Source organism: Pyrus communis, chromosome 5 (assembly GCF_041283825.1).
Source record: "Pyrus communis isolate YQ-2024b chromosome 5, ASM4128382v1, whole genome shotgun sequence".
Lineage (NCBI taxonomy): Eukaryota > Viridiplantae > Streptophyta > Magnoliopsida > Rosales > Rosaceae > Pyrus > Pyrus communis.
The window spans coordinates 34,500,432-34,641,727 of NC_142569.1; the positions used below are offsets into that span (position 1 = coordinate 34,500,432).

General features: G+C 36.6%; 6 protein-coding genes across 6 annotated transcripts; 3 read left to right on the forward strand and 3 right to left on the reverse strand.

The window, feature by feature from the left end:
• Positions 1–6,266: 6,266 nt before the first annotated feature.
• On the reverse strand, positions 6,267–10,314 carry LOC137724374 (2-oxoglutarate-dependent dioxygenase 19-like). The gene is made up of 4 exons (XM_068463121.2): positions 9,980–10,314; positions 9,044–9,267; positions 7,285–7,615; positions 6,267–6,802 (listed from the first exon to the last, which is right to left on the reverse strand). Exons 1-4 carry the CDS (start codon positions 10,217–10,219, stop codon positions 6,554–6,556), a joined length of 1,044 nt encoding a protein of 347 aa, XP_068319222.2. The 5' UTR covers positions 10,220–10,314; the 3' UTR covers positions 6,267–6,553.
• A 32,926-nt stretch (positions 10,315–43,240) lies between these two features.
• Positions 43,241–45,718, forward strand: LOC137724043 (2-oxoglutarate-dependent dioxygenase 19-like). The gene is made up of 4 exons (XM_068463014.2): positions 43,241–43,561; positions 43,702–43,916; positions 44,259–44,592; positions 45,219–45,718. The coding sequence occupies exons 1-4, from the start codon at positions 43,316–43,318 to the stop codon at positions 45,459–45,461; spliced, it is 1,038 nt and encodes a 345-aa protein (XP_068319115.2). The 5' UTR covers positions 43,241–43,315; the 3' UTR covers positions 45,462–45,718.
• Positions 45,719–55,739: 10,021 nt separating this feature from the next.
• On the reverse strand, positions 55,740–58,376 carry LOC137727031 (uncharacterized). Its single transcript, XM_068465976.2, has 2 exons — positions 57,263–58,376; positions 55,740–56,007 (listed from the first exon to the last, which is right to left on the reverse strand). Exons 1-2 carry the CDS (start codon positions 58,150–58,152, stop codon positions 55,947–55,949), a joined length of 951 nt encoding a protein of 316 aa, XP_068322077.2. The 5' UTR covers positions 58,153–58,376; the 3' UTR covers positions 55,740–55,946.
• Positions 58,377–65,814: 7,438 nt separating this feature from the next.
• On the forward strand, positions 65,815–66,915 carry LOC137725111 (disease resistance protein At4g27190-like). Its single transcript, XM_068463704.2, has one exon. It carries the CDS (start codon positions 65,815–65,817, stop codon positions 66,913–66,915), a length of 1,101 nt encoding a protein of 366 aa, XP_068319805.2.
• Positions 66,916–66,922: 7 nt separating this feature from the next.
• Positions 66,923–101,149, reverse strand: LOC137725384 (midasin-like protein). Its single transcript, XM_068464046.2, has 72 exons — positions 100,684–101,149; positions 100,195–100,517; positions 99,947–100,031; positions 99,111–99,388; positions 98,822–99,013; positions 98,442–98,611; positions 97,202–97,311; positions 96,996–97,115; positions 95,837–95,915; positions 95,342–95,461; positions 95,158–95,257; positions 94,984–95,080; positions 94,758–94,892; positions 94,596–94,667; positions 94,340–94,516; positions 94,085–94,210; positions 92,245–93,999; positions 92,023–92,075; positions 91,747–91,936; positions 91,501–91,605; positions 89,782–90,558; positions 89,465–89,621; positions 89,180–89,278; positions 88,968–89,068; positions 88,769–88,858; positions 88,609–88,674; positions 88,294–88,458; positions 87,981–88,188; positions 87,023–87,888; positions 85,338–86,891; positions 85,077–85,251; positions 84,930–84,992; positions 84,724–84,812; positions 84,387–84,632; positions 82,874–83,009; positions 82,713–82,798; positions 82,519–82,619; positions 82,067–82,208; positions 81,920–81,985; positions 81,307–81,427; positions 80,913–81,067; positions 80,104–80,217; positions 78,790–78,993; positions 78,476–78,658; positions 78,211–78,396; positions 77,973–78,074; positions 77,661–77,885; positions 77,365–77,487; positions 76,670–76,751; positions 76,451–76,581; positions 76,200–76,364; positions 75,967–76,042; positions 75,761–75,873; positions 74,828–74,898; positions 74,615–74,728; positions 74,375–74,443; positions 74,124–74,280; positions 73,420–73,690; positions 73,093–73,331; positions 72,661–72,855; positions 72,340–72,561; positions 72,089–72,247; positions 71,769–71,993; positions 71,311–71,604; positions 71,056–71,202; positions 70,255–70,455; positions 68,446–70,146; positions 68,074–68,355; positions 67,711–67,890; positions 67,509–67,610; positions 67,270–67,392; positions 66,923–67,160 (listed from the first exon to the last, which is right to left on the reverse strand). The coding sequence occupies exons 1-72, from the start codon at positions 100,786–100,788 to the stop codon at positions 67,128–67,130; spliced, it is 16,344 nt and encodes a 5,447-aa protein (XP_068320147.2). The 5' UTR covers positions 100,789–101,149; the 3' UTR covers positions 66,923–67,127.
• Positions 101,150–114,623: 13,474 nt separating this feature from the next.
• On the forward strand, positions 114,624–121,380 carry LOC137725110 (putative serine/threonine-protein kinase PBL8). Its single transcript, XM_088693316.1, has 11 exons — positions 114,624–115,028; positions 115,490–115,623; positions 116,058–116,155; positions 117,387–117,733; positions 118,439–118,888; positions 119,013–119,173; positions 119,875–119,951; positions 120,054–120,201; positions 120,343–120,492; positions 120,775–120,894; positions 120,978–121,380. Exons 1-10 carry the CDS (start codon positions 114,857–114,859, stop codon positions 120,853–120,855), a joined length of 1,818 nt encoding a protein of 605 aa, XP_088549442.1. The 5' UTR covers positions 114,624–114,856; the 3' UTR covers positions 120,856–120,894; positions 120,978–121,380.
• The last annotated feature ends 19,916 nt before the right edge of the window (positions 121,381–141,296 follow it).

The following is a 141,296-nucleotide window of genomic DNA, read 5'->3' on the forward strand; positions in this document are numbered from 1 at the left end:
CATTAGTATCCAGCTCTATTTATTGCAGCTGTCAAAGCTTCTAACAGTTGTCAAACTTAATGACTAAGGAATATAACAAATCTAACTATCTTAGCTGATATGTACAAAACATGAAATGACTCAAATGCCCCACCATATATTTTCTCTGTTAATACTCCCCCTCAATCTCAGCTGGGATATCCCAATTTGAGATTGGAACAATGATGAACAAACAAAGGACTATGTAACCCTTTTGTTAACATATCTGCAACCTGTGTCTCAGTGGGAATATACAAAACCTATAGATCACCTTTTTGCACTCGTTCACGAACAAAATGAAAATCTATTTCTAAGTGTTTAATCCTAGTATGAAATACTGGATTAGAACACAATGATAAGGTAGAAAGATTATCATAATGCAACAGAGGTACTGAAGGAAGAAAAACATAAAGATCTTTAAGAACTAATCGTATCCAAGTCACATCCACTGCTGCATTAGCTAAGGCTTTATATTCAGCCTCAGTGGAACTTCGAGAGACATTGCCTTGTTTCTTAGACTACCAGGAAACAAGATTTGAGCCCAGAACAATAATGTAACTAGTGGTAGACCTCTTTGTATTTATATCCGCTGCCCAATCAGCATTACTATAAGCAAGTAAATCCATTTCTCCTTAAGTAGAGTAAGTTAGGCCACATTGTATCGTAGCCTTCAAATATCTGAGGATTCTTTTAATCAAACAAAAATGAGCTTTAGTTGGTGTTGTCATAAATTGGAAAGTATAGTTGACAATGTATGCAATATCAGGGCTTGTAAAGGTGAGATATTGCAATGCACCAACTAAATTTTAGTAAATTGTTGGATCAGGCAATGGTTCCCCTTCATCTTTAAGCAATTAAGTATGAGGTTTACTTGGAGTTGAACAAGGTCTGCAATTCACCATTCCTACCTTATTAAGAAGGTTAGTCACATACTTTGATTGATTAATGAAGATTTCTCCATTTTCTCTGTAAGTAATTTGAAGTCCCAAAAAATAGGTAAGCTTTCCCATGTCCTTTATATCAAAAACATCGCCCCAATCATCAATTACTTGTTAGATAAGTTGAGATGAAGAACATGTGATGATAATATCATCAACATATAGTAACAAGATCACCACATTAGTCTCAAACACTTTCACAAACAAACTAGGATCTGAATGAGATGATTGAAAGTTTAAGGAAGGTAAATAACTTGTAAACTTGGCATTCCAAGCCCTTGGAGCTTGTTTAAGGCATATAATGACTTGAGAAGTTTACACACATGATTAGGATACCTATAATCTTGAAAACCCTGAGGTTGTTTCATAAAAACTTCTTCTTGTAACTCTCCATGAAGGAAAACATTCTTTACATCCAATTGCCTCAATTCCCATCTGTTCATAGCAGCAAGTGACAAAACCAGCCTTACTATTGTGTGTCTTACCACTGGACTAAAAGTCTCTTCATAGTCCAATCCTTGTTCTTGACTATATCCTTGTGCAATTAAATGTGCTTTATATCTTGATATTTTGCCATCTTGATCCTTCTTTATCTTGTACACCCATTTGCTCCCTATCACATTTATGTTAACTGGAGGTGGTACTAACTCCCAAGTAACTTGTTTCTGTAAAGCCTCAAACTCTTCTTTCATAGCATTTCTCTAATCGTCAAAAATAACAGCTTGCTTATAATGAGAAAGTTCTAATGAATCATGAATGTTGAGAACATCAGTGAATCCACAGAACATCACATCATCATCATGAGTACCAGAAAATACCTGATTATCTGATGCGGAAGCATAATAACTAGAATAATCTTTCCTTTGCAAAACTCCACTTTTTAATCGTGTAACCATATTATGTTCAGAAGAAGTATGTATAACAGGAGATGGAGCCTCAAAACGAGAGATATTGTCATGAGCAGCAAGCAGATGTGATAAAAAAGATACATGCTTAGAAGAAATATTGTCATCTAAAGATTGTGGAGATACCTGATTTTGGTCAATGGTATGGACAGGCAACACTTGAGAGGAGGAAGGAGATTGATATAGAGTAGTAGCTTGTGCATCTTGTAATGGTTCTTGTGCTTAACTTGGAGACAAACTTGAGGGCTGAGATGAAATAGAGTGCATATCCACATATTGACTATTTTCATCAATTACTTCTCTAGTTTGTTTAGATGAACTAGGCAACAGAACATATACATTTCTTGGTAACTCTCTCTGTGATGATATAACAGGCAAAGAAACATTAATAGAGGAAGATGATGACTTCTTAAAAGGAGACACACTTTCATTATGGATTACATGTCTTGATAACAATAACCTTTGTGTATTCCTATTATAACACATCACTCCCTTATAACGAACTGAATAGCCCAAAAATGCACATTCATTACTTCTAGCTTGTAACTTATTGGCATTATAAGGTCTTAAGTAGGGATAGACTGCAGTACTAAAGGCCTTCAAGGAAACTAGAGATGGAGATTGTCCAAACAACTTAAGATAAGGAGAAATCATATCTAAGTTTTGGCATGGCATTCTATTTATTAAAAACACAGCATGACTACAAGCATGAACCTAAAACTTTTGAGGTAATCCTGCAACACTCAATAATGTCACAGTAGTCTCAATAATATGCCTATTTTTCCTTTCCGCCAAACCATTCTGTTGAGGGGTACATGGACAAGATACAAGATGTAAAATCCCATTTGTGTCCAAAAATTGTTTAAAGACTCCACTCATATACTCTCCTCCTCCATCAGATTGTAGAGTCTTAATATTTAATTTGAAATGATTCACAACAAATGCCTGAAACTTAACAAATAGAGTGTAGACATCAGATTTATTAACAAGAGGGAAAATCCAAGTGAACCTTGTGCATTCATCTACAAAGATTACATAATATCTGTAACCTTTAAGAGATACAGTGGGTGAGGATCCCCATACATCAGTATGCACTTTCTCAAAAGGAACACTAGACTTATTACATTTAGAAGGAAATAGTTGTCTAGTTATCTTACCCCCAATACAAGCTGAACATAACGGTGAACTTTTATCTAAAGAAACAGATATTTGAGATTCTTTCAACATTTTCAACTGAACTTTATTGGTAGGATGCCCAAGTCTGTGATGCCAGATAGAAGTAAGTTGTCCCAAAAGAGCTTGAGGTGTATTATTTAATAACTGAGAATAGTTGAACTGCTGCTGAGGAATGTAATACAAGCCACTACTACTCCTCCTTCCTCTTAGTAGAATTTTCTTTGTTGCCTTGTCTTGCACCCATAACCTAAATTCATTAAGTATAACATATCAATGATTATCTTTGCATAAGCGATACACAGATAATAAACTAGCTGCTAATTGAGGACCATGTAAAACCATCTGAAGAATTAAGGGTTTGGAAGAAGTTAAAAGAAAACCTAAACCAGTATTAGCAATAGGTAGACATTCTCCATTACCCACTGTGATCTTTTTGTTACCTTCAAAAGGTGTAACAAGTGTCAAATTATCTAGATCAGCTGTCATATGATGTGTAGCCCATGTGTCTAACACCTAATTTGTTTGTGAAGAAGAAGCAAAGTTTTGCTGAGCTTGTGCAGTAAGAGCAGTAAGAGAAGAAGAAGGTTGAGCCCTTTGATATGCATAATTTCCTTGGCGGTAACAGTTGAGAACATAGTGACCTTTCTTTCCACAAATTTGACATTCTAGAACTGGAAGGGCTGAGCTTGAGCTTGCATCATACCTTGAGTAACAATTAGGAGCTGTGTGTCCTCTTTTATTATATATTTGACATTCGGGAATCAGTGTTGTCTTAGATCCACCATTGCCATTCCAATTCTTCCAATTTGAACCTCCTTTAGAACTACCAGAAAAACCATTCTTGTTTGAACCTCCAGAGAAACCATTTGAATTGCCAGAGAATCTGCCATTATTATTCCCATTATATCTGGACCTATTCTTAAATCTTCCATTGTTGCCTCCATTATTTTGATATCCTCTATTGTTCTGAAAATTTCCATTCCCTTGTTGATGAAACTGAGGCAGAGAAGCTTGAGAAACAATGCTGCCAGTTGGTCAGTAAGCATTAATCTAAGAAGAATTATAAGCTTCAGTGACAAAACCATAGCCACCAGAGAAATACTGAGAAGCTCCTTAATCTTGTGAGGAATTAGCATTAGAGGATTCTCCTTGACAATACATGGCTGACATGGGAAAATTCAAAGTAGACTGTGAATCTTCAGTTGTTCTCTCAGCTGCCAACAATTGTGCTTGGAATTCTTTCAAAGAAATAGGAGTTTCACGAGCCACAATCACAGTACGAATCATACTAAACTCAGCTGGTAAACCAGGAAGAGCAACAACAATAAGGTTGTTCTCAGACACTACTTCACCTGCTGCCATAAGCTAATCTTTAAGAGCTTTAAGCCTCAACATATATTTTTCAACACTATCAGACCCTTTCTTGATAGTCAACAATTCAGTTTTGAGATGATTCACCCTTGCTCTTGAAACTGTAGCATATCTGTCCTGCAAATTCATCCAAGCTTTATGTGCAGTTTTACATCCTACAACATATTCCACTGCCTCATTACCTAACGTAGCAAGAAGAAGACTAACAAGAGCTCTGTCCCGTTTAATCCATTCCTTGTAAGCTGTTGTATTCTCAGTAGTTATACCATTATCTTCAGTGAACAAAAACTTCGGTCGACACACCGAGGTGCCATCAAAGTGATCAAACAAATCATATCCCTTAAGTATCGATCGAAATTGAAATGACCACTTGACAAAATTATCATCTTGCAGTCGAATGGTTAACATACCAAGTAGACTTTCCACTTTTAGTGTATTCATAGTTAAACTGCTTACAATTGTATCAACAAAGATCTTCCACAAGATTACAGAACAATCAACCAAATTGTACAACAAGATTCAATGAAAAAACACAACGAAGAGCTTTGTGCTCAAATCAATTTGCAGAGTATTAACCAATAAAGAGTTTCGTGCTCAATCAATCAGCAATTCACAAATTAGACAGAATCAATTCACAATAGGCTTCGTGCCCAAATAGGAAGGAGCTTCGTGCTCAAAACAATCATCAATTCATCAATCAGACATAATCAAGGCTTCGTGCCCAAACAGGAAGGAACTTCGTGCTCAAAACACTCATCAATTCATCAATCAGAAAGATTTAATTCACAATAGGCTTTGTGCTCTAACATTTATCACAGCAACAAATCACAGATCCATAGCCACAACATGAAATTGATCACAAATTCCAGAAAATATTCACCAGAAAAACACAGGAATCGATCAAATAGAACTTGATTTTTCAACAACAGACCGAAACCAACACTGCTTCAACGAAGGCAGAAACCATCGCCTCACAGATCATTCGCAAAAAAAAAAAAAAAAAAAAAAAAAAAAAACTCAAAACTCCAAAGCCTGATGAGCTCGCCAGGATCCTTTTCATAGATTCACCAAACCTAAGCTCTTGATACCATCATAACTATGGCAGATTCAGCCATAAGAACACAGAAAAGCTTAAAGTATGAAGCTATGGAAATCGCAGAGAGAGAGAGAGAGAGAGAGAGAGAAATAGAAACTTATAAAAGAAGCTGATGTATTATCCAAAAACAAAAAAACATTACATTAGTATCTAGCTCTGTTTATAGTAGTTGTCAAACTTAATGACTAAGGAATATAACAAATCTAACTACCTTAGCTGATGTGTACAAAACATGAAATGACTCAAATGCCCCACCATATATTTCCTCTGTTAATAACTCAAACATTTGTTTGGCCAGGAGTAACGGTACAGAGAGAGACATGAAACATCCCCCTTTTATCCAATAACGCCGGTTCTATAGCCTAAGACATTGTGATTTACTACATGTTACTGATTCTATATTTGAATTTTTATTTATGGATAATGTGCTATCATCGAACTCATTAACTAGCGGAGCCAGCAAGAGTGTTGGTTAAAACTTGGCTGCAACGAGATTTAAACACTTTTGTGATTATTTCTCTCCTCAATCCCCATGACATATAACCTGTGAGGAGAAGATAGCCACAATAATATATAACCTGTGAAGAGAATATAACCACAATAAAACATACACATCGTTGTATGTTGCACCCAATTCTCTTTTGTTTACAAAGCAAAACTAACCAACTTCACTTGGCTTTAAAACAAAAAATAAATAAATAAAGTTCGATGTCACTTGGATAGTAGGATTTCTCTTTGTTGCCAAACTTGCAAAGTTGGAAATTAGATAAACACGCACCTTTGTATAGCACAATCACAATTATCACTAATACAATTATTTGGATTCAGATAACATAAAGATGAACCATACACAACCAAACTAAATTTTCTATTCCTAAAATCTTGTTCGAACCAAACACTTGTTCAACTTTATTTTGTTTGATAATAAGATATTTTACACTACTATAATTGAGATGGAGATTTTGAACTAGGTCAATGGAGCGGACTCACTAGTTCAACTTTTATTGACACATATGTTTAATTATGGGCAGCTCAAATGTTTACTGGTTTCAATAAAGGCGAATTTGGTCGATGCTTGACTGGACATCAATCTCATCACCGCCGTTAGCTTCTATGGACTGTTTGTAGGTCATTGCACGATATGCTGGTGGGTGACTTTCATCTACAAACTCTGGTGCTGGTCCCACTAGTGCATCCAACGAAGGTCCATGTAGTGTTGCAACTGAGATCCTCTGTACTTTGTTGTTGTCCACCACCACTCGATGAACATGGCTCTTGTACTTCCCATTGGTTAAGATCTGTGTCAACGTAATTAAAATAATACATATGAAGCTAATAATGTATTTTGTTTTAACCGAGCAGAAATTATTTGTACAGATTGGAAGGGTCCACATAACGGACGACTTAAATAACCTTATTTGAAGAACTCCTTGTACAACTTTGTTTTGAACTTTGTTTTAATAATTCAAAACGTTTATCTTATAATTTTTTATTCAAATATAATCATTCTAAAATAGACAATAAAAAATTAATAAGACATACTAGTTGTTGTAAAAAAATAAAATTGACGAGAACAGTTATTTTAAGAAAACACTAATCAAGCTGTTAAGAAAAAACCTAAAGCTAGACGTCGGAACATTAAAATGCAAAACACAGAGTGAACCCTACAGTTGAAGCTGCCTCCTCTTAAATTATATTATACACAAAAATTAAAATACAAGTACACACCACTACAAAGACAGGTAAAAGAACAAACTATTAATTTAGTGATAGAATATACCTCAAGATGGTCACCAAGGTTTATAAAAATGGCATTATGGGGGATATTAACATTGATGCATTGACCACTGTTGGATAGTATTTGCAGACCACCATTCACATCTTGTATGAGTGACACAAAGAAGCCCGGGTCAGTATGATCAGGCACACCAATTGATCCTTTTGATATGAAATTGGGTGGGTATAGGTTCATGGCAGACATATCAAAACCAGATTCAAGCTTAAAAGCTTTTTCTACGTAGCATTCTTCAAATCCCAAGCCTTTTGACACTGCCTTTCCCAGACCTTTTACTATCTCTCGCGATGCTTTGAAATACTCTTCCAAGGCGTCACTGTTGAAATAAAAAACCGCAAAATTATATAATTTTATGAAAAAAATATCGTACATTACAATACGAAGTACGTCAGTCAAAAATTTAAAATATATTAGTTCTTGATAAGAGAGGGAGTGCCAAACCCTATTTTCATCAAGTGTTAGCTGGGTGCTTCTATACATATATAATTTTTTGTTTTGTTTCCTTTTGATTTACAACAAAAGGGGATCCGATCGAACATGAGATTATTATAGTATTATTTATGCTAGTTTTGTGGCACTTTTGTTTTAAGCTATAGGTTAAAGTCTTAAACATGAAAAGAGAGTATAGAAGCAATTATGTATAATGTAAAAAAAAGTTATTGAATGGCTTAGGTACACATGTTGCTTAAGGAGAGAGATTCTCATATTTTTACAAGAAATGAGAACTAGTTGCAAAACCCACTACACTTCTTGTACAACGATCGGAACTGTCTATATTGAAAGTCTTTTCTCATAAATCCTTAAAAATTTTATTCGTTTAATTACCTATTTAATTCTTATCATGAATATACATTGCTTCCTAGAACATTATGTTCATAATTACTAGATGTCTCAACCATTTCAATTGGGATAATATTTTGGAAACCAAAATTTTTATTCTTATCATCTCTTTATACCATCATTTGTATCATCTCTATAATAAAAATGGTACCCACATGTGTTGGTGGATCCTAGCTCTAATTTTTTTTTACCAATTGATATTTTCTACACTAAGGGGAGGGGATGAGGTTAGCCTCACAATGGGTTAGCAATAATGTGGTTCAAATTCGCCTTTAGTGGACCCTAACTCTATTAGAAACTTGTAATTATTATTATTATTAAGGGAAGGGGAAGGGTTTGAAACTATTACAATAATTTAGGGGATGAGAGAGTTTTGAATCCGGGACGTAGGGGTGGAAACCCAACACTTATCTACTAGGATATTGAACCACATACTACCTATATTAGAAAGATAGTACAAATAAATAGTAAGTGTAACGTTATTCTTTGAAAACATAATCTCTAAAGTGAAATTTGGAAAATAAACGATTGAAATTATTGAAATTTAATGCAGAGTGAATCCTATATATAATTATTCTCCTTATTACTAAATATGGTTTGCCTCCCCTTAAGAAGAAACATATATCCCTTCATCAGTCAGTCTCCCTCGATTTTTCATTTACAAATCTCTCTCTCTCTCTCTCTCTCTCTGGTCTTTTCGTTCTTTTTAGTTTATAAACCAAAACAACAGAAAATAAAACGTTATCAAACGCGCCATAGTTATAATAATTATGTAAATTTTAAAAAATTATTATGTTATAACTTGCTACTTCGTAACACAAGTGATGAATTTACAGTAAATTGATTTATTAAATAACGATAAATATCATAACATAGTAGACAAACTAAATCACCATAAATATACCTGAAACCAGCTGGTTTAGAAGGGCAGTGAAACTGGGGATGTGCAATGACCTTCAGATATTCCCTATTCTCTCCAGGAGAAGATCGCAAGGCCCATCGAATTCTATCCGTTGGACTCTTTTTCTCATACTGCTTTCGGTCCTCTATCTCCTCCGGGTTAAAGAAGTCAGAAAGTCCTTTGAAAACACCCTCAAACATGCCGTTGGAGATGCCATGATTTACAAGCTGAAAATATGGAGCACAAAAATTTATCAGCAGTCGAATCCAATTATTAAACATATTACATGAGAAAAAATGAAATGAAATGTGCATGGAACAAATAGTTGGGTGATAATTAACTTTAAATTAGTGTTCAAGGTTAATGCATACAAAATTAGGAAAGCACCTCTAATATATATGGTATATACTTGCATTAATACTTCAGATCCAAGTATGAAAGATTTCTGACTAAAATATTTACTAGTTCTTATTTATAATCATGTTGGCTTGTACTATATATACTTTATCTATCAATATGGAAACAAAATAGGCTTCTAATTTCATTTTTTGAGGGGATTAAGGAAGAAAACTGAACTCCTCCTAGTTTAGAGTAATAATAGTTGCTCCTTATAATACCTAAGATATATTGGTCATGTCGTGCAGCTAAGTATATCGACAAGAACATTATTTCTTTTCTTTTTCTTAAAGCGATATTAGGGAAATCTGATTGAATGTACCAAAGAAAAAGGGTGAATTGTATTAAGGATATAAGTTTCAATATTTGGTTTTAGCTTAAACCCTCAATATGATTGGAAGTCCGAAAGCAAAAGTAATAAAGGGAGATTTGTTTCCATAAATATTAATAGGGGGGTTTTTTCTGACATTGTTAGGGCACATATAAAGCATAGACGAAAATCCTGCAACAAAAAATAAAAATAAAACAAGCATATATACGCACATAGAAAAAGCCGAAGTCCTTGCAGACATGGCCTAAGTTTTCGAGGGCTTTGGATCGTTCATCAAAATCATCAGAGAATAACATGAAATAATCAACGGTGGGGATTTCATCAGCCTCAACAGCTACAACAGAATCATTAGGGTTGATGATGGACGGTGAGTTAATGGAGGCAAGGGAGATGGCAGGGTTGGGTTGAATAGTCATATGATTAATAAGCACTGGAGCTGTCTCAGCAGCCATTTTATGTCTGCTAATTGCTTGTTGGAGAGGATAATCAAGAGAGAATATTAGTTGCTCTGAACTTGCTTAGGAAGTCAGGTGGATGAGTTTTGCATGCATTGATGCGACTACGTTACTCTCATTTATAGGGAGAATGTGGCCCCCAATTGGCTAGAAAAATGTTCCACTTAAGGATAAACTAAGGAAATTACTCATAAACTAATTCATGTTGGTTGATTAATTTTGACCAAAACCCTAGTTGATTGAAATATTATTACAACAAACCATGTTTCAGCAGTATATGTGAACACAATCTAGCTCGTTTGGTCCTTTTCTCTTCAGCTAAACGAAATAAATTTATAGAAGCCAGGAAACAATGCATCCTAATTAAACGACAAACTGTTTTGCCTTGGTGCATGTGTTTGTAAAGAATCTTTGCATTATGTTCCAAGACTCCAAGTTGGTGACGTTACGATTGTTTTGTAAGCAGAATTGTTTGTTTGCGCATATTAAAATAATCTTTAGAAAACAAATTATTTATGCCAATATTTCTATTTCTTTTATTAATCTTCCGGCAGAACCGCTTTCTTGCTAGTGGTAGACAGACCAGGTTAATTACATTTACATTATTGTTTACTAAGGACCAAATTGTACAAGAGAAAACTTAGCTTAAGGTGTCTTGTTAGATTTGTTATAGCTGTCAATAGTTAGTTAGATGGTTAGGATCTGTTGTAAGCACAAGTGTGTGCAGCAAGTAAAGTATAAATACCCTTTGTAATTAATCTTATTATTCTTTATCAACGAAGGTATAATTTTAGTATTATAGTTTACATCTTCAGGACTCGGGAGTTATTTACAACTACATGAATAAAAGATTAATTAGGAACGGGAAAATTTTCTTATTAAAAGTAACATTGAAGTATGTGAATAAATATTTTTTTTAATACAAACGATATTACTACTCAAATTTATTCTAGCTAGGGGTGTGAGCGTTAATGTAACGACGCATCCCCAAAAGTTACAATCTTTATAAATTTTTAAATGTGAAATTTTGAAAATGCCATTCGAGGCAAAGACGTTGATTTTTGTTGACCGTCTTGTCATGTCACGTCAGGTTCATTTTCTTAGCGTATCCTTATAGTACGCGTGGGCGTAAATGGAACGAAATTTGGAGTTATTAACGTTTAAAGTTGGGGCATTTTAGTAACTTAATTAATATCAAGAAAGCTCCAGCTTTTTGGAGCAAAATTTGGAAAGCCACGTGTGTGGCCTAGATTAAAAGGAAGAAAAGATGGGCGGTGGAGATGAGAGATAAAGGAGAGAAAGGAGGGGCGGGATGCCCATTCAGAAGAGGAGAGAGAAGAGGGTGACCGATGGGTGAGGAGAGAAAGGAGAGAAAGGAGAGAAGGGGAGAAGGAGAGGAACCCGCTGTGTTTCCCTTGACCCGTACCCAACTCAACTCCTCCACACCTTTCAACACCTTTTCAGGCGATTTTTCCGGTAAATCACCTCTATCCATCACCTGGAAAACATTCCACTACCCTCCCTTTTCCTTTTCCACCTAAAATTATAATGAATTTGGTTGTATTTTGGGGAAAACATCCGACGGGAACCATGGGTGCCGTGAGGACCCTCGGCTGAGATCCACCAAACCTAAAATGTATTCATTCAATTAACAACACCAATAGACTCTCCATGAACCCAGAAACAAAGCCCAATCAACCTTAGAGGTGTTGGAGCTTGTTTGGAGTCGAATCAAGAACCACCTATTTCCAGGGTGCCGATGGGTTTTCATGAAATTAGGACTTTTCCAAAGAAAATTGGCCTTGGTCGCAGGTATAACAGTTACTCTACTCATTGAGATCTTCATTTCTGTGAAGTTTAAGAATTTTTAGAAATAGTTGAATTTTCTGGCAAGTCGGGGTGGCTGACCATGTGACAGCCCGTTCCGGACTTTTCGAACCGTAGGGGTGAAATCACGATTTTGCCCCTAGTGTGGTTGTTTTGAGTTTTGATTGGTGGAGTTTGGACCACACACACCCCATACTCACCCTTATCCCTATCCCTGTCCCGAGTCCCTTTCTTTCTCCCATTCCTATTTTCTTGTACGGATGACACTCAAAACCCTTGAAACCTTCACAGATCAAGGAAACAAATTACATAGTTGTGCTCGTGAGGTCCTTAGGAGTTCAACCATACCCATTTCAGGTAAGGATACCTTCGTTTTCACGTCAAACTCGAGATCCCCCGATTTGGTCACTGTTCATGCACACGTTAATTCTTGTGTTTTTGGGAATTTCAAGCTTGTAGGAAGCTTGGTGAGGTCCTTAGGAAGCTCGAGGTGGTTCGTTTGAAGGTTTTGGACGTCGGGATCGTGAGTTGCAGGTTTGGCCGGAGTTGGTGGTGTTTTCCCGGCGAGATTCCGTTGGTTTTAGTGCTTGAAAGTGGTATGGATTTGTTCCTCTTGTTGTAAGCTTCATTTTGGTACCAATTTTGTGAAATTTGGTTGAAAAACGAAGAAGATACAAAGTTTTGAAAATTTCCCGGTTTTCCGACATCGGCGATGGCGCCGGAGTTTGGCCAGAGAAGACGACGGAATATTCCGTCAGTTTGGACAGAATATTCCTAACGGCGTTAACGGCATCAGTTAGATTTAATGGAATATTCCTGACGGCGTTAATTGACACCGTCAGTGTGCCAAGCACGTGCCTGCGCGTAGGGGCGCGTGCCGGGTTGGAAAATTTTTCTAAAAGTATGAGGATGTTCGTGAGGTTGAGTAGATCGCGTTGGTGTATTCATACACCCCAAGTGAGCTTTGTATGAGAAGTTATTTCGTGACGTTGGTTATGTGCTTTAAAATTAACGTATTTATAGTTGTTTCGTATATAGGTGAGACCTATCCCGAGGACGAGCGTGGTCACTCGAGGCAAGGGGGTTACGACCCTTCTACATACCAGTGAGTGGTCTTTTGGTTTTCCGTATATACCTATATACTTATGTTTTTCCCAGAAAGTGAAATGAAACGTTTATACGTTTTTAATTATGCATTGTTAGTTGCATATATATATATATATATATATATATGTGTGTGTGTGTGTGTGTGTGTGTGTGTGTGTGTGTTGGTGTTGTGGACGCACAGGTAAGTGCCAGGTAAGTTATGGTTTATGTTTATGTTCAGTAGTGATTTGAGATGCATAGAGAGCTCATAACCTGCACCCCTGATGTTAATGTACCCGCCTAGAGTTGGGCATAATCCTTCATGTGATGTTCACCTTCCGCACCACACGCTCATCTTGGATCCAAGTTAGGTGCACAGTCCTGTCGTACAAACCACTTTAGGTGGTTCCAACTCGTAGGTGACCCGCGATTATTCACCCAGTCTTCACGTGATCGTAGCACTTGAGGGTACTTATTATACACCCAGTCCTGTTGTACAGACCACTTTAGTTGGTTCCGACTCGTGTGCAGGTATAGTTAGTGAGATGGAGATTTGAGCTCTAGATTCAGCCGTACAGGTCACGTTAGGTGACTCCGGCTGACAGGTTACATGGCATTGTTTGGCATTACCTGAGTACTTGCATTTTATTTCGAGGCATTTGGCATGGCATATTTCTAAGCATGATTTATATATATGTATCTATTCTATTTTTTTAGGAAGTATACAGGTTTTACGGCGAGGGGTTAGAACTTTGTTTATGAAATGGTCTTTGAAAAGCTTTGTTTTTGCCCACTCACGCTTTCTATTTTGCGCCCCTCCAGGTTCTAGTTTGGATAGCGCTTTTGGTGGCTCCCCAGAGGATTTTCCTGGTTTATCTGACAGATTATCACCAGTGTAGGACCACCTTCGGGTGTGTTTATTTAGTGTTGTTTCTCCCGGACTGCACTAGTTTTTCCATGCTCTGTACTTTGTTTCTCACACTTACGCTTGCACATGTATGTTATTTACTTTGTGTATAGCTGGGTTTTTATTTATTCGTACTTTTATTATTATTTATTAGCTTCCGCACTATGTACATGGTTACTTCACTTCCACGTGACGGCCAGCATGCCCTGATCTCGGTCGGGGTGTGTCAGACCACCACCTACGACGGCGCGTGGGCCAAGACGTCCCCTAACCTTCCTAGGCTAAATTTGAATACCCTGATTCCATGGGTGAAGTCTGATTGACGAATTTTCATCATTTAAACATAGTTTCATTAAGGTTTGCCACTTGATTATTATAGCAATTGACGATCCGATCGTTGGATTGTCACCAAACTTTGATACGTTATAATACGTAATATTTAAGGATATTAGAAACTTACGAATCAGGAATCTGACTTACGGATCTTCCTGAATAAGATATGTAAGTTATAGGTTCTATTGATAAGAATTCTAAGACATGATTTGATAATTGTTCTAGGCGCCGGTTGTTCGTGATGCCTTGATGTTGTGCTAAGGAGTTTTAGCGTGGACTCCAGGTGAATGGGCTTTTGGTTTTCTAGACACACACACACACACACACACACACACACACACGTATATATATGCTTTACATTTTCCCATAAACTATTTCGAAACGAGCGTATTCTTTTAAATGCCATGTCATGCTTGCATTTCATTTCATTATATGCATTGGTATGTATATGCATATTATTGTATGACGTTACAGAGGCCAGGTAAGTTTTAAGTGAGTACTGTATGATGTTAGTGGTTGCATTGGTTATGGTTATACGTAGAGGCATGTATAGCTCATTATCCTGCACTCCGGTGTTAGTGCTCCCGCTCGTGGCCAGGGCATAGTCTTTCATGTGATGTTCAGCTCCCGCACTGCACACTCACCTTGGATTCAAGTTTGGTGCATAACCCTGTTGTACATACCATATTAGGTGGTTCCGACTAGTAGGTGACCCGCGATTATTCGCATAGCCTTCACGTGATCATAGCACTTGAGCGTAGTTATTTACACCCAGCCCTGTCATACATACCACATTAGGTGGTTCCGACTTATGTGCAGGAATTGGTTAATGAGCTATAGGTTTAGCCGTACAGGTCATATTAGGTGACTCCGGCTGACATATCATTTTACATTGATTTATTTCACTTGGCCTACTTATTTTATTGCTGAGATACTTGACATGGCATATACTCGGTTTTCACTACTCTCGAGCATGATTTCTATATACGTATGTATTATTATTTTTTGGAAAATTATACGGGTTTTATGGCAAAGGGTTATAATGTTTTCAAAAGGTTTTTATTAAAAACTTTATTTTTAGGCCCACTCACCCTTGTTTTTGCACCCCTCCAGGTTTTAGCTGCTGAAGGTTCGTATCGACGAGGATTCTTGGCAAATCTCAGTATATGTGGCTACCTATGGGGGTATGATCCTTACCCACACTACTGTACTTTACTTATGCTCTGACGTCGCATGTGAAATGGGTTCATTCCCACTTACATCGCACTCTTGTCTTTAGGTATTTTTAGGTTTAAATTTATTCACATTTTCCACATCCCTATACTTTATGGCTTCGTCACCTTCCTGGTGTCGGTCAACACAGCTCGATTTGGAGTCCTAGTGGACATTCTGGGTCAAGGTGTGTCAATTAAGCTCTATAGAATGTCTCAATTTATGTATTGTATACTTTGTAAGAGAGAAAATAGTTTATGAGAGAAAGGAAGACGAGGGAAGAACAATTCTTTGATTCTATTTCTTAATGAAGAAGTAATACAAGATGTTAGACTTTACAATCTTGGATATTACAAGCTTATCAACTAACTAAGTCTCTAATATGATGACAAGTGTCAATCTAAACTACCACATATATATTCTAACATCCCTCCTCAACTCATGCTTTGAAGATCAAAGCATGAGATTGCCACAATGTGTATGAAAAAGAGGAGAACTTAACCCCTTTGTAAGGATGTCTTTAAAAGATAACACAAATAAAACATAGAGTTGTTTCTTGGCCACTCTTTCTCTAACAAAATTAACATCTATTTCAATATACTTGGTCCTTTGATGCTGCACTGGATTGAAAGACAAAGCAATGGTAGATAAATTATCAACAAAACAACACATGGGTATAAGGTAATGAAACCTACTGAAAAGCAAAAAGCTGCTTTATCCAAGTTAATTTATGCAGAAGTATAAGACAAAGCCCTATATTCAGCTTCAATTGATGACTTGAAACTTTTACTGTTTTTTAAGGACCAGGAAATAGGATTAGAGCCTAAAAACACCACTAAACCAGTAGTGACCTTCTGTTATTGAGATCTTGTACGCAATTGGCATCACTCAAAGCTTTCAAAAGTAAATTTCCTATGGTATCAGATATGCCAAAGTAAATGGTGCCCTTCAAATACCTTAATATCCTCTTGACAGCAGTGAAATGAGATATAATTGGATTCTGCACAAACTGATAGACTTAATGCACAGAGAATGCTATGTCTGGTTTAGTGAAAATCAAGTATTGCAATTCCTCTACAATACTTCTATGTAAAGCTGGATTTCCATATGGCTGACCATCATCTTTAAGAAGCATATTGTAAGGAAAGCAAGGTGTATCATAGACTTCGAACTTAAGCATCTTAGTCTTCGTTAATAAATCCTGAACGTACTTAGTCTGTAATAAGAATCATCCATTTGTAGTCCGGGTATATTGAATTTCCAAAAAATAATGTAATGGACCTAAGTCCTTAATGTAAAACTCAGTAGTGAGATCATTTATAACCTGTTGAATAGCAGCAAGAGCACTCCCATTGATGATAATATCATTAACATATAACTAGAAAACCATAATTGCATACTCAACTTGCTTTACAAATAGTGGGGAATCATTGTATGTATTTATGAAACCAAATTTACAAAGAAAAAAAAGTAGTAAATTTACCATTCCAGGGCCTAGGTGCTTGTTTCAAGCCATGGAGAGACTTATGATGCTTACAAACTAAAGTAGGATGATTGGAATCCTCAAACCCCGGAATCTGTGTCATTTATACTTCCTCATGTAAAATGTCATGTAAGAAGACATATTTGACATCTAATTGCCTAAGAGACCAATTGAAATGAACAACTAGTGCCAACACTAATCTCACTGTCATAGGCTTGACTATAGGACTAAAAGTCTCACTATAGTCTAATCCAGGTTCTTAACTAAAGCATTTGGTCACTATTTTGGCCTTACGTCTAGCAATTGTACCATATGAGTGTCTCTTGATCTTTAAAAATCTTTTTGCACCTCCATCAAGTTTTTATTTGTAGGCAAAGAAACTAAACTCCAAGTACCTTGAGCATGAAGTGCATCAACCTCATCCTTTATGGCATTTAACCACACAGGAACCTTTATAGCTGATTTTTAGGTTGCTGGTTTAACTAAAGACAACCAGCTCCCCCAGACTCTTGTAAAGTAGCCACTACGTCTTTCTTCCTTATAATTCATCTTTTACTTCTAGTATGAATAGGATGCATATTGAGTGGAGGAATGGACAACACCATTTAAAGAGTGTGAGAAGTAAATGCATGTGCTACTTAAGGAATATCAGGACTAAGATCAGGTGCCACGTGGAAATGAGAAGAAGAGTCTAATGTACCAGTAATGGGCTGAAGATTTGTGTCTGTGAATGATTGAGATGATGATGATTCTGGAGTAATAATTACTGGAGTAAAGGAATGATGAGCAAATGATGCTACATTAGTGCAAACATCAATGGACTGAGGTGTGGAACTAGACAATGGTGATATTGTAACTATAGATATATAGATATATAACAAGATGCAGTTGGTAAAACATGAGGTGAAGATATGGTTCTGGAATGTGTCAATAAGTCTGTGTATGGAAACTCATGCTCATTAAACACATGTCTAGAAAAATAGAGTTTCTTCTTAGACATTTCATAACATAATATATCTTAATTGTCACACCCCAATCCTGATATATGCTCGGAATCGACACGTAATAGTAGGACAATATCAGTACAATATAGAATACATAGAGTCACTGAGACTCATACATATAATATACATCAGTGCTCAGCGGAAATAACTTACAACAAAGGGTGGTAATACTTACTCTTAAGTGCCTTACCCACATAGCTACACTGCCTGCAAACCTCTTCTCTAACAACTACTCATTACTCTGCAAAATAATCCTACGCCATAGGAATGACGCATCGGGAAAATCAAAACCTGAATGAGCTACGAAGTTTGTGTGTGAGACAATAATACCATATATGTGAATATAAATACATCAAATGATTAAATGTCAAAGTAGTGCTACGTCCACATAGGACACTTCTTCTATATACCATATCCACCGTCAATATTATTTCGTCATTCTCTTTGGATTGTGACTCATAACTCGCTTTTCTCATTTTCTGAATAATCACAAGGGTCCAAGTGCCACATATTTCATAATTTAACCATCATACGCCTCATTAATACGTATAGGAATGGTTATTTAATTTTCGAATCTCACCACACGTCTGTCGAAATAACATTCAGTCATCACACAACCCGAAGTTGTGTATGAATGACACACCATCTATAATATAATGACATATAGGAATGAGATTGGTATATTTTTCATAATTTCATCTTTTCGCTATGAGTAGGAATGAGTCACATCCAAGACCATTCTCTTTAAGGCAGCACCATCATGTAAACTATTTCATTTAATCGTCACTTTCTAGATTGAGCCACACAAGCCCGTAATCTCATCTTTCGTATATGTAATAAATAGTCTAAGGCTATAGAGAGACACAGTTCAGTCGAAGCCTACATTAGGCAACCAATCAGGATAGAGTCCCCCATTGCGGATTAACCAAGCAGAACCACTCCTGTGAACATCATGTATGTAGTGACCCCCCATAACGGATTAACCAAGCAGAGTCACTCCAACGAATACTATAGGTAGTGATCACCCATTGCGGATTAATCAAGCATGATCACCCCTAAATATGTATGGCCATAACTAAGTAATAAGGATCGCCCATCGCGAATTAACCAAGCATGATCCCAAAGTAGTATGGTCCCTTATTACGGATTAACCAAGTAACACCATCCATGTACCACTGCTACATGGTGTAGATTCCGATTTAATCCCACATTAGCCCATGTACTGGGTTACCGGTCTTCTACTAGCTCTCACATATCACAAGTATATATATTTCCCATAGCATCATCAAGTAAACATAGCATAGTAGCACACATTTCCATAAAAGCATTTGTAAATCCATGTCATATCCACAAAGCCTATAACAAGGAATTTCATGGGTAATAACCATATCTCATAATATTAATGTCAGTCACCTGGGTTATTTGCACTTCTAGATTCATGAACTCCGCCTCTAGGAACCTAATACAACACACAAAACCCCACTGGGGAAACTTAGTAAGACTGACACATAAACTGAGGCCAAGTGCCACTTGCATGTAAATCAAGACGCACGTTAACTGGGAATGACACGTCATTAAGATGAGCAACTAAGCTCCATCAAGCCTCAACAACAAACTAAAGATAAACAACACCCTAGAGTAAAGCATGTTGACTAGAACATCAACCGTCGATAAGGTAGGTCCACTAAGGTCAACAATCTAAAGTTATTCAATCCGGAAGATCCGCACATTTTCTAATTTGTAAGTTCTCAAAGGTCAAACAACTAATAACTAGGATGCTCATAAAATTGTATGATGATCCAACGATCGGATTGTCGTCAATCACACAAACGAGTGGCAGTCCAATTTGATCTCCACACCAAACAATTGAATTTCGAGAAACCAAGATAGACATAGGTTCACGGGGTCACTAGAAGGTATTTGGTACTTAGACAACACTTATGGACGGTCCCACGCACTGCCACACGCGGTGGTAGCCAAGGTGGAGGGTTTAGAAAACCTGAATTTTCAACATTAACTAAATGAGCTCAATTTACATGGTAGCTAGAGCTCAACAAAGGAAATTTACATGGTAGCTAGAGCTCAACAAAGGAAACCCTTTTCACAATTAGGCCAACAACAAATTCTAACCGGAAACCATCCAAATTCACTAAAGAAAATTGGATTTCTAAGGTTCTAAACACCTAACTCTAAAACAAATACGAAACCAGGAACCAAGCATACCAACTTGAAGATTATGAAGAGTACATGAAGTTTCATACCTCACTTGAAGGAAATGGTTGCCGAAATCACCGGAAAAAATAATAAAACTGCGGAAAACCCAAGGGACTTTGCTACCTCGAACTGGAAAAATGGAAAAGAAAATGAGAAATCTAACACTACATAGATGTAGGACTCGTCAAGAGCTTTCTAGACAACAAGATCACCCAAAACGAAGGTCGGATGGAGGAGAAACGAGTGGGTCAAGTTGACGAGTTGGTGACCTGATCGCACCCAAAACGAATCTGTAATCAAGTGCCCATTTTTGGGAACCTTTTGGACTTTCTGGAGGTTTTCCCTCCAATTATAGCATCTTGGGAAAATTACCAAAATGCCCCCCAATTTCAAACGACTTTAAGTTCTTCGTCCTAATGGGAATGTGACTTCAAGCGGCGTAAGCAACAATGGGAATTGATACCATTGTAAGCTGAACATAATGATTTGGTTTATGTATTGTAAGCTTTGTAAGAGACAAAAGAGCTTCAGAGAGAAAGGAAGAAGAAGGAAGAATAATTCTTGATTCTATTTCTTAATGAAGAAGTATACAAGATATTAGACTTTATAGTCTTTGATGTTACAAGCTTATGAACAAACTAAGTCAGTCTCTAATCTCATGACAAGTGTCACAATTTGAACAACCATATATATAATCTAACAGTGAGAGTGGGAGGTTTGAATGTGGAAAACAATGCATTACAGAGAAAGACTCTAATTACCATGGTAATCCATCATTTCCATTATATAATCAATAAATGTTGTTAATAATTTAACATACAAGTATTGTAAAGGAAGGTGCCACACATTCATTTTTATTTTTCACATACCATTGTTAATTTTTAACCATTGATCTTCTTCAATTCATTCGATTTGACGGCCGAAAATTAAGAAGGGCGTGTGAAAAGTAAAAATGAATGTGTGGATAGTACTATTCATTGTAAGTGCTCGAGCTGCAAATTCCCTATTCAAATATTACATGAGGTCTTCACCTTCTTTTTTACGTGAGAAAATTCCGAAATAATAAGATAGTTATGCTCTTTGATACAAAACCCAAACTAAAGGTTGGATTCTTTTCCAATTATAGAATAATCATCAAGGTCATCATAATTATGCTACAAATTAAGTGTATTAATGTTTTAAATACATTTGATGAAACCCTTACTCAACTTGTCATATTTTATTTACACATCAACTTGCCTTTCTTCTAAGTTTATTTACTAATAAAAACATCGACTTTGCCTCAATGAAACTGCATGGCATTTTCCTTAATCAGTTTTTGCTGTAGACTCCTTAATCAGCCTTTGCTGTAGATTTCTTAATCAGTCTTTACCGTAGAATCCTTTATAAAGGATTATCTGCAGTATGTCCCAAGGTTGTGACGTTACGAATGTTTTGTAAGCAGAATTGTTTGTTTGTGCATATTAAAAAAAACAATCTTTAGAAAACAAATTATTTGTGCCAATATTTCTATTTCTTTTATTCGTCTTCTTGCAAAACCGATCGCGTACGTGCTAGTGTCAGACAGACCTGGTTAATTACATTTCTTTACGTGATTATAGTATAGTCTACATCTTCAGGACTCTGGAGTTAATTACAACTTCGTGAATCAAAGATTAATTTGGAACGAGAAAATTTTCTTATCAAAAGTAATATGCAAGTATATGAATAAATGTTTTTCTTTATACAGGTGATATTAATTATTTAAATTTATACTAAGGGGTGTGAGAATGTGAAGACATGAAGGTAGAGAAATCCTACACAGTAAAAGGAAACCATTGCAAGGGCTTTTACGAGGTTGGGATACTCCATATATTGTCAATTAGTTTTATAGTAGAATTACAATTTTCTTCATGGTATCAAAGCAGGTTGGTCTATGTGTGAAGCCTTACGCGTGCTCTGCATTATCCAGTTGTGTTATCCACGTGTTTGGCTTGAAATTCGTTACCGTGATGGGAGCTTGTGAGGATGTGAAGGTAGAAGAGTCCATATCATTGAAAGAAGAAATCTTGCAATGACTTATAAAGAGGTTTGACTACTACTTATCTTCCTTATTAATTTTATAGTAGAATCTCAACTTTCTTTCATAAGGATGAAGTTTTGAAAGAATGATCCTAACTGTCATAGTAATCCACTATTTCCATGTATATGAATAATGTGGTTAAAAATTTAAGATGCAAGTATTGTAAATGCTCGACCAGCAAATTCCTTATTCAAACATTGCATGAGGTCTTCGCCCCTTTTTTTTTTTTTTTTTTTTTTTTTTTTTTTTACGTGAGAAAATTCCAAATAATAAGATAAATATGCTCTTTGATACAAATGCCAAAATAAAGATTGGATCTGTTTTCTCAAATTATAGAATAACCATCAAGTTGGTCATCATAACTTCATTATATCTATCAGAACGAATATACCGGTACACAAAGGTATTTTGAAAAACTTGTTTCTTATGATCTCAATTTGTCAAATTTTATATATCTACAATTCAACTTGGCATGTGAATATAAAAATAATTCATCAACTTGCCTTTCTTCTAAGTTTATTTACTAATAAAAAAATGTCGACTTTTCCTCAACAATCTTTGCTGTAGATGCCTCTCTCTTTCACTCTATCTATAAATATATATTCATTAAATGTGGACAAACTTATGGTAGGTGCGTACTGGTATATAGGGGATATACACCAAACGTAAAATAAAACTTTGAAATTATTTTTATTCCTTTTGTTGTATTATAATTTATAAGTGGTATTTTACACCAATCAATTTTAAGAAAAGAGGAAAGAGTTTAAATTTCGAAGGTGGTAAGTTAAAGACAAAAACTAGTGGCCCTTTACCACAGTGGTATAAAGATGTTGTGCCATTGCATGACGACGTGAGTTTAAACCCATCGATATTAATTTAACATCTAACTTACTAATGCTCTACCTGGACGAAAAAAAAAAAAAAAAAAAAAAAAACCATCCTGATAATTTTTATTTTTATTGTTAAGTTCTATAAATTTATTAAAATAAGAATTGATAATTAACCTGGTCTTTGGGCATTGGATAATAGTTAAAAATTATTATTGTTAAGTCCTATAAATTTACTCAAAAAAACAAATTCCTATAAATTTAGAGTGCTACTCTCACCACCCTTCTGTCTTATTTCTACACTCACTGTTTATTCAAAATTTTAATTACCAAATTATTCTCATGTAAAATGTCATCTAAGGACTAATGGAAAACAAAATCAGATCGTTCACTTCCAACCACACTCCCAACAACTTGTAATCTCAATTCCCAAACATCTCGTCTTCATTTTATTCCTTCTAAATTTTAATTTATGTTTATTGGGTCCTAAATTTTTGAATCTATGATTGACTCACACATTGATCATGTTGTATTCATCGAGCTCGTTGTAATACAAATACCAAACGCACTGAATGCATCTAGCCATATATGGATGTCATCGGAGTTTCTTTCTCTATATGGGAAGGGGGAGGTTGTGCTGGTGAATGTCGAGGGTGGGGATTTGAAGGGTACTTTTGGGGATAATAATGGTGGGTGGGAAGATAGTAAGGTTTTTTATTTTTTATTTTTTTTATTTTTTTTATGGTGAGTGGAATTATAATGTGAGTGTAGAAATAGAATAATGAGGTAGGCCTAATAACATTATAAATTTATTAAAATTCTTTGGGAATTGGATAATAGTCTTAATCTCTCAGGTCCAATCGGTTCGAATACAAGGAATAATTGCCGAATGACGATGGGCCAATATAGCTTATTCGGCTCACAAGCTTGTATGCTTTTATTTTCTATCCTTTAAGTTGGATTTGAAGTGGACTCAAGGCGAGAGCCCGCTAATCACGGAGAATCTTTCCCTAGATTCTGCCCTAGGCTTTGAGTTAACCAATAAATCCTGCAGCCCAGCCAACACGTTTAAGTAACTCTCTAATTCTTTACATGCATGCTGTCAATTAAAGTAAGAAAAGATAAGGAGTTTTAAAACTTTGAATTTAATCAAAAATAAAGAAAAAAAAATCCCAACCAAAATGGTGTGGAAGGCATCTACCAATTCGTGTTCAGTTTTAGAAATAATATCCGTATTCAGTTTTAAAAATAGTACTTGTATTCAGTTTAAGAAATAATTATAGTACCAATGTTCAGTTTACGAAATTGTGATAGTATCTATGTTTAGTTTTTTTTTAAAAAAAAGGAGTCAATGTTCAGTTTAAAAAATAGTGCAATACCCGTATTCAGTTTCGGAATTAGTTAGTTTAAAAAATATTCAATGTTCAGTTTAAGAAATAGTGAATGAGAGGATAGAGGAATGAGGATCCTCTCCGGATCCTCTTTGTGAGGATCCTGGGGATCCTTCATTCGTATTCGTTCATCGTACATCGTGCAGTCAGTTTTTGTTAGGTACTGTTTATATTTAATTTTAAATAAAAAATTTACAATGATTTTTGACCGCATGATATATGATGAACGGATACGATTCGAGGATCCCTGAGATTCTCACAAAGAGGATCTGGAGAGGATCCTCATTCAGGAAAGAGTGTGTGTAATTGATGCACGATACCTTTTTATTACATTTTTTTTTATATTAAACTTTTTGTTGCAGGTATAATTTACTAAACAATTATGGAGGCTATAGAGAGAGAAAGGTGCAGCAATAGAGAAGAAGAATAGAAAGATGTGTAATTATGGGTGTGTGTTATTCCACCCCATTATGCCTTTATTTATAGTAGTAAGGAAGGTTAATTCCTTACCCTTTAGGATTACAACATTTAATAGGTAATCTACTCCTAATAGGAATACAAGATACATTCTCATATCTACTAGGATTTACACAATCACATTCCTATTCCAATAGGACTGCAACACTCCCCCTTGAGTATGTAAATACTCAAGTAAATGGCGCATCAGGTTTTCAGTGATGAAGTAAGTATAGTTGATGAAGTCGTCGACACAATGGGCGAATGTGAGTCTTAAATCAACGGAAGAATGCATAAAAAGTAAAACTCACAAGACCTTGCTATGGTAAAACCCAAGGTGGGGAAAACCCATAGTCTAAGGAGAAAAGTGAGAAGTTGCATTAAGTCAAAACTATACGTCTTTTGGACACAAGTAGAAGAGCTTATAAGGGTATGATCAACCCAGGATGGGTGCCTCGTTAAAACCTAGTTAGGTAGCAAAAACCCAGTGGGAAAAATGCTCCTAATCGTAGGGAAAAAGAGTACATTAAGATCAAATGAGTATACTTATGGATACTCCCCCTGAGTTTGACATAACTTCTAATTGAGAACTACAAGCATTGCATATAAGTAGTTAGGCATATCAATTCCTCGGACAGGCTTCTGGAAGGTTGACTTCGGCAGTGACATTGTGTAGAGGTTGGCAAGGTTGTCTGGGATCGGCTTGCATGACTTCAATCTCCTGATGTTTTGCTGATGTAGATGTAGACGCAATATGTGTAGGCGTTGACTTTGTTGATGTAGCATGGCTTGGTCGGGTCGATACATGTGGCATAATCTTCATGGATCGTTCTTGGGACTCAACGATGGATGACAACACAGCAAGTACTTCGAATATGCTCAACAAGAACTCATAACCATGTCTCGCTTGTGGCGTAGTTAAGTGAGGTGAGTCTTGGAACGTTTCGAAGATTTCGCAACTAAGGTCATATTGTGGACCTCTAAGATATTGCGATATCCCTAACGGTAAAGACATAACCATTCGAGGATTTTGCCTTATGCGGGTTTGATAAGTAACCAGTGTCAGCATAACAAACAAGGCAAGTATCTTTCTGAGGATCAGGGGGGTTGGATCCGCTCGAGATGCATTGGGATTGCCTATGTAGTACCTTCAGGGTACGTCTTTAATACCAATTTAGTGGTTGAGTGTAGGCGTGATGCTGCATCTTTACTAAGATCAGCAGCGAAGAAGATGTCTTGTCTAAATACAATGAGCTAAGTACAACGAAGTGCAAAATCGAACTTAGATATAGAATTTCGGATTCCATAACCTCTTCAAAGGTCTTATTTGCATATAACGTATGGACGATCAAAGGTATACTCAAAAGTAACACATTCGAGGTGTAGTTCAACTGGTAGACCAAAATACTGTCAGAACAATGCTTCAACTTCAGGTCAAGGCATAAACGAGTTTCCCAAGATCCGTCATCTCAAATTCCATCTTCAGGCGCGAGCAGTTTTCTCAAGCTCTTCCGGAGTCTTAGTGAGATTCATGTCAACGACATAAACTGTAACTCTAGCAATTTGGAATAAGACTTCATAGTTTAACACGCAAGAGCATAATTCATATTCCTGACTGATCAAATAATCACTTAGATGGGTATACCATATCCGTCGGATTGTAAGTGAACGCCTTAACACGAGTTAAGAGGGTGTTCTGTGGTTTTGGAACTATTTGAACCAGTCCATGTAATTCTTCGGGAACTTACATGTAAATCTCCATATCTATATCCTCATAGAGAAAACACTAACCATATTTCATAATGCTGCTATCAATCACAGGACATTTTGAGAGAAACCTTACACCGTAAGGCGTGCATCATATCGCACTTATTTCATTCATCTCATAACGCTTTCTTTCCCACTTGTAACGTAATAGGGTTACCTTGGGCAGTGTAGGAACGCAGGTCCAAACACACTTTGGTAAGGAATTTGACCTGGATTGTAATTTCAGTTGTCCAATCAATTCTACGTTGTCACTTAATCAACGGAACACGATTCGATATCGTCGCTTTTCATTTATGTCGGTTGCTACCATATAAGTGAAAACATCATCGATGATAATCTCATTTCAATTTCATTTAGCTTATCCAAACTAGTATACTGGACCAAGAACTTCAAGTCTCGAAAGTAATCCGGATTAATCTCATGAGATGGAAATGATTTGAGACAACGATCGAGTTTTGATTCATTGTTATACCGTGTCTTCCTCTTCTAGGGAAGTGAATCCTATAAATCAAATGATCTATCGTGCTCCAGGCCAAGACAGATTGATTGGCTATCTGCCGGTGTACCAGATTGTCCAACAGGGGCATCCAAATCGTCCAATAGGGGTGGCACACCCTTTAAGGATGTTGACTCGACGTTCGTTAAGTACGTCTATCCTTGCAGGCATGTTTGTAGCTGGAATATGATCTCGTCACTTTAGCTAGATCAGAGGAATGCTTCTGGAGCAACGTTATGAAAACTAGAATTCATCGCACTTGCTTATCACACTTGTGCGGTATGGGGATTGAGATGAGACATAGTGGGCAACGTCCACGCAACTTTGTGTCGTTCTACAGGAACGTTGACGTTCTTATCTCCCTTTAACGGTGGGAAAACTATCTCATTAAAGTGACAACCCGCAAATGAACGGTAAAGAGATCGCATGCAAGGGCTCAAAAAGAGCTACTATGAAAGAGAATCATGATCGACAAAGGATACACATCCTTCTTTAAGGACCCATAGTGGTACGTTACGACGGAGTAACTTGGCACATAGAATGCACACCCAAATACATTACGACAAAGGATACACATCCTTCTTTAAGGACCAACATAACTACGTACAAGATTGCATAGCTCTAGGCAAAAACCGAAAACTTGATACTTTTACCAAAATTTGGGCGATCATTTAAATTGCGTTGTATGATCGCTAGGCGAGGCTATTTGGGGTGAACATGGGAATTCGATGTTCAATTAGAAACCCAAAACGACATGCAATACTTTATCGAAAACCGTCGATATAAACTCTACAGCATTATCCAGTCTCCCGGACTTTAAGGGATAAGTAGGGTAGTGAACCCATAATCGGCCAAGAGGTTTAACAGTAATGTGTGTGGACAAACATGTGACCAGTTTGTCGATTCATTAACCAAAACCATAAGTATTTATATGGTCCGCGTTTTGGTTGGATTAGTCCACATATATTCCCTTGAATCCATTGTGAAAAGAAAGTCGTTTCGTATCTTTGCGAGGGATGATTTAGAAATCAAGTTTCCTAAAACAAGCGGGTTTTGGCAAAGTGTGCTTATAGGCACAAAATCCTTACTTTGGGTAAGAAGATGCGTCATAGCATCATTGATCGACCTAAGTGTCCCAAATGGTCATGCTAAAACAAGTAAACTGCTCAATCACTAGGCTTTATGCCGGCCACATGTGGTGTATTCCCAGTTGGGAAACAACCCATTGGCCCCAAATCAAACCTTCAGGCTCATTTTTGGAGGTGATGCAAAGATATTTCACTTTATTTTCTTCAGTGGTTTCATTTATGATCATTGTCATCTCGAATATCCTTAAAAACTCAACGTCAGGGAGAATTTAAGGTCCCTTAAATGGTAATTCAGTACCATTCATACAACAAGGAGCGTCCCAATGCTCTTAATCAGGTTAGATAGACCTGAAGTCGTTGTTAGAGATGTGATTTAGGTGTAAAGTTAGTGTGCGTAGTACGCATTCATCCAGACAACTAACTTTCCCACATTCTTACCTAATCACGTGTTTAATTGAATTGATCACATGTATTAAGAAACATGATTCAATTAACTCATATTCGAGGACAATATCAATAAGATTATCCATAAGTAAAACATACACCAAACTTAAATCCAAGAACATGGAAAAATGTTCACAAAGTAAATGATTTACTAAGGGGATTTGGCCAACAAGGCCATCCACATCAAAATTTTGCTTTTCCAACGATGTTTGGTGGAGCCAAAATTAGTCTCACATATGACTACTAGAATGGTACTCCTCAACAACATTGGTAAGGGCACGAGCATGTGGATAACCAATGATCTATTCCATCGAGACGGAAGTAGATTCTACAGGGTTGAGGTTTGGGAATATTATCTTTTATTCTTAAAGTTTTAGGTCTTAGGTGCCAAGGATCACGTTTCGGGCATGAGGCCACACCTTGGCAAGCCCTGATTCTACCATATGTTGTAAAAACAAACTCGAAATTGAATTGTGAAATAGTATGCCATTCGGTGTATTCTTGCAGAAGCAGTGCATCACCATTCGGTTAAGCTTTGACTGAACTGGGTTGAGCTATTCGGTAGACTCCAGCCTAACTGAGTCCATACCATTCTCTCACGTTTGTGGTAGTAATCAGATCCAAGAATTTGGTAAACTTCCGTTTTCTACACTGCTGCTTCAAGGGCGAGTTAGAAACATGAAAGGACGAGAAAAGTATTCTCTAATCAAAATTCGATCAGATTTATAAACTTCAGAATTGTACTTATTCATAGATGTAATCATGGTGTGCTTCAGGTAATGTCTTTCATGATTAGATGGTCCGTAAGAGCAAGCCAAAGAGCCATATAATCCTCATTCGGGAGGTATTTCTATTTGTAATGCTTCGGGCATAAGTCTTCGAATAAAGATCATGGCGGAGGCTTATTCAGTTCTTCCTTGCCTTCAATGGTTTCTCAGCTACTTTAATAGTCAAGTGGAGATTCACGTCTTGTACCCCACATAAAGTGGTTTTTATTAGAAACATCCAAATCTGGAAAATCGAACTTGTGATGGTTCGACAATCCACTGAATTTGAGGGAACAAGATTGTGATTGGTGTTATGGGAATGAATCATCCATAAGCATTAAAGTTAGAACATTCGGATTCTAAGACATGGTTTTCATAAAAAATTCGGGTTTTCATGGGTGTATTGTTTTATGAAAACTTCGGGTTTCAAAGGTACTAAATTTGAAACTACAGGTTCAATTTAGTTTATAAACGTTTAGTTCATAAAAGAGAGGTTCCTGCAAGAAACACATAAGGCAATATACAACTAAGTGTAGTGGATTTGAGTTGCTTCAAGGACTCAAGTGTGAGTGCTTCGGGACTACGAAAGTATGTCAATGGTTCAAAGTATAAAAATAAATTATTAAATCGTTAATGTCCAAAAGTGGGCTTCAGGCCAATAATTTTGGATTCATTATCAAATTAATGGACTGCAGGTCACTTTTAATTAATTTAATAGATCGGGACCATTCGGGGTCGATCATAGAAGCAAAATAATTATAACATTCGAGTTAAAATTATTTAAAATGCCAAAATTAGCATTAGATTCCAAAAGCCATATCCTAATAACATTGGGCTTGGGTGTCGTGAGTAGGGCACAAAAAATATGGGCTGAAAATAATAAAAAACAAGCCAAAACTTGGCTTTTAGGTCGAAAAATGAGGCAGCCCAGCATTGGATTGCTGGCTGCTACTTCAGACAAGCTCATGTAGCCTCAAGCTGTAGGCTGGACTCAAGCAGGTTGCAAAAGCAGCCCAATTGGGCATGCAAGCTACATGCTTGCAACAAAGATGGGCCGTGATGTAGGACAAGGTCCAGCAGCCTATTGCTGCTGGCAAATTTGGGCTGAGAGCATGGGATAGGTCCAAAAGGGAAATGCTGCAGGTTTCCTTTATGGAGTTGGGATATGGGCCCTGGTTAAACCAGCCAGGTCGAAGGCCTGGTTTGTCCATGTGCTCCGCAACAAAACCCAGAGGGTTGTTGCCAAGGTCCATACATCGAAGCGGCATTGTTTTTAGGAGTGTCTCCACACGACTAGGCTTCAGGCCAGCATAATGGTCCTCACGGGAGTGGTGCTGCATGATGTCCAATTTCCCTTCTTTTTGTTTTTCTTTTCGAAATTTCTAGGGTTGTAGAAACCCTAATATGCTTCTAATTTATGAATATACTTGACTCATAAATTCCACATAGTGATTTAATTTCATAATGCATGAAACATATATATATATATATATATATATATATTGACAAATATATGAACATATAATATATATATATATATATATATATATATATATCGGAAGGAAAATATAAACATAGTGGGGTTCATGCATCATGGGGAATGTTTTCATGCTTCAAGATCGTTTCAAATATCTTACTTTATTTTAAGCGTACTTGATTGGCAGAAAACAAAAAAATCCTTTGAATTTGTAGAAGTTCCTTCTTGGAAAGCTGGAATTGCATCTCCAATGCGTTATATCACGTTCAACATAGAAAAATTAAATTGAATCAATAGCATGTAGATCAATTCAATAAAATAATAAATTAATCATAAAAGGAATGATTAAAACGTAATACTCCCTTGATTGAAGATCAAACTCTCTTTAGCGCAGCGTCAAGAGCGTGCTGATAATGTGTTGTAGGCATAATTTACTAAACAATTATGGAGGCCATAGAGAGAGAGAAAGGTGCGGCAATAGAGAAGAAGAATAAAGAGATGTGTAATTGTGGGTGTGTGTTATTCCACCCCATTATGCCTTTATTTATAGTAGTAAGGAAGGTTAATTCCTTACCCTTTAGGATTACAACATTTAATAGGTAATCTACTCCTAATAGGAATATAAGATACATTCTCATATATATTAGGATTTACACAATCACATTCCTATTCCAATAGGATTGCAACACTTTTGTCATTTTCATTAAAATTGAAGTCTTTATTATTAAAGTTTTAGTCATTTTCATTCAATAAAGTTATTAGGTGGTTTTGGTTAATAAAAGTTTGGGGAAACCCTTTTCATTAAAACTCCTATTAAAGTATGCAGGGTAACCTTAATGGGCTAAGCCTTCTATCTTTAGACAGGTGTGTTTAAAGTACGGATCAAGCGTACGGACCGTCTGTGCCGACCATGATTTGATGGTCGAGAAGGGGCGAGCTCACGCGTAAAACCACGTCTTTAGGACTATCCTACACACTTTTTTGTTCATTGAGTTTTACTATATTAATTAATGGGTAGAGACGAAGAGTATTGCATTTTACTCATGCATTATTGTTGATAATAACTTGATATAAGGTTATGTCCCTACTGAGTTGTTAAAGTCAATCCCTCTACTATTATGCATGTTTACAAACTAAACAGTCGAAAACGTATGCAGGATAAGATGTGAGGCTAGAAAGTTTATTCAGTTTATTATTTTGGCATTTGAAGAAATTTTTTATTCTTTTTATAAGAGGACTTTATTTTTCACCCTATCTAAGTATCTTTTTACTTAGAAAAAATTAGAATCTCCTGCATCTTTTCAATATTTTTTAGATCAAACATTGGTTCCATGTTAAGATTTGATTAAGCCGCCTTAAACGATAGCAACGTTAGCATTTTTATATTTACTTAAATTACATGTCATTATTGTATTTTTTTTAAATTAAAATGCTAATTATTGAATTCCAAATATATCCTTTTAGGCTAATATTTCTTTGTACATGACCTTTATTTTAGGAAGTAGTTTCTGGTTTGTTGAATTTGATGTCAACGTGTATTTCTTTAACACGTTTGATTTTGTGATCTCCCATTTTTGAATCTTGAATGGGTTTATCCAATTCAATTAATGGTTGTTTTCACAATTTTATCTTGTTATCATTTGAGATAATTAGACGTATATATGATATGTTATTTACTCTTTATTTTCGGCAGCATAATGCTAGTAGGTTCTGCTATTTACTCTTTATTTTTGGTGGCTTAATATTGGTACATTGAGCAAGTTTCATCAAGATTCTTTATTGCTTCAGGTTTTATCAAGAGGTTGGTACGTTGATCCATCTTCTAAGTCTTTTAATAGTTTATGTGAATACAAAATTACTCTAAATTATTACTTCATAAAGAAAAACTACATTCTTTGCCTACTAAAGCTATGATCATTGCAAATTTTAATTTGTGGAGAGGGTTTTTTATTCGGCCATTTTTTGGGGGACATTTTTTGAATTTTGAAATTCAAAGATAAAGATGATATGTACTTCATTAGTTTTCCAAATTGCAAATAAAGATGATATGTATCCCATAAATTTTCAGGTTTTGTTTCTATTTGGAATGGCGTTGGAACGTTGGAATCCCTCCTGGCGTTGGAACGTCGGAAAAAGAAAAAAGAAAAAAATGACAAAAAAGGTGGAGGAAGTCAAAAAGAGCAAAAATTGCCGAGTTGTTTGTGATAAACCAAATAAGCCTGAATCAACTATGCTTGCTGCTGCAGTATAATCTTGCTGTGATATTGTTGTTGCTGTTTAGTTCAGTATGGACAAGCGGAGTTCGAGACTTAAATTGAATTGTAATTTGTGTATGTCTTGTATATTAGTTCATATCCCACAAGGATTTGGAGTATACAAAAATCTGTTCTTCATTGTATCTTTCAGTTTGTTCTTTGATCGTTTTTTTTTTTTTGTTGAAAAGAAATATAAACGTACCGATAATATATATAAACGTACCAAATACGTACCAAGAAGATATAATGTAACATATCAAATATTTTTTTTAAAATAAATATAAACGTACCAAAAATATATAAATGTACCAAATACATACGAAAAAGAAATACAAACATACCAAATACGTACCAAGAAGATATATAAAGTAACGTACCAAATACGTACCATGAAGCAATATATGTACCAAATATGTTTTTTTTTAAATAAATATAAATGTGCCAAAAAGATATATAAACGTACCAAATATATACAAAAAAGAATACAAACATACCAAGTATGTACCAAGAAGATATATTAAGTAACGTATTGAATATGTACTAAGAAGAAATATACGTTTCATGTGTCATTTGAAAGACTTGTTATTGAAATTGAATACTACAATATTTATCTACAAGATTTTAGGACTTTATATATATTACCTAAGAATTAAAATGTGTATTAAATATAATGGCAAGTTGTGTTCATGTGTAATTTGAAAGACTTTTTATTGAAATTAAATTCTACAAATTTTATCTACAAGATTTTAGGAGTTTTGATGTATTACGTAGGAATTAAAAGGCATATTTATATAATGGCAAGTTGGGTAATTTTACATTATAAAAAAGGTTACTTCTAATGCATGTGGCACCTAAATTGCAGGAAGATATTTAATCAAAACTCTATAAGTCATCAATGTTTAATCTCAAAATTTTAAAAGCTAGACATCTATATCAAAATGCCATTTTATTTATTTAAATTTTAGCTCATGCACCATGCACGGGGTTATTTTTTCATTGACCCCAGGTTGGAACAACCAATTTAGCGATCAAATACTGAAGTTCGTGGAATGAGCTTCGACTTTTCCTTTTCTTTCATCACTTGCACACTTGGGTATTGACCTTCTTTTTTTCCTTTGATTGAGATTTTGACAGGTGTTGTGGCTGTGAAGCCAAGACCTACTTTGGCAAGGTTGACTCCATAACCATGCTTCTTCAACTTTTTCTGGGTCTTATTGAGTTCACGTCTCCTTTCTCCGGTGATACTCAAGCTATTCTTTCCTAGCATACAAGACTTAATGAAACCATATCCAGCCCTTGACATGAGTTTTAAGCGTTAGGATCGAAGCATAAACAATCTTTAATTAATGGGAAATAAATGCAATATAATAAAATCCAATAGGGTTTCCTTGATTCTCTTGGTTGGAAAAGATTCGTGCTCCATTACATTTTGCACTAGTCTGACAAAACTTTGTAATGAAGGCTTCAAAACACTTGGGTTGTTCAACTTGGGTAGAGTCACAATTGCAGCTGCTTCCAAGAACGTCACGTCTTCTTTTTGCAACTTTCTCGAGGGCCCCTTGTTTATTTCTTCCTCAAACAAGGATTGGTGTGTTTGATCCTTTTGAGGATGATTTTATTTTCTTAGACGCCCAGCTCTGCTTGTTGCTATTTTTCCCCATATGAGACATTGTCTGTTGTTTGTCTTTCTTAGACATAGCTTTACCTGTTGATTGAATCTTCGTAAAGAGAGCCTCTGATACCACGTCTTCATCCATGTAAAACTTGTGTCGGCAAAGTGTGGCTCTGCTTTATTAAACGGCTAAGTATCACCCTGTATCATTTTCACTCCACCCCTATAGAACTTTACACATTGATATAGGGTTGACAGTACGACTCCATTCTTATGAACCCAAGGTCTTCCCAAGAGTAGATTGTAGAAAGTCCTTACATCAATTGCGTGAAATAACGTGTTTAATTCTAACTCTCCTATCACCATCTCAATCCTGATCATGCATACTACCTTTTATCTGCCTTGGTTAAAGCCTTGGATTAGGAGGCGTCTTCAGAATAGTTCTTCCATTGTGATTCCTAGCTTTATCATTGTCGATTTTGGCCTGATGTTTATGACTAAACCTCCATTGACGATCATACCTCTGTAGACAACAAAGATGGCATTCTTGTAAATAGTAATAAAATTTGTAGTAATATTGTTATATGTGGCTATTGGACGATATGTGTTGAGATATAGGGTGACTGATACCCATGCTGCCAGTTTTCAGTTTCCTCTTTCCATGAGATTCATTATTAGGCCTAATCCCTTAATTTGAGGAAGATTGACAGCTAGATGACTTGTTGATAGTTGTGTGCTAGCTGCTTGCCGGACTTCCTTAATTTAAGGAGTGACAGCCTTAGGGTTTACCCAGTTAGTAGAGTTTGTCAAGGGAAGGTTGCTTGTAACCATCTCCCTCACTTTACTTATACTCTCTTGTACATTCTTTCAATCTATGAAATATACATGTAAATCAACTTCCATATGGTATCATAGCAGTGTCACTACTTATGTGCACTGATTAGCTTTACGGTTTGCCTGTGTGCATTGATCACTCAATGCACTTGGATCCTGAAACCACTAGCAATCATGGATAAGAAGAGATTGTGAGTGACACTACTGATATGTCTTCTCAACCAAGAAACCTGGAAGATGGTACTGAGTCTACTCAAGATGAAAGTCAGGAAGAGGCTCCCACTTTGCCTTCTACAAGGCGTAATCCGGTGCGTGCTCGACAACCTCCAGTAAGGCTCCGAGACAATGTCACATTTGCTTCTAAACACCTCATCACTGAGGTGCTGTGTTATAGTTATGTTCGCCCTAATCATGCCATATTCCTAGCTGAAATCTTTCATCACATTGAACCATAAACCTTTCAAGAGGCTCAACTAATTCCTGAGTGGAGAAATGTGATAAAGGATGAACTTCATGCCTTGGAGAACAATCAAACATGGAGCATTATGAAGTTACCACAAGGGAATAAGGTTGTTGGGAGTAGATGGATTTATAAGACAAAGTTCAAGGCTGATAGATCAATTGAACGTCACAAGGCCAAATTGTTGCACGTGGTTTTACTCAAACGTTTGGAGTAGACTACAAGGAGACATTTTTTCCAGTAGCCAAAATGAACTTCGTTAGGGTTCTTCTTTTAGTAGATGTGAATTATGGCTAGCCATTGTATCAAATGGATGTCGAAAATGTGTTCGTTCATGGGGATTAACAAGAGGAAGTATATATGCAACTTCCACCAGGTTCTTCTCATGGTAAAAATGGTATGGTGTGTCGATTACACAAAGCAATCTATGGTTTGAAACAATCTCCACATGCATGGTATGCCAAGTTGAGTTTAGTGTTGGAAGCTGCTGGTTTTGTTCAAAGTAATGCAAACTCATTCTTGTTCACTCGTAAAGGATCAGCTGGTATATTGGTGGTTCTCATCTATATGGACGATCTCATCATCACAGGTGAAAATGAAGTTGAAATTGAAGCTTTTAAGAAATCTCTCAATCATACACCTTTGCCATAAAGGACCTGGGGAGACTAAAATATTTCCTTGGCATTGAAATGGCAACATCTCAAAAGGTTTTGTTTTTAAATCAGCGCAAGTATGTTGTGGATCTTCTCACTGAGGCTGAATTACTCAATTTTAAGCCTGCTATCACTCCCCTTGATAGTAAGCTAAAGCTTGATATGGATGGAGAACCTCTCACTGATGTGAGTTATTGCCAAAGGTTAATTGGAAAGCTTATATACCTTACCATAACCATACCTAATATCACCTATGCTGTGAGCTTGGTTAGTCAATTCATGCATGTACCATCTATGAAACATCTTCTCATTGTCAAAAGAATCATACGCTACCTAAAAGGCTCTATTGGTAAAGGTATTCTTATAAGGAACAACCACTCTACTTAGATCAGTGGTTACACCGATGCAGATTGGGCTGGGAATGCAATTGATAGGAAGTCTACCACTAGCTATTGTACGTTTGTTGGAGGAAACCTCATCACATGGAAAAGCAAGAAACAACAAGTTATTGCACGTTCTAGTGCAAAGGCTGAATATCGTGCAATGGCTTCGACAACATGTGAGTTAATTTGGCTCAAAGGATTACTTCTAGACTTGGGATTCTCTAGTTTTACTCCAATGTCACTCATGTGTGACAATCAAGCAGCCATGCATATTGCTGCTAACCCAGTGTTCCATGAAAGGACCAAACACATTGAGGTAGGCTATCACTACATTAGGGCACAAGTTTAATCCCAAGTTATTTAAACCATCTATCGCAATCATGATCAACTGGTGGATGTGTTCACAAAAGCACTTCCTTCAGTTCCTTTTCAGCATCTCTTTGACAAGCTTGGCTCAATCCAGCTTAAGGGGGAGTACTGGACGATATGGGCTGAGATATAGGTTGACTGATACCCATGCTGCCAATTTTCAGTTTCCTCTTTCCATGGGATTCATTATTAGGCCTAATCCCTTAATTTGAGGAAGATTGACAGCTAGATGACTTGTTGATAGTTGTGTGCTAGTTGCTTACTGCACTCCCTTAATTTAAGGAGTGACAGCTTTTGGGTTTACCTTGTTAGTAGAGTTTGTCAAGGAAAGGTTGCTTGTAACCATCTCCCTCACTTTATATATACTCTCTTGTACATTCTTTCAATCTATGAAATATAAATTTAAATCAACTTAAATTTCCACAGTGGCATGTTATAGTCTTTTTTTTAGATATAAAAAACCTTTATATTCTAAAAATCGTCTTATTGAGCTACATTATTGATAGCACATTATGAAGCTTAACCCATTATCCCACCTTCTTAGCATATATAATATTGTTTGTTAATAAAAAAAAAACCTTTTTATTCTACTAATACGGTCGCTTGTGAGTCTGGTTTTTTGCATGCATAGCTGACCTTTTCTTTACTACAACCCCTCTCTCTCTGCGCACAAACACACATGCACAATGGCTAGAACTGAAGCAACTACTTTACTGCATACTACTCGAAGCCAAAGGCCTTGCTTTTAATCGAGCAACTTGTCGAAAAATAAGAAGTCGGTCAACTTCTTTTCAGGATGTGAAGGTGAATTATGTTATATACTTCCAAATTCAATCACTGACTACTCCATACTCATCTCTGATGATGTTCTAAAACGTTCTAAAGCCATCAGTGACCTTCACAAAGCTTGCCTCAACTTAGGCTTGTTCACAGTACGTGCATACCTCCCTCTTCATCCTTGATCAGTTGTCTACTACTTTACTTACCACCTATCACCATGAGTAGTTGTGAGAAGTTAAGCCCTTGAGAGAATATTTCCGGCCAAGGTCCCAAAAATGGCATTTAAACCCTAAAACTATCTAGAGCATGTGTGATACAATTTACAAGATTTGACAAGAAAAGCCAAACAAGAATTCTAGACTTCACATAAGATGAAAGAGGGTGTAAGGCACACTGCTCCAACTCCAACAACAGAAATAGTAGTACCATTAGCAGTTGCCACATACTTTCTATAAGGATGTGTTATAGATTGAAAAAAGGTTTATCATGCGTCATATAATCCTTTGCACTAGATTCCAAAATCCAACATGTGTTCTCCATTGCAATAACACACGATTACACAAGAAGAATGCACACGTGACCTACTTGCAGCAGAATACTCCTACATGATAGTGCAATTGGTTAAGCACAACATTTGTACTTTGTACATGGTTGTAATTACACCGTACACAAAGGTAAAATTACTATTTGACACGTTGCACCAAGGCAAACAAGCAGCAGCAGCAGATTTTTTTTTTTCCTTTTTCTTTTTACTGTTTGACACTTGCCGCAATCCAGTCACAGTACAACGCGGAACTATTCTTGCAGTAGAGGAATGCACATGTGGGACACTTACCTTGCTCAAGTTCCTTAAGGTCACGTTTGGTACGTAGGACGGGACGGAACAGAGTGGGACGAGGCATTCCGTCCCATGTTTGGTGCGCCTAAAACGAGTGGAACATGCTGTTCCACGGGACAAGTTTTGGATGATTTTCGTTCCGCCTCCCCTTTGGAACGACTTGTTCCACGTTTGTGGGAGACAAATTTTTACATTTTAAGACAAAAATACCCCTTGTCTTTTTCAAAATTTACATCATCAACAACAAACCCTAAAACTATTTCTCTTCTTCTCAGCCACTGAACCTCTTCACCTCTACATCTCCCCTTCTCCTCCTCATCTTCTTCTGTGAACTCTGCATCTCCCCTTCGCAACCTTCCTCCTCATCCTCTTCCATGTAGCAGCTTTGCATCTTTCCTTCGCAACCTTCCTCCTCATCCTCTTCCGTGTAGCATCTTCAGCTTTGCATCTACGTTCCAGGTTCGATTTGTTTTTGCAGCTCCTGAAAATTTTCTGTGAGTTTCATTTTGTCTGTTATGCAAGTTTAGTAAACTATGGTTTGGATTCAATTTATAGCGCACAACAGGTCCATTGTGCATGTTCACCTGAGTAGTATATAGCGCACAACAGAAACAAAACTAAAATTACAAACAAAAGAAGGAAATTTTCAACAATCAAAGAGACCCCTTTAAATTTTGTTTTCTAAATTTTTTTAAGAAACCCATTTTAGAAACAATGAAAGATGAAATTAAAATTAAGAAAGGAACAATTTTGACAATGTTGAAGATTAAATTTTGGACTTAAAACATGAAAGGTGCAACTTTGGGAGAAATAAAAAACTTAAGCTCTGAAAAAAGACACCAATTTGCAGTAATATTTAGAAAGATTAAACTGACCAATACCAGGAAGAACAAACATTTCTAAGAAAACAAGGCAGCTAACAACAATTATATGAGAAAAAAGGAGAAGATTGATGTTTTGAGAAAGTACCAAAACCATACAAGGTTGTTGCTGATGATCAAAGTTTCATGCGGCTTTGTTTTCGTTTTCTTTGTTTCGTTTTTTCTGTTATGCAGGTTTAGTAAATTACTCAAACACATGTGTTAAGGGTTAAATACTCAAACACTCCATTTTTATTCCAAATATGTTGACATCGAAACTTTTGCATCTATTGTGCGAGCTTGTGGTAGTGAGCAATTTGGGATCGAAACTTTTTGTTTAGTTCCCGAGTAAATTGGAAAAAGAAAGCGAAAGGGAAAATTTGAACGTTGTTGCTATTATTTTGGGTTCTGGGTTTTGAAATTTGAGGCAGTAGGTCCATTGTGCATGTTGAAGTCAAAATTATGGTTTGGATTCAATTTATCAAGGCAGTAGGTCTTTGTGTTGCTTTTACATGACCCAATTTATCAAGGTTTGGATTCAAAATTATGGGTTTCATTTTGCTGTTTGCTGCGTTTTCCCGGGAACCAAACAAAGGTTAAAGTTTGGGGATTAGAAAGAGGTGGGTGAGAGCTAATTTAACTTGCTTCATGGATATTATGTTGCACTGTAAAATCTAATGATTCACATGTGTTGAGTTCACTAAAATCCATTGAAGATTTGTGGGAAACAGAGCTCTAGATTGAAACTTATAGCAGATATAAAATGGGGACCCAAAACTGAAAATGCAGAATTCGCTGTTATCTAGCAGCTCTGTGACTCAACTTTGGACATGATTTTTATCAATCAAAACTCAACGGAAATTAGTGAAATCAGTTGGGTTTAATCATGGACATGCCTAGTTTCCAAATACATAATATTGGACCAAAACGAAATCACAAGGACCGGGAAATCAAGAGCTATAGTAAGCCACTTGTAATAGTTTTTCTGCAGTAAAATAAGTTTTTTCTGAAATTTCTGTTGTTATTGAATTTTATTCTTTGAAATTTCTGTTGTCTTTGATGAGTTATATTTTCTTTTGAATTTCTCAGCACTTGCTGCTGAAGTTACTGTGGTGCAACCATCAAGATTGACGGCTTTAATTGGTCAGGTTCTAAAGTAGCAGCAGCACCAAGGGTATTTGGACAGGTGCGAAGAATTTCAATGAAGTTAGTGAAAGATACCGATTTGATGGGTATTTGGACTACCTTGGATGACTCACAGAAGCCAGATTTCATTAAAGTGTTTATGGAGAGCCTTTGAGCATTTGGCGCTTTAGTATTTGTAGTTTTAGTATGATGAACTTTATCAACTTCTAGTGTTTTCATTATTGCTTTAGCAAGACATTATTTATTTTTTAAGTCAGGACAAATGTTTGATTTCGGATATTTCATGTTTAAGTTCTACATATTTCATTTTCTTTGTTTAAGTTCTGAATGTTTAAACCCTAAAATGTTTACAATATGCATGATCATTAAACTTATATACTTTTCAACATTTCTCATGTGCTTGTGTGGTTTGCCACGCAATGCAATGGGGAATATTTAGAGGGGTGTCCTTCGAAACAATGCCAGTTCTAATGTTTGCAGAACCTGAACTCCCAGAACAACAACACACAATTGAAAGGACCAAAATTAGGGACTAAAAATTGAATTGGGGTGTGGGTTTTGCAATTTGCATAATAAAATTTGATGGGTTTGTGCTGAAAATTCGAATGGAGCTGTAGAAAACTGGGAGATTAAAAATTACAAATTTAGGGGTTTGCATGTGGAACACAACATATACCTATTAAAATTTGGACCAAGAAAAACAAATAATGGATAATAGTGTTCAAATTTGAACAACTTATTAAAAAATAAAAAAATAAAAAAAAAGGGAGTCTTGTCCCACTCTGCGCATAAAATTGTAGCAAACAACAGACGGAATATAGGTATTTTAGTCATTTTAATCTTTTGGTTCCATTCCGTCCATGCGCTACCAAACGCAGGATGGAACAACCGTCCTGTTCCGTCCTGTGCGTAACAAACATAACACAGAACATTTGTTTCATCCCGTCCCGTCCCGTCTGCGTACGAAACATTACCTAAGGTATCGTTTGGTATGCAGACGGGACGGGACAGGACGGAACGGAACGGAACGGGAGCAAAGATGCCCTCGGATGGAAACAAGGAAGAAGAAGAAGGAGACTGAGAGGTTATAATTTTGTGTTCCACAGATGTGGAACGAGTCGTTCCAGGGGGTGAGGTGGAATGAAAATTCACCCAAAACTCGTCCCGTGGAACAGCTCGTCCCACCCGTTTTAGGCGCACCAAACGTGGAACGGAACGCCTTATCCCACTCTGTTCCGTTCCGTCCCGTCCCACGTACCAAACGATACCTAAAGTACGTGTTTATTTTGATAGTATCTTCCAATCGAACCGTCCAATCCCGACTTGACTTCTAACTTCAATCCTAAGACTAGACACAACTTAAAAAACACAATCAAGCTTCTAGTTTTTTGTACCAGGAAAACTCAATACACAAATTGCACTATCAATTTCCGCCGTTGAAAATTTTAACGCAAAGAACAAAATATAAGGAAAAAAAAATAGAGCACAACAATGCAAGTAAGTTCCACCCATATTAAAAAATAACGCAATGTTCACATACTAGTACTACACATAAATATATTCTGCCTAACACTTTCCTTTAAAATAAACAAATTGTTGTATAACATAATGAGTTATGTTAGGAAGACTATATTTTATGAACCGCATTTAATTACATTATCACTCTAATACAAATAAATCTCACGTAAGAGGTAATTTAAATGTAATCTAAATTTATGTGTAAGTTATAGCATTTTTCTTAACGACATAAACAGATAGTGACATTCGACCAAAAAAAAAAACAGATAATGACAAAGCGTCCCATGAAACATGTGCAGGCATATATCCTTACGTCTTTTATACCTTCCGGACACGAAAAACATGCTTAGTGCTGGTCCCTCTTTAATTTTTCACAAGTTATGTGTGTTTATACGAAGTTATCCATGTTTATTCTATAAAAAGGGTCGCTTGTGAGCCTGGTTTTTGCATACATAGCTGAGCTTTTCTCCACTGCAACCATTCTCTCTCTCTCTCTCTCTCTCTCTCTCTCTCTCTCTCTCTCAACACAAACACACAGGCAAAAATGGCTGGAACTGAAGCAACTACTCTACTGCTTTCTACTCAAAGCCAAAGGCCTTGTTTTTACTCGAGCAGTGTGTCGAAAAATAAGAATTTGGTCAACTCCTTTTCAGGATATGAAGGTGAATCATGTTATGTACTTCCAAATCCAGTCATTGACTACTCCATGCTCATCTCCGGTGATGTTCTAAAACGTACTAAAGCCATCAGTGACCTTAACGAAGCTTGCCTCAACTTTGGCTTCTTTACAGTATTAACTTACATCCCTCTTTCTCCTTGATCAGTTGTCTGCAACTTTCCTTACCATATATATATGTATGTATATATATCACCACACACATTTAGCTAGAAGGAGGATGATTAGTTGTATTGAACTTGATGATTTTGCAGGTGACGAATCATGGGATCCCGGACAGCCTGATGGGGAGTGTTATGAATTGGCTTTCCAAATTTTTTTATCAGAATGACGAGGAGAAGCGACGATATGAGACAAATGATTCGAAGGATAAAATCAGATTCCGGTGGGGTGGCAGAACCCAAAGAGAGCTTCTCCACATGAGAGCACATCCCACCTTTCATTGCCCAACAAAGCCTGCCAATTCCACGTAAACAAGCATGCTTCTATCAAACATACTAACATACCATATTGGCTATGCATGCATGCATTCACTTTTGAACAAAAAGGAAACCTCATACCATCAATACGAAATTAGAATATTTTAAACTTAACTAACATGTAACCCATGTTAATGTGTATAATAATACTTTTAGTACACACAAAATTGATACACACTTTCTAATAAAGGTATGCCGTATCATTATATGTGGAACCCACTTATATTAAAGAGTGATAGCAAGTGTGTCAGTTGTGCGTCTTTAAAGTATATTTACCTAATTTACATCTTTAAAGAACATTTACCTAATTTACGTATGATGTTAATTAGCAGGGTTTTACAAGAGTATTGTGAGAAAATGCGAGAAATGGGAGTCCAATTACTTAGAGGGATTTCAAAATCCCTAGGGCTTGAAGAGGACTACATAGAGAAGAAAATGAACCTGGAATCTGGCTATAATGTTTTCGGACCAAATTACTATCCGGCGCTGTCGCATTCATCGGACGACAAGAATCAGATTGGCCAATTCCCTCATCGTGACCCTGGCTTACTTGTCCTCCTTGCTCAAGACGTTGATGGGGGACTTCAGGTTGAGCACCAGAAAAAGTGGTTCAATGCAAACTTTCCTCCGAGTTCCATCTTTGTCATTGTTGCTGACCATATAGAGGTGCATTTAAATTCTTCTCCACGAATAAACGCTATCTAATTCACAACAGTTTTAACGCGAATGCTACAAAGTTCAACATTTCCCCCAATTTTCTCACTTGATAAAATTAAAGTGTTTAATCCAAATCTAATCACATGTGTTAAGACTAAAGCCAAACACGTGGATCAATTACATGGAAAGACTAAAAATATGTACGAAAAATTATAGTGTTTAACCTATGGAAACTATGTATACACTTTTTGTTTTTCTCTTACACACTTCTGTTTAATCATGTCTAGTATTTTTTGTTTGATTTATTCAATCCGACAATAATTAGAAAAATGGGTGTGTAGAAAGAGGAAAAGGGTGTGGTTGTGATTATTACTGTAATCCTATTTGGTTCATTCATTATAATATTTGTGCTATATTTTATTTTAAGTGATATTACTTGGACACACAAAACTAAAATATTGTCTAATAAATGTAAGACTCACATACAATGGTATAACTCACATGTATTAGGAAGCGTGTGTCAATAAATATATCAGTTGTATATGTTCAAATTGTTTTATTGTTTTATTTTTAATAATTGGGGAAAAAACTTCGTGGGTTGTTCATGAATATGATGCATGGCATGCATAATGCAGATTCTGACCAATGGGAAGTACAAGAGCTTGTTGCATCGGGTGGCTTTGACCAACGAAGTGGAAAGGAAGAGTTTACCCTTCTTTTTTGGACCATCATTGGAATCAACTGTGAGGCCTGCACCTGAGTTTGTAGACGAGCACAACCCACCCTTTTATCGTGAAATGACTTATAATGACTACTTGGAATCCAATAAGCACCATGTGATTGAAGCCAGAGCAAACTTGAATCAGATTCGAATCTGATCTCAAGTCTCAACTCAAAGAGTTAGACCAGTTGATGGTACATTTAGCTTTTCATAAGTAAGAGTTTCTTACTTTCCTCCTACAATGAGAATAATATTTTGATTAATCTTTAATCTTAAACTATGGTTTTTCATAAAATTAGAAATAAACATCCATTTAGACCAGTTGGCAACTGTAATGATGACTAGTTTGGTATTGATGTACTTAAAAAAAAAAAAAAAAAAAAAAAAAAAAAAAAAAAAAAAAAGGTTTATGTTGTGATGTGAGAATAAACAGTTGTAAAATAAAGTTGTTGAATATTTGGTAAACTTTTTTTATTTTTTGGTAAAGTGCTTTTAATAAAATTAAAAAAAAAAAGGCAATGTTTGAGTGTCTAATAAACTTTTATATAAATTACTTTGAATATTTTTTTTTTTTTTTTTTGGTGTCAAGAATAAAACTTCATTAATGAAAGGGAGGTACAGTTTGTGCTAGAAAGGCCTAAACCTAAACAGAGACCCTACACAACAAAGCAAACATAAACTAGAAGACAAGCCCAAACCCCAGCCACAAAGGGAGGCCCACACAGATTTAGGCTTGTAGGCTACAAAAGAAATAATAATCAGTAAAACTCTAAGCTCCAGTAGCCAAAAACCAGTCACCACCACTGCAACCGCTACTACCTCCGCGAAGGAAGAAATCACACGAAACTAAAAAATGCATCCGAACCAAAAACTAGATTTGAGAGTTGCATAGAGTCAATCCACTAAGGGCCAAAGCCTCCATAGCCACACTTGCAAGAAAAATAATCAAACGTAACATGAGGAGGGGGAGGGCAAAGGGGGTGTGTAAAACACCCTTGTTCCGACGTGAATCGTTCCACACTTCCCCCAATTTTTCCGGTAAGCGGGATCGACATTAGGCTGTGTGGGTTGGGTCTTGTGTCAAGATAGAGCCCAACACTCAAAGATCTAATTCATGGTTGTGGGTTGGAAAAGATGAAGGGCAGGAAGAGGCAGGTAGGAGAAAAGGGTGTAATGGGGAGGGATGAGAAGGATGGCGGTGACCGGCAGTTGATTGAGGAGAGGGTACAAAACTGAGACAAAAGCTGAGATAGATGAGACAGAGCTCAGATAAAAGCATAGGTAAAGAGAAGTAAAGGAAGAAAAGAAGGAAAAGTAGAAGAAAGCAGGAGAGATTGAGGACTGCCACCGACCCTAAAACCAAAGGCTAGGGTCGGCGGTTGAGCAAGGTTTTCTTTTGGGAATTTTCTTTGAGAGAGAAAGGAGAAAAAACACTCTTGGATGCTTTGAATATGTTAAATGACTAAAAATAATATGGTATTTAATGTGATAATAATTGTCAAAGACAATATGTAGACGCAAAAATTGTAATTTTGTGAAACATGCCATTTAAAATTTTGATAAATGGGCAATGACTACTATGGTTTTAAAAAAAGACACACTTTCTTTATAAGTATGGTAGACCTTCTTTTTGTTTTTTTATGCTTTTCTACTGTCATTGATATTCCAGATATTTTAATAAGCTTTTTTTTTTTTTTAAATTTTTGTTATTGTTTTTGTTTTTATTGAAGCACCACAATCTCAAACCAGTCATAAGTCCTCAGTTGTTATTACCATAATTTAAGACAAAATATCAATTTATGAATGAAAAAACGATATATTTTTGGAATCTGGATTGGGATTAGCCTCTACTAAAAAAATTAAATAAATTAAAAAGTAGATCCATTTATTCTCGAGACACAATTCTCTTGATAGAAAAATTCTTCTGTTCAGACAAGACCAAAAGAGAGAGAAGGTGAGGTCAAAAAAGGGGTATGGTAGGCCTCAAATAGGGAATGGGCCATGAGTGATTTTTTCAGTGTGGGCCGCCAGAAACTAGTGATCCAGACACCGAACACGAGAGTTTCTCCTTTTAACGGACTTTATGGTTTTAGGGTTTTTAATCAAAATTATCTTCAAGATTGACATAACTTTTTGCTTTAGTCTCTGACAATGAAAATCAATATAAGTGATTCTTGAGTTTGTCTAATGTAAATCATTTTCATCATTCCGTAAAAAATATGTCAATATTCTAATTAAATTGTCACGTGACTACTTTTTAAGAATATTTTTGTCAAAACAACCCCTCATTTAATGGGGATATTGACAAATTTTTCACAAAGAGACCAAAATGATTTAAGGTGGACAAACTCAATGACCACTTCTATTGATTTTCATTATCATGGAACAAAATGAAAACTTATGTTAATCTCAGAAACCATTTTGACTAAAAACCCTACTTTTTGAGATGTACAACTCAAGAAGTGAATATAGCTTTCCTTGTCTCTCTGCCTAGTGCTTGTGGTTCTCCTGTTTCTCTAATGAAGTTTGTTTCTGACCAGAAAGAAAAATAAATAAATAAAGAGTTGTATTTGTTGTCAGTGTTATCAGAATACATTGCTTGGAACTTAACATGTCTCTCTCGCATCAATGGGAGTGAACTACTAATATTCATACAAGTGAATCAATAGAACAAAAAAAAGAAAATTATACAGAGAATTTGATTTCAAATTGATTGAGACCACAAGTTTCAAAGAAGACGAGCCAAAATAGGGTTTAGGAGGGGGACTGCGGGACGACCCAAAATGGGCTTCAGGACTGGGGTCGGTTATGCTACAAGATCAAGTGAAGCATGCCTCATATATTCAAGGGCTTCTTAAGTAAATTGTGGTGCAATGGAGGTTTTTAGCTGAACAATACGAGTAGTCAAAAAATAGATGGCTTTGTTGGTAGTTCCCTTTGGCAACCCTTTAGCAACAAGGCACTCGAAAACCCATGTTTTAAGTTGGGCAACCGATAGTGTTTGAGATTTGGCCATCTTGTGAAAGTGACATCAAGTAGAAAGTGTTTGGAGTCCATCACGCTATCTAATATGCCTCGTTTTCTTAGAGAGATTGTCTCCAATCCTGAGTAACAAACGAGGTCACAAAGTAAAATCCACAAACTAAATTGATTTTATTAGAATTTAGAAGTATGGGGACCAAATCAGGATATGATAAAACATGGACCATTTTTTCATTCAACTAATTCGAATTAGGGTCTAATAAAGAATAAGTTGGTCTGCAAAATAATAATTCTAGCAATTAAACATAACCAAATGGTGAAAATACATAATGGTGTCACATCTCGGTCCAGGTCCCCACCATATCTCGGGTTTGACTTCACCGCATCACGATATTGTCCGTTTTGGGCCCCGACCACGCATACACTGTTTTGTTTCTAGGAACTCACATGATAACTTCCTAGTGGGTCACCCATCATGGGATTACTCTTGCGCGAACTCGCTTAACTTCGGAGTTCCTATGGAACCGAAAGCCAGTGAGCTCCCAAAAGGCCTCGTGCTAGGTAGAGATAGGAATATACATATAAGGCATACAAGATCCTCTCCCCTGAACGATGTGGGATGTTACAATGGGGTCTGGCCTATGCTGGCCTCCATGCCGCGATCATGCAAATAATGCAACTTTTGCTGTTTGAATTATTCACTATGAGAAGTGATTTTTGTAATTTTTGTTTTTGTTTTGGGTTAAAGGGTACCAAATACACACAAAGCATTTCAAATCCGAAACCTCCTCTAGCTAAAGGGTACTTGAAGCCCAGAAAAACACCGAACAAAGAAAGTCATCAACAAAAATGATTACAAAAACAACTTGAGTCTTGGCAATCCTAGCAATATAAAAAACAAAAACAAAAATTAACGAAGAGATAAACAAATTAAAGGAAAATAAATTAGATTAAACCCGAGTCCTAGCATCTTCTATAATTTTGCTTCTTGTTTTTCTAGTTATTTAATTAAATAAATTAGAGAAAAATAACAACAACAAAAAGAGATGCATGCAGAAGGAGAAGCATAAAAATCACTACCCTATATATTGTAACTACTTTGGTTGGTCCATGTGCATGTAACTGGAAATATAGTATTGAGGCATGAGGTTATGCTCTTGACAATAAAATGGCAATAATTCTTGTGCAAAAAATTTTCAATGTGCCCAAAATATGAAATGGTACATCATATGGTATTATACAAGTGGAGGGAAGTTTTTTTTGTAAGTGTTTCTCCATTTATATAATGAAACATAAATTTACGGCTTAATTTTCATGTATTGCATATTTTGGTATATAAGTACATACAATCATTGTTCTCAAAGGAAAACTAAAAAGGACACAAGAGATATCCTTCCTAATAAAGGACTCTGTTATTTACACAATAATTACATTCGTATTTCTAAAGATTACTCACGGCAACACTCCCCCTCAAGTTCATGGACGGAGCCAATGAAGGCTCACTGGGGGCATATGCCCCCACTCAAGTGATTCGTTTGTTAAGTTGTAGACTACAATTATATAATACACACGCGTTATCGTTGAAGAAAATATATGTATCTAATATCCAAGATACATTCAAACCGCATATACTTCATATTAAATATTATATGAGCAAAAATGCTCTTGTTCTATCATTCAAACTGAAAAACCTCTCCCGTGTAATCATGTATTAATATTTTTTTTATCACTTTGTCACCTTCCACTACTACACTGAAATTTTAGTAACATTGGAATTGTGATGCATGATCATTTGAAATCATCCCTATTATCATATTAGGTATAAGCATACTATAATAAGGTTTTCTTAGTTGATTTTCAGATTGCCCAACTAGAAGAAATTTCTAGCTCCGTCCCTACTCAAGTTGGAGCATAGATGTCACACATGCCCAACTTGACAATTAAGTCACCAAAAATCCTACTACACACGACATGAGTGAGAATATCCGCAAGTTGTTCTTCCGAGTTCACAAACAATATTGACACAATCTTCTTCTCAAGCTTTTCCTTAATGAAGTGCCAATCAACCTCCACATGCTTCGTTTTGTCATGCTGTACCGGGTTCTCTGCAATCTCTTGTGCCGACTTATTGTCACAGTACAAATTTATGGCCTCCTTCGATTTGAAACAAAGACCCCAAAGCAACTTACATAACCAAAAGAACTTCACATACTCCATGCGCCATACCTCCGAATTTGGCCTCTGCAGAAGACCTAAACACCACCTTTTGTTTCTTGCTCCTCCAAGTAACTAAATTTCCACCAACGAACGTAAAGTATCTAGAAGTAGAACACCTATCAGTCACATCGACTACCTAATCAATATCAGTAAACCCCTCAATTTTTAAATGACTGGAATTTTTATACAAAATTCCCTTCCTCGAGGCCAACTTTAAATAAGCTAAAACCTGCATAACAGCAGCCATATGATCCACATTTTGGTGAGTGCATAAATTGACTCACCACACTCACTGCATAGGCTATATCCAAATAAGTATGGGCTAAATAATTTAGTCTTCCTACCAATCTCTGATATCTACCTTTATCTACTGGTTCATGATTTGAATAAATTTCCAATTGATGTTTCTCCACAATAGGAGTATCCACAGGTTTACACCCAAGCATACATGTGTCCTTTAACAAATCTAGAACATATTTCCATTGAGACAAGAAAATACCTTTGAATGAACGAGCAACCTCTACTACGAGAAAATACTTTAAATTACCCAAACTCTTTATCTCAAACTCGGCAACAAGGTTTTTTTTTCCAGTTTGACAATCTCATTTGAATCATCACCTGTTATTATCATATCATCCACATAAAAAATTAAGGTTGTTACTTTACCGTTTCTCCGTTTCACAAATAGAGTATGATTAGAATGACTTTGATAATGCCCATTCTTCCTCATGGCCTGAGTGAATCTCCCAAACCATGCACGAGGTGAATGCTTAAGCCCATAAAGTGACTTCCACAATTGACACACTCCCATTTTTTGCCCAATATTATATCCTGGAGGATAATCCATATACACTTCCTCCTCTAGATGTCCATGAAGAAAAGCATTCTTTACATCAAACTGTTTCAATGGCCAATCCAAATTTGCAACTAATGAGATAAGAACTCGTACCATATTCATCTTAGCTACCGGAGAAAAAGTTTATATCCTTTTGGTACCAACCTTGATTTTTACCTGTCGAGTAATCCGTCAGCCTTGTTTTTAACTGTAAAAACCCATCGGAACGCAACTGGTTTTTTTCCTTTCGGTAGCTTCACTACTTCCCATGTATTATTTTTCTGTAGTGCCCTTATCTTTTCATCTATTGCTTCAGCCCATTCTTGATTCTTCAAAGCATCCTCTACTTGAGTTGGTACTTGAATTGACTCCACATTGTTCACCCAAGCTTAACGTTTGGGTGAAAAATTTTTACATGACATATAATTGGCTATTGGATACTTCACTTTTCCTTCCGGAGAAAACCTGTCAGGGGGCACACCACAATTTTGCCTTGGTGGCAACTTATATGTACTTATAACATCATTAGTTACATGAGCATCAATAATACTTACCTCAAGGATATTCAGAGAAGACGTATTGGACGACGGCACTATCAAGCTAGAAAGAGGAAAAATAACTTCGGTGCAAGTCTCAGGGCTGCTGACTTCGGCAGTAGCTACTTGAACACCAGCACAGGGACTCTCGGCATTTCCTTCTTCAGCAATCAATGGTTGAACCCCTGTAGCAGGCTCAGTAAGAAAGGACCGCGGCTCTACTACATCAATCGGTATGGCATTGTCATTATCACGGTGCACTGCCCCTGAAGCAAGTACGTCTTATACATCCAACCACCCAAAAACACCATTAAGATCACAAATACTAGCATTTTCCCGCTTGTGATCAGAAGGTGACGATGCTGGAGGATAAAAATATTCCGATTAAAAAAAAGTCACATCCGTGGTGACATACATGTGGCGGGTTTCAGGGTGATAACACTTATAACCTTTTTGTTGGGATGCAAATCCAACAAAGACACACCGAAGAGCACATGGATCTAATTTACTATGATAAATCTTGTGGATATGAACATAAGCAACACATCCAAACAACGAAGGAGTAAGAGTGTTGGTAGAGACAACAGGAACATGTTCCATCAATACTTGGAGTGGAGTACGGAATTCTACAACCCATGGTGGCATGCGATTAATTACACACACTGCATATGCGACCGTGTCCGGTAAAAACTCTTAGGTATGGACGCACCAATAAACTATGCACGAGCAGTTTCCAAAATATGACAATTTTTTCTCTCAGCAACCCCATTTTGTTGTGGGGTATGAGGACAAGTTGTCTCATGGAGGATTCCTTGATCACGAAAAAAAGAAGATAGCTCAGAGTTAACATGTTCACCCTTGTTATCAGAATGGAGAACCTTAATGATAAAGGAATATTGTATAGCCACCATCTGAGAAAAAGACCAAATAATCATACTAACATCACTTTTATGTTTCAACACATATACCCATGTCATACGAGTGTAATCATCAACAAACGTAACAAATCACTTAACCCTGAAACGGTATTAACAGGCGAAGGCCCCCAAACATCTAAATGCACATGCTCAAATGGAAACAATCTTTTATTCATACTAGGAGAAAATGAAGCATGATGGTTCTTTGCAAGAATACGTACTTCACAATGCAAGTCTGATTCTTTTATTTCATGAAACAAACTAGGCAACATACGCCTTAAATAACCAAAATAAGCATGTCATAATCGATGATGCAACAACTAAACTTCTTGCAGATTACTAGTACAGGATGCTTGAACTGCATTAGTTCTACCAGGAACGACGTCATCCACATAATACAACCCCTTTCTCTTAGTGCCACGCCCAATTATCTCCTTGTCTGAATATCCTAAAGTAAACAAAAAAACGGATACATAAGTACAACACAATCCAATTGCTCATTAAGTTAGGGAATAAATAATAAATGATGAGAAAATGATGGAACAAGCAAGCAGTGGTGAAGAGAGAGAGACGGCGTAAGGTCCACCGTGTCGGCCCCAGTCACCATAGTAATGGTTCCATTCACCATTGCTACACACTTTTGATGAGTCGTTGTCATACACGTAAATAACTTTTTATCGAATATCATATGATCAGTTGCACCAGAGTACAGAATCTAACCTATATGGTGCTCAGTACTAGAGGCTAAAAGAACACGTCCAACAGTACCTGTATTGGGCGAGGATTCACTAGGATTGGTCCTAGTCAACAAAGTTTGACTTGGATCCCCTTGAATCTCCACGACCTCCTTGTTACTAGGTGTTGTTGTGGCTATGGATGCAAGACTCCCACTGGCTCTATTAGCAGCTAGCTCATTTACACGCAATTTTTTCTTCAATTCCGGGAACCATTCAGGTACGCCATGTTTTTGAAAACGTGTATCTTCCGTATGACGGGTTTGCCTACAGAAATTACACTTCAAATCATCTTTATTTTCTTGAGTAAATAGGCGAGAATTTGTTGATGACGACAAGCTATATGACCGGCCAGACGATGGTGGTCGTGACACCATCGCCAGATGGGGTGTTCCTCCTTGATTCCCAACGGCACTGCCTCCCATCATAGTAGCATAGCATTGTGCTTCCCGCCTAACAACAAAAAACACTTCCACGACGGATGGTAAATGTTGAGTTCTCAAAATATCACTACGTACCTTATCAAATATACCATCAAGTCCTGTTAGAAAAGCATACACACGGTCTAGTTGGATTTCTTCTTGAAGTGTCTTCAAGTCAATAGCACATTCCATCTTGATTGGTTTCCTTTAATCCAGTTCTTGCCAGACAGCTTTAAGATCGGCATAATAAACACCAATAGGCCATCCTTCTTGTCGAAGTCGGAATGACTTTACCTTCAACTCATAAATCTGAGAGATATCAGACTCATCATAATACGTTCTAGCAACTTCTGCCCATACTTCTTTAGCGGTTCAAAGATGGATGAAAAACCTCATGATGGTAGAATCCATGCAATTAATCAACCACCCTTTCACAATTGCATTTCCAGTCTCCCAAGTTTCATACTCGGCACTATCTTCCTTAGGCTTCTTAATACTCCCTATCACGAACCCTTTCTTACCACGCCTAGTGATATGCATCTCCAATACTTTGGACCAAAGAGGATAATTTGATCCATTGAGTTTTACGGTACTTGGTACATTTGAAGCATCACTATGAATTACAACTGAACTCAAAATTGAGTTGTTGGCCGAGCCATATGACCTACCCTCCAATTTTAGCCCTGATCCTTCTATAACACCTGCCATGGATCACACACAATTACACCCACAAAGCACGGTAGGCAATACTTATGCAGCTTTCAGTTTGCTGCAAACGAACGCAGCAAGAACACGAATCTGCAGTCTGAACATGCAGCAGCAGTAGCACGGTAGAATTTTTTAGGGTTACGGTTAGGCTCCAATGCCAAATAGAAATTAACGGCTTAATTTTCATGTATTGCATAATTTGGTATATAAGTACATACAATCCTTGTTCTCAAAGGAAAACTAAAATGGACACAAGAGATATCCTTCCTAATAAAGGACTCTAATATTTACATTCCTATTTCTAAAGATTGCTCACGGCAACAAATGACATATAACGTATGTATCTGTATTTCGAACACACTAAAAATCTTTCATTCTCGTGATAGCAATCAACTTCTTGTAAAGTAGTTAAGGAACAACCATTTTATAGATATATTTATCAATGTAATTAGTTATTGTTTGGTCAGAGCAGAATGGAACCATCATTCAATTTTCTATACATTTTTTTTATTTTTTATAATACCAAAGATACTCCTTTTCCATGCTTACAAGTGTGGCATATTGTTGCAAGAAAAATATGTGCCTGCCGACCTACCTCCAAACATAATAATTATATTCTTTCAAGTTACTTAAAAAACAAACTTCATGAATTTTCAAGCCAAGCTCAAGCAATTTCGTTCTTTTATTTCATAAGAAGAAGCCAACAATATCTTACATATTATAGGGTCAAATACTTGTGAAATCAACAGCAGGAACACACATTCAGCAAAGCACGATCGGATATTTGTGCTTGGTTGCTTGACATGCTCAATACTTTCGACATGCGCTTTTACATGTTATAGACTTTATCGTCTGACATTGGATATTCTCAACACTATCATCTCATTTTCTGGAATTTCTAGCATGGTTCAAATCCCCAGTTCACAAAATCTTTTTACAAATTTTCATCCAGTGAGGCGTGATGTGAAGAGAGAGAGAGAGAGAGAGAGAGAGAGAGAGAGTGAAGCGTAAAGGATTAATAACCTTTTTTTCTTTAGTTTTTCATATTTTTTTTAAACAGAATTTTACACAAAAAGGCACGAAATTGTTATAAGTTCCATTAATTAAATGAAAAGATATACCAACTCTCCCAAAATCTTCAAGAATATACACACCACAACCTACGGCAATTCTCTTTTGCAATATTCTACAATATCTCAAAAGCATATTTTTATTTGCGACGTAATTACACAAACACTTAATTAATATTAATCTCCATGCTGTATTGTATATAGAAGGTACAAATCGTCATTCAATCCCGCCTCTTGTTCTTCTTGAGCAGGATGAACGACCAGCATCCACTGCTCTTGCGCCTGCAACCATGCAACCAGAAACACAATTAGATAAAACAAATAGACTTGGGACAAAAAATTAGGATTTAGTTAAATATTATGTGTTGCGTTGAACTAAATATTGAAAGTGATGTGTGTACAATTTCACTCATTCGATCATTTGAACCGTCCATTTACAAGCCATGTCATGGCTGCTACTGAATATATATAAAAACATCAAAATATATTTACATATACTTCTTGAAAATTGATATATCACCTGTCACTTGTAATTTTGAGGAGTTTTAACCCCAAGTTCAAGGTAATGTTACCCATTATTAACAAACACTTTAATCTCAATACTTTCTAAAAACAATTTGCTATAATGTAAAAGGAATTTATTTCACTAATGCGACTGTGAGTTGATTCTTATAAATAGAAATCAAACACCTTAAGTTTAATTCTTACAACACTATTTGCTGTATATATTATTAAACTTGTTTGTACTAAGTTAACACTTTCATAGGCCCTATGTTGATATTTTTGACAAATGAAAAATATCTGAGATAGTTCTAAAAATTCTACAATGTAATGTTTTGTAAACGTCACAAAAAAAATTTAATGGTGCCAAATTTTGAAAAGGCCCCCCAAAACTTGCACAACTTTTGCACCAAACAATCCTTATACATGTTTCAATCTTATAGTCATGACATTTGGCAAATCAGTTTCTAGAATGTGAGTGAGTTACATGCAACTTTACCAGTTCCCACATGTTTTTATGCTTTCTTGCATTTACCCTTTCTTCCGTTAATGGAGACTCCGAAATTAAGAAATTTAGATGTATTTCAAGTTTCACCCAAATGTCCCACATGCTTACTTAGAGGATTGTTTCTGTTAATTCAAACGAAAATTCTTTTACGCTCGGGTGTGTGACATGCACTTAAGCAACAAGTGTTTGATGCGCGATCAATGATCCAATGGAAAATGATCTAACGGGCAAGCATTCCACCAACACAGACGCATACCAAAACCCATAATTTAAATAGATTTTGTTTTTGGTTTAGAAGTTTTTTATATTCTTTCATGAAGTTAATAAACTCAAGACTCCCATGTTTTCATCACGAATGAATGATCACTTGTTCCGAAAATTTTAAAACAATCATGGAAATTGGTGTATGAATGAATTGAAGACAAACTCAAAATTAAATAGCATGGTTTCCAGAATAAAATTAAAGAAAAAATAAATTTCCTATCGCTCGAATGGAAGTGAAACTCCGAGTTAAAATTGATAACATACCTGCCGTTGCTTCTGCTGCTACAGCTGCTGCTGCTGCTACCGCTGCCACTGCTTTTTATGCTTCCACTATTGATACTAGAAACACCACTTTCACTCCTTTCTGATACAGAAAATCTCTTCATCTTCCACCATTCATTATCCACACCCACTACCTTCACAGATCCATCCACCCCCTGAGGCTTTGGAGACACCTTTGCACTCATATTATTGCTATTTGCATCCACCACCAAGCACTCACCCTTCTCCTTAACGCTCTTATTATTCTTCTTCTTACCCCCCAAAGAAATTGGCAAAACCATCTTCAAAAGAAACCCCCCACTATCTATGCTCCCACTCCTCATCACCAGTTTCTTCCTCTCACCATTTTTCTTCACTTCGTTTTCGTTTACGTCTCCATTTCCCTTCCTTACCAAATTCTCAGTACTTCTATCATCGTATTCTTCCTCTTGACCTCGACATTGATTTCGATCTTCTTCTTCGTCGCCACCCATTGGCCTATACTTATGCTCAACGAGATCTTTCAGCGAAAGCTCGTAGCACGACTCAGGCATGTTCTTCACCATCTCCATGAGCTCCCTCTGTCCTCTGGCGATCGCTTGTTTTTGCGAAGTCGGGGACAGACTCCGATAGTTCTTCACGCGGCTCGTCGTCTTCCGCAACGGCAGCGAGTCAGACTCGTCACCGGAAGCAGTAGTAGTATCGACGTTGATCCGGCCTCCCATGCTGTGGTTTCCATATTTTTTAGTAGTTTTCTGAGGAGCCCGGGAAGCGTAATTTACGGAATGCCAAGAATCGTAGTTTGTTGTTGTGTCACTTTTAATTTGGTCGTCGTCGGCGCGGCTGTTGAAGAGGAATGGGTGTTCATGTGGGTTTGTGTTGGGATCAAGCATGGTGTTTGTTTCCTGAGAAAATTTGAGAGGAAAGGGAAGGAAAATGATGTAAGAACAAAGAAAATGGGGATCGTGTGAGGGGTAGGGTTGTTGTAGTAGTGTGTTTGAAGCAGGGATTGGCAGGTGGGTGGGTGCTCGGGGTTATCATCACTCACCCTTTTATTCTTTTGTTGTATTTGTCATTTTTTTGGCAACCAAGTTTTTAATGGAGATATCATGGCATTGGGTTGGGGTTTGGGAGGGTGGGGATCATAAAATGAAATTTTTTTGAAGTCAAGGGGCTCTAGATGGGGCAGTGCTGGGTGGATGTGGGGACCTTACGCGTCCTCCTCTATGTATTTCTTGTGCTTTTTTTTTTTTTTTTTCAATTCTTTTTGAGGAGGAGCTCAGATGCCAAATTATTAGGCTTTTGATTCCTTTTCTCTTTTGCTAAATTCTTATATAATCAAGTCGGGTGGAGCAATATGTTATTTTTATGTATTGAGTTTGAGTTATTTTCTCACAATATTTACATATATTTAATATAATTATTATCTAGATTGTTAGAATGTGATATTTACATGAGTTATGCCTTACCATGACATGGTAATTAACTGTTGTAGTAAAACTTGATAATTTGAAGGAAATAATGAAAGTATCTAATACAATCACTATCTCAATCTTGAGATGATGATATTCACAAAAGTCATGTAAGTATTGTAGGGAAACTCAATCGTCAAATATTGGTATTTACATAAGTTACATAGATTGTTTTAAATAGTAATATTTATATAAGTTATATCTTATTATCAAAATAATTTCACTAAATACGTATAAATATTGTAGCTAATCTCGAAAATTTAAGGGAAAGAATGAAAGATTATTGATAGTTAAGTTTGTTTTTATCCGGGCAATATTCCACTTTATATATATCCTAAAGTGGAATTTACTATTGCTTGATTAAATGCTACTTTAACTTGTCTTTGCCTTTATAAAAAGGAAAAAAGAAAGAAAGAAAGGCAAATACCAAACAGCAAAAGCTCCTTCTACCTGCCTAGTAATTATATTGTTTGATTAGAGCAACTATTGGAGGTCGTTTAGTTAAATTTCAGCCTTAATTATAAGCCTTAAATGTTTTTGGACTTTTTATAAAGGTGATGTTTGAGAGATTCTGTACTTAAACTATATTTTGTAGATAATATGATATGAGGGTTGATTGTTCAACTTCTTCTTGAATTAATTGAATAAAACATGAGAGCCAAAAGGTCATTTTTACTTTTATTTAAGAAATGAGAAGGAAATTTGAACTATTGACATTGTCTTAAGGTAAAATTGTCCTTACAACTCAAAGTATAAGTCATTAGAATGAGTTCGGTTTGTTTTTATCAAGGCAATATTCTACTTTATATTAATCTTTCAAATGCGAAAAAAAATATTAGAATTCTAGAAATGTTATCCAATATATAATCATCTTTGATATTTCATTAAGTAGTCATACTTATATTCTTAACCAAACTGAACTATAAGCTCTTGTAAAGTGAGGTTTATCAAGTTAAATTAGGTGAAAATGTGTTTTGTATTTAAGAAAATAAATAAATTGGCCGAACAAAACATGAGGCGAGTTAAAAATTCACGTGAGTATCTTCCACTATGTATTATAGTGCATAGGTTTAATCAACTTTCGAAAGTTCAAATAGTTAATGGTTCAAAGAATCAATTAAGCTTCTAGTCCTTAATTTTCTTTTCTTTATAAAAATTTCAGAACTAAGATACTAATATTAATACTCCTACTTTGCAGCTATTGTTGGTCATTCAGAACCTCCAAAAGCTAAAGCTTTTTTGAAAAAAGTTAGCTGGCATTATTAACATGAAAGTATTTTCACAAATAACTATGTAAATTACTATGTAATTTGTCCCCTGAAAAGCAAAAGCATGCATAAGATAAGACAAAACACAGTGTTTGTGTAAAATTGCTATTTCCTTTTGAGCACAGGCATGTGGTGTCTATTATTTAAGCATGAACAGGTGACACCCGTGAAATCGATCACCTCCCATTATATCAATCGTGATTCAGTATCACTCACCGACTCACCACCATGATCAGATAATGAACGTACGGGTGGGATATATATCACACCAAAGGTTTAGGGAGTTACTAAGTAATTTTTTCATCCTTCCTATTATACTTCCTGCATTTCTCACTTCGTGATGAGCTCATTCCTCATTTCCAAGTAACATATTTTTACCGTAAAAATTTTATAATCGGAACCGTTCAATTTATAACTCTAAATTTGAAGATTATTCCTATAAAAAAATCATTCGAATTAGAGATCATTTAGTATGCAAATGTACCAAATAAATCAAGGTGTAGGTATTAAGTAACATATTAATGGCAAACCCCGTTCATTTATATTATACATCTAAATGACTAAAGGATCTACCATTTGAATGATTTTTGTAAGTATGATCTTCAAAGAAAGATTAAGATATTGAACAGTTCAATATAAAATTTATGCCTTGAAAATATATTATTTACAAGTGGAGGAATGAGTTCATCCCTAATGAGGAATGCAAGTATTATCCTTATCTTATAATTTAAGGTTGGTAACATCATTATCACGTTGGTGATGATGATGGGTGGTGGCGGCAGTCATGAAGGTGATTATGGTGGTGGTGGTGGTGACGTCGGTGATGGTAATGGGTGGTGTTGATGGAGGGTGGTGGTGATGATGATGATGGTGGAGGGTGGCAGTGATTATGGTGGGTGGGGGGCGACGGTGTTGATGGTGGGTGGAGGTGGCAGGAACGATGATATTGGTAGGTAGTAGTGGTGGTAGTGGCGACAATGGCAGCATCAACAATATGATGGCGGTTGGAGGTGGCAGTGGTGATGGTGATGATAGGTGGTTGTAGCAATGTTGATTATAGGTGGTGTTAATTGTGGCGGTGATAATGGTGGGTGGTGGCGATGCCGGCAATGATGATGGTGAGTAGGGGATCGAGGGGAGGGTGGTAGTAGCGGTGTCGATTATTTAATGCAATCGTGTCATGTTTCTTCACAAACTCATGTATTATTTTCTCGTATGTGAGTGCCTTAACCTTGCACATGCCTTCAGAGCAATGTGTATGGTTAAATTATTGGGCTTTTCATCATTTCCCTTGACTCATATATCATGTTATGGAAGAGATACAAGGTATCTTCCCATCAATTCTCTCTACAGTAGCTCCTAAGCGTGGCATTTAAGAGAGATAGTTAAGTAGGGTGATTCGTCAAACACCTTGTGGGCATAACCAAGTGACTCATATAATTTTTAAGCATGCATATTGGGCTCTATTCCCTCGCTCAACATTGCATTAAAGTACCTATTGGCTAACATATACCAGCTGTGGCGTATAATGGCCTTTAAAGAGAATCTGACCGGACTTGAAACTTCTCTGCACACTCAGCTCCTTCATATTATCAAACAACTTAACAAACTCTTGAATAATGATAGCCTTACCATATCCCTTCTTAACGACGTCGTTCTATGTTCTTTTTATCCCAGGACCAAAACGACGTCGTTTTGGCCTGGGTATTTAAAAAAGGAAAAAACGCATGAGAAGTAGTGAAGCATAAAACATAAATGCATCGAAGTAGTGCAACAGATTTCGGTAGTAATTCAGAGGACCAAAGGGGTGCAATCCTCACACTTAATGGTGGCTTCTGGAGACCGAAGAGGCGGCCGCTCCTCCTTGTCCCCATGTAGCTTGGCCCATAACGATGGGTGGTGCAATGCCAACGATGATGAATGGGGGCTAAGGTGGGGTGGTGGTGGTAGCGGTGTTGATTGTAAATGGTGTGGGTTGTGGCGGTGGTGATGTTGATGGTTAATGGCAACGACGATAGTTGATGGTGGGTAATGGGGGCGCCAACAATAATGATGTTGAGTGGGGTTGGTGGCAGCGACGATGGTTATGGTGGTAGTTGTGGATGCAAATTCTTCCTCCTTGATCTTGGACAAAATTTCACGTACAAAACAAATAACACCTTAAGTCAAGGCCAAGAGTCTCACATGCCCATGATGATTTTTTTTTTGGGGGGGGCAGGGGGGCGCTTCGGCCAAATAACCTCTAATGCCAAAGTTAGAATTTTGAGGAAAAAGTGTTTAGATTAATTAGGTGGCATTTTTGGCATTTTTGGGTGTAATTTGTAGTTAATTACCCAATTAATAGATTAATTAGGTAATAAATCAATTAATTAGTTAATTAATATAATTTGAAATGAATGTTTTGGGAGTTACCTTGCCCCCTTTGGAGAGATGGTGACCGGCCCCTTGTGGCATTTTTGAGTGTAATTTGTAGTTAATTAGCCAATTAATAGATTAATTAGGTAATAAATCAATTAATTAGTTAATTAATATAATTTGAAATGAATGTGTTGGGGTTGCCTTGTGGAGAAGATTTGAAGAGGATGGATGAAATAGGTTTTGAATAAATACCTATTTTGGGCACTTTTTACTTGATTGAGGGATGATTGTCCATTGCTCGTGCGTAGGAGTTCCGGTATTTCTTGAGGGTAATTTTGTCATTTTTACCCTAGAATCCATGCGTCGCCTCCATATTTTTCTTGATTATTTTTTGCTCCACAGTAGTGGTTGCAACAATGGTGGTCACTCATGCTTGAGTTTTTTTTAACTCTCACTCATGGAAATACAGTAATGACAACTACATATTTACATGGAATTTAAACGGTCCCAAAGTCAGTTTTTTTGTTCCACGCGGAAATTCTATATTTTTATGTTTATGAATCTAAATAAGAAAATTGGTGCATGTTAATTTACAAATTTCAACTTTTGTTCAAATTTCAAGTTATTTCCACCATCTGAACAGTGAGTAAATGAAAATAACAGGCAATATATGGATCTCTAAAAGCATCTAGTCGTGTCAATTGATAAGTTTATATTTATATATAGTTTACATCAAATTCACTTGTCTTTTCTTAGTTAGTTCCTTGTATTTTTAAGCTATTTACTTTGTTTTTGTGTTTTGTAAGATTTGTCAAGCAAAGAAAAGAAAAATAGCACAAGTGGGATTTTAAGTAACAAATTCGTCAAAACTGCCTGTGCAGATCAGCTGACTTTGGAAGCAAGTTGCGACAACTCATAATGAATTAGAGAATGATCCTTATATGCTTTGAAAGCTACGGATGTCTATTTTCTGTAGCATTTCATGGATTGTTTATATCATTTTTCTAGAAGAAGTTATGGTTTTTTTAACACTAAAAGGTTCAGAAGAGACTTAACAGTTTGTAACTACAATAAAAGCAATAAACCTAATAAATCTAGCAGCCAAAACTGATGCAGTCAAGAACAAACCAGCTGACACTTAATCAAATATAAAAGGGAATGGAATTAAAGATGAGGATTAAGAGGGAGTAATTGGCATAAAGGCGACCCAAGGAGTTACAATTGTTTTACCATTTCCTCTCACTTATTGTCATCACCAAATGGCTATTAGTGGGTGAGTTAAGGAGAAGAAATGATGCAGCAAGAATGGCTATTAGTGGGTGAGTTAAGGAGAAGAAAATGATGCAGCAAGAATTGGTTTAAAAGTAGTGTTGGGGAAGGAAGGAAAGAGGAGGCCTCAGTCGATTTCCTTTGGTTCTATTTTCTCAAACTCATGTCTCTTTTTTGTTTTAACTTAAGAATTGTGTAACAAAATTTTTAGTAGTTAGGGGCTATTTTGAAGCCCCAAATATGATTGCAAGTTTATTATGACATTTCGTTTGAATTACTTTTATGAATTGATGAAAATTGGTTCACTACTTGTCTCATTAATGAACTCTTTATGTGTTTTCTACGGATGCATACTTAGTAAGCATATCTAGGATTCTAATACTATGAATATGTGTGTGCCTGCCCTTGTCAAATGAGGACCTACATATGTTCTAGAGTAATACTTGTTAATTGCGATTAACATGTGAACCAATTTCTAGGATAAGTAAGACAATGCCAATACTTACAATGCCTTGTGATGACTCAAACTCTTTTCATTCTTAATGATTTCTACTTGTTAAATCTATGAACACGTCATTCTAGATTGTATGCTAGGGACTAAGTTAAGTTGAAAACGTCATTCTCTTAACATACTACATAAGAAAGAGTAATAGGTTGAGTTCTAACATTGAGCCAACTTGAGCATCTTAATCCGGAAATAAAAGGAATTTGAATGAAATATAACATGTTTGCATGATTATTTGGTGGTGGATAACACTTCCCTTAGCTCGTTTTCTTAACTTGTGAACTACAATCTATTTTTATTATTTAAAATATGTCTCTGTACTATTTTTGTTCGATTTAATTTAAATACCAACTCAACTCCAAAAATTCCAAAAGTTTGTGTCAGTGTAGCTTTGTGTGTCTAGTGTCTTCATATAAAATTTCGTAGACTTTAGATAAGTGTAAGTCGGTCTAATAATTATTTTTCGGTGACTGGTCAGTAGGGACAGCATCCCAATTTTTGTGACATTTTAAGTAGTTAGATAAAACAATCTTCTGTAGATAAGACCCTTATTTTTATATGCTACAATTGACAAATCTTAGTGTTAATAAGGAAAATCAATAGGACATTTGTGTGCTACTTTGTGGTGTGCTTTTATTCCTATCATCAATGTCATCCACAAGTGATTACATATAAGGAGTTTTATCACAAATGGTCCTTAAAATTAACCATCCCATCAAGATGGTCTCTAAAATTGATAATTGATCAATGTAGTCCATGAAAATGGATGTCACAAATCAATGTGGTTCTTCTCTCACAATTATGTCAAAAAAAAAAAAAAATTATTATTTAAATCTTTTTAATCTACATGAAAATATTTAATTAGACTTGTGAGGTGCCGTCATATGTCACATCAGCATATAACAGAATTTTGATAGGACTATGACGGTTGGACCACATTGATTAGCGACACCTATTTTCAGGGACTACATTGATCAACTTTAAACTTCAGGAACCATTTCAATGGGGTCAATTCAGAGATTATTTGTGATAAAAACCTACATATAATATTTTTTTTTATCAAACTAAATAAGTTTTATTAATAAAAAAAAAGTTAATACAATATATAATCAATTTGGTGCCATCATATATTCACACTAAGGAATAGGATATTTAGGCTAAATTTTTATTTATAAAAAAAAATAAAAAAAAGATTTTGAGTCTAAGTTGTACAACCACTAATTGTAGTGCTAGTGGCGATTACATATCCAAGTTTCAAGTCCAAGGAGAAACCACTAAGAAAGAATTTATCTCTATTGACGAGTTGTATCTTAATTAGAGTCCAAATGAAAACCATATAGAATGAATTTCTCTGTGTTTACAAGTTGTATCTTAATTAGGATTGTACTTACTATCCTTGTTCTATAGTTAATTTGTCCCGGTGTTTTAGGAATGTAAAATTTGGAACTCCTTACTTTTCTTGTTGCTTTCGCATATATTTTACCTAGACTTGATGGTAAAACAAACAATAACAAGAAAGCAAATCAAACCGTCCCTTGTTAGGAAAGGAAAGACAATTGTTTCCTAATAGAAATTGGTCAGCCCGTGAGCATAAGTAGTACAAATAGACCTCTATTACTCCCCTGTTAATCATTGATCTGTAACTACATTCTCCTTTTTCTTTTATTCCAAATTTCCAATACCATGGCTTTTGGCAAGGGAGGTTTTGAGAAACTCGAGCATGAAAGAAAGCGTCTCGAAAACGAAGAGACCGATGTCAAAAAGGTGCTCGCCGCAAACGCTTACAGAATCGAATGGCTAAGTGAGTGCATGGACTGGCTTCGCAAGGTCGATGAAGAGAGACAAAAAATTGAGAATTTGGAGAAAAGGTATAAAGAGAGGGAGAGGACTAGAACGATCAACCAAGGCCAATCATGTGGACTCCTTCAATCTTCTTGGTGCCTTGATCTAAAGATTCGCATGAAAATAAAAAAGATCGCCAACCTGCGAAAGCAGATCAAACTCGACACGATAAGGAATCAGAGCGCGCCTGCACTGCCCGATCGGTTTATAAAGAGGGGTGCACTCAAGATAGATGATTTTCCATCACTCAATAACTATGTTGACGTGTTGTTTCTAAAGTTGCTTGTAAAAGATGGTCGTGACAAGTGCGCTAGGGTTTGCATATGGGGACCCTCCGGGGTGGGAAAAACAACGGTGCTGGAGAACGTGCACGACAGATTCTGTGAACTTACTAACACTGTTCAGCCGTTTAACGTCATTTTTTGGGTAACCATGACGGAGGAGAAGGGCGTGGGAGACATACAACACATACTCGAAAAGCAGTTAGGGTTACAAGCGGATGAGTTGATGAGTAACCATGAGAGAGCAGAAATTATAGCTAAAAAGCTGGAAAACAAGAGCTACTTGTTGTTTGTTGATCAAGTTTCTTCTGAGATTGATTTGGTGAGGATTGGCATCCGTAAAGGCCAACACGGAAGGGTCGTGCTTGGACGCAGTGGTTGCTACTACGACGACGAGATCGGTGAGCGCGATGAATCGTGGAAACAGGAGGATATCAAAATAGAGGGAATGTGTGAGGATGATGCCCAAAAGATGTTCAGGAAAATAGTGAACTCCAATAAAGATGTTATGAAGAGTGAAGAAATCAAAAGAATTGCAACGTTAATAGTTAGGGAGTGTGGTGGGATTCCACAGTCGATCAAGACCGTAGCTTTCAATCTAGAGAAAGAAAGCGATCCCGCAGTGTGGTGGGCCACATTATCTCGTTTTGAAAAGAATTGAAACTGGGAAATTAAGAATGATCTTTTTCACCAGAAAAAAGTGAATAAAGTTAAAAATTTGTTCATCTTCACTGATGATGACTCTAATTGTTTCCTATACAAGTTACATTATACACAATACGCATCATCCTCATTCCCTGGTTAACCTGCTATGAAAATATGACCTTTTGCGCCACTCAACGCGATCTTTGCAGCTCACACCGAATGATTAGGTTAGTCCCTTGTGTACTGCATAAGCTCAACCCACTGCAAACAGCAAGTCAAAGATTTCAGATACATAGAAGGAGAGGCAATGCGTTTTCTGGCCAAATCGCAGCACTTAGGCATGAAAAACGTTGTGAACTATTATGCTTACCTGTCTCAGCAAGTCAGCAAGAGTCCTAGGAAGTGCTTCAATGTTCCTCAGTACAATGTAGAATGGGAATGGGAAAAAGTCCATGTAATTTACCAGTTTGCACCCACCCTCAAAAGAATATTCCTAAAGGAAGAATTGCAGAAAGGCATTCTGGAATTAGAGATCCACTCACGACATAATAAAAGAACAGAGAGAAGAAAACAGACACCATATATTAAGAAAAAAGTACGAATAATTACCTTGTGGTCCATAATGGAACCATCTGGTGAGTTATCAAGAACCAAATATGCAACCATACGCTTCTTAGCCAAGGCATCCCTAACACACCGCCTCAAGTTCTCCTGCAAAGTTGATTTTGTTTAAGAAAAAATGAAACCGTAGACAAGCAGCAATAACGGCTCGTTGGCCACTTGGAAAAGGAGGAGAAAAAAAAAATATTACCCTCTCGTGGAACCGGCCATCTCCGATTATCAAAATGAGCTGTTGTAGTGGATTCCATCCTGAGGGGAGGCGTGCTCTTGCAACCGCTTCATCGAGCTTGGTGTTCAGATACTTCAACACATCAACAACTGGTTGATCAGCAATAGTATTCTCCTGCTTGAATGACAAACTCGAGATCATCTGCACAACAATATCAGTAAAACACATTACATGCCATATACCATGGGCCCTAACATTACTGAACAGAAATATGAAAAGAAAGGGCTTCATGCAACAATTTACTGCCCTAGCAAAATACGTAAATAACCTCTCTGTTGCTATGTATTTCAGTTCAAGATAATACTGGCATTAAGGGGCACTCACCTTGATTCCGGTTTCTCCAGTAAAAGGCTGATCGAAGTCATGCAGCACCCTTATGTTACCTTTCTTTCCAAAGCTTGCAACAGCAAGGCTCCCCATCTCTAGTTGGGACATTGCACGACATACTGTCACCAGAGCTTCGATAGCGGCATCACCACAGCCACTTTCAGACATACTAAGGGAATCATCAACAGCAATGACAACTTGATAATCACGTTTGTTAGGCCGGGTCCGTCTCAGCCATATTTTATCTTTCCGATAATGACTGGCTATGTATGGAATCACCTAATAAAGTTTACACCACAAAGAAAACTTATTAAACTATGTTTTAGAAAAACTGAAGTTGGACACTGGTTGAGTTATCTTGTGTCTAACCTTCTTCATGTTAATCCGCTTGCCAGTCTTATAATCCCCTTGGAGCTTGCTGGCAAGATTAGGCTCCATGACAAGACGCAATTGTTCCGCCAACTCCTGTGACAATCTTGTCGTGGTCTGCTCACATCTTCTCCAAACAGCAGTAGCATTGCCCATAACATCATCAGAAATTTCCTCAGGATCTTGAGCTTTCCCCATGTCACCATCATTTACGGAAAGTTCACTGAGCTGCTTTATGTCACTAAAGTAGGATTTCTTGACAGAGACCACGTCCTCTACCATGCTTTGACCGTCACGATGGCTATGAATTTCTTGAGATTGATCACCAGACAATTCTTCTGCACCAGAGAGACGCATCTGGTCCTCGGTCTTATCCTTTAGCACTTGAGTACGACTCCGGTTAGGCTGTGGTTCTACTTTTTGCTTCTCAATTTCCATCTCAACAGGGCCATCTTTATGCGTTGAAGGATCATCTTCATCGGCGTTGGACTTATTACCATCTACATTTTTGTCAATCTGCTCAAATGTTGCAGGTCCCAAAGCCTGAGCTGTCCCCTTTTCATACTCAGAAACGTATCCAAACTCATCTGCATTTTCATTCTCAATTTCGTTCCCAATTTCATCCTGTACCTCCATGTTGTTTTCCTGGAGATCGACAGATACTCTAACTTTTTTCTCCCAGTCCTTGAGTGCATCCCCGACACTACGGAAAGGGTTTGGCTCGCTTTTTTTATCCGATGAAGATTCTTGCCTAGGAAGTTGACATTTTGGTTGCTCACCAACATTTGTCCCATTATTTGACGCCTCAGAAACCATCATATCCAGCTCTGAAGTATTTCTAGAAGGTAAACCACTCACAGGAGTAAGCTCAGTATGAATATCATTGCTATTTGCCCAATTCAACTCTGGTGCTACATCTCCTGGATCTGATGCCTTCATGTTCCCATTTGGTTGTGTTGAAGATTCTGTGTTGGGCATATCCCTCTGTGAGTCAGGTACTCCCAGTTCTAACTCATCCTTGCTTAATTCTGAATTCATCTCAGTATTATCTTCATGATCCTCATTTTCAGGAGTTGCATCCGTTTGTTCGGTCTCTGCCTCTCCCATGATTTCATCAGTTGAGATTGCTTGTTCTTCTTCATGGTTCTCATTCTCCGCATTCTCATCATGCATTTCAGGATCAACCTCCATAGGTTCAGTTTCATCAGAATTTTGATTCAACTCCTCGGGCTCTAATCCTGTAGGATCTACAACTGCTTCTTGTTTGTCTAAGTTCATATCATCCGCATTCTCTCCATCATTTAGATCATCCTGGCTTCCAGTCTCACCATTTTCTTCATCCAGTTTATTTAAATCAAGATCTCCAGGTTCGTCGGCCGTGGCAGCAGAGTCTTCCTTGGCTCTAAGCTCTCTAGAACTTGGATCTTTATCTCTAACTGAATTTCCAGATTCATACTTCTCATTAGTATTATCGAGATTTTCATCCTCATCCTTATCAAATAGTTTTTCATCAACAGTTTCACCATTAGCTCCAGTTTCTCCCATTTTAGACTCTAACTGCTGATCTTCATCATCTTCATTTGCGTCTTCTTCAGAGTCCTCACTGACACTAAATGCATCAGCTTGAAAATCCTCCTCAAACTCTATCCCCTTATCATTTTTACTTGGGACTTCACCTGCAGCATCTTGTTCTTCGCTGGCCTGCACATGCATGCATAGAAAAATTTAATAACATCTTGTCATGATGTGCCAAACGATAAACCTACAATAATAAACTGGTTTAAAAACTCAATGTGCTCAAATCAATACCTTATCAGTTCCAAGAAGTTGATCTTCATCAGTGATCTGATCACTGACATCATTCAGTCCTACACCCTCCCCCATACCCGTTCCAGTTTTATCTTGAGATGTATTACCAGTAGCATCCTCCTCCTGGTCTTCAGAAGAGACCCCAGATCCCTTTGAATATAAAGCCAAAACATTTGCAAGCATGTGAATGGTTAAAGATACCTGCACATTAATATAAATATCAATCTCCTCAAAATAAAAAATTCAATAATCATGACAAATATAATATAGTTTCCAATACATAATCATGTGAATGTTAACTTCCGTTCAATATAACATACATAAAAGATGTCAGGGCCTATAATTTCCATATTGTATGTTATATATAATACCATGCAAGTGTTTTTATTAGTGCAAATTGTCTGTAAAAGTCAAGGCTTAATGGCTGAGTTAAGGCAGGAAGGCAGAATGAGTTATTTCGGTTTGGGTAGGTAGCAGAACCAGTTGCAAAGCAAGGAACAGCTCACTTGAGAAATGAGAGTAAGATTACCACCAACATGTTAAATCTCAGCGCAGAAAGAAAGATCACAGAAAAAATTCAGACATGGAGAGATCCAAAAAAAAAAAAAAAACACATTAGAATCGCCAGACAATTTTTGAACCATTTTCGGATAATAGAAAGAAGGTTTGACGGGAATGGGAGTAATTGAATGAAGCTTTAGTTCCACATTCCCACTTCCTGCCCCACCGGCCCAAAGAAAGGGGTATGACAAACAGCAAATTTGAATAATGTGTGATTGAGATGCAGACTAGACCACTTACAGTTTTGCACATAGCTAAAAGTTCTTTCAACAGAGCATGACCAAACTTCCACAATATGTCCAAACAGAAATGTAGATGCTCAAACTGCACTTCGATTTGGAGCAAAGCATTCGGAGAACGTCCACCACAATGATTCACCAGTTTTTCCTGAGAACAGGACATTATATAATTTAATGGGTATGCATACACAAGTGACAAAACAAAACCACATGGATACAATAATTCTTATAAAATAAAAATAAAAACAAAACTCACAGCACAAAGGATTGTTGTCCGGAGCTTATCACACAAATTGTCCAAGCTCAAAATTTTCACCGATGAGTCAAATATCTTTTTCCAAGACGTAATATGACCCAATTTATCTGGATGAACATGGCTATTACTTGGCGAACCTAATGTTTGCATCGCACCAACGATATGTTCAAATGTAGCTCTTAGAGCTTTCCAAAATGCAAAATTGAGTTCACCGCCGTCATCATCATGTGTACCAACTGAAACATTTTTCTCATTTATTATCACTGAATTGAACTCCCTTTCCATCAACCTCCCCTGAAAAATGCAAAAACATAAAACTTCATATTCCTTACAAAGTTATAATTATACAGCTAAGAATCATTTGCCATATCTAGTTTACCGCTAACAAGGGTCACACTGCAACCAAAAGAAGAAAAGAACACTCGAGCACCAAAAAAGAATTAAAAAGCCAGGGATACCTTCTTAAGTATGTCTACAAAATGACCAAGCAAAATATCTTTCACCAAGCTTCTATCTGCATCTTTCCCATGGAAAGCAAGAAGATGATCCTCAAAAGCCTTGATAACCTTGAAGTTTTGGAACACCAATTGTTCCATATGCTTTGAAACAAGAAAGAATTGCGAGGAGCCAGAAAACGTCATTATAGCTCTATCAGGGCCAAGAAGGCAATTGTCCAAAGATTCCTGTTACAAAGTTGAGCAAAAATGTAGTGTGAGTGTGAGGAGCTATCTAATGCCTGATAGAAATGTAGAACACACAAGGAACAAGAAACAGAGACCTTAGATTTCTGCAGAACTGGAATAAATTTCTCAATAGAAGTAAGAAACTCATTTACTTCATTCTTGACAGTTTGACAATTGTTTAAATGGGTATTCTGGAATGTCTTCAGCAACAACAACTCATCATGTGATGTGGCACACAAACTATCAAATAATTGCTGCGACAAAACAAAAATCCTTAGCATCTTAAATTAAGACGAAAATCAACGATCGTTCAAATGAAAAGTAGAATTCCACAGTTACAAATTACCTTTTGCTGCCACATGCATTTGAAGGTGGCCCGTTGATTTTGACCAATAGATATCTTGCTACCGCTTCCATCATCAAAACCAGTGGAATCCGAATATAACTTCTCCAGGGTAGAAATCCATTCCTTCAAGTCCCGCATTTGCTCTGCAAATTTGTTGGCAGCTTCCTGCTGATTTTTTTGTATTTCAACGAGCTGGTGAAGAAAAGGATCTTGGCTTCCATTCTGTAACGCATATAAATTAACATAAATACTCAGTGGTCAAACCAAAATGACAAGATCTAGTTGTCAAGGTTCTTGCTTCTGAAATCTAGCCATTCTCACCTGTTTGTGAGTAAAAAGCACAGATGCTACGCTACTGAAGTAGTATTCGTTCGTTGTCTTCCATTCAGTAACAAGATTTTGACTAGTCAAATCAAGAACAGCATCAGAATCTCCACTGGGCAGTCGACTTTGTGTCAGCAGCACATGCTGAACATCATATGACGGATGAACAAACCACCAAGATTTAACTTCGTCCTATCAGAAGCCATTCAATAGAAGAGCAAAAGTTAGTTTACATGTGATTGTATCGCTCACCTGCCTATAGAATATATACCGTTGGAACTAATTTAAGGTGCTGGCAACACTTATATATTAAGTTTATTTTCTGTAATGGCACAATGGTTATTTCTAGCGGCTCAGTTGATCACAGTTATATATGGATATATGAAGAATATGCTCTGAAGAACAAGAGCTAAAATCCAATGTTCATACCTCTATAAAAATGTCCCTTGACAACCCGCTGCTTTTTAAAAGATTTAGAAGGCAAGAAAAAGCCCGTCTCTTCTTTTGACTCTTGCTTTCATCCTTCCACAAATCACAACAATCTACTGCATCTTTAAATATTTTTTGAAGTGTGAGCCACACAGCACTCCATTCCTCCTTGTATGAAGGACAAGGGACAAGAGAAGCTGGGCACTGCCTTAGTATTGCAGCAATGTCTGAGCAGAGTTCTGTATTGTAAATTCAAAAAGTAAGAACCCAAGAGTGAAATAAAAGAAAATCAAGTAACTTCATGAAGATAGAAGAAACTTCCAGCACCTTTAGACTGTGGATATGCAAATTCAAAAGTTCTATCTGGCTGTAATTTCTTCAGATTCTTCATAGCAGAATCTGTTTCTTTTATCCAATCAGTGTACCACATACACCTATCTTTGTCATTCAACACAGTCAAATCAAAAACAGCATCTGCCGTCCCTATTTTTGGGTTCACATTATCCATGAGGAACTTTTGAACTTGTTGAGGCAGGCATTCAGCCCCCTTCACAATATCTTGCTCAAGAAAAACAATTACAGGTTGTTCAAGTAGGACCTATCCAAACAAGAACAGAGGCATATAATCATTACCTCATCAAAGTAAATATGGAAAAAGCACATAACCAAGTATTGTTCTTTTATCAGACGAGGGCCACGCATACAGACAATATTACGCTAGGTCAATGATCATGATCAACAGTGTGTCCAGAATTCTGATAACATTCCAGCCAAATTAAAGAAGTTACATGACAATTGGATATTAGTTAAAAAGAAATTAAATTCTCAGGGAAAGCATCAGATGTAACAAAAATTACATTCTAGTCTATCAGATTCAGAACCAAACCAATACACGTTGACCGACATAGAAGATATTAGGGTAACAGAAAGTCTACAATAGAACATCAAGTTCGTGGAATACACCTAGTCATGAGATCACCCAATTAGCAATAAGGAACATCAAGTTTGTGGAATAAACTATATATACTTACAGTGTACTTCTTTATAATCTTCTTCAGCTTCTTCCTTGTGCTTTCGACTTTCCCAAAGTCCAGAAAACTCTCACAGTGCTCCCACTGGCATAGTTTGAGTTCTTTCTTGAGTTCCATCTCTATATCCCTTCTACTAGAATCCATATGTGCCAAAATTCTGATGAAAACAATGCAATATCTCAAAGATTGTGATGGGAAAAGAAAGAAAACAGAGAATGGGAAAAAAGGGCACATTGAGTTGATGAACTCACCCTGGTAAGAATTGCACGTAATATCCAAATGCATTGTATAAAATCTTCACATTTTTCTTCTCACAATCACTGCATGATTGTTAACAGTTAATATCCCTTGCCGAAGGAAAAAGTATTTTAAATGGAAGCATTTGCTCCTGAAAACTATAATTTTAACATCTCTGACATGAACCTATTAAGAGTAATTTTACTACCAGTACGGTAGAGCAAAAAAATAGTACGCAAGTTTTACTATCATACCTTGAATAAACCTGTAGGTTTGTACCAGTAGTTATTTGGCCAAGGAAAGCAAAAAGAAGTTGAAGGCGCCTTCTAAATTCACCAATACTGGATAAACGTAAGAAGTCTTCCAAACTGCAAAATTGCAGACATGTCACACAATCTAACAGTAAACCACAAAGTTTCCCATAAATAATATTCAAGAAAAAATAAATAAACATATTCTGAACGTGCCTATGGGTAGTAGATTCTTCGTATTCAACAGCATCAGAAGGTCGTAGAACTGAATAAAGCGAAAGCCAGATCTGCAAGAATGACAAGACAAAAGCATAAAATTAGATATGCAAAATCAATCAAAAACTAAGAAATTTTATTCACTATATTAGAGAAATGAACTTGCAAAATCAAGGCGTTCATCAATTAAGCTAAGAGAGCCTCATTTGAACTTAATTTTTACGTAAGTTGACACGTGATTCTATCTTACACCTGTCTTATTAAAAATCTCTGATTTCATAAGTAAACCATACCATCTTCCTCAAATACTAGCCTTGAATCAACCCAATTTTGTTATGTTGATTGGTTGTTGACTTGAAAGTTACAAGGTGATGCAGAGCCGAAGGTTATATCCCGTGATTCCAGTTTTAGAAATTACAAAAAGATTTAAACAAGATAAAAATGGATATTGTTCATTTGCTACGCATTTGAAGCCTCCCAAACTACCATTTGATCATCCATTTTTTAATAATAGATTCATTTGTACCAATTTATGTTTAGGATTTTCAATGGGAGGAGATGAGTGACTAGTACTGGGGTGGGTAAAGGTATTATTTCTTTAAGAGGGCTTTTTCGCCTAATTAAAAAATTACTGTCATATTACATTACGGCAGTAGTGGAAATTTATGATTCAATTAAGGATTGGGTATAAAGAGCCATTGAAACTTGAACAATAATTGATAATTAAAACCACAAAGCACAAACCAGAAAGGCTCAAATATTTTCTCAAACATGAGTGATATTTTGCAAGAAGGAAATGAATAAATCGGGATTCATTAATTTTATTTTCTTTGGCCATTCTTCAACATTATTGTTACTCAACTTTTTTATGGGTTAATTATTGTTGCTTTTCTATTGATTTAACTTTCACAATTACAAGTAACTTTGATTTACCTTTCCAGCATTAACCTCACACTGATCCTGCACCTCATCAAGTAAGGCAGGCCAGGAATTGAACTCCATCTTTTGCCACGAGAACACCAGTTCACGAATGGGCTTGACTTGATCTATAAGAATTAAGAAGGCATAGGAAAAAGTGAACATTAAAAAATGAACAAATTCCACCACGAAGGAAATGCTCATTGAATGAGAACTCTTACCAGAGAACGTGAATTGTGAACCATTTTCTTGTAATGTATGGAGCTTGTTAATTAGAAACTGCAATCCTAAAAGGGCCTACGCAGGGAAAAGAATATACAAGGATGAAAATTGTAGCCTTGGCATAAGATAACTTCTGGCATCAAAAACGGTGAAATGATCTTTTGTAGAGATTTTTTGATAAAATACTTGTTAAACATAATAAATTTACGGTACTAATTGGAAGTATCAATACCTTAGCTAGGCAGGTGTTCAGTGGAATATTCATAAGCATTTCAACAGCATTCATGATTTTCTGAAGTTCATGATGATCTTCATACTCAATTAAAAGGGTATGAATTCGCTGTTGAAGACCAGTAAGCAATTTCACCATTTCATACATCTTCGGAGCATTTGAATCCTACAAAATAAGATATGGAAGTCAGTTTACTGGTATGATGCTACTGAAGATAAAATATTCATACTAGGACACAAATGTTTACAAACCTTGTAAAAGTTATATTTGTGGACTGACGTATCAGAAGAAACAAACTTCTGCTCATGCTCCAAACAAATACGAAACAGATTCTCTGGTACAAGTGCAGCATCCAGACTGGAAAGAAATGAACCCCCTAAACCTGGAAATGAAAAGGACTATTACTATGCAAACATAGTATAACACAGAAAAGCAAGAAAGAAAAAAAGCCACCGCAAAAAAATCTTCACCCTTGATCATCCCTACTCCAAGCGTATGAGAATCAATGAATGAAAGCGTTTTGTCCAGATCGCTGACATGGAAAGTACCCGGCTGCATGAAAAATAAACAATGTCACTCAAATGTAAACACATACAGGATATCAGAAAAAGAAAGTGACACACCAAATATGTTTTCTTAGTATTATTTTCTAAGGTGAACACCTTAGTACTCAGTAAAACAAAATTACATAAAAGTGGACCAAGAATCCACCAAACAAGAAAAAAAATAGAAGAACATCACCCTCCATAGCCAAGCAAAACTAAAAACAAAACATTTCCAACCCATAGTTCGGACCAAATATTTTCCTGCCTCCTTGAACTTACATCAAAAAAATTTCTCCACGGATAACAATCTTGATTTGCAAAAGAACATACATCACAAAAATTAAGGCCCATCATAGTCTGGAACATACATAACAAAGAATTACGGTAAATTATGCCTATGTCCGCGGAACTATTACTCCTAGCACCCCTAAAACTTAATTTACGCCACTATAGCAAATAAATCGGCATCAAACAAAATTCTTTGCATGAGAGGAGAACAAAGGTAATATGTGTAACTTATGGATCAGGAGTGAAAAAATACAGCATAGAGGCAAAAAATAAAAAGATGTTGATTTCAGCAGTTAATAGTAGTTGTGGATTAAGTTTCACAGACAACTTACTGCTAGAACGAGATTACATGAACCAAATAACTGATTGTGAGCATTGACCACGTCGTTAACAAGGGAATCATCCATAAAACTCCATTCTTCATCTAAATCTTCTTGTTCTTTCAAATCTTCCTCCTGAATGGGTAATATTTTATTATGAGAATAGCAGGAAAAAGTACAGAAGTATTAAAATACCCAGGAAGAATACGCATACATGAAATCTACAACCAGAACGCAAATAATGAACAAATACACAAACTCTGAAAATTACTTCCAAGAGGAAGCGGGAAAAAGCACAGAAGCATTACCCTTTCAATAGGCATATCTTTAGAAAGAAATTCCTTCCATTCTAAGAAGCTTTCATTTGCAAATAACTTCCCAAGAGATGATATGTTGAGATCAATTATACTCTCAAGTTTTAATGCACGAGGCTTAAACTTGAATTTTTGAGAATGTGCTTCCTCTTCATTTTTAGATTGAATCTTCATACTCATCCAACGACTGGCAAACACATTAAATATCTTATCCAATACCTGAATCACAAAGAAAATGTATTATCAGAAGTCAATAACTTTGAGTAAATTTCACTCGAACAGTTTCAAAATGGGAAAGAAACAAACCATAAAAGATGCATAATCCATCAGCCACGCATTAGCAACGAAATGTGCAACACGGACAACAATGTTTCGGTGCAGAGAAGCTTTAAGTTGTGAAACAGATATCTGTAGGACAATATATTATGAGCATTGAATTTTATGCCAAACAATTCTAGTGAATGAAATAATCCAGAAGTAAAACTTCAAGCACACTTAAACGGGATACCCTGTGTAGAAAAAGATTATAAGATGCAATACACACCATATCATCGCTCAGAACACCACTGGAAAAGGTGATCAACTTCTCAAGATGACTTATGTCATCAGCATTCAAGATTGTAGGAATTTCTATGTTATAGGGAAATTCGCTCGAACCACTGTTTAAGTCAATAGAAATGGTCTTCGGAACTGATACCCGGGGGAATCTCATGAATGAGCAAATTGATCCCTGTCAAACTCTCCAAGTAAGTCATTAAAGCAACAAAACACCGCCAAAATCCACAAACATAAAAGCATAAAAAAAATACCATAAGCATATCTGTATTGGCCATCTCAACTCTACTTAGGATTATCTTTTGTGTGATGCCAGACAGAATCAGCGCCAAGCCCAATTTAATTTCATATAATGCAACCAGAACTGGTTGAACAAAATCTGTGTACTCACGGTACTCATCTGATAATAGTTGTTCAATAAAACCAGTTGCCATTTTCTGAGATAAACATAAGAATTAAAATCAAGGGTTAAAACAATTGGAAAGCTGAAAACATAATAACAGCTTAAAACAGAATGAATAGACTGACAATTATCAAGCATAATATTGCACACCATTTAGAGACATACCTGCCAGTTAATGCCTTGGTCAAGAATCTGTTGTAAATTAATGGCATCAACACTACCAACTGAAACTTCTGAACATGAAATGTGTTTGCAAAACATATCAGATGTAACATGCTGAAAAAATTCATCAGATGTGACACGTTCAAGAAACTTGTTACATTCTTGTTTCAAGCCTTTAAATTTCCGGTAGTCAGAGCGGAACACAATCTAAGCACCAAACAAAAGATTATCGTCAGAAAAAAAAAGAAGAGACAGCTAAAGAAGAAATGCTACCTGAAGTCCGGTGAAGCTGAAAATATAGTATATGTAGAGGCTATTCCACAAAATCTTAAATTTCAGACACCAAGATCCATCAAGAAGAATATGAATAAGATCCTATTCATTCAAGCAGAACCAGTTCAGAATGTCCCACAATTAGGGTAGGATCCTAGCATAAAGAGCTTAAAAGATATATTGCCTCTCCACCGATTACCAATTCGGGGTCCTGACATTCTAACATCAGTAATGAGTCTAATGACTAAAGATAATCTATGCATTCAAGAGAGGGCTGCTACTAAAGAAACATTACGCTAAAAGGAGACACCAGAAGTACAAAAAGAAGAGCAAATGATCATAGCACTCAAGGTTTGAAAAACATTTGACAAAATTTATGACACACAGTAGGAATGAACATAATATCAAAATTTTAAACCAAAATCCATCAAGTACAATCGGTAAGAGGTATCCTATGCCCAGAAGAACACTCAGTAAAGCATAAGCTACGCATTCTAAAGGTTTCTGAAAAGAAGCACTACAGGAGACACATGAAGTACAACGAGAAGAGAAACTGAGGATGGTCACCAAAAAAACTCAAAAAAGAATTTTTAAAAAAAACAGAGGTATTATGAACCATATGATTGAATATAATACAAACACAACCAGTTAATCGGTCAAAGTGCATGTGCATGTGCACGAAAGACCTCAGTGAAACAACAAAAAAAAAAAAAAAAAAAAAAAAAAAAAAAAGGTGGTATATAGTATGACTGAGAGGTTCACTCTTAAACATACAGAAAATAAAAATCCAAAACAATAAGGTTCACCATTCACATAGCTCAACAGGCACAACACATGACTTGCAATAATGGTCATTAATATATTCTAAAAAGACAAGATGCCTTTTAGAAGAAGCAGACAAAGCTATCATCGCTAATCATGTGCATTGTTTTCTCGCTGGAAAAGGTAAATAGAGTGATGCATTTTGAACCAAAAACGACTCCACTAAGTATATGAATTCTCAAAATATATTGATAGTGTGGAGCAAAAGTAAAATTGTTATACCTTTCTCTGTAGCTTTTTGTGCTCCACTTCAAGCTTGTTCAACGCCTGTGACCTTTTTTCATGAGAATATCTTGTAGAAATCTGCCCGGCCAAATATTCACTTTTTTGCCGAACCTAGCCAGAAAACAAGAATTCATTGTAAAAATTCAGCTTTAATCTCATTGAATCATTAAAAACTAGTTTCGCAGTCATAAGTTCATAATTTATTTGAAATAAACCGTAAAACTGCACATGATACTTGCAACCGGTCAGTATAGATGATCACAGCTGTAACTTCATAATACGTTAAGATACTTTATTAACTTACATTCATTATAAACAGTTTTTGATGCACTATTTCGCTTATTTGGGATGTAACTGCTCCCGACAGATATTTAATAAGATACATAACTCTTTACAAAATAAACAAACAGTACAACACAATAAACAAGGATTACACTTCTATAAGACACATGAAAGCTGCAGCAACACCTCAGATCTTCGGGAAAACATCAAAACAAAACCAGAATTAGTGATGCAACCACATATAGTGCCACTGCAGAAGCATGCACACATATAGACAAGTATGTTAACATGTTTCTTCAGAGCAAACAAACTTTCAGTAGAACAAAATGAAATAATTCAATATATACAAAGCAATATGCAAGAAACAGAAATCAGCCACCGAAAGGATTATGCCAAATACACAAATGTCAATTTGTACATGCCTACTAAAATACCAATAAGTGCCTGCGTGTAAAAGATGATTATAATGTCAGTACACTTTTGTAACAACTCGTGCAATAGAAAAATATATTCAGGGAAGAAACCTTAATTTCAAGTTTCAGCGACGATATTTTCTCTGCTAACAGTGAATTCTTGCAATGGTATTTCATGGCAGGATCCAAATCATCACAGCACAGCAATAGATTAAGACGTAATATCCCAAGACGCAGCCAAACACAGCCTTGAATAAAGCCAACCTCTGAAAATTCAAGTAAATATTAAATATAATTGAAAACAATTTATAAACCAACAAACAGCCTTGCCAGTAAAAAGAAAAAAAAAATTGTCACAAGAATGAATGATATCAAAATCTGGATATGGATGCAGATAACTTCAGTGTGAACCAAAAATAAATGTTAAATATATTTGAACACTATGAAAACGATGAGGGTTTCACAAGCGCCAAAACTGTATGCACAAAGAATTCCTAAAGAATACCTTTAGATGAGTAATGGGGATAGAGGTTTCGAAGCAGTGGCTCGATAAACATATCCACCGACTCCTTCAGACCATGATGACTTGACTCTGAAATAAGAGATCCCACAACACCGGTTCCTTGCTGTTACCATAGCGAAGTACAATAGAGCAGTCAATATCTAATTATTTTGGGAAATTCATTGTGATTAGACATCGTTAAGATTAGACATTGTTAACGAAAAAGTTAATTCTGATTTCCTCTAGACATAGTAATTAGCCTTGCCAAATAATGATCATTTCATGGTATACCACTTACAAATCCTAGTGTTACAAAGTGAAAACATAACGGAAGTATAACCCAGTTCAAAGTAATAAAAATTTGAAAGTATCGTCTCATGATAAACCGCTTACAAATCCTAGTGTTATGAAGTGAGAATGAAATGAAACTATAACCCAATTCGAAGTAATAAAATTCTGAAAAGTATCACAAGTTTACAGGAGAAGAATATGGGTAACAAAATTCCGAATGTTACGACTAAACCCAATGTAAAAACAGAATGGCATGACCCAATTCCATGCAGCACTTAATTGTTCAACAAACTATTTAATACTCAGACAACTTATAACAACATACCTCTAAAGTTGACTTGATCTTAGCGAATTGGTCAGAGTCAAAAGACTTCTCGTGTGCATATATAATCTACAAGCAGAGCATCATATGAATATATATGTATTATACTTGTGAAAAGCTTAGTCAACAACTCATAAAAAGGTACTCTACCTGCTGGAACAGAGAACGAGCAGTGGATAGTAGAAAACAAGGTAAATTTGCTCCTGGGAGAGAACTGCGCCATAGATTACACGATGCACCTCTAAGCTTCAGAGAGCTCACAACATAATCCTTGATAGAAGATGTGCTTTTCCTAATTAATTAGAGAGAGAAGGAAAGCGATGACAAGATCACATGTTAAAGACACATCAATAGCTAAACAAGCATCTCGGTATGAAAAAATTAACAAAGATATATGTAAAAATGTATTCAATGATAAGGTTCAAATGTGTCATGAGAAATAGTCGTTACTGTTAATAAAACTTGAAACTGACAAAACTAGAAGTACTATGAATGAAAAATTTTCCTTATAAATTAAATATAGAAGACCATCATGAAGAATTTCTACCCAGGCCAGGTACGTGTAGAATAAGTAATACTTTAAAAGGAAGCAAACATCTTACAGTAACTGGAAGACTGTTGCTGTTACCACAGGGTGAATCAGCACATCAGGTACTGGAATATCACGTACTTGAATATCGTAAACAGCTGTGCTTAAGAAGCTCTGCATGCAATTAGAGTACCATGAAACCGGAAATGAGTCAGTGAATGAAATTTGCTAGCGCAAATATCCCACCACATAAGATAATATATGTACCTCGACAGAAACTGGGCAATAAATCCACAAGGATTGATGCCACCGAAACCACATCTCAAGTACAAAGCTGGAAATTTTTGTATTCACTGCAGCATAAAGAAAAAAGATAAGCACACTGATGACATAACAGGTAAACGAATGTAACAGAAAATTTCATTGACCTGAATCAACTGAACTCCACAAATCCATTATCCAGAAAATCTTCTGATGGGGAAGAAACATTTGAGGGGGTCTAGATGAATTGTTCACTGAGAATGTCAATGCATACTTCAGATGGTTCAATATTTTGGCCAATTCCTGTCATTCAAAGATAAGTAAAATTAACACAATTACTTGTCCTTTAAGGTAGCAACATGCTTGCATTAAGTTCAGAGCCTGTTGACCATCTGTTTCTTCACTGTCCGGTGGCTTTAAATCTCTGATTGAAGTTGTTTAAGGAGTTCGGTATCAGTTAGGTTTTACCCAGGCATTGTTATTCTCTTATGGTAGAGGAACATAAATTATCAGGACAGGGGAAGAAAATCAAGGTCTTATGGGGATGTATAGTTTCAGCTATTTTTTGGGTCATTTGGATGGAAAGAAACAAGCCGATTTTTTAGAACAACGAAGGCAGTAGAAGGGAGGATATGTGGGATAATGTTCGGTAATGGTCATCTCTGTGGGCTTTGGTTACGACAGAATTTAGAGATTTGTCTTTTTCAGAAATTTGGCGTAACTAGCATGCGGCTATTAGTTAGTTTTGTGTTGTTTCTATAGTTTCTAAACGTATGGATGATGGTGCTATTTATCTTGTTTTGTGTGTCTTTGCGGGCTTTTGTATTTTTATTGTTTCTTTGCAATAAAATTTTGTTTCTTCATAAAAAAACATGCTTGCATTAAAAACAAGTTCATTTTTCTTTTGGAGGTAAGACCATAAGAAAATACTTCCATTGACAAGGAAAAGAGCAATATAATGCAGGGGAAAAGGTATCTACTGAACAACAACTTGAAAAGTAACAAGGATAAATACTAAGAGGCTAAGAGCACAGCTAAATCCAAAACCAACTCTCAACATAGTGACACTCACAGGGAAGCCGAATCCACACCCTAACAAGTGGCAAATCATCGGCCCTTGCTACCTCCTATTCCCTTCCACTTAGATCACCCAAAATTTACAAAACACCTCCATAACACCATGCTCATCTTTTTGCTTCCAAAAAACTTGGGCTCTGTTCAGTTCAAGGAATAGGAAGGGGAAAGGAAAATATATCCTACATTTCTCCACGGGGTTGCAGTTTTCCAATAACTATGTTTAGTAAAGTAAGGAAAGTAACTATGGAGTACAGCATCCAAATTGGAATTTTGATTTCTCAAAAAGGATAAGTAGACACAAGAAATGAATATGAATAACTATTATGCACTAATTGCTTACAGAACTTATCCATTCAAGCAGTTACCTAAACAAGTACAACAAGAAAATACCTACTCTAAACCCCTTAGTTTCCAGAGTAAGTATAAAACTTAAATAATATGAGTCTACCGGAAGCAAATAAAGCCGACAGTTAAAAAAAATAAAATAAAATAAAAAAAGCACTGGAGGGACTATGAATTATAAGCAATTCCTTCATGAGCTTAGAATGATGTCGTATATAGTTTGTGGTTATAAATTTCAAAGCACCACTGAGATGATCTTACCAGCTGTTTTTCTTCTCTATTGACCAGAATGATAGATGATAGATCCTGGAGTAGTTTCATATCCAGGGCAAAGCTTTTACTATCAGTCAGAGGATATGTGTCCTGCCAACAGCCATGCCCAAATGTCTGACCTAATGCCTCGTCACCAAAAGAACAACAAACAGATGCAGTCACTTCGGACAAAACTTTTTTTGACCTTGAAGCCTCCTTCAATTTGACTCTTTCCTTTAACATTTGCAAAAGACTCTGCCGGAAAAAAAAAGTACAGATATGTATTTCATTAACATGTGATAGGAATACTCAAAATGGTGATTGTGGAAACAGGAAGGTCTCCCACCTGATAAATTCCATCCAGCCGTTGAACAACTTGGTCCTCATCCTCATAAGAATCAGATTTACCCGTGATACATGATGACATGGAAATACCTATATAAGTTAATAATATCATAAAACTTGTAATGACGGGGCCACAAATCAATTTGGATGAGCACAATCAAAGAAGTATGTTAAAATAAAAAATAAAATAAAAAAATAAAAACCAACCTTCCAACACAAGGGAGCGGAGATCAGAACTTGAGGATGCAACCCCAATCACAGGATCATTCGCTGTAACAGCAACCAAACATAGACAGCATTATATAAGCTCAAAAGTCAATGTAACCAAAGAAATAGAGAAAGCTAATGTCCTACCATGGACAAATAATCTTGCTCGTGTTGGCCAAACCGACTCACAAAGTTCCAAAATCTGAAGCTGCTTTTCAAATATTCTAACAGAAGAAGGCAAAATTGGGTGACCGCCATAAACCCACAGCAAGGACTTCTTTGAGTGGAAAAGCAAAGAACTTTCCAGCTTCCCGCTCTCTTTCTATTCCAGACAAAACAAAAACAGAAAAAAATCAAGACAAAAATACATCACAAGAAAGCTAAAGAAGTACATCACTATTAGCCTACCAGCAGATTATACACTGCTTCAGGAAAGAAGTCCTTCAATTTTGCAGCATGCTTCAACACCATTCGCCAAAAGATTAGCAACATATCCGAGTCAGATGACTTCAAACCTTTCCAAAATAATATATGATCCTCAAGAAGGTCAGTGTACAACTGAATGAGTGCATCAAAAGATGGGGACTCAATTAGCATGACAGATGAATCAGCAAACTTAGAAAGGAATTCCCCCTCCAACTTCTGCAAAGATTGTAACACTTCTAAGTAACGACCTTTATTTAGCAGGTGAGCTTTACTATAATCATAGCTTTTCTCAGTATTCCACTGTTGATAAGTGAGCCTCAGTTGCATTACAAAATTCAAAGCATTGTGAAAACACTTTTGATAATTGGACCTGTCATTTGACTCAATTGCATCCACCAACTCAAATGAGAGCAGTGGTATCAGCTGCTTTTCAAATTCTACTTTGTGAATAGACGCAAGGTCATGATATCGAAGGGACATGTATTCCCAAATACGATGCTTCTTACTTTGTATAATAGAATCCACAAAATGCTTGAACTGAGGGAAGCACTGTAATTGAGAACAATATGAGTTAAACCATAGAAGGTACAGCTTGAGATCACCTTCAGTAGCTTGTTCAATGGCCCATTTGGCAGCAAAAAGTAGCTTTTGCTCAACCTTTGCTAAGGCCTTATCAACTTCAGCATTGTCCACAGAGTTTAAGGTCAAAAAGGGGGAAGCCCTGTGAACCACAGTTTCATTTAGCATCCCTGTACCCCTCAAGTAAGTCACTAGTTCCCGAGCAGTTGAATCCTGGTGCATAGAGCACCTACTACTTGCGAGTTGTAATTGGTATGATGCGTACTTGCCCCCCAGGAACTCGAGGTACATGCAGTTAGTCTTCACACGAGCTTCTTTCGTGTTCCATGCAATATCCCTCAGCTTTAATGGCCCTGGCCATCCTCCAGGCAAACACAAAGATGGGTGCATTGACAACTTAGATTCACACAATTCAGTTACCGGTAAATATGTGTATTTGACACGACTAATTGCATTTCTTCCGACAACCTCACCCAGTGTACTGAGATATATATGCTCCCAGCTTGTCTGAAGGCTCCACAAAGGCTGGCTTCCATTCATTAGAAGTTGTTTGAACAACTGAACCCATCGGGAAAGCTCAAGATATGTGATGGAAACACCAGCACGTAATCCTTCTGCTCTAGCATAGATATGTGATTTGGCCATTGAATGCACTAATTTGGCAAAGGGAATGCCAGAAAGAACAAGGAATCTTTTTACATCATTTAGTTCAGTACCCTCACGGTCACGACTGAATCTGCTACTCTCGCCTAGTAGCCAATACGGCTGCATCATAAATATTTCAACTCCTCTGTTCCTCATTGCTCGGGATACTTCACCATAAGTTGGGTTTACAGTCAGGAACATTCGAAAATTAGGATGCGGTTGAATAACAAGTGGTTTTCCATTCACAACCCCACGCTCATTAATTGTAATTGATCCAGACAGCTCAACCAAAGAATTGATCCTATCAAGTACCTAATTTAACAATAAAAAAAAACCATGTCACATGACAAACAAGTATAGGGAGAGTGAACATTACTGGACAGTGACAAATAACATGAATGTTAGAGGGTAAATAACGCATAGGCATGGCAAAGCTTACATACCGTGGGATTACAACAATTTGCATCCTCTAGAACAATCCACTCTCCACGCTCTACAGCCTTTATCAATACTCCCGTAACCCATTCAAACTTTGCCGAAATTGGCCCCTTCTCATAACCCTTTTGCAACTTGATAGTTGTCATCCTAAGTTCATCAAGATCTTTGCTTGCCCCAGTTATAACCAACTTTAGATTGTCAATGACTTCAATTAACAAAGCAAGAGAACTGGAAAATCTCCCTGTATCCTCGAGAAAAGTAGAAGTAAAACTAGAATCCCAATTAACGCTCGACAAGAAAGTAAACCATCTGGGAATAAAACCTTTGCTAAGTGAAACTGCATCCTTTGAGGACTCTAATCGCAAATTGCAACACTCCTTTACGTAGGAGTCAATATGAGCAACAACCAAGCGAAAATTTCGGAAGGCATTATATTGTTCAAAGCATCCAAGTATTTCTGATATATCAGTTCCAGATGAAAGATGTAATTCATTCAGCACATTTCCTGTGAGCTCAGCTAGTAACCTGACCAATGAGGTCTTACCACACGATGCTGAACCAATCAGGATACACATCCATTTATTCTCTACACATTGTGCAGTTGCTTCCAAGCTTTGACGGATTTCAGGCAAAATTTTAAGTGTGCTGCTGGGAAGTTTAGATGACTGAACACAATTCCTTCTTATGGAAGTGTTTCCAACAATTAAGTATCCAGAACTGAGGTGAACTCGTGGGTAAGGATTTATATGTGGCTTCCTCTCAAAAATCTGCTCATACAACTGTAGGACTTTTCTACGGTCTGATTCTGTACGCATCCTTTGAACATAAACAATGTCCAGGAAGCAATACTCCTTGGACATAAAGGGTGCATCTGAATTGAAAACAAAATATTAGAATACAGCACTATCCAAAATACAACTTTGCGAAGAAATAAAAACAAAAAAGATAACAAGCAGTTCAAACCCTGTATGAGTTGACACGATCGAATCACATCTCGTAGATTAAACTCCCAAGGAGAACCATCCAGAGCAAATTTGTGATACACCATGGTTTCTTCGTACATCCGTTTATTAAACACAATCAGTTTTGAAAGCAGAGTTCTGTCAATTGATGGATAAAGGGAACTGCAGATAAACTGATAATCATCCTCAATTAACTCATCCACATACACCTGAAACAATGAAAGACATTTATATCATCACCTATTGCAAGCATACATAATAAAGTGAGGTTCAGACAACTATATACGGAATTCAAATGACAGTCAGACAAATACCTTAGTGAAACGGTTGAGAAAGGACTTTGGAAGGCCTTTTCTGCCTCCACCTTGATGGGAAGGGTTTTGGCAAGCAAATATTCTGAAGGACGAGGGACACTTAAAAGTATAGCCTAACTCTGGAATGAAAACTTCAGCTCGATGATCCAGGATAGCATTTAAACCCTAATAAGGCACATTTCGCCATTAATCATATTACACATACAAAACAATATAAAGGAGTCCTTGAAACGAATATGTTTCCATAGAAAAACGGAATAGAGAAAGAGATACAAATATAATTGCATAGAGAAACAAAAGGGGTCCTCATAATACCTCCAATACAGATTGTGGAGCAAGATTAAGTTCATCAAGCAAAACCCACGAACCTTCTCTCAAAGCCTGCAAGAATTGACACGTAAGACAAGAAAATGAGAGTAAGGTGGATTCATGTCACAGCTACAGATATTAAACTTCAAACACAAGGTGTTTTAACCTGTAATAGGATCCCATCAGACCACGCAAACTTCAATCCTTCATCACTTTCAACCGGTAAGTCTGAGCCCAACAGGTCCGCCATATCAGTCTGCATCAGAACCATAGGAACCATCCCCAGATGCATAGAGACAAAAAACAGTGAGCAAAACATATGTCTATGCTATATAAAAATATGAAAGCTGGAAAATAATACCAACCTGCTCGGACAAATTTATCCTGACAACTTTGTGACCAGAAAACTTGCCCAATGCAACAATCAAACTTGTTTTCCCAACACCTGGACTACCTTCCAATAGAACTGGAGAGCATAAACAAATTAAGATATTTAAACAAGATGTAATATAGGCTATGAAAAGCAAAAAGAAAAAGGGGACACTCGAAAGCAACATTGGTACTTGAAAAGATATACCAGGTTTCGGAAGCTGCATAGCTCGCAGTACCCGCAAGACATTTTTCCTGGTGGTAGGTGCCAACATTTCAAACCCCTCAGTGTCACAACTTTCAGAACCTATAGTACATCATAGGAGGACAGAGTGACTAAAATTGAAGACCAAACATCAAAATGATTCAATCATAATAATTTAAAGTACAGTGCCACAAAACGTGAGAGAAGAAAACAGTTCCTTACAGTGCCTACGGGTAACCTTTTCAAAACAATAAAACACAGTGAGTGCATGTTGCATCGCATAGTTACCTTTCTCTACATAGAAAGGATCCACACCAAAAATGTTGTCACACTGCATGCTACCACTGGATGAATCCTGTTCAATTGTTTCAGGAGCGCCCCAACCATAGTTTTGCATTTTTGAAAGTTTTTTGAAGTCCAATTCACTAAGTTTTTCCTCTGCTACCTACAATGAATGCAAGCATGGAGATATTAAATTGACAATAAAACCACTAGGAGTCATGTTTCACAATGGAAGCCAATTGATGGACAGGCAAAAGAACAAAATTAGAAACTGCAAGCAATCCGAGCAGACAACAATTCAAGTTGAAAGAAACCCAACAAACCTTCAATTCTTCCAAAAGGAACAACCAGCAATGCTCCCTTACATCATTGCTGTTCCCCTTCGAAGTTTCAGTACCTAAACTCAGTCCATCAAGCAAAACAAGGAATGCCCCATGAAGGAATGCATACACATGTCCTAACTTGATTCCAGTCACATTAACAAAATCCACCCAAGATAGTAGATCTCTCACAGTAAGTGTTCTTCCTGACTTTAGATGGTTGAACCACTCCCAGAAGTTCAGCAAAGGATCCAAAATGGATGAGAATTCAGGTGACAACCTCTGAGATGCAATACTTCTAAGCTCACCTCTATCATCTATAGGGGGAACCCATAGCTCTGTGAACCGATTACGAAGAGCAGGAGATAGTTCCTTCTTACCGAAATCACCACCAGGATTCATTGTCGCAAGCAAAAAGAACTTCTCATGAGCAACAATTTTCTCCAGATCAGGACCTCCTTTCTCAGCTAAAGACAGCGTTCTCTCTGTTTCCAAGACACTATTCAACCTCTCAAGTACACTATCATCAGCCAAGGAAATCTCATCCACAAGAAAGAGATCACCACTCCTCATTGCCTGCACAAGGGGCCCATCCAACCATTCAAACATTTTCTGCCACTTTTGGTGCATCTCAGATAGCTTCAATATTATCCTTTCCAAAGTCATCACATCTTCATTGGTGACATCAGGATTCAAAATCGGACCCTTTTTGTAAGCTTTTATCGTCTTGTTCAGATTAGACAATGTTGCAGAGGCTTGACCTATGTCCGAAGAGACAGTCTACAAAGAAGAGAAAAAATCACTATTATAATTTATAATGGACATTAAGCAACCTTACTATTTTTCACTAAAATAAAAAAATGAAAATACTTTTCACTTGACACAAGTCTTGAAGCATTTTCAGCTTCTTATGATTGATCCATCTTTAAAAGGGAAATGCAAGAGAGCATTGTAAACAATCCAATAATCTTAATAATCTATTTTTAAGGTCTTAATTAAAGTGTTCACCCTATGAAAAATCAGTCAATTTAGACAGCAATTAGCCATTGGACTATCATCACAACTATTTGAGTATGTATCAGAAATTATGTGTCCCTCTGTCTGTTTGATCACGGTTAGACAACCAAATTGTTTCTGACTTGGCTGATTTTCTACACGGATGACCTTTACATATAGACCTAATAAAAGAGCTTCAATCGTTTGAAAAGGATCCCTCTTTATCTATTTTGTTTGTACAGGGCTTGCTAGATGATCCAAGTTTGCATTCTAGTTCAATGAACTGAACCATCTAATTTTAAAATCTTCATGCAAAATAATAATAATAAATAAGCAAAAGTCAACATGATTATCAATGGATAAATTGATTTTCAATTCGATTGATCGTTGGCAACATAACTCTCGAAATGAGATCTAAAAAGACGGTTTTAGATCATCTAACAGAAAGTGGATTAGACACCATTAACAATCCCAATTTCTTGAAAGAATGGAAAAAAGGGTGGGTCCGACCTGGAGCTGGTGCTGTATATTTCATTTATAAGACACGTGCGCGCGCGCGCACACACGCACGCACACATCAAATATGTAACACATAGTCGCATACTACCCATGATCTACAGTACATCCCACAAAAATTAGAAAAACTAGTCCCACGCATGCTTCAGGATGGTAATGTGTAACAGATAAGGAATAGGCTTGAAAAGTAAACAAATAAAGGATTCTTACAGAGTCCAGATGGAACCGCTTAAAAACCTGTGTCATCAACAATTCTTCAATTGCTTTTTTAAAATCCGATGTTAATCTCGACCTTTCGCGAATAGGATAAAACCCCTGCAATGCATTCACTAATTATCATTTCGATCTTGAATGAAATAAAAATAAAGTAACATTCCAAAACCTTATATATACAGAGAATCCCCAAGTAGGAGTTAAAAGAAAAATCACAAAATAAAATAAAAATTCACAACTAACCCCGAGAAAGTCAGAGGTTTCAGTGTATTGATGACAGTTCAGAATGTGTAATTTTGAACCCAGAAGAATACTCAGCAATTGACAGACAGTTGTCTTCCCAACCCCCGTTTCACCAACAAGAAGTACAGGTTCTCGCATTTTATAGCAACGCTCCACTAGGAAGTACAATCTTCGCATACTTTTAGTCCAACTAACACCAACAAAATTTATCATCAGTATTCAGAAGCTAATCAAAACCTACTACACCAAACCAAAATTCAAGTCTAAACTACATACTTTTGAAGATTCTTGGGAATTTCAGCACCATCAGGAAAGCTGGGAACATATTCCTATAAAAAGTGGAAAACAAAAATCAGAACATAATCACCATAAAAAAAATTCACCGGACATGCATATTCAAAAGAAATTACAAATACAACCAAAAGGAAACATGTGAGGAACCAAGAAAGCAAACTCTAGAGACCCCCCCCCCCCCCCCAAAAACAGAGAGAGGAGTACCTGAAGATACAAGCTGTCTTCAACAAGTTTAGCACCCATTTCTTTTTCTAGAACTTCTCTAACAACACATTTCTCGCCTTCATCACGAAGCCTCTCTGCCAAAAGATAATAACCATCTCGGGCCAAATCCACCTGATCACGACCACCAAGTTGTGCGAAACGATCAGACCATCGGAACAGATCACGCGGAGTAATGAACCCATGTTTCCCAGCAAAAACTTTACTCGTTTGCCTTTTCTTTTGCAATATCGTCATCACTTTAATCATTTTCTGAGACCTTATTTCAGTAACATCAGGCTGCCGCTTTCGCAAGATTTCAATCAAATCAGTTTCAGGAATTTCATCAACATGTATCTCTACAAAACGATTGCGAAAAGCTCGGGAAAGCATTTTCCGCCCACCATAAAAACCAGGTGGATTTTGAGTCGCAAAAAGCATAAAGTTTTTATGTGCATGAATGGTTTCCTGCAATTCAGGCACGAAAAGCTCTCTATTATCATCCAGTAATCTGTTCAATGCTTCCAGCACATCAGACGGAGCCAAGTTAAGCTCATCCAGAACTATCCAATAACCATTTCGTACAGCTTTCACAAGTACACCTTCATGGAACACAAGCTTCCCAGTAGCATCTGTTATGTAGGAACCGAGATATTCCTGCAAATCTGTATGTTCATGATTATTGATTCGTACAAATTCATGACCTGTTATTGCAGCAAGATGCTGAACAAGGCTAGTTTTGCCACTAGATGTAGGTCCCTGCAATAAAACAGGGTATTTCTTTATCCAAATAGCACGAGCCAAATTCCTGAGACGCTCCTCAACACTTTTAGTTTCGGTATACTTCTTAGAGTTGTCAGACCTCCCTTCAATAGTTGAGTTACTCAGGTACTTAATATAAGGTACTTCATCTGGAATTTTTCCATCTAACAAAGAACTCAAGATCTCATTTTTCATAACCAAAGAACTGCTGCTATCCAACAAAGTGAGAAAACACATACAGAACCCATCATACATTGCCTTTTCAAATCCAAATTCTCTTTCTGCCCTTGTCGTATATTCTAGAGCACGGTAGAGAGACCTTAAGCTATATTGCGGTTTTTGATTAGCTCCGTCCTGCAGCTTTTCTTCAGCTAGTTTCCTGGATTTTTTATAGAAAGACACAATATTCTTTACTTTGGAATCTTTGCCACCCAAATATTGGTGAACAAATAGAATTAGATCCTCGTCATCCAGTACATCATCAACAAAATACTCAGTAAATCTGCTTCTCAAAGAGAAGGGCAAATCTCGTTTGCCAGCATCAGTTGCAGGATTCATACAAGCAAATAATCTGAAGTTGGGATGTCGTTTTATGTAGTGAATATCCCCTCTTTCTGCTAAACAAAGTGATCCATGCTCTCCTTCCAGCACGCTGATAACCCTCTGCAAGGTCTCTGGAGGAGCTAAATTCACCTCATCAAGCAAAATCCACTCACCTTTTTCCAGTGCAGTTATAAAAGCTCCTTCCACAAATGAAAATATCATTCCATGTGCACTTGCATTCTCTACTTTCAGTGAAAATTTTTCCCAGGCTTTAATTCGATCCTCAACTAGAGCTTTCTTGCGCTTTTTTCCAGACTGTCCAACTGACACAGATCTAGCTGCTTCGACTTTCTGGAAAAATCTTTTAGCGCCGAGCCCAAAACCTTTCACTAACCTTTCCCAATTCTCCTTCTTAAGAGCATTATCTAGCTCCCAAAAAAATTTGAAATTAACCTGCATATAAGAAAATAACGGTACAGGTTACTACACCAAGTTACATATCCACAATCAACAAAAGAAGTTTTGAGACAAATACTACCTGCAAATCAAACGATTCAGAGAATAGATCATGAAACTCTTTATACAGGGGATTGTATATAAATTTCATGTCCATAGGCTTGTATCCCCCTAGTAAGTCAGCAACATCACTCTGCTGACTTAAGTTCTGGAACAAAACAGAAAGTCAAAGTAGATCAACCTCTGATAGAGACACCCATAATGTAGTTAGCAACCGGAGGATAAGTCAGAAAGCAATAAAAGAGTCAGATGGAGAAAGCCTTGGAAGCAATATTACCAAAACTGTTAGCTTCTGACCAAGCCTCATAGCCAGATCCTGTACCAGTGTCGTCTTTCCTGTCCCAGTTTCACCAACCAAGAGAACAGGCTCATTCCAATTTACAGATCCAGCAATTCTTTCAAGCGAGTGAACGGAACTACGAATCTCAACAAAAGGTTTCTTCTTACCACGCGACTGCAAAAGAAACAAGAATATCACCAAATCTGTATTGAAGCTATCTTAAATATAGACAGTGTTATAAGCTCTGACTAACAGTTGTTTGAGTCTTTTCTATTGCTCGAGGTAGGGAAACTCGACCAACTCTTAAATCCAACGGATTTGAATCCTGCAGTAGAACTCTGATTATGAGAAACTTACAGTTCCACTTAATCACACACAAAGTACATTGCAATCTCAATTCTGAAATCAACTAGACCTGGACTTCCGGCTTATTAGAAGGGTATAAGGTGTCTGGAATGGTTGATTCCCACAACCACAACCTGGAGATCTCTTGCATCAAAGCTAAGCGATTCTTCGTAGAGGTTGAGAAGGCCGCAAATATGTCAACCGCCTAAATCATGATACAATGTTCCAAAACCTTAATACAGAAAGCTAGCCATGAAATAAAACAAAAGACGAAAAGGAAGTTCATCGATTAAGACCTCCTGATAGATACAAGAACGGTTCTTATAAGATAAATTATCTCCCTGAAATATAAAGTTGAGGCCTGCTATTCGTTTGCACCATTTGAGGAGATCCCTACCATTAAATCAAACAAGAAAAATGTAAAAACCCCGAACAAACCAATATGAAAACCAGTAACCAACTTTACTTACCTTAATGAGAATCTACTTTGGTAATAAACAGAAGCGGAACTTCCAGATTGAAATCCACCACTTTGTTGTAATGTGGCAGTGTTAATCCTTTCAAATGTTTCTGGAACAGTCACCAGCCAAAAGTATGTAAGAACTAAGGATCAACCAATATGAACTAATTTTAAGAAACGGAGTCAGGACACACCTGTGAGTTTCGCAGCAAGAGGCTCTAAACTTGGATGCCATTCTTTCACTATGCTTTGCAACTCCTCGCTAGTTGAGGGTTGAACCTTCACTTTGAAAAAAAGGGAAAGTGAATTCCTACCTGCCACAAAAAGTTCATTAATCATGTGGCCTGGCATTTATATACGACGAGAGAATTGTTCTAATTTACAGATGAACCTTCAACACTATGCCATCTAGAATTACAATGGTTGACAGCATACAACAACTTGTTTAAATCAATTCAATACCATTTTTCAATGCTCCTACAAGGATTGAATTGAAGACTTTTAGTTCCACTAATCTCTCCCACACCAGGACTCTATTTCAAAAGAAATTAACCAATGGAAATTGACCAATCAAACTTTTATGAAATACTGACATATTGTATATTGAAACCAATGACATTAAATAGTGTTATGTAAATTAAGCCTAAGGACAAAAAAGAAACCGGGAGTGGCTCTATGGGGTCACAAACCTCCCGAAATGCACGAAGCATCAAGATTAAGAGTTGAAATAGTGGAAAAAATCCGAAAACTTCCTGCCACCGTGATCTCCTGCAATAATCACAAATGTTTCAACCACTAGTAAAATGCAAGTACACAAAAAAAAAAATCTAGAAAGCCCTTTTGTAGCCCAAGAAAGGAAAATAATAAATTAAAACAAAACAGGAAGGGCATACCAGATACAGTGTACATGGAAATCAATAATCGGGGGCAGATCATAGTTGACAAAAAATAGTTTCTCAAGATTCAATCCCACATATATATGTGTGTGTGTGTGTGTGTGTGTGTGTATGTATGCATGCATATATTCTTATGGTGACTAACCTTTCAATTACAAAAAGATAGGAAAATTCAATCCCACATATATATATAGGGAATTGTTATTAGCACTCCAAAAATCTCATTTGGCACTCCAAACTTTATATAATTAGAAAGAAAAATACACTTGTGAGGAGTGTAGAATGAGAATTTTAGAGTACTAATAACAGTTCCCTATATATATATATTCTTACGGTGGCAAGAACCTTTCAATTACAAAGAGATAGGAACTTTTTTTTAAGATACGAATAGATTGGAAAAGATAGGAACTTGAAATGCTAAAGGTTTTCTGCAAACAAGATTCAACCTCAGAAGTGCAGAGGGACGGACATATATCAATTTAAGATACCTTATGGTAACTACCAAAACCTCTAGAGAGCAGAAGGGGAGGTAACAAGCAGAAAAGATTAAAAATATCCCAAAGACACTAATGAACTGTCTCAATATCTGCTAGAATGTGCCGTACGAGAACTCCTGGCCAGTTTTAGAAAGGATAAAGACAAGAAGTAGTGCCATAAGCGCTTTAGAAAACTTCAACAGTACTTGTAGGCTTTAAAAGCAAATTTTACTGCTTCCTGAAGAAGCATCTCTTCGAAGTGGGTTTTTGAAGAACTTGAAGCTTTAATACAAATTTCAATGTGTTCAATTTAAGCTCTCACATAAAAATCCAGTAACCTAAAGACTTGAATTCACATTCTTTAGGCTTGTTATAGTTGGTGGATTTCTTATCCACGCTTCGTACTTATTTTTGAAGTTAATAAAAGTTTGTTTCTTATCACAAGAAAAAATCAACATACTCCTAACCCTTCTTACCTGTCCGTTCCCAGTTGCAAACAGGTTTGCACCTTCCAGTAAAGGTAATATAACGGAACGCACATCAGATGGTGCTTTGTCTATATCCTCGAAGACAACCCAATAACCTTTAGAAACAGCCTGCAAAAATGAGAAATTGATTTGAGCAACTGAGGTTAAACAACACCTATACAAGTACACTTGCATATGATTGAAGGATTTCAAACCTGAGTAAGTGACCCTGGCTGCCATCTAAATTCACCAGGTTTTTCCGTACAGACGTAACTTCCAATTAATGTTCGACCGTCAATTTGATCATCCATGTGAATTGATAGAACTGGGAAACAACCAGATAAGATACGAGTCATGCGAAAAAATTAAGAAAAAAAAACAACAATGGAACATCCCTGAAACAAGGAAAACTATTCAGAAAGTAAAGGATATATAATTGCAAAAATATAGATAATTCGCAAAACTAATTGCTAAAATCTTACTGGACAAGGGAGGTCAAAGAAACTAGAACATGAGGGTAGGGTTCAAAGAGAGTAGAATGCGTTTAGAAATGGGGAATATAGGAACCTTAATGGGAAAATCTATGGAAGTAGTAGAAGTTATGGTGAAGACCTACAAATACTCCGGTTAGAAGATGAGACTATAGATGAAGGCTCAAGGCAAAAGGGATAGAGGAAGACTTTGAAAGAGACGATAAGAAAAGATATGGAGTACTTGGAGCTAATGGAAGAATTGGCGTAAAACCGAGCACAGTGGCTTTCTAGGATCCATACAGCTGACCCCACTTAGTGGGATAAGGCTTGGTTGTTTGTTTTTGTGGCTAAACTAATTGCTAAACCATGTTCAGATACCCAAGAACTCATATGGACTACATAAGAATTTCTCTAAAACAGAAGACCAGTTTTCCCATAATGTTCAACTACCCAAGGACCAGTTTTCCCATAATGTTCAACTATATGATATTCAACTACCCAAGGATTTTTCATAGGGCAATAATTATGTAAGAGGCTGATGAGACTTCTTAAGAAACCATGGCATATAATATGAATCTTTTCTTCAAAAAAGAAACCATGGCATAGATGACCTTTAAAAGTGTTACACATGTAATGCAACACAGCATGGACTTTTTCATTACAATTAATATACATTAAGAGGGGGAGGGTTTGAACCCAAGACGAAGTGGGTTGAAGAGGAATACCCTAACCTCTAGGGAATCCACCACTTGCAATACAGCAGGCACATTAGGTATGGATAGTCACAGTATGAAATCTTGTGTAAGAACTGATTTTTTTAATTCAATATTAACTTAAATATGCTTCAAATGCAGGTATTAGATAACACAGGTTTCATCCTAAATCCCACCCTAAATTTTCAATGGAAACAATTTGTTGCAGGTATATATCACCACAAATTAAATAACCGATTTTCAACTAGAGTGGACAGAACAATATATACCTTGATTGCCACTATCCTGGGACAACTTGCTGATGAGAGCAGATTTCCCACTGCCAGTGGGACCATACAGAAGAACGGGCAACCTTTGCTTCACAGCTAACAGCACCATCTCAACAGTTCTCTTCATTGCTGATGTCACAACAAATGGATCGCCAGTTGATCTCTCATCCCTAAATATACCAACAAAGTTAATTGGCAATGTGAGAAAATAAAAGAACAGTTGCAAATGCAAATAGGTAGAATAAGAATATAAGAGAAAAGAGATACACAGTTTTTCTGATGAGGAGAGTGTGAGCGAAGGACAATAGTTTGTGAATTTGCATTATGATAACACAACATGTTACAATCAAAAGGAAAAGATAATACTCTAAGAAGCACACCTTTGGCGCTTTGCTTGTGGGTCAATCACATGACATTGAGATGAAGTAGCAGACCCAGAATTAAGGCCAAAAGACTGCAGACTGCTTTTGTGACAGCAAATACTGCTTCCATCCACAGATTCATTTGGTTTGGATGATTCAACATACCAGCCAGCACTTTCTAATGATACATCCTGACAGAATTCCTCCCATCTGAAATAATAATATCAAGATAAACATTGCACCAACAATGAGTCATTAAATTTGTTATTTAAGAAATAACTCTCTGGAAGAAGTGAATAAGACCAACCGCAAGAAACATGAAAACGCGTCCTCATCTGTAATACCCAAGTTCTCCGTTGCTTTACAACTTAACTTAAGAATGAGGGAAATTATTTGTAGCCCACACCATCTTATGTCTTTGATAACCTTCACAACTTCTGAAGTACTATCTTGCAGGTCAAGTTTTGCACACTGCTCCACAAGGTCCAGGAAACAGGACCATTTCTGAAGTTTAGAGAAAAAGTCATACTTCACTATGAGGAGGCGGTAGGACACCCCTACGGCTAGCAATACCCTAGTTCCATCCTACAAAAGAAAAAGTATGACATTAAAGCCAAATATCAAAAAGGGGCAGCTCAACAAATGTGGAACGCTCAGCTCATGAATGCAGGGGGTTGCAAGATCAAAGTCTATTTTGTTTCCGCATAATTGATAGCACCACCACTTCACTTACAAGAAGTTCAAGAATAGAACCCTCTCATGAAACAAAATTTCAGATCTCTACATAATATCAGTTACAGCTAAGAAATCTCCAATTGCGTATCCTTGAAAAGTGTGGAAAGTGTGTTAAAGTGTAATTTTGAACAATTTGTTCACCACATTCTATCAAGTTTATATTTCACCTGCTAACATTGTTTGGTGCTTTGTTTATCACCAATGAGAAAATGTTCAGTTATTTTATGCTTCATATAAGCCTAAAGAAATTCCAAACAGGGGCCGAACCATGGGTATTGTGGAATCAAGAACCATTAAAGGTCAGACAACAAAATTGGCCAAGGGGAGGGGGAAAGAGAGTAAGATAGAGAGTAAGGGGGAGAGAGAGCATTCCATTTCACACAAATTATTCATACAAAGCTTACTAACCTCAACACGGAGATCAGAAACTTTTGGTCCCAGCAGAACACGTTGAAATGGTGGTGGAGAAAATTGAAAATAACCTACTATACACCTGCAAGTGAAGAAAAGAAAGATCGATATGGTACAAGTAACTGTTTCCAACCATTAAAAGGTGGGTGAATGTCATGAACAAGTACATAATACGAACATATAAGAATCCATTAAAGACATATGCATACATGTATCACATATATAAACATGAGAAGTGAACGTACTCCCACAAGAAAGGATCCAATTCAAGGGATCGACAGAAGGCTAGACAAGCAAGCTCATGGAGATCTAGACCCCTCCCAGCTCCATTGTAGAACTCAATAACATTATCAACCTCTTTTAAACTAGTAGCTCTGCAAAATTTTGAAACCGATCCCCCATCAAAATTTGACCTCAAATTCGGCACAAGCCGAAACAAATCGACAGCTTTGCCCACGATCTTCTGAGCTATTGGACGGAAACATCCAATCAAAGGAATCGTATATTTTGGATGTAAGAACACCCCAACTAGCGCTTTGACCACTTCATCTTCAGTCACACCATCTCCCTGCGCAAACCCAAACGCCGAAAAACAGAGTAAATTTTACCAGCAATATTATTAGTTCAAATCATTCATCCTTCTAGTACTTCTGTAACACCTAACCACGAATTTGTCTTTCTTTTAATTGATCAGCAACCTATAAAGCTTGACAAATGACAGCAAATTTACGTACCTTTTTGGACAGAAAATCAAAGTTTGGAGAAGATTGGAGCTCCGGGCACCGAGCAAGAAACCTCCCCAGTGCTGATCCCAAGCTGAAACTACCATCAATGGCCATTTGAAAGCTCAAGTATTAAGAGTATTAAACTATACTAACAATATATATATTTAGGTTTGAAAAATATGTACTTTAAGTAATTTCAGAAACGAAAAACCACAATACAAACGCCGACTCAAGGAACCAAATTTTATATATAATATCGTTCAGAAACGAACTGCGAAAAACTTTTCAAAACAGCGAAGAATTAAAGGTTTTTAAGGCCGGTTTTTGTTTTCATAAGAATTGGATTTGAAGAAAGAGATTCTCGAGGTTTTGAAAACGCAAAACTCAAAACCAATTTCACAGGAAACGGATAAATTAGGGTTTTCCCAAAAGCTAGGGTTTATCAGCCTCGGAGGTTTTAGAACTAGGTTTGCAGGGGTTTAGGGTTCAAGGCGAAAATGCCTTTAAATACAAATTTAAATTTGTAAAGGACCAAAGGGGCGCAGCGGTGCCGTCCAGCCATTCGATTTTGGTTCAACTTTTTATTTTTTCCCTCAAGATTTTAAATTTATTTCCACTTTAGCCCTCCAACTTTTCTTTCGCCCTAAAAGTATCTTTTTTTAGTTGTAAATAAAAAGTTGTAAGTTTGAATTTCATAAATGAAAATTTTGATACTAATTTTTTCTTTTATTTTTTAGTGCAAATATCATTGTATAAAAAAAACACAACTAAGCTTTTTGAAAGTGTGTTTAATGAGACAAAAAATGACTTTAGAGTGCGTTTGTTGCACCAGACTATCTCGGACTGGACTAGCTGCAAGGATTAAACTGGACTGGTTTAGACTAGACTAAATTGGACTAACTTAGTGAAACGTTTGGTGTAGTGTCGGACTAAGAAGTAGGATAATGAAAACAATAGTGTCATCAGTTTGATGTTTACTCAAACTAGGATTACATTATTGTTTTATTTTAATTGCTTTTTTATTAAAGATATTATTAAAATTAATAATATTGCATGAGAGTGGGACTCAATAAAAATACAAAAACCAAATTTTCTTGCCAACGAAAGAAACATACATGATTCAAGAGTAGTATTATTCCAAACATGAATATAACAAAGTGTTCTCCCAACAATCGACAGGGTTCAAAACGATGTTCTTAATTATTCACCTTTGGTTTAAAGTTAGTAGATTAGAACCGAATCCACCCCACACATCATTAACTTGAAAGAAATGGTTCTTTGACAAGTTATCATTTTGTTTACATGCTTCCACACATACTCCGCAACCGAAAAATACATTGAACCAACTCAAAGGCATGCCTGGAATCTAGACACATAGTTTTCATTTGAAACGACGTTTGAAACTTGAAGTACATTTAAATGACAATATATAACATATCAAGTCTATGATTAAAAGTGAGTGATAACTCATATAAACCTCCACGGCATGAGGATTACCACCACCACAGGTAAGGTAACTTAAGCAATTCAGTGTACTTGGAACAAAGCACAATTATCACCACAAGCACCATATACAGCTTTGCTATTCATTCTTCTGCAACACTAGCAGCACTTAGGTCCACACTGAGGTCAAAAACCTGCTTAAACATTCCAGGAAATTTGGTTAAACCTTATATGAAAGACATGGTTCTATGAAACAATAAACAAGAAACAAACGCAAGTTAGTTAATCAAGGAAATGTCCATCGACTTCAAGGATGACATGAAATCGAAAACAACATAACCAAACTAATTGGGCAATGCATAAAATTGTATTTCTTACCTTCCCTGTTATTAAGGTGTACATGTTGAGTACATCCAAGACAATGCACTCAAAGTGTGTGGAGGAATCATAACTCTGTTAAACATAAGAAGCCTTTTTGTCAAGTGTGCATAAATCATATTGAAGAGTGCCCAGTACAGGTCAAGGCTTGAATAAGACTCACGGTTGATATAAAGCAATTGTCCAAATTGGGTTCATTAACAGGCTCATATATGTCATAAGTCTTAAAAAATATCTCGTCAATAGGCCCTAAAAGGTCAATCCCTGGTTTTAGCTCAATCTCGGGATGATCAGTCTCTGCGTCTGTTGATACAAATGCAATAAAGTTTCCCCTTGGAGCAACATTGTGAGAGTAGGAGCAACATAAAAGATACTTGTTCAGTCAATAAAGCACCAAAGAATTGGCCACTAGTAATAAGAAAATACAACAAAAAATAAACAGGGATAACTCGGGATGAATAAATATCCACAAACAAGCTATTGGTTCAAAGTATACACGAGTTCCCCAGAGGCCTACTCAGTAGTTTGGAGTCGAAATGATAGTAGGATAATACTAATATGCATCAAGCAAGTGTTACCATGAAACCCTTCCAACAGTTATAGAATAATATAACTGACTATACCCTCCACCCGATATAACATTGCAACTGCATATCCAATTACATAACAGAAATTTAAAAATTGTGGTTTAGAAATTGTATGCATGTAAACTATACCATTCCTTTCTTCCTATTAAAGAAAACCCATTTCCTCGCCATAAAACAACCTAGTCATGGGATTGTTTTTTCTAAAGCAATAATTACAAAGGACCTTCTCAAACATGCACACGGCATTCATTGCAAAATAAATATTGATCCCAACAAAAGATAAGAGAACTCACATATCTGATCTGCGACCCAACTACTTCTGTGGCAGGATAACCTGCATTGAGTGAGATTCATTGGTGTTAAGAATTGGGCAATAGCTCTTGCAACCTTACCAACCTTCCTAACCTGTCAAAATGCAATAAATTTTCAGTAAGTGTTGGGGAATAAGCATTTTTCTTCACCCTTCAAGCAAGATACAGAAGAACAGAGAAGATATTGTGTCCCTTGCAGACCTATAAATAAAAACAACCGTATGCATACTTGTAGGGCATAAGATGAAATCTCTAGTTGTCACTCTTGTTAAGTCCATTCCCTCATGTGTTTTAGGATTAGTTTCACTATAATCTTGAACATATAGGATGAACTTGCGTGCATGGCGCTTTTCAAACAAACCCATGAGTGGAGATTTAAGGGCCTCCATGTCAGTTGCTTGAACCTTGTGAACCTGTTGCAATAATTGAGATCCCACCCGTAAGGTTTAAGATGAAATTTATACAGGACAGTGTGTGAGTGTCTTTGTGAGTGTAGTTACTAAATGTAACTCAACTCATTTCTCAAACCCAATACCAAAATCTAAATACTCTAGTCCAACCTGATACCAAAATCTGTTGAAACTAGACCTAAATTACAAATTTAACTTTGCATCCACCCTTACAACAACAATTTTGTGATGATTATCATCATTTTGGGATTGAAAATAGCATAAAATGTGAAAACCCCAAATTCTAATCTCAATTTGACCCTAGAAATCAAAACCCTAATTTGTTCAAGTGCAGAGGTCTATTATTGAAAATTTATCAAACAAAACACCTAAATCAAATAAAGCCCAGTAATATCACGATCTGCAAAACAAATCGAAGAAATAATGTCGGATTTGAAGTTTACCAGACAAGAGGAGCAGATGAGGGCGAGCAGGATGCAGCTGAGGGTGAGCAAGACACAGAGATGAGGATGAGGAGGATGACGATGAGGGAGCTGAGCAAGGAAGGAGCAGGGCGAGGATCGAATTGCAGGAGAAGGGAGATGACGGGATTAGAGGGCGGCTTAGCAGTCCTCTCCGAATCAGGGGGTCTCGCTAAGACCTGTTAGCGAGGGACTCAGTCGAGGCGAGTCCTTGCTAATCCCACTAAACTTAGTCCAGTGAGAGCTAGTGATGCCAAACAAACACACCCTTAATGGATAAAATGCCTTCACACTTTCTTTTGATTTGCCCGATAAACTTTCAATTTAGTTCTTACCCCTAAAGTTTTAAAACGTACCAATTTCAACCATGAGTTAGTTTTCCATTTTACATAAGTTCTCTCAACTTGATTATGTGGAAAGTAACCACCAATTTGACAGAATAGGGCAAATCGTAAGAAGATACGTAAGGCATTACTAAAAAAGTTTCCATGTTTTAATTGGTACTTTAATTTACTGAACTAGACAAATTAATTTTTATCTTAAGAAAATAAATGTTAACCAGTTTGACCAAATAATACTATTTAAATACTTATTAAGAAATGTTAACCAGTTTGACCAAATAATACTATTTAAATACTTATTAAGTGTGTCTTTGTCGCACAATACACAGTCGTTTTGGTGCACATTGGTTTGCAAAACATAAATCAGCCAAAAACTCTAAGCCTTGTTTGAAAGTGCTTTAAAAATAACGGAAACCACTTTTAGTGAAAATGTTTTGGAACCAATTCTTAATAAAAATGCAAGTGCATTCTAGAAAAAACACTTGAAGTGCTTCCTAGAAGAAACACATAACAGGTGTTTCCTAAAAGAAGCACAAAATTGATGCTTCTTCCAATAAGCACTTTGGGGGCGTTTGTTGCACCGGACTGTCTCGGATTGGACTAGTTGCAGGGACTAAGCTGAACTAGCTTAGACTAGACTAAGCTGGACTAGCTTAGTGAAGCGTTTGGTGCAATGTCAGGACTAAGGAACATACTAATAATAAATTCCAATATTATATATTATTTAATTCATATTTATTAATATTTTACATTATTTAATAAATATTTAGTAATATTTTATTATTACTTTTGTCTATTTTCTTATTCTAGAAACCTTTCCGTTCATCCCCTCTTTCTTCCTTAATTTTCTCCGCCCCACTCCCTCTGTTTTCTTCCTAATTTTTTCTTCGTCCCTCTCCCTCTTCATCTCCATCTTCTTCTTTTGTTCTCTGTTCATCTCCCTCTTTTGATGAAAGAAATTAGCATCAAAATTAAACCCAGAAGCTGTTCATCTCCCAACTTCATAATCGACTGCAAATCTTCACAATCAAACCACAAGGCAAGAAAGAGATTGAAAATTTAGGAGTTGGAGCGGGTTGCATGTGTGATTGCCCCTGAAGGTGGAAGATGAGGGTTGGATCTAGTTTACGTTTTCTGGGTGCTGTGATTGAAAATTTCAAGCTTACCTCACTGCAGATTTTTTAGGTTTCTGGTTTTCTCGGTGTTGTGTGATTGAAATTTTCAAGCTCATCTCACTTTCGGATTTTTTTAATTAGGTTTTCTAAGATTTTGGGTGTTGGATGTGGTTTTGAAAATAGAACGTTTGCATATTTTTCTTCTATTTTGTTTCGGTTTTGCCGGATCTGGTCTTGAGGATGGTTTTGGGAAGCGAGGACAAAATAGATGGATGTTCGAAATGGGAGGGGGAAGCTAAGGTCTTAGCAGTCCGCCCGATTTCAAGGGGTCTCGCTAAGCCTTTTTAGCGAAGTGTTTAGTCCAATTTAGTCGGGGTGAGTCCCATTAAAGTTAGGCCCTTCCGTAAACAAACACGGGATTAGACTAAATGGTAATCCTGTCCAGTCCAATGAGAGCTAAGGAGGGCAATCAAACATACCCTTCAAGTTTAGAACACAAAAATATTTTCTTTAAAAACGTTTACAGTCATTTTAAAAACATTTCCAAACAAGCCCTAGTCCCTATTTTTCCGTCTCATTCCCCAAATATTAATTGTTTATATATGTCCACCCTATTTATGCCAAACTTTTGTAATGACTTGGCTTATGTCCTTATTTGACATGTGTTTATTTACCACATGATGTGTGTGTGTATAATCCTCACTTGCAAATTGAACAAATAATGATTTATGTTATTTAAAATCGGACAATAAGGTGTATGAACATGTCAAAATTGCAAATTATAGAGTGCGAAGATTTGGAGGCCTTGTAAGGCTTATGTTAAACCCAAATTCACCCAATTTAGTGAGGCCTTGTAAAGCTTTTAGCATTCAGCTTAAGTGCATTAGCCCAAGATATATTGGTCATGGGGCATCTAAATGCACTCACCAATTTGATCAATGCACCCAATAAATATTGAGCATGTGTCATCTAAACACCTTTTGTTACTTCTTATAGACCGTTCTCAAATTTTTGTCGTCGGATCCAATGAATTGAAGACTAAGGCAAGTTATCAAACTTCAAACTTTGTCCTAACAGGAGTGGGAGAAAGAATGAATCAAAAAACTTATTTGGTTTAAGGAAGTAAGGAAATGGCGGACTAACCAGCCTAAGTTATTTGCACAACACGAAAATTTGAAGCCAATCTCTTTCTATTGCTAGAATATGTGGATGAATCAATTTGCTAACAAAACAAAATGTTCAGGTCTCAGATGTAAGTTTCTTTTGTACTAAAAGTGGCTACGCTCATGACTAAAGAACCGCTTGGAAACTAAAAATTAAATTTAAAAAATTTAAGAGAGTACTTTTGCTAAAAACACTTTTTCAACTATAGTTTACTAATATTTTACTCATTTACTTCACATTTGTTTTATCTAAACTACTTATTAATGAAACTCTTATTGTGAACCAAAAGAATGTGAAAATACATTTTTGTCTTCTTTCACAACAAAAATGTTAAGGACAATAATGTAATTTTACAAAACAAAATTTTGCTATTTTTTATCTAAGCCTCACCTACAGGTGATTCTATCATCTCTAATTTTAAAATTAAAAAAAAAAAAAAAAAACCTCTCTCCCTTTCTCCCTCTCTTCCTCTCTACTTCAAATTTAAAAACAAAAGTTTAAAAACTACACACAAAGTGTGTATGAAACAAACGAGCAATTAAAAATTAGAATTCTTAGAGAATCATCAAAGTAGGGTGAAAGGGAGATTTTATTAAACAACTAACACAAATTTACAAGCAAACCAAACGCCCAAGTTACACCTATTAACAAACAAAAAAGGCCCTAAGAATACTGACAAACAGAAAGAGAGCCCAACAAACAATAAGGCCCAAAAAACTACACAGTAGCCGAGAAGCTTCCACTGCCATCTCCATCATCAACTTTCCAGTCCGTCCAAACGATTTTCTATCCACCGCCACCGAGTATTGCCTCACCAGACGCCACCTCTAACCTCGATATGCTACTTGAGCACAGCTATAAACAAAGGATAGTTGGCAACAAAGTGAGAATCGGCAGACAACAAAGAGAAAGTAGTGGTGTTGGAAACACCCTAGTTGGTGTAAACACCGGAACGCTACACACGAACTCAATAGGAAACGTGGTTGAAGATCGAACCAAGGAAGAGCTGGAAAGAGGAATATCCTCGGGGGTAGAGGATTTTGATAGACCGGAGTTAAAATTTGGGAGAAACTAATAGTAGAGGCAAGGAAAAAAGAAGGAAATGGGAGAGAAGAGGACACGGCAACAGACCCTAGCCAAAGTTAGAGTCGATGCCACCAAAAAATCTTAGGTTTAAAAGTCTCACACAAATATTGAGAAAGACTCTCAGCTTGGAGAGAAAATCTCTCATCTCGGAGAGAAAAGTGTACACAATAGAGAATCATCAAAGTATCAAACCACTTTGATGCTCCAGCCTCCATTCCAGCACATCGATAAAATTTGAATATGAATATCATTTCACATAATCAACATTTTTTATAATTTAAAATATAATTCATGATACGGATTACTAGATTTTCTATACCTTTTGTAGAACATTCTAAAGAGAATCAACATGATTCTAAATTCCGAAAGAATTAAAAATGTAATAGCATGTAATAATGGATCAAAATTAAACAGCAAAAGAGATGAGATTACTGGTAATACGCTCCCTTCAATTCTTTGGTTTGTTTTCTTGTTTTTTAGGGTGATTGTTAAGGCCAGTTTGGAATTGCTGGGTTTTTTTATTATTATTTTTTTTTATTTTTATAAAAACTACTCTTGATGTGCTTTAAGAATAATCAGTTGCAAAATGAAGCTGTTGAGCGTTTGATAAACTGTATTTCAAAAAGTGTTGTAAGTATGAAAAATGACACACCCCGACCGAGATCAGGGCATGCTGGCCGTCATGTGGAAGTGACGTAACCATGTGCACAGTGTGGAAGCTAATAAAATAATAATAAAAGTACGAATAAATAAAACCCAGCTTTACACAACGTAAGAACATACATGTGCAAGCGAAGTGTGAAAAACAAAGTTCAGAGCTCGAAGACCTAATGTAGTCCGGGAGAACAACACTACTTAAACACACTCAATGGTGGTCCTACACTGGTGATAATCTATCAGATACGTCGGGGAAATCCTCTGGGGAGCCACCAAAAGTGCTAGCCAACTAGAACCTGGAAGGGCGCAAAACAAAAAGTGTGAGTGGGCAAAAACAAAGTTTTTCAAAACCATTTCATAAACAAGTTCTAACCCTTCGCCGTAAAACCTGTATACTTCCCAGAATAATAGAATATAGATATATATAAGTCATGCTCAGAAGTATGTCGTGCCAAAAGCCTCGAAATAAAATGCAAGTGCTCAGGTAATGTCAAAACAATGCCATGTAATCTGTCAGTCGGAGTCACCTAACGTGACCTGTACGGCTGAATCTAGAGCTCAAATCTCCAACTCACTAACTATACCTGCACACGAGTCGGAACCACCTAAAGTGGTCTGTACGACAGGACTGGGTGTAATATAAGTACGCTCAAGTGCTACGATCACGTGAAGGCTGGGCGAATAATCGCGGGTCACCTATGAGTCGGAACCACCTAAAGTGGTCTGTACGACAGGACTGTGCACCTAACTTGGATCCAAGATGAGCGTGTGGTGCGGGAGGTGAACATCATGTGAAGGACTGTGCCCAAACTCTAGGCGGGAGCACTAACACCGGGGGTGCAGGTTATGAGCTCTCTATGCATCTTAAATCACTACTGAACAGAAACATAAATCATAACTCACCTTGCACCTACCTGTGCGTCCGCATCACCAACATATATATACATATGCGTCTAATAATGCGTAAATAAATGGCAAGCAATAAGCATGACATATAAACGAATAAACGTTTCATTTCACTTTCTGGGAAAAATATAAGTATATAGGTATATACGGAAAACCAAAAGCCTACTCACTGGTATGTAGAAGGGTCGTAACCCCTTTGCCTTGAGTGACCGCGCTCGTCCTCGGGATAGGTTTCACCTATATGCGAAACAACTATAAAAACGTTAATTTTAAAGCACATAACCAACATCACGAAATAACTTCTCATACATTGCTCAAATGGGATGTATGAATACACCAACGTGATCTACTCAACCTCAGGAACATCCCCATATTTTTAGAAAAATTTTCCACCGCCGCACGCGCCCCCACGCGCCTGCCAAGGCACGGCCACATGCAGGCACGGGCCTGGCACACTGACGGCGTCAGTTAACGCCGTCAGGAATATTCTGTTAATTGTAACGGATTCCGTTAACGCCGTTAGGAATATTCCGTCCAAACTGACTGAATATTCCGTCATCTTCTCCGGCGCCGTCGCCGGCGCCGGAAAATCGGGAAAACTTTAAAACCTTGTAACTTCTTCGTTTTTCAACCAAATTTCACAAAATTGGTACCAAAATGAAGCTTATAACGAGAGGAACAAATCCATACCACTTTCAAGTACTAAAACGCACGGAATCTCGCCGGGAAAACACCACCAACTCCGGCCAACCTTGTAACTCACGATCCCGACGTCCAAAACCTTCAAACGAACCACCTCGAGCCTCCTAAGGACCTCACCAAGCTTCCTACAAGCTTGAAATTCCCAAAAACACAAGAATTAATGTGTGCATGAACAGTGACCAAATCGGGGTATCCCGAGTTCGACGTGAAAACGAAGGTATCCTTACCTGAAATGGGTATGGTTGAACTCCCAATGACATCACGAGCACGAATATGTAATTTGTTTCCTCGATCTGTGAAGGTTTGGATGGTTTTTGGGTGTGTCCGTACATAGAGGATAGGAAAGAAAGAGAGAGAGAGATCGGGATAGGGATGCAGGACAGGGGAAAGGGTGAGGGGGTGTGGGAGAGTGTGTGCGTGGTCCAAAACCTGCCAACAAAATCCAGAAAGAACCACACAACGAAATAACCACACTAGGGGAAAAAACGTCATTTCACCCATACAGTTCGAAAATCCGGAACGGGCTGTCACAAAAAAAGTGTAAAAGTATTTGGTAAATTTTAATGTAAAAGAAATATAATCATGTATAATGACAAAAATAGACATAATAGTGTGGGTGATGACGTCGACAATGGTGGTGAGGGAAATGGTTGTGATCGTGGTGATGGAGGTATACCAATAAAGGGGTGTGGTGGTTGGGCTATAGAAGTAACAATGATGGTAGGGGTGACGACAACAAAAATGGTGGCGGTTGCAGTGGTAGCAGTGGTGGTTGTGTTTATGGTCATCATGGTGGCGGCAACGATGGTAGTGGTAGTTGTGGTAGTAGTGGTGGGTATGATTGCAATGGTGGTTGTGGTGGTGGTGGTGGTGTGATTATGGTAGTGGTGGTGGTGGCAATAACGATGGTGGTAATGACAATGGTGGTGTAAGAGGTTAGGTTTGTAGTGGTAGGTGGTGGTGGTCAGTGACGGATCTAGAATTTTAAATTTGGAGGGTCCCAATAATAAAGGTCAAAAAATTTATAGACAAAAATAACATCGAAAAGTTAAATATAATACATTTCATTCAAAAATCATGTGCAAAACAACATTACAAGCTATAAAATCCTAATTAAAGCGTCCACAACGAGGTTTCATAGTCTGAAAATGTTCCATGATAGCTTCATTACCAATACATGAAAAAACATCTTTCTCAATGTAAACAACTAAGCTGTCATTCAATCATTGATCTCCTATTTTGTTGCGAAGTGGACTCTTAATGATATTCATAACGGAAAATGTCATCTCCACTAAAGCAGTTGCAACTGGTAAAACCAAAGTCAACTGAACAATCAAATATACATATGCAAATGTTTGATGTAACCCTTTCTCCACCATTTTCTTAGCAAGCTCATTAATCCCCTGCAATTGAGAAAAATCATTATCAAAACTCACAAAATGGGAACTCATACTTTGTAGGCCTACAAGGTCCCATTTGCAAATATGCTCTTCGGACCTCATCTTGAATATTAGAAGGATAGTCTTTCATTCGAATTCTTTTTCCCGGGTCTCTCTCAAGATTATTAAAATCAATGTCACACTCATTTTGTCTTGAGCTTGAACTATCCGAACAAGTAGATGGTGCTATTGGTTTTGGCTTGAAAAATCTTTCCATATTTCTTATTTCTAAACTACACATTTAACCAAAAACACAAAACATATACCAATCAACCAATAAACAAAAATTCCATCTAAATTTCAATGATAAAATGAGTATACAAACATAAAACATATCAACAATCATATCAATAATAGACTAAAAATCTCCACCAATATCTAATATAATTTAATTGAGATTAGATTAGAATACTAAAAAGTTTACTTCAATTTTGAACCAAATAGTGGTGGCTTGGAGAATTGAAACAAGTGGAGGTATGATATTAGAGTAATGTAATTATAATATGGGATTGGGTGGGATTAGAAATTTAGGGTTTTGGAATTGGGTGAATATAAGAAAGATGGGGGGATTAGGGGGGCAAAACAGAGGAATAGGGAAAGGACTCTTGGGAAAGATGGCCCGTGTGGGGCTAGGCCTTAAAAAAAGAGTATGGAATCATGGACAAACGGCACCGTTTATCTTAGGCTTAAAAAAATATAAAATATAAAAAATAAACAAATAAAACAAATTGGCCAAAACACTGCGTTTTGGACCAATTTTTTAAAAGGCATGTTTGTTTTCTTTCTTCTCCCCCGCGGCCTCGCTGTCTTCGTCTTCGTTGCAAGCTGCAACCTTCAAGCTGCAGCCTGCAGTACAGACCTCGTGTTCAAGTACGAGGGGTCCTCCGGAAAATTTCTAGCAGCATTTTAGAATCGTCGAGGGGTCCTGGGACCTCCCAGGTCCTGGGACCTCCCAGGTCCCTCTGTAGATCCGTCTCTGGTGGTGGTCACTTTTAAGGTTAAAATGTGTCTAGAAGGATAAAATTGCATAACTTTAAAGTGAAGCAGCTTTTGATGAAAAAAGCAATACTAATTGGCCTTCAATAGTTAAAATTGCATAGTTTTTTTGTTTGAGTAATGCTGCATTTACCACATTTATAACATGTCTCCAATAAAGACAACGCTCACCAACATATGAGGTCCCATCACCATTTTCGTTATTTTCAACAAAAAAAATATAGTAAGAGAAGCATTTTTGTTTCTATTTCCTATGGGGGGAGGAGACACGAACTTTAGAGTTTTTAGTAATAAACGGACAAGTTGTTTGCTGGGGTTCCTTACGTATAGAAGTTATTCATCCTTTAGTAAACAGCGTACAATTATTTCAGGGTACAAATAATATAATAAGAAGTATTCATTCTCTTTAGTATAGTTCAAATTCATTTAATTTGAAATGTGTTTTTAGAGATAATCTTTATATAACGATAAAGATAATGAACAATTTTCATTATATATGACCTTTGTACGGTAAAATGAGCCAAATGTTGTAACTAATTTTTTGTTATTAGTAAGGAATCTACTTTTGACAACCCCACTTAGTAGAATAAAGACTTTGTTGATGTTTTTGTTGTAGCAACAAATCTACAATCAATAACGTACCCGTGTTGGAAGAAGAATTAAAATTATAACCACATTAGGGACAAAATATGGACAAAATATTATCCCTCAGTCACTTTTTATTTTATTTTATATAAATTTATTATTTTTAAGGGGAGGGGAAGAGTTCAAATTACTCCAATAATTTAAGGGAGGAGGAGTTTCGAACCCGCATGTATAAACTCAATACCATATCTACTAAAATATTAGATCACATACACAATCCCTCAGTCTTTGAGGATCCACTGTTATACCTAATTAGGGTTAGTCTTCATCAAGGATTACAATATAAATCAACATGTGTTTAATTAAGGATACTAGAATAACATTATGTGCAAGGGTATACCTGAAGATGTCATTGGAGAAGGAATGGAATTGCAACGAGGGTCAAGAGAGCCTCCTACTCACACAGAACCTTATGGTTTTGACTTTATCTAATTTATTTCAATGTTATTAATCTTTATCATGATTAGGGAGAGTCCTAACACCAACCCATAAAAGAAAGATAATTTACCGTAGAACCATCCTCATCTTGCAATGGTCGGCATAAAAGCATTACGGTGTAAATCACTTTCAGCAAATGTCGAGCTTACTCCTCATAGTCATTAGTCATGCGGATAAACCATAAGAAACACAAAAACCATCACCTCAACTTTGAACGACACTTGCACTTAAAGGTCCGAGTTTGAACAATAAATCATAGCCGCTATAAAGGCTATCCCTCGACAGAGCAAGAGAGATACCACAACCACGAAGACTATTCTTGCCCTGAGCGAAAAAGTGAGACGACTAGAGGAAGAAGATGGTTAGAAAATAAGAGAAAAAGGGAGGGAAAGAGAAGGAAGAGACTAACAAGGATTGCTGCTGACTCCACGGCGATAGACATGGGTCCACGATGGAGGTGGGTTATTTCCACATAAACATTCTTCGTTAATCAAAACTAGGAGGACAACGAAGTGGACCTTGGGGGACGCAAATATTGTCATTGTTTTTACTGCATGCATGCAGCAACAATGTTTGCATGCCTAGACAGCGGGACATGACTCAATGACACAAAGATGAGTCCCCAAATCTTTCCTGGCGATCAATGATTTAGCAGTCCAAACACTAGCCGTTAATTGACCGAAAAAATTAAAACACCAGCCGTGAAAAAGCATATTCCAATACAGTGCCAGAGTTTCTCCATTGGCTCTATTGAAGAAGACGGCAACTTTCCCCCGCCATTTCCTTGGAATAGGCAAGAATATCCATGGCATATATTCCCGCTCTCCAAAGTGAATGCTTCGAAGCACAAAGAAAAAAAAATGGAACAAAGTTTTGCCAGAACTCCAAACCAACACTTACCATTGGCCAACCAATCAAAATCCCTTTCAAGTTTAATCGTATACCGATTTCGATGCCAATTTTTCGATTTCCAACTGCTAAATCATTCCACGTATCTTCCTTTAAATAGCACTTTCGATTTTCACCACCATAACATTCAAAAGAAAGCTTCAAATTCAAGACCCAGTTTGCAGTTGTTGTGTTGTGTGTGTGATATTCTGTAAATGGCGAGCCCCCTGACACCATCGCACGTTGTTATTGCCTATGACGCCACCAAGGACCGCGGCATGCATGAGCTTACGCTCGCAATTGACAGTCTCCAGAAAAGGGGTGACGTTTTACATTCAGGGGATACCATCATTGTGCTTGGAGTTTTGCATAGGGTTGTCCACCCGAGTAAGTGTTTGATGAATTGGCCTCACTGAACTGCACTTTTTTTAATGGCTTTTTATCCTTGTTTTTTTCCCCTAAAATGACATGAAATCTTTGATGGGGTTTTTAAGAAACTTCTCTTATAGCCTAGCAACTTTTGAATTTCATATCATTAGTTGGGTGGTTAATAAGATGTAAAAGGTGAAGGGTTTGTGTGAATCTATATTTGAATCTTACCTACTGGCAAATCTTTGCATTGTCAACATTGATCGTACGTACACATTCGAATCTTATCTATCTAATTATGGTGTATTTCTGCAAAATGCATCTGTGCTTGTATCGGTAACTTATATGCTGTGTTATAATGATCACTGCTGTTATTTAATAGATCATCCCACAAACACATTATGAGCAGGAATTCAAAAACTAAGTCTGCTTCTTCTGGCATGTGTTATATGTGCTTCTTTTGTCTTTGTTTGGGGCAGTGGGATATCGAACAAAACCAGGCGTGGATTTTTTGGAAAGCAGCATTCGTGCAGTAGAGGAAGAAGTTACAGAGAAAGTTGACATGTATGTTAACATGCTTCTTCAAAGTGCGGGAAAGTGTGAAGATCAAGGGGTAACATATTTATCTGAGGCTAAGAATTACTATTTTAAATGATTTGTAAAGTTGTGCGTTCGTTATGTCCCTGCCTTAACAGAGTGTTGGCTTTCCCTCAACCAAATGTGTCTTTACTCAAGACATCTTCTTTCCGAGATTGCTGAAAGTTCATTTTTCTTATCATGAATTCATGACATTAGCAAATCTTGCAATAATATGATGACATATCTAACAATTTGAGCTGAATGTTGTGTCACAATCTGAAAATTTGGGGTATGTTAGTATGCGTTTTGTACTACTTGTAACACTATAATTAACATGGTGACCATGGATGTGCCGGTTCTTTTTCGTACTTGTAATGAACATCATCTTCGTCATTGTTAACCTGAACATTAAGATTTGAATGCTGCTTCAATTTTTGCTCACCCTGCTAGTTTCCCTGCTATATTCAGGTCAGCATTGAAGTCAAAGTTACTGCTGGTTTTCCCGTTAAGCAGGTTATTTTGCAAGAGATTATGGCCTGCAATGCAGCTTGGGTTGTACTTGATAGGTAGTTCCTTACCTCTACTTGTGTATTAGATTTCACTTTAGTTACAAACTTACAGTTGATATCAGATCTGTTTGTGCTGATTCATGACTTAAGTCCCACCCATAAAGTCTATTCTTCACCCTTTTAGATGATAAGATCATCTCTAACCCTTGGGTTAAAATCTGAAATTTTTAATGCAGAAAATTTAGGTTTTAAGCCAGAAATAGTTTTTCTGCTCCAATCCTTATGGACTAATTTTTAGCCTGAGGTTATTAAAAAATAAATTTAGGATAATTTTTCCTTAAATTAACTTTAAAAAATAATAATTATGTAGACTATCCTAATTTAATTTTATGAACATTTTAACCTAAAAATATTTAAATTCCGATAAATATTAAAAAAATCATTAAACCGACATTAGGAAACTCGTGGAAAACTATGAAAGAGTATGAAATGCATGAAAGATTTTTTTTAATTACTTTAGCCGTTGAATTTAAATTTGGACAGTTAGATCTTTTGTTTTATTGTTGGATGTAATCATATTAAATCTTAACCGTTGAATTCAATTAATATATAAATATAAAACTAAAATAAAATACACATATATGGTGGGCCCACTAACTCAGGAAGAATCATGGCCTAAATTTGCCCCATAAATGAGTTTTGGGTTAAAACTCATATTTACCCTAAGGTTAGAGTTTAGAACCTAAAATTTGAGTTTTACTCCAAATATTGGAGTAGGTATGAATGGGAAAGGGATCCTTGCTTCAATGATGCTGCTATATTTCCATGTGATTGGAATGTTAAGTGAAAAATCATAGAATCTGGCCCTACACTATAAAGATCACTATTCTTTATCTCTGTTGTAAGGCGTTCAGAGTACTCCATATTAGTGCTGAACCGCAAACCGTCATTATCCAATTAGTAAAAACAAATGGGTATCTTCAGACGATCGCTTAAAGATTAATTGCCTACTTAAACTAAGAATCATCAAACGTATAGGGCCAAATTAGGAGAAGTCTTAGGTTCGAATCTCGTGAATGGCGAATTTGATATCAAACTAGGCTGACCATTGTGTAACTTAACCGAACTTTCCCTCCCCTAATGTATATAGATGTACTTAAAAAAAAAAAAAAAAAAAAGAATCATTAAACGTGATATTTTTTTCAAATTAAAGATTTTCCTTCTCCTTTTTGAATTCTCTTTTCTGTTTCGAATTAGCTTCAATTGTAACTCACAGAGCTTATCACAGGCACCTTAGACGGGATTTGACGTTCTACCTTAAGCAGATACCGTGCAAGGTTGCAATAATTCAAGATAGCTTGGCTGTGGAAGTTGTGAGACCTCATATAACGGATGAAACTGAAACTATAGAACACAAATTGTTTTTTTCTTTGTCCAAGCCCGTTCCTCTATCCAACTATCAAGGTAACGGAAACAATGAACCACTCATCACTTGCAGAAGCGACCCTGTATCCATTGATTCACCAGAAAGCTCTGAGATTCTGAAAAAACACTTTGTGACTTCACCTACATTTAAGTTACGAGACTACAGTACTTTATTGAATCTAGGGTCTTCCTGTAAGCAAGAAAATTCAGGTCAGAATCTTGTCATATTCCTTTCTATAAGATGCTTTACAAATTCAAGATATATACTGTTGATTCTGCTGTAAGGATTTCATCTCAGCTGTAATATCCATGCATTAAATCTTAGCCATCTGTGAACTTTTGGTAGAGTTTCGTCATGTGATACGAACCTCAAATGAGGAAAGTTTTTTATGCCCTATGATCTATCTAAATTTAAAAATATTAAAATTATCAGTCCGTATCCTTTGCTTGTTTTATGTGAATATTAAGGCATAAGTATCTCAGTATGTAGGTAGCAAAGCAAGAACTTTTCTTTGTTTCTCCAATATTTGGAGTTAACACTTTTTATAAGTTTCTCGTCAAAATGGTTAACACTGGTAACCTGTCACATTTGAATTTCATCGATTGAATCACATAGATTCATACGGTTACTAGAAAAAAATGGACTTTCTAAATATCTACATCATTCAGTTTGACATCAAGTAAGTGAAAGCCTTACATCAAACATATATGCCAAGCTAGTCCGCTGAAAGGATGACAGGAACATAGTTCTGTTTTTTTAACAAAGAAGTTCTTGATGCCTTCTTTCATGTTCATCTTAGCTTAGAAAAACTCATTGCATCAAGGTGTTAGTAGTGATAAAGTATGACTTTAGTAATGACCAGGGTTGTAGCACTCACAACTGTACAATTTGAGACCATATTTTCTGTTTTTCAGGTGTTCAAACCAAAGCAGAGAATAAACCATCCACTGTTCCTCAAAAAATCCAGAAGCAAAATAACGCCTTCCAAGAAAGATGCTCAGATGCCCCAATTCTGTGTTCCAGATGCGGAACAAGGACTGAAATGTATGTCAAAGATTCCATGACATTCAGCTACTCAGAGATACTGCTTGCAACAAATGATTTTTCCAAGGAAAACTTATTAGGAGAAGGTGGATATGGTCATGTGTATAAAGGTGAGCTTAAGGATGGACAGCAGATTGCAGCAAAAGTGCGAAAAGAAGCAAGTACACAAGGATTTAAGGAATTTCACTCTGAGGTTTATGTCTTGAGTTTTGCACGCCATAAGAACATTGTCATGCTGTTGGGTTATTGTTGCAAGGAGAACCTAAATATCTTGGTTTATGAATATATTTGCCACAATTCTCTTGAATGGCACTTATTTGGTAAACTTCTGTTAAAATTTTCCCCAGTACTTTTCTTTTTTCCTCCTGTTAGTTCTTATGTTGATACTATATGGACATGATAAGTGCATCTTCTTTTGCTAATTCTTATTGGCTATTTTTGTAGATGAAAAAGCGGCAGTTCTTGAGTGGCACCAAAGACATTCTATTGCCATTGGAACTGCAAAAGGATTGCGTTTTCTACATGAAGAATGTCGTGGAGGACCTATAATTCATCGAGACACGCGTCCAAGCAATATCCTGCTAACACATGATTACGTTCCTATGGTAAATTAATTGCCATATTTTTTATGTCTGTCTCTTTATGAGGTCCTTTGAAGAAATGCATAGTGTGCGTTTAAATTTCTGGTTTATCAATATGCTCAAGATTTGGTTAGCGGGTAGTGATGTTAATAAATTAAAGTTCCTCTTAGAATCTGGTTGGGTAGTCTTGGTGCCCTCCAGATTTGTGATAAAAATCTAGAGTCATCTGCATAGTCCTATGCTAATGAGCTGCAAAACTTCTAGGAACTATATATGTTTATATTTCTTTCTAGCCAGCAGCTCTTTGCACTTGAAAAAAGTCATCTTTTAGTAATGACTATTTTGGAGTGCTGATAACAATTCCCTTCTTTTGATATGCGAAAATGTAGGTTGTGGTGCATGAAGCACTTCGGTTGTTTCAGATGGAGTATTGATACATAAAAATTAGGAACTAGTAGATACCTATGACCCAGAATACTGAGGACTTGTATATTACAAATATTATTAGTTCTCCTCATTTTTTTTCCTTCCCTTCTTTTTGTTTTATTTATTTAATTTTTACGTTTTGCATTTCTGGCTTCTACTTTTGTTCGACGTTGGAGTATAATCTTTCGTTTTCGTCTCTGAGAAGAATAGGTTTTGACTGCAAGATCTGACTAGTTATTATCAAAGATCTGAAGACTATGAAAACTATTCTAGCTAATTGAATGATTTTCTAAACTCAGTTAGGTGATTTTGGCTTAGCCAAATGGAAGACAACGGGTGATGACACCGACCCGACAAGGATAATTGGCACACTAGGGTGAGGACTTCTATACGCTTTTTCCTACATTTGATTTCACACTCTACATTCTCTGGTGTTGGTAACTTTCACTAAACTAGTGCAAGTTTTTGGTCCTTGTAGCTACCTTGCTCCAGAGTATGCAGAGAACGGTATTGTTTCTGTACGGACAGATGTATATGCCTTTGGTATGGTTCTGTTACAACTAATAACCGGCCGCAAGATTATTGATTCAAATGGAGAAGGGCAAGTTCAATCCCTACGGGAGTGGGTATGTTGGACTTCATGATGTGTTTTTTCATCTTATTTTATGGCAAAAGGGCAAAAAGAAAAACCATTTTTTACTCGTTGCAGAAACATCTGTGCTTTATTCTCGGGTTCCAACTAATTAGTGCATATCTGCAAATTTTAGGCAGAACCAATAATCCAGAGGCTAGCACTACATGAGCTCATTGATCGTCGTTTAGGAGATTTGTATGAGACATATGGAGTGTACCTTATGGCTAAAGCCGCATACTTATGCATACAAAGAAGTCCTGAAATGCGTCCATCAATGGGAGAGGTAATCAAAATTTTACCCATGTGGTTCTTATTATTTGTGGGAACTGTTAATGAAGTTGGTGCAAGATCAAATGATATACTCTAACCTGGTTTGACAACAATGTGAACCGCCTTTCTCAAAAATGAAAAATGCATGCTCATGAAACACGCATTAGATATATGTTGTGGCGTTGGTAGTTAGAAATACCACTGGGTAAACAGAGATCTGTGTATATCTTACTACAAATGTCTCCATGCTGCATTTCAAATTTCAATATGAACTTAACTGATTTCCTTCCAACAGGTTGTCCGTGTTCTTGAAGGTGAAAGTGACAATTTCCACCACCTAGGAGTGCACTTTGTACCTCAACAGCATACAAAGTGAAGGATCCAACGGCGCAGTTTAGTTTCATTTTTGCAGATGGTATTGCTGTTTATATTCTTATGTCCACTGTTTTTAGCTTCTCATCTGCAATCTAACTAATGCTTCATTTGATTCTGTCTCAGTTCGGCCTACCTTCTGAAGGGGAAAGCGCCCATTTCTACATTCCAGGATAGCAATTCTACCTTGATGAAGACAATGACACACTTTATACTTTCGTTTGACGGCTGAAGGTAATTTTTTTCCTGTTTTCCTTGAAGATGGTTGTAGCTTCTCACGTAGTTCGTCATTTTCCTTCAACCGGCCAAGGGGATTGGTTTTTCATGGTTTCCAACAAAGGAGACATTGTTTGTAAGGCTTTGAAAACTTGAACATGTCGTGGAGTTTGGCTTTGTCTTTTGATGCCTTCTCTAAGAATAAGATCTTTTCATCTAAATGATGGATCATGAGTGTACTCTCCGCTAGTTTTGTAAAAACAACTCCATATACTCTAGGGATTTATGGCATGTAATCTAAATTATTATTTCCAAGACTTTGTGGTTGTTGCATTAAGTTAGATTAATCACAAAAGATGGCACCCTCATTTGCAGGAAGTTTTAGTTCTTAAATGAAATTCAATCGATCAAGTGATATGTAATTCGCATTATAAAATAGTAATTTTGCATGTTATAATGGAGAAAATAACGAAGGAAGAAATGCATGGTGACTATATTGAAATTTTTCCTGAGCGAGATGTTTTTGTTTGATTGCTTTTGTCGACTGTCTAAATTCCAAGGGAGAAAAATGGTGTTGAATTGGTACATACATATTTGTTGATGTCTCATGTCTATCCTAAAATTTGGCAAGGGGATTAAAAGTTGAAGTGATTAAGAGTATGATTAACTCCTCTACTTGAAGTCCCGTGTTTTATTTATCCTCCATTAAAACGGTTTACATAAAAAAAGAAAGGAATAATTTGGACTCGATTCATTCGTCTAAACACTACCTACATTCAACCATATATAATTTGATAGATTTTAATTTTAGTCACTAGAAACACACACGATTTTTTTATTTTATTTTAATTTTATTCTTGTCAAACGATAAGAAATTTTAATAGATCCGCATATGTAGTAACATTTACATCAAATGCTAACACATTAATCAACCAATCTATTTTAATATGGTCTCATTTATGAAGGCCGCCAATTTGAGCCACAATTGAAGCCACTAGATGAACTACCCTATTACATTAAGGGGGAGAGAGTAATGTTAAGGAGATCAAATTTTACACTAAATTGTATAAATTAAATGATGTGGTTGTTGATGATTGGATTCTTAATTAAGTGTCGATTAACGTACTTCTATATTCTATTAAGAGAAGAGCCATTGTCAACTTTTTTCCCCATTTTTTCCAATTTTGCCCTTACTTTTCAATACACAATATGGACATGAAGAGGGCAAAATAGTGATTTTGTACCTTTTGACAAAATGACAATCATATCCTTATTTTCGGCTATTTTACCCTTTTTTTTTTTTTTTTTTTGAGATAATGACAATCATATTTTTCCAATTTACCCTCACTTTTGATGCACTTATTAAGAAAAATTGTTCACACACACAAAATATGTGATCTCTGCTAGTTTCTTATTAGTGACACATCATTTGATTTGCAAATTTGGTCTCTTTAGCATTATCCAAGCAAATAAGAAACCTACTCACACACAATGTTTTGCTTGGTCTTATAAAATCAATGTTCTAAAAGACGCTAAGCACTAGTCTGGTGGCCGGCTGAGGCCTAGCACCTGGGCAGCTAGGTGAGGGCCTAGGCAGACTAGACGGATTTAATTAAATGTATTATACAACATATAAATATATGCCTACTTACACTCTAAAAAATAAAACTAAACTTGTATTGAGAATTTGAAAAAAAATTTAAAACTTAAAACTTAAGCTATTATGGCATTGCCATCATCACAAACTAATGCATCAAGAATAAGAAAAACCCAAAACCAAATTCGAAAATTCACTAATAGAAATGGGCAAGGGCTGGGCCCAAATTTGGAGGGACTAGACTGGACCTGTGAAATCCCGTTCTTGGATTTCACTATTGCAAACTACGTATCTGTATTAAGGAGATTTTATATTATTTTGTGAATTTATATTAAATTTAGGTTTTAATTGAACTAACTACGAAGTTTGAATTTTGATCAGTAATCATTAAAATTGGTGGACTTTACGAGGTCACACTAAGTATAATTGGATAGAGTTCAATTCTACAAGTGCGTAGGTGAAAACTGTTCGCAAATTGGAGTTGAAAAGAAATTAGAGATGTTTTAGTTGTTGAAAAAAATAATAATAAATAAAATGAATAGAAGTTGCCAAGTGGCAACAAGAGAGAGGGAAAAATGAGAGAAGCAGGAGAGAAAATGAGGGAAGGGATGGCCAATCAGGAAGAAGAAAAAGGAGGGAAAGGAGAGAAGAGGGTAGCAGCCAACCTGGATCCCAAATGACCCGTTTTGTTGACCCAATGACAGACCGGGTTGTAGGTAGCCAATTCCGGCGATTTTCGTCGGTTTTTCCTACGAATTCTACCCAAATCTTACCTACATACACAACCTTGACCTCCATTCTCTCTTTTCACCAAAAATCAGAGGGTCTTTGGCCTCGGTTTCATGAGGATCGAAGCTGACAGCTTCAAGGGCACCCATGATGGCAATCTGCCATTTCTAAAGCCACCACCGTCGACCACCACCATTATTCAAACACTCTTGAGACTAGGAACAAAACCCAAGCCAAGATCAGGGCGTTGGAGGTCATTTTGATGTTGAATCAAAGTTCATCATTTTTAGGGTTTCCAGCGGATCGAAGCGAATTTAGGCGACTTCCCGACTGAACTGGGCTTCGGCCCAAGTATGAAAAATGTTTGCCTCATTGAGTTCTACATTTTTTGTAAAATTTGGTAATTTTTAGAGTAAGTCGGAAAATTGGGTTTCTGTTCGTCGGAAACAGCCACCCACGGCAGCGCATGGCCAGTGGCCCGATGCTACATTTTAAAGTTAAATTCGATGTTCTGATTTCAAATTTGATAACCATTTGATGTTGTTCGATAGTTTGAACCTAGTATGGAATATTAGGCCACCTAACCATTTTATGATTCGACGATCCGACCATTGGATCGTCACCAAACCTTACGTTATAGTACGTAATATTTGAGGACCATAGAAACTGACAGATTGGGAATCCGATGTACGGACCTTCCCAAATTAAATTTCTAAGTTTGTAAAACCAAACGTTCATAGCAACCTACTTCTAGCAATTGGTGGAGATCCGACCGTTGGATTGCTCTGAAATTTTAGAATATTGTTCTAGAAGATAAATGAGAACCTTGGAAAGTTATGGATTCGAAATACATGGGTGGATGTTCCAAATTGACTTGTATAGGGTTGTGGACCCCACCTTTGACAGAGACTCGATTTTTGGTCAATCGGCTACGAAATGATCTTAGATATTAAAATCTGTATTACTAGAGACTAGGTAGGGCTTAGTGGGCCTATATGGGTTAGTGGGTTATCCCATATAATATATACATCGGTTTACATGTATGGGGCGTCATATTGTGATATATATATATATATATATATATATATATATATATATATATGTGTGTGTGTGTGTGTGTGTGTGTGTGTGTGCGTGTGTGTGTGTGTGTGTTTATTTATCTTCTTATTAATGTGAATGATAAGTATGATAAATGTTATGACAATGTGATCCTAGAATCCTATTAGATGTATTTTGTATAACTTATATGCTTGTGTGACGTGTTAGTTGGTGTCCATGAGAAGTTGATGGCGTAGGTGACTACGTTGTAACTCATAGAGGTTGAGTTGTGGGTAGGTTATGTGTTGAATTTATTGCACCATGTAGTAGTCGTACATGAAATGGTCCTGCTTGGTATATCCACGTTGGGTGATCACTGCCTACGTTATTAGACTATGCATATGGTTCTGCTTGGTATATCCGCGTTGGGGGACCATACACATTCTAGGAGTGATCATGCTTGGTATATCTGTGTTGGTGATCACTACCTAGAGTTAGGATGTGGTCCTGCTTGGTATATCCGCGTTGGGGGACCATACGTATTCAGGGGTGATCATGCTTGGTATATCCACGATGGGTGATCACTCCCTGCACAATGAGATTATGCTCATGGTTCTGCTTGGCATATCTGTGATGAGGGACCATACGCATTCTAGGGGTGATGAGGATTAGTTGTACTTGGTACATTCCGATAGGCGATTATATTTCGGGTTGGATTCCGTTGAGTGGTTCGGAATCCCTACTCTTGCTCATTTCCATAAAGTTAGTTCGACCCTAGATTCGAGTGAGTACGAATTGCTCACAGTAGACATTATGGTTATAAATTAGAATTATCATGTTATTACTTGGAATCCAGGCAGGGAGTTATGTAGAATTCCTTTATTAAATTTCATGCATTGATATGTGATCTTGTTGATTGATTAACGTAATTAAATGTTACTATTGTGCCTCCTTGATTCATGGAATTGGTTACATGAAGTGGTTGTGGAATGATGTTGGATATGATTGTTATCAGTACGATTAGATTAGTTGATCAATGTGACTAGAGGATACTATTGTGCTTTATATGATGTTGGATACTATTGTGCTTTATGTTGAAACATAGTGATTTATATGATGGAGGAAATAGAAACCTTGATTGTCACGTGGGTTTGTTATGTAGCTTGAATCAAATAATTCATGTTTATCAAGTCCAAATGATTGATTGAGAAATGCTATATTTTTCTGCTTGAACGCACTGTGATAAACGTCAAAGTGTAGTGAATGGTGAACTATGAATGACTTGATGATCCATTTTTAGGGTACGTAGGCAGCCCAACGAGGAGGTTAAATGCAACCATAATGTATACGAAAATTGCTACACAATTCAAATCTTGAATTATGCTTTGTACATATCCAGGAGGCGGGATCTATTGGATATACGGATACTTCGTGATGTCACGTGTTAATCTTGGACGTATGTCGAGATCGGGGCGTGATAGGACCCGCTTTCAATTGCAACGGGGTGGGCCAGGCTGGGTAATGAAATTTTTGAATCTGGAACTAGATCCAACTTGGCCCTTTGGTTCGGGCCGAGTCCATAAGCCCACTTACTTTTTTTTTTCCTTAATAACTGATTGTTGGGTCCATTCTAAGTTTCGAGCATTTCTCAGACCCCAACCTAGAAGAAATCCAACAAGTGAAATGAAACGCATTAATCCAAAACAAATTCAACACTTTTCAAGCATTTCTCAAGCCCTAACCACATATCAATTGAAAACAAAATCAACAAAAAAATAAAATCATACAAAAATCAAAGAAAACAAAAGGTTCACTTGATAATCCACAAAGCCACAGTACACAAATAGCAATATTGAATCCCTTAATCAAATAATTTAGCAAATTAACCCCTAATTCCTAAATCCCCAAATTCGAATTCAGAAAATAAAACTGAAATTGGGTGGCAAGAAGAAGAGAAGCAAGAGCTTAATTGAAAACTAAAGGTCCACTTGATAATCCATAAAGCCGCAACACACAAATAGCAATATTGAATATTTTAATTGAATAATTTAGCAAACTAACCCCTAATTCCTAAATCCCCAAATTCGAATTCAGAAAATAAAACAGAAATTAGGTGGCAAGAAGAAGAGAAGCATGTGCCTTGGAGGTGGTGAGGGTAGAGGTTTGGTGGAGTACTAAGATTAAAGTAGAAAGAGGAGGAAGCGGCAGTGGCTACGGAGTACTTAGTACTTGCAATTAGAGAGCATATCAAACAAGATGAGCCTGGAAACTCGGCGCCTGGATCCGTGGACCGGCAGAAGCACTTAACTGTTGACTGTCGAGATTTGAGAAGGAGGGTTGAGGAGATTCAGTCTGGGTTCATGAGAGAGATCGTGAAAGTGAGGACTGAGGCAGTGAGAAGACTCATGTGAAATTATATGTGTGTATGATATGGTTTGGGCCGGGGGCCTGTGTATTTAGAAATTTGGATCCGCCCCGCCCCATTTTCTCTATAAATTATGTAGACCCCGCCCTGAGTCGCTATAACGCTCCCCGACCAGTGGATCTAGGGCCCGTTTGTCCACCCCTATTCACTAATTCATATATAAGTTCTTTTTTAGTAGGTTACCCAGAAAACCCTTTAACTTAATTGAAAAAATAAATTAAAAACAATGGAACCGCCTAGTCACCGCCTAGCCCGCATATTCGCCTAGTCACCTAGCATGCGTAACCCGCCTAGTGCCCACCTGATTTTTCTCCACATTTTCCCTAAATCGCATAGATCCTCCATTACCTAGGCCGATTTTGAGAACATATAATAAGATGTGGATGGTAATTGTAGTATCCCACATCGCCCGTGAGGGCGTGGTCTTTGGGCCTTATATATCCATTGCCAACCTTAAGTTTCAACTAGGCCTTTTGTGGACTCCCTGAGGGGAGAGCAGGCGCTGGCTACGGCTGAGTACCGGTCCACAGAAACAAAACCGTGCGGTAGCTCTGTCTTCGGGCAGGGAATGCCAAAGCGGACAATATAGTTGGAGCTGAGGGTTGGGATGTGACAATTTAGTATCAGAGCCAGACTCACGGTCGTGGTGTGCCGACGAGGACGTCGGGCTCCCTAAGGGGGGTGGATTGTAGTATCCCACATCGCCCGTGAGGGCGTGGTCTTTGGGCCTTATATATCCATTGCCAACCTTAAGTTTCAACTAGGCCTTTTGTGGACTCCCTGAGGGGAGAGCAGGCGCTGGCTACGGCTGAGTACCGGTCCACAGAAACAAAACCGTGCGGTAGCTCTGTCTTCGGGCAGGGAATGCCAAAGCGGACAATATAGTTGGAGCTGAGGGTTGGGATGTGACAGTAATAATTTTATTTCCCCGTATTTTGGGATCCTTATATCCTATATGTTCATCATATATCGTGTTACCAACTTTTGTTAGGTACTGTTTGTATTTAATTTTAAATAAAACAATCAAAATAATTTATAACCGAATAATATATGATAAATAGATAAGATGTGAGGATCCGGATTAAATTTGAATCCCATGTTTTTGCTTCAGAAATAGTATATGTGTACTACAAGGGGATAACACAGCTCTCCGGGGACAACACTTATATGGATTGATGTGATAATCTGTCAGCAGCATAGATCCCCATTGTTTGTAGCTGCATGCCACCAAATTAGGAAAATGTGTAGTCGTTTTAGGTGGAGAACCATGCATGGACGGTGACGTAAGCACAAAGTCGACCGCAACACGCGTACTCTCCATAGGAAGGTTGCCTTCCTTGACAATAGACAATTCAATCCCCCTCAAGTGAATAGTAATCATCTTTAATTAATAGTAATTGTCTATTGTATTTTTACTCCTAAACTGAATAGTCTAGGTAATTTGTATTAAAATATTAGTATTTTTATTTGATAAAATAATAAAAAATAAATTTATTTTTAATTTCGGATAGGATTTTTAACCGATCTCGTCACGCCACGTGTTCTTATCTGAACGTACAATTTTTGTGGATAGATTTCGATAAGATTTTTATGAGGTTTATTTGGTGTGTTTATGTTGTTTGAATAAAGATTGGAATGTGGTTGAAAGTACTTGAAAGTAAGGAAATGTGGTGTAAGATGGAAGATAATAGTAAGCTATTTATAGAAAAAAATTTATAATTTATAATTTTTTTTTGATAATTTTTAAATTTTATATAACTTAATTAATCTGGACCGTGGGATTACAAAAATTTGAAATTCAATAGTCTAGATTGTGACACGTGGCGTAACGGTAACATATCAAATTTTCACTAATTTTTTTAAAATTTAAAGCTAAAAGATGTGGACTATTGATATGGAAATCAAACGGCCCAGATTTTACCATGTCAACGGTAACTGAATGGGTTGCCGCACGAGCCCATCATTTGAAATATTGTTGGAGAAGCGCCCCCACGCGCGCATGTTTTCCACGCGGCTGACGCAAGTTTTTTTATGACGTGGCTCGGGCCTTGGACTTCCACCTAACCTCTCCCACGGGCTCTCTGTTAGCCCAATTGGTCGAATGGGCTAGCGCCACTTTGGGAGGCAATTGTCTTACAATTATTGCCTATCCACAGGGCTATTGCCCACATTGGACTTGCTCTTGGATGCCTAGGCTTGGCAAGGGTAATGATAGGGAGCTGAAATTTGTAGATTAAATTTTGTAAACTAAATGACATGAAAGTTGATGATTAGATTATTACTTAAGTGTAGATTAACGTGTTTATTTATTATTCATGACATCATTTAATTTACAAATTAAATTTATAAATTAAATCTACCTCGCATCACTCAGTGTGATTAGAGTAAGTTGGTATCACCATGTCTTAGGTTGGACCAAGCAATAGTGTTCACCATAAACTGCAGGTGCGTGAGGTGGAATATATCATTACGGTTATCCATACCTCTCCAAAGGAAAGAACAATGGCATTGTGTTTATAGAATTAAATCTTTATAAATACACTTCTTACAAATATGAATTAGGTTTTGACAATTTTAAAGATAAAACTGTTGTATGGTTCATGAGGATATAAGGATAGAAGAATCTCACATCAGTGAAAGAATTTTTTTTTCAATGGCTTACAAAACTATCGTATGGTTCATGAGGATGCGAAGATAGAAGAATCTCACATCAGTGAAACTTTTCATTGTGACTGGAACATGATATGATACAACACGTGTTATTATATAAGTGGTGAGAAGTTTTATATTTTAAGTTGTTAAATTTTTTAACACAAGTATCTCACCACTTATATAGTGATATGTGGTGTATTACCCTGTATTTTGGATATATTGAAACCGGACACATTGAAAAATCTCTCACGTGGAGGGGCATGTTAAGAGTACAAATCCCATATTAGAAAAAGAAAGAACCTTAAGCTCAACTTCGTTCGAACTCGTTTGAAAGTACTTTTAAAATGATTGAAATCGTTTTTAAAATAACTGAAATTGTTTTTATTCAATTGGTTACGCCTTGTATAACAGTATTGAGAATATGTAGTCTTCTCCTTATTTTTTTTATAATAAGAAGAGAGTTTAGAAACAATATTTCTTCTTTTCTCGTCCTTTGATTTTTTTTAACAGCACCCATATAACCGAATCCATCCTTGATAGGTTGAGGGAAATCATTCTATATCTCAAGGCAACTGTCCAAATACAGATTTTAACATCATTTGCCTTAAATTGTCAACTAAAACATCAGTGTCAACCCTCTAGACTTTATGCAGTGAAACTTATGTGTTCAAGTTAATTATGGTAGGTCTGAAATTCATATATGTGTTTATATTATATTCCGACCAAAAAGAAAAAGAAATTAGTATATATCCCAACTGGAAAGTAGTGGACTCAAAAGAAAGTAGTGGGACTCAAAAGCACCCAACAAATGGGGAGCAAGAAAATTTAACCAGCACTTCAGAGGTTAAACAATATGTGATAATGTTAGGATTGATTCTCAGTTGATAACTTGACATCCACACCAACTCAGATTTATAGTATACTTGAAATTGCACAAGAAATTAAAGATTATTTTGGAAGTATTTTGTTAGGCTTTATTTTTGGCTAGATCGGATCAGAAATACTTGTTTTCAATTCCAATTCAAAAAAGTTTCATAGATGAATATCATTTCAAATATCACAGTCGGAAGTACGGAATTTCATAAACTCATGCTGAATTGGGAACTTCTGAATTCAGACTAGTTTTGAAATTTCAAAATTATGAGAGTTGTACAGCTTCATCTATAAATTATCACATCTCTATGGCTCTTTCTGCATAACTATCTTCCTCTCAACCAACTTCCTTTATTTTACAAGTTTTTAATCTAAAAATTTTACCCTTTACAGTCAATTGCTTTTTCATTTAATATGTACGGTCATTTCTTGAGATTGTGATTGTTTCACCTTTAAGGCCCTACTGCTCCACCCCTAAACAATGGAGTTCGTTGTCATAGACTCATATATAGATTGAAGTCCTCAAGTTTGCTCAAGAATGGGGATTTCGGGACGTTCTGATCGTATGGTTGAAACTGATGCTACGAATGTAGTTAATTTTTTGGGTTAATCAAATGAAGAGTAGAATTGTGATGAATGATGATGGTGTCCTTTCTCTAGTTTGGTTAGCTTTGTATTGTTAAGTTAGATGGTTGTGGTGCTCTTTTACTTAACTGATTTTTTTTTTAATACAAGCGATAATCTATACTAATCTATATTAAAATAAAGTGTTTTTTTTTTTTTTTTTTTATCATAAATGGTCATTGAAATTGACCTTCATCATCAAGATAGTCCTTGAAATTGAAAATCAATCAATGTAGTTCCTGAATATAGATGTCGCAAATCAATGTAGTTCTTTCATCATAATTCTGTTAAAAATTCTGTTAAGTGTTGATGTGGCACATAAATAGATTCCATAAGTCTTTTTTTTTTCTTTCTCACAAATGGTCATTGAAATTGACCGTGACATGAAAATGGTCTCTGGAATTGACCTGTAACATCAAAATGGTCCCTAAAATTAAAAATCGATCAATGTAGTCACACAAGTAAGTGTCCCAAATCAATGTAGTCTATTTGTCACAATTCTGTTATGTGCTGATGCGACACATAAATGGGTTGCATAAGTCTAATTAAATTTAAAAAAAAAATTACAAATAGGTGTAATAATTTAATAGTTAATAAAAAGTTATCAACCAAAAAACCCAGTCCTATAATCACCTCTGATCCCAATCCACATTCCTCTACCTCATTTGTTGTCTATTCTCTAAAAAAAATCATAGTACACACATGTTTACACACTTCAACACCTTTCACTGAATTGAACCTAGATCAAGATCACCTTTGGTGACCACTTGGCCGATTGGCACAACTTCTAGGACATCACTGTTAACATTTAAGTGAACAACATCCTCACAACCTTGATCTTCGAGAACTTGTTTGGCGGTTCCGTGGTGGTCTGGTGAGTCAAAGAACGGCAAGGTGTGCCTTGAGATAATGAGGTTATAATCAAGGTGCGTCTATTGTTGGTTGAAAACTATTTCCAAACCCCCTCTTAGGTCTTGGTTAAGTTTTGTGCTTTTCAGAATTTATGGAAGGGATATTTCTTCAGAGTAGGCCCTACTATAAGAACAAAATTCTATTGTGCAAAAAGCTATTTAGACAATTTTTTTAATTGATTATTAAACCCACATCAGCACATAACAAATTTTTTTTACAAAATTGCAACAGAAAGATCATATTGATTTGCGACACCTATTTTAAGGACTACATTCATCGATTTTCAATTTTAGGGACCATCTTGGTGTGGGTCAATTTCAAGGATCATTTGTGATAAAAACCTATAAATCATATGAGGGCCATTTATGTGCTATATCAGCACTGAATGAAATTTTTAACAGAACTGTGACAGAAAAACCACATTAATTTACGACACCTATTTTCAGTTTGCATATGTGGGGTTACTGAACTTTTGAAGGTAATTTGACCTAAAGCTGGGAATGCTCATTTTCTTGTGTTGTGTGGAAATAAAGACTCTAATTTTAGGAGTTAGACTCTGAGAAGCTTCCAGTATATTTTTTACGATCTCTATCATTATTTCAATCTAGTGGAATGATATTTAGCACATTTGAGAGCTTCTAATCATTATTTCAATCTAACTGTTTACGAAAACTATGACTACCTCAACAGATTCATGGCTAGTCGATGCAGGGAGTTCAAGTTTGAGTTACATGAGAGTTTGGGTCGTCTGAGGAGCCATAAGCCAATCCTGCTGCAGAGATGGACGAGAGACCAGGACAAGGGGAGCTTTTGTGTGAACAGTTTCAGTCCACGACTTTTGATATTTTTTATTTGGTTCATGTGTAACATCCTTCAATTGTTTTATGATTTCACTAACGATGCTTTTGTATAGCACTCTGGATGTACATTCAACATTTATCAATCAGTAAAATATTATTTCTTAACAATTGTCTATTATATTTGGATATGCATATGTAAGAGCTGAGCATCAAAGCATTTTTTTTATAAATTAAATGTCTTCTTGACAAAACCAATTTGTTGGCAAAGAGATGGTTGTGCTGACGAAATATCCATGGAGACAAAAACATTTTGTAGGCTAAAAAGTATTATTTGTCGGCTAAAAAGGCCTATACCGACGAAAATATTTGTCGGAAAAGATGGAAATGCCGACAAATAAGATTTTGATGGGAAAAGTTGAATCTTAGCGGACAAAATACCAAAATTTGTGCGACAAAATTGCCGACAAATTTTTTTCTCGGGAAAGACACTTTGCTGACAGATTTTGACTTTTGTCGACAAACTACTTTTGTCGGTAAAGTCAAATTTTCTAGTAGCTGTTGAGGTTTCAGTTTCGATGAAATACTAGCTATAGCATATAGTATCCGATTCTATTTCTAATGGTGCACATCAACTTGCAAACATTCAGTATCTGCATAAATTATTAAGGATATAAAGCTCAACTTTTAACTGTCAAAAGAATGATCTTGTATTCTTAACCAAAATTTTACGATCCCCTTGTGCTCTGATGAAGTGTATTCTTCACCAAATTTCTATAACCCTTCGTGCTCTTACGAAGCATTTGTCAAGATTTCAAGGTCAGGACAATGATCCATTATTAATTACATCACTTGTACAGCCTCACATGTGTCGATTTTTATCACAAAAAAAGTCTCAGTACAATTAGAAGGAACCATTCAATATAAGTTGTAATTTGTTATGTCAAGTATCCGATTCTAATTCTCATGGTGCACATTAACTTCCATTTGAATGTAATTAAAAATGAGTGAGCTAATTGAAACCAAATTGATAACTAACACGTGTTTACTACAATTCGGTAGCTTTTTCATTTTCAATTTTGATTCATAGTTTTAGTGAAAAGAGAGAATATTTAAAGAAGAATGGGAAGGGACGTTCAATTTTCAAGTTTTTGTTTGACATATTCTACTCCATTTCTCCCCTTTTTTCTCCTCCTTTTATCCCTAGTTCCTACATATTGTTGGAGAATGAGAAAATAGAAAAGCATTTGAGATTGTGTTTTATTTCCTACCTTTAGGAAGAAGTAATATGCATTTAGGTTTACTTGTCTGATTAAGATTTTTTCTAATATCTTTTTGAGTTAATGTTTGTATCTTGATCTCTTATAAATAACTCTTTATCAAGAAGAATAAATGTATGTGTGAGTGTCTTTATTGAGAAAATTCTTGAATATTTTGTTAAAAAATAAAGAATCGGAGCCATGACCACCATTGAACCCGCTATGCTTGCCTCTCGGTTGGTGTACGAAGCTAAGTTTCTTCCTGAATCTAGGTGCATGAAACCTGTTTTGGCCCTGCCTACTTGTACCTTTGTTTTGTCCTTACTCTAAATCCGAAATTTATAGGGTTTTGTTTTACATTTGCCTTTGCCTTACTTGGCACTTCCTTGCTTTTCCTTTGCCTTTCTCTAGCTATAAAATTTTGTTTTTCTAAGATTTGATGTGCCTTTGCCCTTGTCATATAATTTTGGATAAATTACATAATACTCCCTCAGGTTTGAGGTCTATTACAACCTCATACAACATCTTTAAAACATTTCACTTTCATACCTCACCTACTATTTTATTTCAATATAGTACATCCGTTACATTTTCCGTCCATTGATCCGTTAAGAGTTGACGTGGCTACCACATTTGTGCCACATGGCAAAATTTTTTTTTTTATACATTTAAAAATAATTAATTAAAGAAAAGTTATTATAAAAAAAAAAAAAAAAAATCCCCATAACCTATCCCCCCCCCCCCCCCCCCGCGACTCACATCCTTCTCCTACACCCACCCACCCACCCTCCCTTCTCTCTCCACAGTTGATGTATAGAAGAATTCACACCCATAAAAATGGCACCCTCCTCCTCAAATCCCACAGAGTTGCCAACCACCTTACCTCCATTGCCTCCCACCCTTCTATGTGTTCCCTCCATCCATCAGCAAAACCTCATCTTCCCCCTTCATCCGTCACCCCTCCCTTCACCACCAAAATCACATCTGCACCCTAATTCCTTCACCCTCCATCTGTCCCCCTTGGCTTCACCACCAAAACCACATCCACACCTCGAAATCACACCCCGATTCTCTGCAATTCAATCTTCTCTATGCGATTCAAGCTTAAAAAAATCCTAATTTCAACTTCCCCAAGTCAAAGCTTTGCTCTCTCTGCGATTCAAGCTCGTAAAAACCCTAATCTTCTCTCTATGCTATTTAAGCTTGTAAAAACCTAAATTGCAGTAAACCTTCCTTCGTTCTCGTACAAAGCAACTAAGGAAGCTCGGTCATCAGGCTCGAGTGCTCCACATTGCTCAAGGCACTGAGAGGTCTGGCAGTAGATTGGAGCCTTGTGGTAATAGGGGTTCATGGGTCGGGTTGAACTCGAGCGTTGATGGGTTTAAAGGGTGGTTTAGTTTGGATAATGGAAAAGAGTCATTGGATTTGCAGAGCATGAGCTAGAATAGCTGGGATAGCTGGGACGTGGATGGCGTCAGAGTTGGTGTTGGAGGTGGGATGTGGCAGAAATTAGCGTGAGTTCTGCGTTTATGAAGATCTAGGACCGAGTGACAGAGTACGCGGCAGGAGAGCTGTTGTCGTTGTGCTCGGTGTTGGAGAAAAGCCAAAATGAGGCCGTACCGGCGGGGGTTCTGACGCAGGTGAGGGAGACGAGGATGAGAAGAGAGAAGGGGTTGGAGATGAGGGAGGTGGTTGGGAGGCTCGACTCTGGAGGGAGAAGAGGGGTGGGGAGGGGTTGTGGGGAAGGTGGGGTGGGTTATGCGTTTTTCATTTATTTATTTATTTATTTTTTTAGAAGATTCATGTTTTTTTTTAAAAAAAAATTATTTTTTTTTTTGCCACATGGTACAAATGTGGCAGCCACGTTAGCTCTTAACGAATCAATGGATGGAAAATGTAACGGAGGTACTATATTGAAATAAAATAGTAGGTGAGATATGAAAGTAAAATGTTTTAAAGATGTTGCGTGGGGTTGTAATAGACCTCAAACATGAGGGAGTATTATGTAATTTACCCTATAATTTTTTTGGGGGCTTTGTGTGTGTGAATTGCCATGCTTGCTTCGCCATGTTGTTGTCTTGATGTGACTGTGCCTTGCTCTTGTATTGTTGTCATGATCTTGTCATTCTATTGCCCTACTGTTTGTGATTATAAACTCTACTTCGTGTTAGAATAAATGCAGAATTATGGAGAATAATCCAAAAGATGACTTTGAGGTACGACTTGAATCGTTTCCTTAAAGTGTTATTTGCCTCCACTCGAATGAGTTTGTTAAAGGGTTCTTGGAAAATCACTTCCAAAGTACAACAAAGTATGGAATATTCGTCTAGCAAAACCGAATTGTATTCCCTTAGAAATAACTAGAAAGAAATTGTATGAATGTGATGGAGAGAAAAGAGAGTAAGGAAGGTAGAAACAAATTTATGAAATTGTGTGTAAAATATTATGCCACAATAGGTATTTATAGGTATTAAGGCACCCGTTCATCGAGTCCTTTCATTTTAGTTGAAGATATACAACTCTTCTTAAATGTGTTGATCCAAAAGACACTAGTAATCCAGGTACTGTTCATTGGAAAGCAATAAATAGAATTTTTTGTTATCTTAAAAGAACTATTAACCTAAGTTTAACTTACTATGAGTTTCTAGTAATACTTGAAGGATATTCAGATGCAAGTTGGATAACAAGTGTTAATGATACTAAGTCTACATCTGGGTGGATTTTTACAATTGCCGGAGGAGCAATTTCTTGGGCTTTGAAGAAGCAAACATGTATAGCACATTCAACTATGTAATCTGAATTTATAGCATTAGAGGCAGCAGGTAAAGAAGCGAAATGGATTAGAAATTTGTTATTGGAAATAGAGTTGTGGCCACAACCAATGCCATCCATTTCTTGATACTGTGATAGTGAGGCTACTTTGTCTATAGCATACAATAAGGTATACAATGGAAAGTCTAGACATATTAGCTTGAGATATGAATATGTCAAGCAATTAATAACTGATGGAGTTATTAATATTATTTATGTTAAATCAAGTAATAACTTGGCGGATCCGTTAACGAAAGCACTTTCAAGAGCTTTGGTAGTTAGTACATCTAATGGAATGGGGCTAAAACCCTTTACTGAAAATTAGCCACCAATAATGGTAACTCAACTTTGTCTAGAACATCACTAGTTTAAAAGTTTAATGGGTAATAACAAGTTATTGTTAAGTGGTTGTGAAAGCACTGAAAATTAATATATAATTCATTCCAGGATGATTAGTGCAAGACTGCTATGTTTAGGAGGATTAGTTTTATCTCTTAATGAGGTTATTTGTAGTTATGTCTATAGTAGTAAGGACATGGGAAGGAACCTCACCTATATGAACATAAGAAGTGGTGCCGCTTCTGCCAAAAGTTGGGTTTTCTCTTGTAAATGTTTATGAAACCAGGATGAAGCACAAGGCCACAACAATGCTTAATTAGTTCAAAATTTTTTTTAAGGAAATAAGACATAGTCATGTGTGTAGTTATTCTAGTTTTAACATAAGAATAGTTGGTTTAAACTTAGGTCATCATCGCATTCGTTATAACTTTGAATTACTTACACTAATTAAAGGTTTAATTCGAAAGACACATTTATTGTATGCATGATTATATCGGTATGATTGTGATAATTATAAAAGAGAGAATTGTTGTAATATCATTTTTTTATATATTCTTAAAATAGGGAATGTTGGTTGAATATTTTAATAATATATTAATATATTCGTATGGAAGAAGTTGGGTATTTGCCCAACAGTTGCTCTTCATCAAATTAAAGCAATGTGACTTTTCAAACTTTGCTTAATAATTCTGGTAGGTATGTTGCATAGCTTGAGGATGCTAGTGTAATCGGAAGTTTAATGTATGCCATGCATTGTACCAGGCCAGATATCGCATTTGCAGTAAGCAATAATTTATATATTTATTATTGAAATCTCTAACACTTTGTGTATGATTTCTCGTATCCAAACTCTGCTACGTTTCTATGGTTGTGACTATGGTCATTGTATCTAGAGGACCTCTCCCGCTTTTTCTCTTTGGGGGGAAAGGGTGGGGAGGGTGAATGAAGGGATGAATTTCTTTGGAAGAAAAATTGAAGTTTTTTGACAGTGTCACAGTCCTTTGAGTGCTTCAACTGACCACCAATTGAGTTGCATGGATTTTTTATTTTTTATTTTTAACAATCGATATAATCTACACTAAGAAGATGGGGTGGGCTTAGTCTCACAATGGGCTAGCAATAATGTGGTTCAAATTCGTCATTGACGAGAATCCAACCTAAGACCTCTCACTTACAAGTGATGAGTAATATTATTAGACCGTAGTACTGAGTGGCATGCATGGAATTTTCATATTTGAATAAATTTGCTTTGAATCAAGTTTGTGTTGTTAAGTTTTGGTTTTCTTCTAGGCATTGTGAGTTCGACAGGAAACAAATTTGATAAAACAAATCAAAGTTTAATATTATAAAAGAGTTTCCATACTAAAGAAATTAGATTGATTGACCAAATGTACAATGGCAATTTTCGGCTACCAAACAAATGTTTTTTTGTATAAACAACAAACACTTAACGTGTCATTTTTTTTGGGAAAATCTCGACGGTATGAGAAATTTTTTATAGATAAAAAAAAAAAAAAGTTATACCTAGCCAGGAGGAATATAAACTTACCCCTCATTATACAAAGAAATGGAGAAAAAAAAACATGAAAAAGAAGAGACATTAAAATTACCCTTCTAAATGAAAACAAAAAAGATACAAGGAAGTTGGAGCGAGGGAGGGAGAAAAGACATGAAACCTAACCTCTCTAAAGCGAAACCTAAAGGTCTAAACCTGTAAAACAAGTCAAACAACACTACAAGGTTAGAAAAAAAAAAAGGAAGGGAGATAAATTTGTATGGCAAGTTGCACATTAGTTTGAGAAGCAGAAGTCAAGCAAGCCGACATTGTCTGAAATGAAAGCAGCACGAGTTACTGGCAAGGGAGTCATGTCACACCAAAGTTGGAGAAGACAAGCTCATGTTAGCAAAATTATCTGCAACAACATTTCCTACACGATATATGTGAGAGGCATAGAAATGTCGTCTTCTGAATGCGGTCCAAACAAATAGACCATTGTGTATGAAGAGGCCAATGAGGATCAAAATCAGTCGATTGGAGAGTAGAAATAAAACTTGAAGAGTCACTTTCCAACCAAAGGTAATGTCAACCTCGCTGATATGCAAACTCGACACTAATAATAATTGCTGATAATTTTACAAAAAAAAGAATTGTGATGACCAATCCATTGGCAGAAACCACCAAGAAACTGACCATGGCAATCCCTGAAAAACTCCTCCACATGCAGCAAGACCAAGATTTCCTTTAGGCAAACCATCTATATTAAATTTAATCCAGGGAAACCAAGGAGAAGACCAAATCACAGGAAGAACAGTAGGCGCCTTGCGAGGGATAAGTTAGATCCTCATAGAAGAAATGATACGAGTGCCCAAACCCTGAGAGTAACTAGGAATAAACTTTCCAATATGGATGATCCCATAATTGATAGACATGTAAAGACAATGAAAGTAGATTGGTCGAGCTTTCCAAATAAACTTATTTCGAGCTTTCCAAATAGCCGAAAAAGTAGAAAAACCCCAAAAAATTCAGAGATTTATGCATCTATTGGGAAAAATGCTTACATACATGGACATCCTAGAATGCAACCGAAGAGTCTAAAAGAGGCAAAGAAATACCAAATGACATGCTAACCACCTCTAAAGCTGCCTAGATATCCAACAGCTGAAGAAAAATGAGCAGTAGATTCCCCAAAATTATGACATAAGTAACAAATGGATGCCAAAGAAATACCACGTCGATTTATAGTACCCTTAGTAGGAAGTTTATCATGAAAAATCCGTCAAACCAAAATAGATAGTTGAGGCAGAATAAAATGTCGCCAAATAACCTTAGCCCAAGCACAATCATTATATTTCCTTTGAATAAGATAATATCCAAAAGAAAAAAGAAAAAATCTTAGTAGGCAAAGGTTTCCAAATCAATTTGTCATCCTTTACATTTAAAGGCAAAGGAAGACGTAAAATATGTTGCACCATAGATGGGAACAAATCTATAAAATAATCTGGCAATCACCAACTTTGAGATTCAATAGCATCAGAAAACCAAGGAGGAATCATAGGTGAAATGACTGGAGATAAGGAAGAGTTAATAATTGGGTCATCCAACCATTTGTCGAACCAAAAGGAAACTGACCTCATATCACTGATAATCTAATGATTATTAGTATTCAGAATAGATAAAGCACGCTTCAATCCATGCTATATAGAAGATCGTAAGTAGATATCTTTTTTTTTTAAGGCACAAGAGGAAAACATTGATAAGCAAAAGAGCCCCACGAAAAAAAAAAAAAGGATTGTAAATCATCCTAGCCGAAACTAAGTAAAGCCATCAAGTCCAAAGAAGCTAAATCACGTAGACCCAGCCAACCTTCCTGCTTAGGTCCATATACCATACTCTAGTCAATAATAGTTACCAACTTTCGAGAAGCCAGGTCTCTTGAGAAAATTCCACGCACAAGCAGTAAGATGCTTTAAAAGGCACGCTGACAATTGACAAACTAGAAACCATGAAAAAAAAAAGCTTTCATAAACATACTGCACCAATTGAAGTCATCTTGCCATTAAAAGAAGTTCACCTTTCCAATTTGATAGACGAGCTTTAGCCTTATCTACCAAGGCTTGAAAGTGAATTCTCCTTGGCTTACCACGAAAAATGGGTACCCCATAAGATATCATGTATACATATAACCAACAAAACTCACTGATATAGTATTCATAAATTTTGTACAACATCACACGTCCTTATATGATATACAACAACACTAAAAAGCGAGATATTTGAGATAAGCCTCACAATAAATCATTATTCATTTCCCTTTGCATAATGAACAAAAGTCATACACAAATAATTCCCACATATAAAGACTAATTAATTTTATCGTTAGTTAATTAGCTTTGCGACTTGTTTTATCTTTCCATTTCTCTATTTAGGAATTGGTCCACTTCCATTTTTGTGTAAACCATCCATCAATGGTCGTTATTAGGAGCTTACATCAACACTATTTTAATACCTACGGAGACTGGAAAAACAGACGATAAATGAAGGGTGTATGTTGTCCAATTTTGCAAACATGAAATATTCATGCTTAGGCCGGAAATTGTCCAGTCCGACCTAGCATTAAATAGTGTCCTGCCCCAAAATTGCCCGCCGAAGTTTGGAAGTTAGAAATCCTACCG

What these genes read in the sequence shown, in the direction of transcription:
- LOC137725111 (XM_068463704.2), top strand. Translation starts at nt 65,815, where the DNA reads ATGGCTTTTGGCAAGGGAGGTTTTGAGAAACTCGAGCATGAAAGAAAG.
- LOC137725110 (XM_088693316.1), top strand. Translation starts at nt 114,857, where the DNA reads ATGGCGAGCCCCCTGACACCATCGCACGTTGTTATTGCCTATGACGCC. An exon ending in GAAAGTGTGAAGATCAAGGG is followed by an intron (nt 115,624 to 116,057) that starts GTAACATATTTA and finishes TGCTATATTCAG; the next exon opens with GTCAGCATTGAAGTCAAAGT. An exon ending in GCTTGGGTTGTACTTGATAG is followed by an intron (nt 116,156 to 117,386) that starts GTAGTTCCTTAC and finishes AGCTTATCACAG; the next exon opens with GCACCTTAGACGGGATTTGA.
- LOC137725384 (XM_068464046.2), bottom strand. Translation starts at nt 100,788, where the DNA reads ATGGCCATTGATGGTAGTTTCAGCTTGGGATCAGCACTGGGGAGGTTT. An exon ending in AGATTATAAAGAAGTACACT is followed by an intron (nt 73,691 to 74,123) that starts GTAAGTATATAT and finishes TTGTTTGGATAG; the next exon opens with GTCCTACTTGAACAACCTGT. An exon ending in AATGCATGTGGCAGCAAAAG is followed by an intron (nt 72,248 to 72,339) that starts GTAATTTGTAAC and finishes GTTTTGTCGCAG; the next exon opens with CAATTATTTGATAGTTTGTG.
- LOC137727031 (XM_068465976.2), bottom strand. Translation starts at nt 58,152, where the DNA reads ATGCTTGATCCCAACACAAACCCACATGAACACCCATTCCTCTTCAAC. An exon ending in AGCAGCAGAAGCAACGGCAG is followed by an intron (nt 56,008 to 57,262) that starts GTATGTTATCAA and finishes GCATGGTTGCAG; the next exon opens with GCGCAAGAGCAGTGGATGCT.
- LOC137724043 (XM_068463014.2), top strand. Translation starts at nt 43,316, where the DNA reads ATGGCTGGAACTGAAGCAACTACTCTACTGCTTTCTACTCAAAGCCAA. An exon ending in ACAAAGCCTGCCAATTCCAC is followed by an intron (nt 43,917 to 44,258) that starts GTAAACAAGCAT and finishes GTTAATTAGCAG; the next exon opens with GGTTTTACAAGAGTATTGTG. An exon ending in TTGTTGCTGACCATATAGAG is followed by an intron (nt 44,593 to 45,218) that starts GTGCATTTAAAT and finishes TGCATAATGCAG; the next exon opens with ATTCTGACCAATGGGAAGTA.
- LOC137724374 (XM_068463121.2), bottom strand. Translation starts at nt 10,219, where the DNA reads ATGGCTGCTGAGACAGCTCCAGTGCTTATTAATCATATGACTATTCAA. An exon ending in TCTAAACCAGCTGGTTTCAG is followed by an intron (nt 7,616 to 9,043) that starts GTATATTTATGG and finishes TTATTTCAACAG; the next exon opens with TGACGCCTTGGAAGAGTATT. An exon ending in ACCTTGGTGACCATCTTGAG is followed by an intron (nt 6,803 to 7,284) that starts GTATATTCTATC and finishes ACGTTGACACAG; the next exon opens with ATCTTAACCAATGGGAAGTA.